General features: G+C 39.5%; 9 protein-coding genes across 12 annotated transcripts; 6 read left to right on the top strand and 3 right to left on the bottom strand.

Moving 5' to 3' along the window:
- Positions 1-171: 171 nt before the first annotated feature.
- On the bottom strand, positions 172-7525 carry ak3 (adenylate kinase 3). Its single transcript, XM_083929334.1, has 5 exons — positions 7232-7525; positions 4837-4956; positions 4565-4737; positions 2899-3017; positions 172-1494 (listed from the first exon to the last, which is right to left on the bottom strand). Exons 1-5 carry the CDS (start codon positions 7428-7430, stop codon positions 1383-1385), a joined length of 723 nt encoding a protein of 240 aa, XP_083785460.1. The 5' UTR covers positions 7431-7525; the 3' UTR covers positions 172-1382.
- An 838-nt stretch (positions 7526-8363) lies between these two features.
- On the top strand, positions 8364-18899 carry rcl1 (RNA terminal phosphate cyclase-like 1). Its single transcript, XM_083929954.1, has 9 exons — positions 8364-8552; positions 9013-9084; positions 9315-9490; positions 10533-10607; positions 10816-10940; positions 11527-11652; positions 11904-12060; positions 16359-16462; positions 18716-18899. Exons 1-9 carry the CDS (start codon positions 8423-8425, stop codon positions 18867-18869), a joined length of 1119 nt encoding a protein of 372 aa, XP_083786080.1. The 5' UTR covers positions 8364-8422; the 3' UTR covers positions 18870-18899.
- Positions 18900-18964: 65 nt separating this feature from the next.
- On the bottom strand, positions 18965-25001 carry anxa3b (annexin A3b). 2 transcript variants are annotated; one of them, XM_083929956.1, is made up of 14 exons: positions 24940-25001; positions 24435-24468; positions 24299-24346; positions 23455-23542; positions 23181-23275; positions 22969-23082; positions 21748-21838; positions 21543-21622; positions 21258-21314; positions 20993-21086; positions 20312-20407; positions 20145-20203; positions 19681-19803; positions 18965-19425 (listed from the first exon to the last, which is right to left on the bottom strand). In XM_083929956.1, the coding sequence occupies exons 2-14, from the start codon at positions 24444-24446 to the stop codon at positions 19366-19368; spliced, it is 1017 nt and encodes a 338-aa protein (XP_083786082.1). In that variant the 5' UTR covers positions 24447-24468; positions 24940-25001; the 3' UTR covers positions 18965-19365. The 2 variants fall into 2 exon arrangements, with proteins under 2 accessions (XP_083786082.1, XP_083786083.1); XM_083929957.1 differs by having other exon boundaries at positions 24935-24997.
- A 2579-nt stretch (positions 25002-27580) lies between these two features.
- Positions 27581-40013, top strand: LOC310958371 (ER degradation-enhancing alpha-mannosidase-like protein 3). 3 transcript variants are annotated; one of them, XM_083929279.1, is made up of 21 exons: positions 27581-27830; positions 27994-28402; positions 28532-28577; positions 29553-29653; positions 31064-31103; positions 31242-31354; positions 31923-32076; positions 32319-32453; positions 32564-32669; positions 32788-32885; positions 33041-33166; positions 33271-33354; positions 33806-33889; positions 34093-34217; positions 34395-34569; positions 34850-35007; positions 35092-35209; positions 36306-36479; positions 36831-36996; positions 37146-37337; positions 38222-40013. In XM_083929279.1, the coding sequence occupies exons 2-21, from the start codon at positions 28251-28253 to the stop codon at positions 38515-38517; spliced, it is 2643 nt and encodes an 880-aa protein (XP_083785405.1). In that variant the 5' UTR covers positions 27581-27830; positions 27994-28250; the 3' UTR covers positions 38518-40013. The 3 variants fall into 3 exon arrangements, with proteins under 3 accessions (XP_083785405.1, XP_083785404.1, XP_083785406.1); XM_083929278.1 differs by having other exon boundaries at positions 27944-28402; XM_083929280.1 differs by having other exon boundaries at positions 27944-28402; positions 38227-38469.
- A 3109-nt stretch (positions 40014-43122) lies between these two features.
- On the top strand, positions 43123-66756 carry npdc1a (neural proliferation, differentiation and control, 1a). The gene is made up of 9 exons (XM_083929958.1): positions 43123-43412; positions 54912-55061; positions 63340-63456; positions 63714-63944; positions 64444-64510; positions 64917-65007; positions 65151-65230; positions 65385-65484; positions 65702-66756. The coding sequence occupies exons 1-9, from the start codon at positions 43307-43309 to the stop codon at positions 65771-65773; spliced, it is 1014 nt and encodes a 337-aa protein (XP_083786084.1). The 5' UTR covers positions 43123-43306; the 3' UTR covers positions 65774-66756.
- Positions 66757-71643: 4887 nt separating this feature from the next.
- Positions 71644-74056, top strand: pou5f3 (POU domain, class 5, transcription factor 3; the record flags this gene model as incomplete). Its single annotated transcript, XM_083930402.1, has 5 exons — positions 71644-72393; positions 72561-72672; positions 73121-73251; positions 73540-73704; positions 73796-74056. 5 exons carry the CDS (start codon positions 71644-71646, stop codon positions 74054-74056), a joined length of 1419 nt encoding a protein of 472 aa, XP_083786528.1.
- Positions 74057-77625: 3569 nt separating this feature from the next.
- On the bottom strand, positions 77626-78946 carry fut7 (fucosyltransferase 7 (alpha (1,3) fucosyltransferase); the record flags this gene model as incomplete). Its single annotated transcript, XM_083930127.1, has 1 exon — positions 77626-78946. One exon carries the CDS (start codon positions 78944-78946, stop codon positions 77873-77875), a length of 1074 nt encoding a protein of 357 aa, XP_083786253.1. The 3' UTR covers positions 77626-77872.
- A 9100-nt stretch (positions 78947-88046) lies between these two features.
- On the top strand, positions 88047-93637 carry clic3 (chloride intracellular channel 3). Its single transcript, XM_083929673.1, has 7 exons — positions 88047-88168; positions 88338-88428; positions 89706-89815; positions 91325-91450; positions 91560-91666; positions 91769-91944; positions 92350-93637. The coding sequence occupies exons 2-7, from the start codon at positions 88393-88395 to the stop codon at positions 92512-92514; spliced, it is 720 nt and encodes a 239-aa protein (XP_083785799.1). The 5' UTR covers positions 88047-88168; positions 88338-88392; the 3' UTR covers positions 92515-93637.
- A 1289-nt stretch (positions 93638-94926) lies between these two features.
- pnpla7a (patatin-like phospholipase domain containing 7a) lies at positions 94927-124129 on the top strand. Its single transcript, XM_083929795.1, has 36 exons — positions 94927-95031; positions 97270-97321; positions 97437-97511; positions 98402-98489; positions 98619-98701; positions 99124-99224; positions 99345-99485; positions 99581-99740; positions 100222-100302; positions 101028-101156; positions 101341-101421; positions 102653-102782; positions 102878-102949; positions 103084-103166; positions 103309-103464; positions 103649-103726; positions 104646-104851; positions 105344-105475; positions 105624-105747; positions 107174-107287; positions 107522-107588; positions 107702-107851; positions 108845-108908; positions 109489-109657; positions 111287-111469; positions 111671-111789; positions 112061-112217; positions 113899-114015; positions 114155-114224; positions 114467-114583; positions 114724-114872; positions 115008-115160; positions 115283-115402; positions 118174-118258; positions 119389-119504; positions 120949-124129. The coding sequence occupies exons 2-36, from the start codon at positions 97271-97273 to the stop codon at positions 121072-121074; spliced, it is 4047 nt and encodes a 1348-aa protein (XP_083785921.1). The 5' UTR covers positions 94927-95031; position 97270; the 3' UTR covers positions 121075-124129.
- The last annotated feature ends 20050 nt before the right edge of the window (positions 124130-144179 follow it).

The raw sequence follows: 144179 nt of genomic DNA, 5'->3' as shown, positions 1-144179 counted from the left end.
TCAAACCAAAATAATTTAGGATTTTTTTCTCCCGCATTCTTACAAGTGTGCTTGCAAAGTGTGCACTGCTACATCCTGAAAAGCAGAGACTGGGAAGTTACCCACTGTAATTCTGGTGTACAAAAACATACTAGATACAGTCAGTAGTTGATATGTTTATTGTGATTCGCAATAAATACTCATGACACAGTTTTAAGTTGTCTATGGAGAGGAGTTGCCCTTTTAAATATTGAATTCAAGTGTTTAATAAATATACACAGTACAATTCAGGAAACATTCACTGCGTACTTTAGGCTACAGTACATTTGTAAGGCAAGTTAACACTTCTGCTTTCAGCGTTTAAAACATTCTTAAGACTGAACTGCTGATCAACCGCAAATTACAGTATATCTTTGAACAAGATGATAGTCCTGCACAAACTGTGCTTCTAATGTTTTAAGTCATTACATTTTTAATTAAGTTTTCAGTTGTCAAGTCACAATAAATGGAAAATATCAGTATACTACGTAGATTATACACTTGGTCATAAAAAGCAACGGCTGGTTAACAATGGAAACGTGGCGTATTTTCAATACAATTAAGACAAGAAGAAGAGGTGGTTTTAAAAAAGCTCTTACACAATGATGGTTTAATTAAAACTATTCAATATAATAGGTATTTTATATATTATTCAATCTGTGGTCCATATTCATAAAAAGTCTTTAGAAAGTACATTCACTGAGCTACCTGTTACATTTTCAAAAGCAGCAAAAGGCGGTGAATTGACAGTCATTTGTAGAGCTTGGCACAATTCCCTTTAGTAATTACCCACTGCATACGAAACAGTCCCAAAAAGGCAGTCATGCACATCTGTGTTATGCTGAGGCAAAGAAAGCCCTGCATTATTGCTTTCAAATGATTTTCAATGGAGAAAACAGGAGAATCTCTCATTTAAAAAAATAATATGTAGGTCCATTCTTTTCAGTGTCGCCGTTATCGACTAAGAAAAGAAGTCATGATTGCATAAAGAAAACCTTAAAATCCAATATTTCTTGTGAACGTAACCTCTATATTTGATTGGGTCACCTCTCCTAGCTTTATAAAGGCACGGCATTAAACAAAGAGACGATCTGTAAAAATTCAAAGGATTAAAAGTTTCCCAAACTTAATTCTGAGACATTGTGGAAACAGTGCAACAGTGGAGTTTTTTCCAACAACATCTGCAGTCTTACTAATGTTTCCTGACATAAACTGCATGAGCTCCTCAACTTTGAACATTCATAATATATTACTACACAGATGGCTCTGCTCTTGTCTCAAAGAAAGTGGCCCCTGATTGGACGATGCGTACAGAGTGGTTTCTGTAAACTTTAACCCTTCTTGTGCCTTTCTGTTCGGGCTTTTTATGCAACTTTCTGTTTGATGGAGGAAAGTTTTCTGTGGAGGAAAGCCTCGACGTGCGGCCAGATCTTGTTAGTTTCTGTCCCAGAGAAGATCTCTAATACGCCTTTACTCCTGGAAGGGCAAAAAAACAGAAATCATTTTTACAGTAAGCCTGTGAATGTTCTCATTCGTCCAGGTCATCGTTATCCTCAAAGCAATTTCAGTAAAAAAACAATGTAACATTTTTACAGTCTCCATCTGAACTGTTATTCCTATATTACACAGCAATTACAAAAATATGTGTATGATCTATTCATCGGTTTTCATCATGCAGAGCAACTGTGAGCGCTACCTTAAAGGTCCCATATTGTGAGAAGTGAGATTTCCATGTTGTTTTGATTATAAAGCAGGTCAAGGTGCTATAGAAATTCTGTTAAAGTATCAAAATGCTCAATCCATAGAGGAATACGCACAGCCTGTATTCAGAAACTTTTAAACGAGCCGTCAGGACTTCTGTACGTTTGTGATGTCACAACTATATTATATATTGGTAGAGTCATTCCCCGGCTGCAATGATGGTTAGGAGACAGCGAGCTTGCAGATACAGAAGACCCAGAAACACTGACCAATCAGAGCAGACTGAGCATTTTGGGGAGGGGTCTTAAAGAGACAGACGCTAAAACGGAGCATTTCAAACAGAGGGTGACTAAATGTATATTCAGACAGACAGTATCGGAAAATAATGTGTTTTTTGAACATTAAAGCATGTAAACATGTTCTAGTAGAAACCCAAAGTAAAAGTATGACCCTGAAACTTTGCATAATATGGGACCTTTAAGATATTTTGTACAACAAATAAAAAATCACAGCAATCAAAGCAATTGTAATGTAGATATTTAAGACTCTTTGTCCTCCTCCATTACCAGTCTGTACTTTTCTCTATTTCCTTCAAATGATGAAAAGCCTCTCTAAACGCTGTGGTAAAAATAAGTAGGACACTAGCTAAGCACATCCCTGCGGTTTGAGGAAACACAAGGTAATATGTTTTCCTGTCTAATTAGTCCAGAAATAGAAATTATGACGCTGATGATGTACAAACTGGGTCCAGAGCCTCACAAGTCTAGCAATTATACTTGGCTTTATACCTGGATTTTATGGATTCTGGTACATTTTTAAGACAAAAAATGTATTTCTTTTGTTTGTATCTTCATTTATAAGGAGAAAATGTGTGTTTGCACTTATTAGCTTGTCCTCTTGGAATGTGGTTCTTGAGCAATTTTTCAGTCATGCAAGCAACTGTGAGGAATGCCTGAGGTCAAGGGTTGGTGTGTGTGCTTGTAGCCTTTCACCTATATTAAGACATTTATGTGGAGTACACTAAAGTGAGATAGCATGCGTCAATGTAGCCAAACAAGGTTCCATTTTCGCTGTGCAGGGCTGCAAAATAGGTTACCTTAATACACATAGTCCAATATAATCGACATCTACTGTACATAAGTAGTTTAAGGTGTACATTTTTTGATTTATCTGTAATACCTGTAGTACTCTAAGACGGGCTCTGTCTGGTTTTCATAGGCCTTTAGTCTCCGTGTGACCGTCTCTGGTGTGTCATCATCCCTCTGGACCAGAGGCTCCCCTGTCACATCATCAAAACCCTGGAGAAAACAAACACACACATGCTGTAGCTATAACATGCTACAGTACAATAGTACTTTTTTTCTGCAAGCTCCAAATAGATGGTTTTGTTCACTGTTTCCATACCTTCTGAGAGGAAATATAATACATGTTGAACAGAAGAAAATGTGAGAAACCTGCTAAAATAGACTCGCTTAAGAAGAAGAATTGCTTTATTTATCCCGCAACGGGGAAATTTAATTTTTTCACTCTTATTATTAATCATGTTACACACACAGGCCTGAAATACACACATGCACAAACAGGACCTTTACATGCCATTAAGGAGAGATGTTAGAGCGAGGGGGCTGCCAGTCACCAGCCCCCCGAGCAGTTGGGGGTTCGGTGCCTTGCTCAACAGCACCTCGGCAGTGCCCAGGCGATGAACTGGCACCTCTCCAGCCACCAGTCCCCGCTCCATACATGGTCCACACAGGGACTTGAACCAGCAAACCCTACGGTTCCCAGCCAAGTCACCTATGGACTGAGCTAATGCCGCCCCCAAGAAAAGCTCCATGCGCTAGTTCACAACCATAGGATTTGTCCGGCCCAAACCCAGATACAACACAAGGACTGGAATGTAAACTCCGCTAAAGAAACACAGATCTTTGCTTTCAAACCAGTTGACAAAGAGGTGAGACCATAGCAAAACTGAATAGTTGTTGAAAGACAATTATAGGGGTGACTCTGTGATAACACTTCTTGCATTTTAATCCTGTTAAAGATATCATCTCTCGGGTTTAAACATACAGTAAGTCACAACAGCAGATGGTGAATTCCCTGATAATGATCTCAAACAGAAAGAGTAGCACGACATATGAACACCTTATATCATTCATAGCCACATGCTGACCAAAACCAAAAGCCTGTTTCACAGCAGACATTTTGACTTAACCAAGTGCTCCAGTGAGCTTGGCAGTGAGACCGTGTTAGTTAACATGCTGACAGAAGAAATATCAGCATTTTTAAACCCTTGACCTGACTGGTTTTATTTCACGGTTTCTGCTAAGTTGTTCTCGCTCAAACAGGACTGTGAAGGATAGATTGGAGCAAATCATTAACTATGTTACTTCTCCAGACTGTGCAGGAAATGTTGCAGGAAAGTGCTGCAAACAACTGCCACAGAGAGCACGTGACCACATGTTAGCTTTGAATGAATCACCCTTCATAGAAACAGGCGCTCAAAACCGCACGTTATTAACTGTGTATGTATATATGTACATATATTATAGTTGCTGATAAACAATTTTTAAAGTACTGCAAAAGAAAAATGGTAATGTCAGTGTCATGCTGATATCGACATGAAGTATTTGACTACATCTGAGAGCTCTGTTGTCATGGAAACAGGATGCAACATGCACAGAAATGATGCTGATCGAAATAACTTCACTCAAAAGATTTTTGATTTTGAAACCTGAGTTACAGTGGCATGCATAATTAAATAATAACATTGTTTTTGTACTGACAATACCTGGAAAGCACAAACTGAAACAGAGAAGGAGTAGTAGGCGAGAGAGGATGTACTTACAGGGACTTTAGGCGGGTTAAAATCTATGTTGTAGACTCTGCCGCTTGGAAGGTGAGTCCAGCGGGAGGTGAGCCTCTCTTTGATGGTCTGGAAAGGCACATTTAGGTTGATGACCGTGTTCACAGTGTAGGCGTCATCCAGAGCATCTGCCTGGGATACAGTTCGAGGGAAACCTGATAGAGAGGCAGATGCACAGAGGAAAGCCATCTTACAATTGTTTTAAGTTCCATGACAAACAACACTGATAATAGACTCAGTGGTAACAGGCATACCGTCGAGCAGCCAGCTGCTCTGGCCCATCGCCCTCAGGTCACTCAGGATGATGCGAGACATGACGTCATCAGGTACCAGCTGACCCTGATCAATACAGGACTTCATCAACAGACCGAGCTCTGACACACACAGACAAACAGAGGCAGAGAGAGAGAGAGGATGCTGTTCATTACAAAGTGTTTCCTAACAGCATTCTTAAATCTTGACTTTATAAATGATAGTTAAAACACAGCATGCCGGCCAAAAACATCAAGAACACTTTCTCCAGAAACCAAACCAAAACCTAAATGTTAGCAGTTCATCTGTGTTTGTAATAGGTGCATTATTATAAAGACATTCTGTTTGGCCAAGAATTGTTTATTTCCTTATTTGTGCTTGTCAAAAATAAAATTAAAAAAAAGACAAAATATACAATAACACAACACTGCACGTGCTTTCCAGCAATTTACAAATTAGCATTAATATTTTTTAAAATATCTTAAAGAGAGAAAAGTACATTTCCAAACAAGAAATACTACACACAATAAAAACACAACAATTACTCAAGGTTAGGAGCGGATAACGCAGCAAAAAATAACCCAACATATAGTAAAATGTTGTAATATCATGCTGAATCCTACATCTAATTCTATTTTATATTGTCCCTTTTATGATGAGCTGAGAATGACATTTTTTCAACAAAATGTTTGGTTAAAATCCTGTAATGTTTTGAACGGATGGAATGGTTGTTTACTTTCAATGTTTATAAGTTAGCCTCTTTTACTGCAAAAGCCTGGAAGAAACGTCAGGGCGGTTTATTTTGTTAGTATTGTTAAACGTCTTCCTATGGTGTCTGGTCTGTCTTTGTTTAATAATGGTGTCTTGTAAGCTCTTGTGGCCCCTAAATCGATCAAATGAATCATGTATCAATATTTACGTACACCCAGATTTAATATTTCGGTGCAGTTTTGGCATTGTGGGTCTGCATATCTAACTCTGTATCATCATACAATCAAGCTGCACAAGCAAACATTTGTTCTGCTATAAAGCTACTTTGTGGAAATTTTAACAGGATAATCCGCGTGAGATTTTCTTTTTTTCCCCTCTCACTTCCACTTTAATTGGTCAGAGTCCAGCTGGTGTAAGGAATTTCCTGAACAGCCTTGCAGAAATGAGCTGAATGTGCTATAATTTACTGCTAGGATGTAACCATAAAAAGAGCAAAGGGACAAACTGACACTAAAATAAATACCGAAGATAAGTAGACTTATACACAGACTAAATTATTACAGTAATACACAGACTGTTGAGTGAGTTGCTGTTTTTCTTGTTTTCTTGTTTGTTTAGCAAATATGAAACATGAAAGATAGCACACCAGTATGCTTTGGGCCTGCATGCTGAACCCAGAACAGGAAGTTTGGAAAGCAACTGTTGCGTGTTTGTAAGTATTGGCAAAGTGGTAACTCAGGAGGATTTTGCTACTTAGAAGTGTAGTCAGTCTAAACCATTGTGACAGAGTTCATATGCAATCCTCACATCCAAACAGGTATTTCTAAAGCTACTTCTGGGAAGGTTAGAGAGGAGGTCTCAGGAAGTGAAAGGTCGCCGGTTCAGATCCCAGGTCTGTTCGGGATCATTGGAGCTGGCACAGTTTAATAAGAAGAACTGCTTTGACTGGCAGATGCTCAACAGCACATTTCATGAACGTATTATAGTAAGGGGGGCATGTGTGCATGATGAAAGGCTTAAGTTTGATTGTACAGCAACAGTCACTGCACGAGATGGCGAACTTCTTCTGTGAACCTTGTAGTTCATAACAGGTACACACCTCTTAATCTGTAGTCCCTCCTCTTAAGGAACAAAGGGGCAGCCTTCCTTATCTTTACACCTCTCTTTATCTTCATTCAAGGTGATACTGAGGAACAATGGACCAGCTTCCAAAGAGCAAGTAATGGTGGTTTCAAGTGTTTCTAGTATACACATAAAAACAGAAACCCTGCAAACCAGCTTGACCTTGGCTGAAGAGAACAGATTCTTGTGCGAAACCTCTCTGTGGTAGGCCTATATGTCACAGCCAGATAAGAAGTGGTGCTCTTATCACAGCAGGACAGAAAACAAACCTAAAAGTGTGTGTATTTTCACACCACAGTTTAAGAGAGGGAGAGAGAAAAAAGTATAACTTCCTGAAAGGGTCTTTTTGTGTGCAATAATCCGTTTGTGTTTCCAGCATAATAAATGCAGTTTCTAATGCAATGATGGGGAATAACATTTGAGAAGTGTCTTTTTGTAAACAGGTAACACAGGCTTACCTGTAATGATCCTAAATTGCAGCCTCTGACTTCTTAAAAATAAAACATGTCGACCTGTGTGTGGATGTTTTTAAGATCATATCCGTAGATCACACCGCTATCTTACCGGTTTGGGCGTTGATGTTGGATCTCAAAATGTCCCCACTGGAAATGTGTTTCAGTCCAAAAGTTTTGGTTATGCGTGCAGACACTGTTCCTTTCCCCGAGCCCGGAGGTCCCATAATCACGGCACGGAAAATCCTTTGAAGAACCATCTCTGGACGATTATTTGTTGAAACTTTTTTGTAAAATCCTAACCTTCCCATGAAAACCCCTCTTCTCTTGCTGGATGCTCAGCCGAGACTGGATCGAAGCGGGTATACTCTTACTTTATTTTCCAAGAAGTGCGCAACCAAGAGTGGGCGCGTCTTCCGAAGCCAGCCTCGACTCTTACTGGACCTTGAGTGAGTTGTACTTCTCTGCAGAAACACCGAGGAGGAGGAGGAGGAGGAGGGGCAGGAAGAAGATGACAACTGCACAGCACAGTGGATGCAGGGGGGGCAGATGAAGATCCACTCCCCTCTGGAGACTGTGCTCCGAGCGAAATAAGCGTCTTTATCCAGAAACTTCATCGCCCATGATTAGACCATTGACGCTTTACTGGATATGTGTTTATTGTATAACACGGTTATGTAATTGACTAGGTTACAGAGAGGGGGAAAAGCTTGTTGGCAAGGTTGCGGTGATTAATCCCTTCCGAGCCTAGATCCCCTCTGCGGACAGCCCTGCAGATTTGGCAGGAAGACTGGGCTGTACAACAACCAATACGCCCTCTCTATCTATTCAGCTTCTAAAACAACAGAGAGCATCGTTTTTATTTTCTAAAGAATTAAATACTGCAGACGTTATCGATCTAAATGACACTTACCATATAAAGGTCAGATCACCTTTGGACTCGATTAAATCCGTTTTAGAAATTGTGTTAAAAAGCATGTTTCAATCCACTATAGTCGGATTAATTTATGCCAAAAGCCTCCATTAAAGTAAGAATTATATTTTTTTAATCCATACGCATAACCCGTGTGTTTACATTTTGATAGCGTGTTGTGCCTTTAAGGCTCAAAGATATGATTAAGCCACGCCCACGCTGGTTTTATGAATGGTTATCTGGCGCCATTTAGTGGCTATGAGCGGCGCTGTACCCTAAAAAAATATTTTTGACCCTCCTGTCTTGCCGTATCTTCGCCTCCCACCAACGTTCTTCCTGGACCAAACACACGTGGATTTCCACTGACGCCAGGCTAGAAATAACAACAACATGGAAAGCCAGGGTCTCGCCTACGACGGCTGCAATTTCTTCAGACAGCGGCTAGTTTTGTCCACACTCAGCGGGAAGCGCGTTAAGGTCAAAAACATACGGTGTAAAGACGACAACCCGGGGCTCCGCGGTGAGTCGCAGCTTCACTCTGCTGCATGTGGCGTCGCAGTTAGCTCGGCGGCTAACGTGCTAGCTGTTACGCAGTTGGGAGTGTGTTTTTATCACTGGGCGTCAGAGGTGGGAAACGACGGGAGTGTAGTGTAAATGTGAGATAAATACAATGTTATCTTACATTTCAAAGTTACGGGAGTGTTGCGCACGCTAAGAACATTGAAACAGTTTTATCTTACATTATAAAAGTGACTTATCTAGGCATACGTGAGTGAGGATCTTATGAAGTTCAGTGGGTGCAAGAATACTTAAAACCACTTGTTTGTGTGTTTTGGTGCTGAGTGCAAAATAAAGGCGTTGCCCCAAACCCACTTGTTGATGTTAAATAAGAAACATTGGCTTTAATTTATGAAAACATGACTTGCATCCACAAACTTAGCTTTTGGAAGATGTTTCACTTTTATTTATTTTTTTTCCAGATTTTGAAGCCAGCTTCATCCGACTTCTAGACAAAGTGACCAATGGCTCCAGAATAGAGATTAACCAAACAGGTGAGTGTTTTCATTAGGATATGATTGTAATGTTTAGCCATGTCACAGTCTGTGATTTATCTAATCACTGTTTACTGACAGGATTGTTGGTATGTTTACATATCATTTTTTGTTCTTTTTGCATGTGGCATTGATTTTAAAGTTCAGTTACAGGGGTGTTCAGTGGCACAGTAAAGTAACATCCACTATGTTATGAACTCACTCACTGTGCCTGTGTCTGTAATCACAAGGTACCGTGTTATTCTACCAGCCTGGCTTGTTGTATGGTGGCTCTGTAGAGCATGACTGTAACATGCAGCGCTCGATTGGCTACTATCTGGAGCCCCTGCTCATGCTGGCTCCATTCATGAAGACCCCCCTTAAGGCCACACTGAGGGGAGTCACCAACGACCCCACTGACCCAACGGTGAGGACACACTCTTACTTTTTATGTCAGAAAGTTGTTTCTCCTTATTTTAATTGTGGCTAATCTAGTTCATCATCACGCCGGCTGCAGCTGAAGCTTTCTTCTGTAGGGTAAGTTGTCTTGTTAATAGTACACTGGATTTCTGGGCGAAGTGCACACCTCCCAATTCCAAATGGGCACTGTGCTCTAGTGCACACATAATTTCATGCAATTATATTTCAGCTCACATCAACTATAATAGTGTATTTAAAGGCTGTATATTCAAGTCTGAGGTGGAGAGTGTTTTTCAAGATAACACAATAGGTCTAAGGCATAGTCATGTTTTTGAGTCAATTCAGAAGTAGGTATATTCACTTAAAGTGTTCAGTTTGAGGTTCACGCTATACATTTGCAATTGCAGTCTTCTCTCATTGTGACACCCATTTTTGCCTCAGGTAAATTTGCATGTTTGATGTGGTGTTACTAAGGCTTCAGTTATCGATTATTTTCATTATCATTTTTTTTTTAATTTTCTCGATTAACCAATTTGTTGTTTGGTCTATAAAATAGTGAAATATGTCGTTCAGTGTTTCCCAAAGCCAAGGATAGTGTCCTTAAACTTCCTGTTTTGTCTACAACTCAAAGATAATCAGTTTACTGCCATTGAAGAAGAAAGAAAGGAGAAAATATTCACCAAAATCAGAGAACCTGAACATTTTTTTCCTGAAAAAATGATTCAAACTGATTTATTAATTATCAAAACAGTTGGTGATTAATTTAATAGTTTGACAACTGACCAGTTAATTAATCAACTAATCTTTGCAGCTCTAGTTGTAACAGCAGGCATCGCTGCTTCAGCCGTTTTTGCTCGGAGCTGCATTTATGTGAAATGAAGTCTATACAAACCACAGACAAGAACGCAGACAGAAGTATGAGAGACACTGGATACGTTGTCATGGAAACTGTTTGTTGCCGGGATAGGATATGATCCATTGCAGACGTTTTCAACCCTGTGAAGACGCAGAAGCATGTTTTAAGGATTTAAACACTCTTTCTCCTGCAGGTTGACCTGCTGAAGTCCACAGCCCTCCCTCTCATGAAGAAGTTTGGCATTGATGGAGAGGGCTTTGATCTCAAGGTGAGGGCACAATGGTGGTCTGTTGATTAGCATGGTGTAATGTCATACATTTAGGTAGTATATTTGAACAGCGCTGCTACTTGAAAGTACGTCTATCCAGCCATCCTTCTCTGTCCCACTCTCTCTCTCTCTCTCTCTCTCTCTCTCTCTCTCTCTCTCTCTCTCTCTCTCTCTCTCTCTCTCTCTGTGTCTGTTGCTGCTTCCTCAGGTGGTGAAGAGGGGTATGGCGCCTGGTGGGGGAGGAGAGGTAGTCTTCACTTGTCCTGTCCGCAGGACCATCAGGCCGGTGCAGCTGACTGACCCAGGAAAGATCAAGAGGATCAGAGGAGTGGCGTATCCTTCTCTGGCTCACAGTTATGGCCTGTTTTCATCTCTGAACAAAGTTAATGTGATACAAATTGTAATTTACAAAGCTGTTAGTACTATTTTATTGTGTTGTCTAATCTACTGAATATTTTCTTGAGTAATCTTGTAATGCCAGGAAATAGTGAAAAATAATGAATTCTCACACTTATAATATCCCATAGCCAGGTTTGACCAAGAGTCAAAAAGCCAAAGATATTCAGTTTACAATGTTAATAAAAAGTTAAGAGGCAAATCCTTACTTTAAGTTAGTTAACATGCCTTAAAATTATAGAATTAACAGTAGATGTAAAGTAAACTATTAACACATTTTCATGAACACAGAAAAAATATTACATGCCTGAGAAATCGTATATGAAAACTTATCTGGTTCTACCCTTTACACTGGAGAAGCTCGAACATGATGTTTTTTGCATTAGTCAAAATAGTTGCCTAATACTTTTCTATTGACTAATCTCTCTGTCTTATCTATCTCATCTGGAATGCCAGAAACTAAACACTGTTGTTTATTCAGTCATATGAGTCATCAAACGCTCCTTGACAGAACCGAACCCAGATATTCGGTTCGAGTTTCTCCTCAGATGGCCAACAGGATAGTGGAGTCAGCCAGGGGCGTCATCAACCAATTCATTCCAGACATCTACATCTACACCGACCACATGAAAGGAGCCAACTCCGGCAAGTGAGTATCTCAGCATTATTGTTATTACAGGGCCATCACTCACTGCTCACTGTTTATCACTTGTACATTTTTTTATTCATGACATTTCATTCCTCCCCAATGTAAAATCCACATAGACAAACCACACTTGTACCATGTAGTACTGTACATATGTAGACATGAGACACTCTTTGTGCATCTATATGTAAAGTGTAACATATCTCTGCTTATTAAGAGAAACACTCAAAGTAATTGGTGTTGGTTTATCGCAGGTCTCCAGGTTTTGGTCTGACCCTGGTGGCAGAGACGCTGAATGGCTCCTTCCTCAGCGCTGAGATGTCGTCCACGCCGCAGGGGCAGGGAGACCCCATGCTACCAGAGGACCTCGGCAGGAACTGTGCCAATCTTCTTTTGGAGGAGGTATATCGGGTAAGTGCTGCAAAAACCATCACACACAGTACCATGGCCGTACATACTGAGTGAGTACATACTCATTCAGGGTTGCAGTTTTTGGGGGATTGTTAGGTAAAGAAAGGATCCGGATTTCAGTTGTCTCAGCCTGGGCTAAGATTTATTTTTGAATTATGAATGAATAATTGAGAGTTCATTTAATCTGTCATTTTGTCCCTCCCTCCTTTGCTCTGATAGTTAAGGCTCTTTCATCACTTAACCGATCTACAAAACAACTGCCATTCAAAATAGCAAGCCTGCCCTGTTTTATTTGCATAATTTAAGCAGGTGTAATGGTTACCTGCCCTTACGCATCTCCAACAAGTCTGATAACGGTATACAGAGTACACCCAATGCTTATTTATTGTTGGATATATATTTGGAGGGATCCATTTTTTGTAAGCTTATATGCTTAGTAGCAATGCCAGACATTCCTCGGTTCTCATCTAAGATTCTGTCTTTCTACAGTTTTGAAGGGAAAAAAAATCTGAATCCCAAAGTGGAAAACTTTGAAAACAACCTACTTGACAAACATATATCTGAAGAGATGAATATTTGGGTCCAACCCTAGTTCTAAGCGTTACCTTAAAGCAGTGTTATGATCATACGCTTAAGTTCGACTTAACTTTTAAAGTGTCACTGGAGGTTTCTATCAGGTCTTGATAACCCTACACACGGCAGCTAGAGAATCAGTTTTCTGCCTGTCCACGGACAAATCCAAATTTTTGGGTAATAGCTGACACAGACAGTCAGGACACATTAGAGTCCGAGCATGTAATGATGACACTTGCTGCCCTTGTTTACCCGAATTCCCTGGTAATGACCCAAGTCTGGAATTCAATCTTTGTGGGCAGAACCTAGGGCTGGGAATCCTTAAAAAATCAGATACTATTTAAGTGATAATGATACCAATAGAGTACTTCATTTGATACCTTTTTTTCTACTTCATTCCAAACTCGCCACGTGATTGCGTAAAAAGCTGCCGCCACCACTCCTCCCCATCCAAATGATATTTAAACAAATGAGACATTTACATTTAATCAAAGAGTGCTTGCAGCGATTTGTCTTCAAGCGAAACCATACTAATAGTCATTTCTTTTGAAGATCTGGGTACAAAAAGGATAGAACACAGGTATTGTTTGACTGGAAAAGTTTGATTTTATTCAGTAATGGGTCTTTTCTGTCAATTAAGGTAGGACCTTAAAGGCATCGAGTCCTAGCAGAACCACAATGTAGACAGCAACTAAAGAGGATTTTCATATCAGATCGAATATTTCGATCAGGGATTTTCTCACTTTCACTAAGACAGGTGCTATAGCCCCTTTAAGCCGGCATGCAAGTATGTCTCTGCATTGTGTCTCCAGAACACATGCTTTTGGAATTTGGTTCCACATTACGCGCATCAATCTACACACCATATGGATATGCGCTAATACTCCATATTGCATTGCTGAAATTCCTTCTCCATGACAGCCCTACTAACTTGGCTGTTACTAAAACACATACAGGTACAAATACATCGAAGTATTGAGGAAAAAGAGTCCACTTCATCAGAATATGTAATTAGATCCAGTGACTGTGACCTAAGTTTTTTTTTTTCCTCCACATGGATCTGCCTCTGAGCCTTCTTTCACAGGAGCCATGTGAGTCCAGTTAGCTGGTCAGGGTAGGGCTGATTAACTCTGAAACAGGAATATTGTTGGATGCATCCTCTTAACTCCAAGCAACAGAGTGGGTAGATAATGTTTCTCTTGAGCAGCCTCAGAGGGTGGTAGACTAAAAAAAATCTCCAGTTTGTTCTTATTTTCATAAACTGCTGCTGGTAGAACAGGTAGATTTACCCGTTCAGACACTGAACAGCATTTGAATAACTGCTTATTTCAATACTTAACTACAGCAGTAGGACAGCGTGATTGCTCTAACCGAGAAGAGAGGATAACACCAGAGTACTCTGGGATCTGAACGGTCTTTTGTGCTGGAGTAGTTACGTTTTTTTGTGAGAAAGGAAAAGAAATTAGCTGGATTCGCATTAAAGGGCATGGGCGCTCTGTATCCTGCGTTTCTGTTTGTTTAATGGTTAATCAGTACAGTCTTCTTGTAGTAAACCAAAGCAACATGATTGACATTTTGTTTTTGGAAGCAACAGCAACACTGGACAAGAGCTGATGTGAGTAGATCAGATTCTGTTGAGTGTTTAATATAAAATGATCTTTTGAAAAACCTAAAAGACAACGCTAACTGTCTGTGTGAATGTTATTGTGGAGAGTTTTGTCATGTGCAGAATGTTTCCATGCCAGTGGAAGTAAAAAGGAAGACGTAGTAGAGGTTAGAAAACGAGCCTGAAGACATTCGGAATTTGAGATAAGATATTAAAAATATTGTTCACTCACCTTTGTTGTTGTTGTGGTGGGGGGGTCTGTATTTCTGTTTTAGTGTTCAGAGTTAGGTTAATTTAGATTAGGTTAAATTAGTCCTCGGCAAAGAAGCCTTTGGCCTAAATGCATTTTTATCTGTTAAACTTACAAACGCAAAATAAGTATTTCTCCTTATTTTTTATTTATTTTTCATTCCACACATTCAATTTTCTTTTGCTGTGTTTTACAAGTTTTGGTCAAGAAAGGTTTTAGAATGTGGATTTTGAATTCTATTCCGTCATATGCTTGAGTTTGTCTGCGCCCACGTTTTTTTTTTTCAGTTGAATTGTTTGAAAGGGGTTTGCCACTTGCTCTGAGTATTCAAGGGACTTTTCCATAAGTCCTTGAGGCTGGTTGGTGGCTGCTGACCTATTCGGAGATCTCAACTGTCAACTGGTGATTTCTCTGGAAGGCAGAGCCTGAAACTAGCTCTCAGAACTTGTGTTAATGCGTAACATATGCTTATTTTGGACTGAAACAACGTTGCTTGTTGAAGAAGGTATGCTAAACAAAAAGTGGGAAGCCGGAACACTGAAGTTGTTTGAACTTGTGTAGCTCAGAAAAGCAACACAAAAGGTAAGGTGCTCAGGCGCAATACTTTTTTCAATAGTCAACTTAATGTGTTCTCTCCTTTGTGGAAAATGTTAGAGAAATATCAATGATGTTGGCTAAAACCTCTTTAAAATGTTTTCTTTTTAATGAATGCTGTTGAGTTTCCACTGAAGGAAATGGAGTGTGCTTGGTAAAATGTCCTGGAATTTAAAAAAATGAATTATTCACTCCTGTATCCAGACAGTAGGAAGTATATACACAGAAAACAATATCTGTAATAACCATTAAGACGGATGTAGTTTGTGTCCACCAGCAGTCCATCTTACTGCTACTCTCGAGGCTTGTTAATGGAGTAAATTGGTGGAAATAAGTTGCGATGGAGGCGCAGTTCTTCATAATGTTGTGTAGTTGAAGGTATGAAGTATTTGTTTGAATTCATTTTTTTACAGCACACCAAGTTTGATGAATCTTACCAACCTGTAGAAGGAATGCAGATGGCAAAATGTCCGCCTCGTTGACAATAAAGACAAGGGCAGCATAGTTCCGCTGTGGTGGCTCCAGTGATATGATTATGTAATTGAATCGTATTCCTGCTGACGGGCTGTCACGATGCCATAACACTGCGTGACTGGGCCACATGCATACTCAGTTAGAAGGGAGGCACAGTACAAGAACAGATTTAGTGTAGCTTACTATAAAATGACAATCACAGAATGGACAGCCAGCTTAATGTTCATTTGATTTATAAATAAATAGGCCTCTTGGTAAACAGCACATAGCTGTTGTTGAGTAATTATGATGGCATGTGATCACTTGGATACGGAGAGTGGATCCTCTGTCCTTTAAATATGTAATTTGTCAAAGAAATGGGGGAGTAATAGGGCGACGGTCTAGAAGGTCAGAGGAGGCAGGAAAAGGCAGCTTTATTTGAGAAAAAGACGAGAGAAACGTAAGAGGTAACATGTCCGCTGTGTTAACTGTTCAGAGATATTTAAAAAGAAAATTTTAAATGCAAATGGGAATTTTGACAAAGACTAAAGGTAACAATATCTGCCAGCCTCACTAAAAACCACTACAAAACTGTAAATAAATGTGCTTTAAAATGTTTTGTGAGTTCAGAACCGAATAAACATTTGGCCTACAAACGCCTCTCTTGGCTCCTCCCGATGTTTTGCCAGTGTAGATGACTATCAGTGTTGAACCTGAGATAATCAATTCCCTGTGCAAGGGTTGCTGAGTCCACCTCCATGACGTATTTTTGTGTTGTTTTCGTTGCTGTAACGCACGGTCCCTCTCTTCTCTCTGTTTTAGGGCGGTTACGTCGATTCATCCAATCAAAGCCTGGCGCTGCTCTTGATGACCCTTGGCCAACAGGACGTGTCGAAGGTTCTGCTCGGACCCCTCTCCCCATACACGTAAGCGACAGTCACTCAATAAGAGACACACACACACACAAAGCTCCCTGCCTTGGCTTCTTTATAAGTTACTATACAGATGCACTTTGTTATTCTTCTACGTGTCCAGTCTTGGTAAGTGACCGTATTCCAAAGTTCTCGTCCTACTGCAAAGCACGAAATGCTGGACAAATAAATGAACACTGTCTGCAATAACTACACTCATCAGTTTCTTAAACATAAGCCTCATTGTTTATTTTTTTTACTGAGAAATACCAGGATTTTATTTTTTTAAACTAATCTGCACCTAAATTAGGGCTGAGTATCGCCACTGATTTCCTGAATAAATTTGATTCCGATTCACAAGGTCCTGATTCAATTCAATTTTTGATTTGATTCAATTAAGAATATTTCAGTTACAGATATGAAGGAGGTTCTGAGAGACAGAATGCTGTAATAGTACAGGAACCCTCTGACCTGGAGCATTATTAAAATATTAATGATAAATTAATTAAGAATTGACCCCAAAGCTGTTCTATTAATGTACTTTTAATTCAACACAATAATTATACAGACTCTAGAGTCAGTGAGATGAGTATTGAGTCATTTTCATTCTGATATTTTGAGGTCAAAGGTGAGGGGATCCATTTAAAAATGACCATGCCAGTTTTTCCCTCGCCAAAATGTATGATGTTGGCGTGTTATTTAATCCCCTTTCAGAAAAGATCAACCTTTTTATGAATCAGTATCAGATATTTTAAGATAGGAGATCAATTTTAGTTTGGAAAAAGTTTTTTTTTTTCTTAACTTTGCACCCAAAAGTTATTTCTTGCCGCAAATGTACATTGGGTGCTGCAGTTCACAATAAACATGGTGCAGTAAGTACAGCTCAGTCTTCTGCTTATAAAAAGGTAAGAGAAAAAGGGAAACCGTGCTGATAATGACCCAGATTTTTTGAGAAAGAAAATATTGATTAAACAAAACAAAAAAAAACCTGAATGAATCAGAAACGGAAAATAATAATATAATCAGAATACTTTTTTTTCTCAACACATGTTATGCTTTTGAATGCATGCACTTTCATGAGACTTGGTCCAACTGTGCATTCACATGGTCAGTGCGATTTTATAATGTCTATGTTCTTAGTGAATGTGTGATAAATTAATATATATATTAATGTGTATATATATATAAGTGTGAGATGCATTAAAACTAGAATAACTCTTAACAAATGGAACAGCAATTGAACACAGTTGATTTCGGACATCTTCATCAACATGAAAGAGGAGTGAACTATGAACTGTCCATTTTCAGTTATCATGGTACCGGTGCTGTGTCCCTCTCAAGTACAGTACTATGATAACTGAAGATTGGCAGTGCCATCACAATGCACTCCTCTCCATACTCAGGTAATGCTGATGTGTGTGTGTGTGTTTTTTTTTCTAAAGAGCAATAAAATTAAGTTTAGATGTTTGATTATATTTTGTTTCTGTAAGTTGGTTTAATTGAAGTGAAGTGGAAGTGCCTTAAACTTAATTCTCTTTAATGTCCAGCAGGGCCGACTCCACTGGTTGTAAAAAGAAGTCCAGTTGTTTAGAGGTCAATGAGGACGTTGCCCTACTTCTCACTTGATTTATTACTTCAGTAAATGAGTTTATAGACTCAATAGCTAATTTAAAGTCTTTAATACAGCACAATGTTAATTGTAAATTTTGACAGGTCATGCTACGGCAGGGTAGAGGAGTTTGACCCTTTCACAGTGTGTTTTCACTTCACCATAAAATGATTCTAACACTGGTCGCCTTAAAATGTCTTCGGCTGTTCAGCTGCACCTTGCTAACAAGGCTAACATTAGCTGGAAACTTAACGGAAACTAGCAATTCTCAGCCAGCTCCATGTCACTCCGTGCCTGCAACTAGTGCTCCCCCCCTCACCTGCTGGTAATAGGCCGTCAGATGAATTTCAGCCAGTTGAAAAATATGCTCCTTCCTTGACACCTTGACCTGCTTTATAATTTAAAAAAGACATGGAAATCTCACTTTTTACAATATGGCCACTTTAGGAATTGAAGGCAATGTGCGTGAGAGACCTTTTGACCTTAACCTACGTCACTCAAGGCAGACCATAATGGATTAGACCCAGGACACTGTACTACAACTCATATTATTTGACAGTTGGACTATATTTCACCCAGCATTGGGTGAACGCCTCTCATAAAAATGAAACTGAAATTTCGTCTCCTATTAACTTTCTTCCCCCTCTCTGTCTCTCCAGGATCGAGTTCCTCAGACACATTAGAGATTTCTTCCAGATCATGTTCAAGATAGAAGTTCAGAAGCCTTCAGAAGACGAAAGGAAAGGAGGGGACAAGGTCCTGATGACCTGTGTAGGAGTCGGTTACAGCAACATAAACAAAAGCCTGAAATAAAATAAGTTTTTTTTATATATGTAAACAGCATGCTGTGGTCTTGTATCTCTTTGCTCAATAACATCAAATAGTAGAACAATATATTTTTATTTTCTTAAATTTGAAAGTCAGGACATCAGATATTTGTGTGCCAATTTTTGTTACAATATGCAAGAAGATAAAGTACATAAGAAACACCCAATACAAACAATTTTATAAATTGGAAAAGACATTTGACAACATCTCCATGTACATTCACCTTCTTAAATCTGTGTTTTAATCATTCAGTCTGCACGGCACTGTCTGGCTGAACATTACTGGAATTCCACATTCAAAAGCATTTCTAAAATGGTTAGTTCCAGCTACATTCTAGCAAATAAAATGTATGCATGTATGGTACTATTGAAAACCTTCAACGACTTGTCAGCCTCATTGGCTGCGGTTCTTTTCCAGCTGCACATCACGCCACATGTTTCTCATCACGCCACATGTTTCTCATCACAGGCGTTAGGAGGAGTTAGTCATCTTGGCCACATAGACGCTTGAGGGCGTCGCCATAACTGCCCGACACTTCAGACTACACAAATGAGAAAAAAAACAGTTGTGTTTTAAAAACCCCATTCAGAGCAGTATTGCCCAGCATCTGTGCCGGTGACACCTGTCTGCCTCTCCAATTGGGGGCGTGCTAACTGCCGTTGACTGTAGGTAATATAGACTATGGATAAGTACCTAACTTTAAAAAATCCAAACTATCCCTTTTAAGTTTGCTGAACATTTATGCCGAGGTGGAACGATCATATTAAATTTGATCTCTCTGGGTGTGTTCACTGACCTCTAACTGGGAGTAGAGGGAACATCCAAACAGCTTCTTGTACTCGGCTCGGATGTCCAGCAGGTCTACCTCTGAGCGGCTGACTAGTATCCTGGTCAGAGTGGACTCTGTGGTCCCCGCACCCTGGACAAATTTAAATATTGGAAAGAAACGAAATGCACAAATTGGTAAATCAAATCAAATACTCATTCGTTTAGGTACATCATACTGCAGTACTGGCTGCTGCTATATCTGTTTTCACATGTTTTTTGGAGCCTATTGACATTTCAACCTGTGGTGCAAATTTAGTCAAAGCGTCAGCAATAAAACAGCAGCTTAACATTCCTTTCCACGCCACTGGTGATGAATACAATTGTCTGCTGTGGTCAGAAATGACTGGTCAACCAAACAATATGCGGATTTTGTTTTGGGAGCCCTTTTTTAAAAGGCCCTCATGATACAGATGGACATATTGTACAGCTTACCTTCATGCTCTTGAAAAGCCTCTCAGCCAGGTACGCAGGAACAGTCTTCACACACTTAACTTCACAAAATAAATTGAAAGGAAGAAGTTGTTTGTAATAAATAAGTTTTGTTGAATGAGCCAATGTTCAATGTAAGGGTCAGAAAAAGGCAGAAACATTGTTCTCACCAACAGCCACAAGTAGCTTCTCCAGGTCTCCAGACATCTCACTCTCAATGCTCTCCTGCAGAGTCTTCTTACTAACACTCTTGTACTCGACCAGAGCTGCCAAAACATGAGAATTTTTGTTTTCCTCTTGTTGAAGGTCATATAGATCTCTTTTATGTTTTCTGTTGTTTTGCTATGCTAGCAGTATGGCTCCAAGGATGGTAATGTCAGCCAGTTGGTCTGTCCACCACCTTTGTTGTGTGTCCCCAGAAGGCGAATCTTACTGATTTGGGTGATCAACTGACTTTTTTACCTCTAGCAATGAGAGATAAGGCCGATGAGCTAGACATTTTTGGCATTTAGTAATAGGGTGGGACACCATGAAATTGAGAAACATACATTCATGATTTGCTGCTCCCTTTTCAACTAGTCTCCTTATCAAGTCCAATGTTTTAAATTTGTCCAATACTTTTGTTCATGACCACATACCTTGCACTTTAGCAATGTTACTAAGGTAAAGCTAAGATGGTTGCAAGAGTCTCAAGATATGGTTATGGTTTAGTATAGGTAGTCAGGAAGCGAGTTTTCGCAAACTGAGAGCTAACATCTGAACACAACCCAGCTAAACATCTTTATGTTAGAATTGTCATTGTGAGCATGTTACTGTAGCATGCTGCAGAAACATGTTGGGGGTGAACCCACTCTGTCGCAGCTGGGCAATACTCCTGTGGCACAAGATGTCAATGAACTTCCCCTCATCAGTTCCCCACTTCTTCTCCCCTGCTTCATACAGGGCCTGTGAAATAAGAGTGAAAATATACATACAGCCTTAGTTTTATGTTTCCTTGAGTTTTCATTTGACATGTTAAGCAGACTTTTTTTTTTATTACCACAGCCCTCATTTATTTGCATCCACAAAAAAAAAAAAATCAAGAACAAGGGTTCAATTCCGTGACAGTGAATATACCTTTGCATCTGCTTTAGCTTTGGCGGTGTCCACATTAGTGCTCTCATCTCTCTTCCCCTGTGAGGATAAACAGAAGACCATAGTTTGGGATACTTTGAATGAATTCAATACATCTGACAGTTGAGTGATGAGCATTTTTAAAATACTGTGTCATAATTTGCTAATGGTGATGACAAACTTTTTAAAGGTTAACAGATCTTGTAGAAAACATTTTTGAAAGCGTTAGGTCTATTCTCATTTGTTGTGAATGCGAGCACATCAGCGTTTTAATACAAGGTACAGTACCTCAGCCAAGATGAGCAGTGCTTTGCCATAATCTCCATCTACCTCCGACTGCAAATCCTGAATCATCGATTTTCCAGTTTCTTGAATCACACAGCACAATACGGACGATTTCACAACAACCTAGACGTTACACCATGAACATCTGCCAACTGTTGCACAATAACAATCGTTGGGATAACAAATACTTTGCGTTGAAGACACTCACCTGCAAGATATGCTTCAGACAAGGCTTTGATTTGTCTGTTGGATCTCGAGGCAAAGATTTCTGTCAGCGTACTCTCAGTGGTCCCTGCTCCCTGTATGCAATACACAAAAAGTAATATGAGGAAGTGAATGATAATAGAGTGAAATAAAAAGGCATTTCAGCTGTTCTTACACCACAATGTCAAAATAGTCAATTTCATTAATCCAAACAAATCTGAAGCAAATTGAGTGTTTAAACAAATTACACTTTTAGAACCATCTTCGCTCCCTTTAAAAGGTGCCATTTAGTGCTCACTTTCAGGTTCATACTTGGATTTTGTCGTTAGCATGTTTTGATGCTTTAATGTTAAAAAAATTATTTTTCTCACACTGTCAATCTGAATATATACCTGTATTCACCCTCAACTCAACGCTCCGTTTAAGCGTCCCTCCCATAAAAGCCGAGTCACTTCTGATTGGTCAGTGTTTCGGGGGCTTTTGCATCTGCTCTCAGCATCTCTTGCATTGAGGAAGTAAGGCAGACTTTGAAGCTAATTTGACTTTGTGGCCAAACAGTGAAATTGCAACTTCCGCGTCAGCCACATGATGCCGGTCAATCAAAACCTTTTGCCCATTGACATGGTGAAAGACATCTGTAAATCCATGGATATATATTTTTAAGCGTCACAACCCCAGCGAAATGACTCGTGTTAATATTAGAATTTTATTCAATTGGTCCAATAACATTTTTGAAGTCTGGAAGATACGCACCATTTAATAATTTAAATTTCCATTCAGGTTAGCCAAAACGCTAAAGATTCAAGATTCAAGATTCAATAAGCTTTATTTATCCCGAGGGAAATTATTGTTATACTAAACCAGAAGTAGCTGGCTTGGCTGGGTAAGTCTTAAGTGCGTCTGCTGTATGGGCCCAACAGCACAGAGGTTTGATGGAGGTAGAGTTGATCATCTGGCTATTTTTAAAAGCAGTAAGTTTAGCTTTTTAGGAATAAGCAGGGCTCCTCCTCAAATGCTGTATCCAGTTAATACATCCATGTCTCTTCACCGTCATTGCACCTGGGGAATGACTTTAACGGCACCGTAGCAGCACTTTCTAACTATATATTGTGTCGTTACATAGTGACATCTTCAAAAATAGTTTGTTTCTTTGAACACTGCATCAGCATGCCAATACAGACTCGGTTTACAAGCATCTTTAAGTTAATCTGACACACAATCTTACCTTGATGGCTTTGATGACTTCATGACAGTCATAGACAGCGGTAGGCATTACCAAGGCTACTAACAAGTCCTCAAAGTCTCCGTGGGTGTCGCCCTCCAGGTCATCTACTAATTTCTGAGGATGGAAGGTTGATGACACACAAATCTTACTTCACTATCATGAAACTGGTCCTTTGGTCTAGAATTATTATGTAAAAGAGTCTATTCATATACCCTTCCTGTGGCTTTCTCGTAGGCTTTAGCGATAAGCTGGCGCTGAGCATTACTTCTTTGGGTCAACACCTCAATTAGTGTCTTTTCTGTCGTACCTATAGAGAGGAGACAGCATAAAACAGGCGTACCACTTACACAACAGTTTGAGAGTTCATGGGTTGACAACCATAAACAAACTCATATAAAAGTTATTTCACTGGAAAGATGTGTCATTAATGCTTTACATGTTGGTCTGATACAGCAGAATACTGATAATGGTGACTCATTAACTTACCAATGCCCTCTATGGCCTTCCTTAGTGCAGACACATCTTCCTCCACTTTGAAGTTTGCCTTGTCCTTCACAGTTCCTCTTGTATTGGACTGACAAGCACAGAAACACACTTGTGATTGAAAATGGAGAACAATAACACAGGTTCTTGTGTGATGTAACTGAGTACACTTACTCAAGTACTACAGTTGAGTATAATATTGACATACTTCATGTCTCACCCCATGAGTATTTCCATGTTGTGCTATTTTATACTTCTACTCCACTACAATTCAGAGAGAAATATTGGACTTTTTACTAAACTACATATATTTGACACTTATAGTTCCTTTTTTACATTTAAAAAAAATCATATGATGCGGTACAATACTACAAAATAAAGCCCGGTAGTGGACAAAGTGGCTCCACACTGACGAACTACAACATTAAAATGATTTTACATGCATTTGTTCATTTAAAAACAACATACTATAGAAGAATGGGGAAATTCATTTCAATAGAAACTATTCTGTACAACACAACACTTTAAAATGAGCCAATTCTGCACAATAAGTAATTTTGACATTTTGCTGATAATACTTTGTACTCTAACTTAAATTCAGGACTTTTACTTATAATGGAGTATATCTAGACCATGTTATTTCTACTTTTACCAAATTAAAGGATCTGAGAAGCCTACTCTTTTCCACCACTGTACAGGTGTATATTTATATATTGTTTGCTGTTGGATATTTTAGATACTGATTCCTACACTAATGTACTTGTCACTATCGATTTAAGCAATAACAACCCATGCAATAATGATCATCATCCTACACACTTGAAAGTTAAGAGTTTCTCCAACTTACTGTCACGGTCAGTGAGGAGGGGGAGTCTAAGAGCAGGTCCAAGTCATCCTACAATACAAGTCAACACCATGCAAGTCAAATTTCACCTGTTTTCCCATATTGTAGGCATACAATCTATTGAACTACAACTACTCACCCAAACAGACATTGTTGTAGTTGTAGAGAACAGTCTAGGGAAAAGGACAAACACCCAGAATCAGCCCCTTCATATACAATATATATATATATATATATATATATATATATATATACACAATATATATCACATGTATAATGATAAAGAGTGTGCTTCTGATTAGTTTTGCTGCACATTTTTCTTCCACATTCACAGCCTGCCTCGGTTCGGCGGATCCACTGGAGTATTCTTCTAAATATATTTGTATAAATCCATAATAACCACTCGCATTTGATAGGGTAGTGTTGACCCAAGCCAATATAGTCGTGAGGACACGTGTACGCCTGCATCAAATCAAAACCTTAACATTGTAATGTCGACCTGTGCGGTCTAAAATCCACTGTTTCCAGATGCGCAGAGTATGAAAACAACCAAACACGGAGCAGATGCAAAGAATAGACGCGTGCATCCATAAAGACCGTGGCTGATCAAAAGTCAGAAACCGATGTTTTTCCTCTTGCCTTACTGAGAGGACGGGATTGCAGTCAGACGACGAATTTCACAGTGTGCCAGAAATCGCCACACCTTTCAGAGAAGTTGGAAAAGGCAACGCCCATCATTAGCTGGAGGAAGTTGAATCATGCAGACGTTTCTCATAAACTCCTCCTCAGCTTGGATACAGCAACAGTACTGCCCTGTCATAGTCGGGCTCTGTTTATGCTGTGCTTTTCTGTAACTTGACTCCCTCGCGCAACAATCCACCCGATTCACTAATGCAACACCACCTGTGTACACTCCCGTTCAAACTGTAAGAGTCAATACATTAAGTAAGCTTAATGTGGTCTCTTTAAAGGCCTACACCGGGTCCAAGTCCTGTTTGCTTTCAGGGCAAGGAGTGTCCTGAGTCAGAGACAAGGAGGAAGGAAATGGGTTCGATAGGCCTTATCTCTCAATGCCATCATCAGAGCAGTGACTTCATGTTAAGATCACAAGCTTTGATCTAAATACAAAGGTATTTTAAAGTGTTAATAATAGTGAATTATAGGCTATTTTGTAATTATGCACAATCATTAACTAATGAATGGCTCCCTTAGTCATAATTTAACAACCTGAGGCAATCTTTATTGAAGAAACCATGCAGACATCATGTACTCAACATAGTGATACAGAAAGACAAGTAATGTGAAAAAAGATAAATAGGGATATATAAGTATTGAGTATATGTATAATGTATTTATTGTTGTCATATTTTTCAGATTTGATACATTGTTTCTTCAATCCACTTTGCTGCTGCAACAATGTGTCAATGTCTTTATATATATTCATATAGTATCTTATGAATAGGTATACTTCGATATTACATTATAAGAGAAATAACATTATTATTCTTTAAAAAGGTTACCATGTATATACAGTTTTACAGTTGTTTTTGTTTTGTTTGTTTGTTTTTTAAAACTTTTTTAATGTTTCTAAGTTTGAGGGACCCCTTTGTCTTTTTGTCTATTCTTTGAGTTGACATATTGTTATTTCCATTGATGAAGGTAAATTTGCAATATAATCAATGCTGTATTTGATGTAGAATGACATTTTTGCACACAATTTTGATATTGTGATTAGTTTTATACACACTTCAAGAGCTGTGCCAGCTCATCTCAGTATTCTACACCGGAGACATGTTGTCAAAGGGAGCCATGGCAACAAGGGTTCAGTCCCCAAGGAGACACCATCATCCCTGAGGACAGGCAGCAGTGGGCTGATGCATAGGGGTAAAAATATCCTCACTGGTCAAGTGTAAACAAATAAATGCATTTAATACAGGTGGGACATGGAAGTGATACTGGGAGGAAATGGACAGTTGCGACACCTTGTGGAAAACTATAATAGAAGTAGGGACAGACAAAGTTATGGGGGTTTGTGGATGATGACAGTGCCTAGATGCCTTTCCCTCTCTATGGATATGTTTTCAAGTTAACTGTGTTAATGTATATAAAAAATAGGCCCAGTAATGAATGTAAACATTAGTTAAACATGTGAATGAATGATATAAGATAAAATACATGAAAGGTTTGGATTAAGGTATTCTTCTCCATCACTGAGGCACATTACTAAAAATAAACTGTTGGTAAAATGCCCTATGATTTACACAAAGATTTTTTTCTTTATTCTCAAATTGTCCCAAACATGACCCAAACAGCTATAAAACAGTTCGACTGTAAAACAACGATATACGTATACGGCAGTCATTTTTCCTTCCAATGACCATTACAATCTTACATTATGATGACATAACATAAGTAAGTTGAAGAAGAAAGAGTACTTAAAAATACAATGAATAAAAAAAATAAATAAAAAAGGAAGTGAAAAGTAAAACAACAACTAAAAAGTAACTATAGATACATAAATAAATAATTGGAAGGTAGGCGATATAATCACATTTCCTTGAAAAAATGTTGTAATTTATCAGCTTTATAAATACTACTTGTTATTAATCATTTGGATAGACTCAAAATAATTCCAAAATTCAGGTTTGAAGGGATCAAAGGTTGGCCGAGATTTTGAAAGTGCAGCTTTATGGATGTGACATTTTCCTTGTAGAATTAATAAGTTGACAATCCAATTATGTATTGTTTTGTTTTTGTTTTCAGTGAAAACAATTACATTTTTTGCTTCCAATTTAATTAAGTGTTTTTTTTTTAAATGTTGAAATAGTTCTATTTTTCTCAGAACTCCAAAGCATACTGACCATGGACATGGACAAAAAAGAGATACTGACACTCCCAGAATAAAGATTTACACAAATTACATCCTCATTGTACTCGACCTTGTGACGCCTCTCTGTCGTGTAATACCGTATACATGACGCCCTAAGTAGAGCCTGCCAGGGGATCCTCCTCGTGCCTGGAGATCCATCCGACGTCCGTAACATTGTCAGACTGCAACCCTAAGTAAAAACTAAATGTAAACCCTCTGTAATCGCATACATAACCACTTAAAGAGTGGCACTTCCGAAAGGGGATGTATTCGCGTTAGCCTGCGTGGGAGTAAAATCTTGCCTGAAATGTTAAACGCGGGGCAGAAATCCCCCATATATCAGCACAGTCCCCGCAGCCGGGCATCAAAACAGCCTGCCCTTCTTTGACAGCTCGGTGCTCGACGTCAGGGCGCTGTACGGCGGTAGTGGTGGTAGTTGCGACGTGTCGTCGACCATTTAACTGTATGACAGTCAGTTTACAGGTGAACAATTTGTTTTTAGACCAAGAAGATCTGTAGCTTTCTTTCTTTGGCTCGTTAGCTAACTAACGTTAACTAGCACCACTAACGGCTAACTTAGCAACTTGTTAGCTGTCTAGCAACATGGATTCCCCCAGCACTGTGACGGCTAGCCAGCGTTAGCTACACCGTGTCACTCTCAATTTGGTAACTATCTATCTATTTCCTGAAGATTTCTTTACAGGTATTGGTTTAACAAGAAGCTTGGACTATCTTTAACAAGCCAGTGTTTTGTAGTCAGCCTTGTGTTTTCTTTACAGGATAACGTCAACAGTCAATTTGTCTCTATTGTTTACATGGATACGGTCAGCTGAAGTACACTGTGGACATGTGGTGGTCGTAACAATACCGGATCGAGTCAAGAGCAACCTCTGTGGACATATGGAAAATGGAGCTGGGAGGTAGCTAGCCAAAACTCTACAGCCGACTCTACCTAAATGAGGACGATCGGGGCTTGGAAGGAGGGCAGCTGTGCCTGCTGGACTGTTTGACTTTGTGTGGGTTGTTGAACAAAGGGCATTGGCTTGTTTGTCCATTAAAGCTTACCCTGAAACAAGAGGAGACAACATGTGGAGAATAGTAAATAAACTGTGCTGGGGACTGGTGCACACTTCTGGCACTGGGATGCTGCTGAAGACTCTACTGATCACCAGTGTTCTTGGCTGGGCGAGATGTCAAGAGAGCCAGAGCATGACACCAGAGGAGAAGACTGTTATTAGGTAAATGTCTGACATATCATAACGCTGACTTTGAGAATGAGTGGCTGTGGAAGTATCTGCAATATTGTGAAATTATAACAGCACTTGCCAGCTATTTTGATTCATTTATATTTTCCTTTTTTTTTGCAGGGACCAGATTGTTGAAATGTTTGATCACGCTTACGGCAGTTACATGGTAAAGTGTTCACTTTGATGTAATAATTTGAGTAATTGTAAGAGAGAAGTTATGAAAAGCTGAAAAGGTCAACATTCCAGCAACACTTGTAGTACATTGAGTAACTTTATTGTGAGATTAACATGTTTTGGCATTTGGCCTTCACCAGGGTCACCTGATTAAGAAAAGATTAAACCATTTCTCAGTGCAGTTGGATTGGATTTAATGGGATTGTGCAGAAAGCAAACATGCAGGATTTTGTCATAGCTGCAGTTTCAGCCTGGTGCACAAAACTGGAACTGTCAGAGTGAGATATGGTGAAAGAAACCGCATGTTACAGAGTGTGGTGGAAGTGAAAAGTGTAACTCTATATTATATACATAAGATTTGACATTAACTAAGCAAAGTATAGGTTTATTGTAGTATGCGCAGATTATGGTAGTGACGAGGGTGGAGCTGTGGAGATGCACTGGTGACAACAATTAAGTCTCAGTTGTGGTCTTTAGTATTACTTACCTGACCAATACTGGATGTTTTTTAGGCCAGTATCAATATATGAGAGTTTAAAGATCTCTAAAACAATATATCGACCATAATTGCCTCAAACATTATCCTGGTTAATTTTCACTTTAATGTTTTGTTAGTTATACTTAGCTGGCTGCTTTCTTGGTTGGGCTGTAGTCCTCAGACCTCAGACCTATAATTTATTCAAGCCAACTAATTGGAAATTAATTTAAGTGTGGGATACTAAATTTAATTTGACTTTTTAATCTCAATCCTGGAATTGCTGAGTCTGGTAGCCAGTAAAATTTGAGGAAAATGGTAAGTGGAAAGAAACCTAATTTCACAAGTGGTTCAGCAGTTGTGTAAGGTATTTAGCTTCAGACTACTAGTTTCTTTTCCAATTTCAACCCTCCAGGCTTCTTTCCTTAATGACACCTTTTGTGTAGACTTCTAAATGGAGTTTAAAGACAGTTACGTTTGTTTGTGTTGCAGAAATACGCCTATCCAGCAGATGAGCTAATGCCTCTAAGCTGCAGGGGGAGAGTCCGTGGCCAGGAGCCCAATAGAGGGGATATAGATGACTCATTGGGAAAGTAAGTTCAGATTCAAATTGTCTCAAAACAAACTAAAGCATGACTTCTTGATCCATCAGTGTAGAGCAATGCTATATGCACACTTTTGCCTTCGCCCTTTTGACTTTGCCACAATTGCTTTTTAAACTAAGTTGCTGATTGTAAAAATGTAATGATACGTTATCAAAAATATTTGCATGATTCTGTCCAGTCTGTTGTGTCTATATCCACACTGTCCTTAGTCTGCTGTGAAGATTCACTCTTCACTGAGAATGTTAAAGATAGTGATAGTATCAAATACGGAAGCCCTGAAAGGTCATAGATTACATACATTTTATTTCCTCTGTTTTCCCGTGATAACAAGATAATACCTCCATTTTCTCGTGATAACGAGAACATTCATTTGAGATCTGGAGAATCAGTGTATCAATGTCAGAGGAGCAGGAGAACATCGATCAACATCACATATCTCTTCAATCAAGACCTGACAGGCTGCAATAACTTTATGCCTTTTTATTGCAGATAATGTTCACATTAGTGTGCGTCATCTAAGAAGACGGTTAGCAAGGCTTCAGCTTTATCAGAGGCGTCAGTGAGCTAGATGTCCTCATTAACTACAGTTTTTTTTGTTTTGTTTTTTTAAACTTTATTGTATTATATATATATATTATATTACAACAACATAAATAATAGTGCTGGGAGGAGTTTTACAATGTGCACATAAATATGCGGACTACAGTTTAATTTCATAACAGTAAATAACCAACTGAAATCATCTGTCAGTGTTGTCAATAGTGTTCTTCAAGATAGGAGAAGTCATTATGACATGTCAGTTTTGATGGAAATCGCAGGACTATCACGTTTCATTCATTATCGATCAAATGAATTTTATCATTATCTTGGTAAAACGGCTCCTTAATTATCTTGTTATCACAAGAAAACTGAGGTAAATTATCTCATTATCACGGGAAAATGAAGCAAATAAAATGTATGGTATGTATGACCGTTTAGGGCATCCGCAAATTTAGGCTGAAGAAGAAAAACACAGATTTAAGTTTAATATTTATGTAATGTAATTTTTCATCTTCAAAGAAGACAAGCGCTATTTTTTTTATGTAATACTATGCTCTTCCAAACATACTTAATTCGACATGGGGAGGATGCCCCAGTTTTTAAGGAAAACATGAATTGGATGCTATTTTAAGTCAATTCAATTTACAAGAAGGTAATAAATCATGGGTTTGCAGAGCAATACATCCATTTATGCACCATGCATATTGGATAATGTCATTTCACTGCAACAGACTTGACATTAAACAGCCCGTAGTTAATTAAAATGACAATGGATCTGTGTAAAAGTGGGACACACGCTCTGCTGTGCTGTGCCAGAAGCATCATCTCATCAAAACATGTCTTCCACCTTTTCTGCAGGTTTTCTCTCACTCTGATTGACACCCTTGACACCCTGGTGGTGAGTAATTCCTCTGTTTACATGCATAAAATAAGTTTGACATGCTTTTTTTTGCTTTTTTTGACAGTAGATTGATTTATTCCTGCCTCTGTGCGTGTGTGTGTGTGTGTGTATGTGTGTGTGCGTGTGAGAGAGTAGGTGTTAAACAAGCTTGATGAGTTTGAAGATGCAGTGATGAAGACTGTGACGGATGTACGCCTCGACAACGATGTGGTGGTGTCTGTGTTTGAGACCAACATTAGAGTTTTAGGGTAAGAAGTATCTCTGAGATTTATTTCTGTGTGTATTGTGTGTGTGTGTGTGTGTGTGTGTGTATATATACATATACATCTATATATAGATAGATAGATTAGTCTTCTTATAATTTAAATAAGAATAAATCTTTCTTCTAAAAGTCATATCAATCCACATCAGCACAGCGGATTTCTATTACTAGTACAAGCATCTCAGTTCAATTCAATTCAATTTTATTTATAGTGCCAAATCATTACAAAAGTTATCTCAGGACACTTTACAAACTAGGTAAAGACCACACTCTATGACTTATTTATGACCATTCCTTTCTTCCTTTTCCACCCCACCCTTTGTTTTAATTTAGTTTTTTTTAAAAAGAAAATCTTTCCTTCCTTCTCCCTTTATTTAATGGTCATGTGAGATTGTAAGCCAAGACTTGTGAAAGTCTTGCGAGATGGTTAAATTTAGGCATTGAAATCTAATGGTGAAGGTTAATATACTGTAGGTGGTTGAGAAGTGAGTCTAACGACAGTTTCGCAAATCTAGGGTTACTATCTTGACATAACCTCATTTAATTCTCTCCAGAGGGCTACTTGGAGCCCATGTAATGGCCGACCTGCTACGGCAGCGTGGGGAGAAGATGCAGTGGTATCGTGATGAGCTTCTACACATGGCCAAAGAGCTGGGCCATCGATTGCTGCCTGCCTTTAACACCACAAGTGGCCTTCCCTACCCTAAGGTATTTATTATTTATATCACAAATCTTATTTTAGGTGTATAATATGCAGATGGAGCAGAATGTCTACTATCAAATCTTATCATGGATGGCCCTAGAATTTGACTCCATTGATAGTATAATACTGTAGAGTATAGATCCCTGCTTTCAGTGCAACACAGAGGAACTAATGAATTAACAAATTAACGTAACTAAGCATCATTTAAGCTGAGTTTATTTGAAGAACCTTTATGTTGGTTTTTCAGGTGAATCTGCGGTACGGAGTGCTAAACCCACTTTCACGCACAGGCACTGAATCGGACACCTGCACAGCATGTGCTGGAACAATGATCCTGGAGTTTGCTGCCCTCAGCAGACTGTCAGGAGAGTCTGTGTTTGAGGTATTAGCTCCCTCTGGTTCTCTGCAGATTTTAATTGCAGAGATGAAAGATCATACATGGGTGATGTAACTGTATTGTAAGAATATAAAATGCTTATAATTATTTAACAGGAACATGCAAGGAAGGCTCTGGATGTCCTCTGGCAGAGGAGACAGAGGGGAAGTGACTTGGTGGGGACTGTCATCAATATCCATAATGAAGAATGGGTCAGAAGGGGTGAGGAAATACTTTGGTGTAAACAATTCGTTCAGAATTAGAATTCAGAAATACAGAGTACATATTCCACAGCTTTATACATGAAGCATGTTATAGTGATCTTCTTGTGTGTTTCCAGACAGTGGGGTTGGTGCTGGTATCGACTCATACTATGAATATCTGATGAAGGCCTACATTCTTCTAGGAGACAATGTTTTCCTGGAGAGGTTCAACATTGTAAGTCATACATCACTTTACGCCCACATATAAATCTATATCAAATCATTTGCCACCTGCTGTATTGTATTCCCTGTTGCAACATAATTGGTCCAACCCTGACCAGTTTGTGCATATTGTGCTAAAGTAAATCTCATGATGTTTGTTTGTAACAGCACTACAGTGCCATTATGAAGTACATCAGTCAGCCTCCCCTGCTGCTCAGTGTACACATGCACAACCCCACTGTGAGTGTGCGCAGCTGGATGGATTCTCTCCTGGCATTCTTTCCTGGCTTACAGGTCAGGGATCCTCAGTTAATCCCATTTTCTACCATTAAAACATAGTGTAAGGCATAAAAGTTGAAACACACGTGTCTCTGAAGTTATAACTATTTTTCACACAGGTTCTGAGAGGAGATCTGAAACCAGCTATTGAGACTCATGAAATGCTTTACCAAGTCACAAAACAGCACAAGTTCCTTCCAGAGGTAAATAATCTCGATTGGCTAATTTAAATATGACATCATAATTATGTGAACGTCTTGAAAATCCAATACCAACATTAAGCCGTCCATCTCATTGGATTACCTGCAATAACCTAATAAAACCAGAAGTATGAAGGGATAACTATCTCAGTAAAATAGTATAACAAACTCTCTATCACTCAATAAATATTGTCACAATACTCAGCTAATTTCAGGTTACAGTGTGACAAATCGATACTAAAGTTGATGTCTAATGTATTATTTAAAAAATGTGCAGCAGCTGTAGCAAGTCGGCACAGTTTGGGATTGATGATGATGATGATGATGATTATATATATTATGGTTGGATTTGGAAATTTCTTGTGGCTTATCTTCTTTGTCACAAACCTACTGAAAACAACAACAAGAACCCAGTGTCACTGATGTGTTTTGCTTTTGCTTTATCTCCCTGCAGGCTTTCACTACAGAGTTTAGAGTTCATTGGGGCCAACATCTACTGAGACCAGAGTTTGCAGAAAGCACCTACTACCTCTATAAGGTGAAAACCTGTCAGGACAGTGTCATAGACAGACATACACTGTAGTTACCTTTCTCTAAGAATGGGAAATATCTGGTCTGTTATAAGTAAGCTAATTAAAGAAATTACTCTACTCTTGTACTAAATACATAAAGCATTTTTATAGAAAACATAATGTTCCATGTTGGATGTGTGGGGTCGAGATTATATTTTGGTCTCTGCAGGCCACTGGTGACCCCTACTACCTCAGAGTGGGACAGTCCATTGTGGAAAAGCTCAATGCCTACGCCAGGGTGCCTTGCGGGTTCGCTGCAGTGCAAGATGTTCGCACTGGGATGCATGAAGACAGGTATACAACACATGTTTACACTGACTTGTTTTATATGGAAGAGTAACCTTATAAAAGGCTGCTCTAGTAAAACCTTTCTGTTGTTGAAATAACTGTTGTAACAGAACCTCCAAATGTCTCTAATGAATGTGTGATCACTTCCTTTGTTTCTGTCTATATGCATGTTTCTGTGTGTAGGATGGACTCGTTCTTTCTGGCTGAGATGTTTAAGTACCTGTACTTGCTGTTTTCGGAGAAGAGTCAGCTGCCCATTAATATTGACGACTACATCTTCACCACAGAGGCTCACCTTCTCCCTGTATCTCTCTCCACCACCCAGCCGCCCTGTCAAGGCAACAATACAGTGAAAACTGTCAGTTTATCACAAAAACAGATGCACACATTATATTGCCATTATAAAATGTTTATTTAACATTATAGTTAATGACACAAGTATTTAGTTAACATAAATAGAAATTAATATTTGTTGCTAGTGTATATTGTTGTTAATGGGACATATTCACATCCTGTCTATAATTACATTATGGAGCGTTTTGTGACTCTTAAATCTACTTGAAACGTGTCTCTTTAAGATGTGTATTGTAATATGAACGTAGGAGCTTAAAAGTTTAACTGCTGGTCCTGTGCTTCAGGAAGCTGATCCTGTTTCTCAAGAAGAAGATCTGTTCACACACTCCTGCCCCAGCATAGAGACTTTGTTCCCCAACAACCCCTCGTTTGCCAAAACCATCCGGGACAGCTACAAGTACCTCACTGGGGTGGGACGAGCCTTCCATCCCTTACCTGTCAGGTGTGTCAAGTCACAGGGGACCTTGATTTTTAGAGTGAAACCCTATGATTACATTGAGTATTAACTTGGGTGTGTTCTTTACAGGGAAATTGAACTACCGCTCCATGATAATGGGATGGAGCCAGTAGAGTTCTTGAAGAGTATGGGCATTTCTCTCACTCCACTGAGTGAGGTCATGGCAGGAGTCACCGGGAGTCTGAAGGTAATTTAGTGCCACTACAGTGCAGCTAAAGTCATAACTCGCCTGTAATGACGTTGCAGAAAAGCGGAGAGCGCTGTTCTGTCACTCTGCGGTTTCTTTCCCTAACAAGCAGCAGCAGCAGCTGCGGAGCTCCTCCCCCCGTCACGATCACTCAACCTCATAGCCGGTCACTCTTCACAGTAGCCTGGCGCAGCAGCTCCAGCAGGGCCAAGGCCGTTTAGGCATCCTAGCTCTGCTGGCCATTGAAAGGACACTGTTCAAGTCCCTGGAAAAGACGCCTAGTTGGTACGACAAGGTCACAGATCATTTTCTTGAAAATGAACGAAGGGTAGAATTTACATATAAATAAACAAACACATTTATGATGTAGGCAGGAAAAATGAGGTTGAGGCCACTGGAATACAGGTATAGAACGAATACATATATTAAAGGATAGGGTTTTTCTGTCATGAGGTTAAATAAATCAGAAACAGCATTGTGTCCCAATATATGTACTGTGTGTACTTGCTTGAAATCCCTTTCTGATTATCTAGACCCCCGACAGAGAGGGGTAACACATTTTCATTTCCTGATTTAAGACCTGATTTTGTCCATTTGGCTCCAATGATGCACTCAAACAACCTCTTGAACCATGCATTTTTTGTGCTGTGAGCATGATTCAATGGAGCTGTCAAAACAGGTTAATTATATAACCTGCTGTTGAACAAATTATATCTTTCAAATAACATGGTGGTGAGTAGCACGGATTTAGAAAATGATAAGCTGCTACTTTAATCAAATGACAGGGCTTTTGTTTTATTCAACAGATTCCTTCATCATATTATCAGCTCTGCTGAGCTCAGTTCAGTGTTTACTTAAGCACTAAATAAACCCCCTCCGTTATCATGACAACAGTGATGGGGGAAAGGAAATGAATCAATCGCAATAAATGGATATCTAATTTAACTTTGCTTTTTTTTAATGGTTTATAAGCATTAGGTTAGGAACAACGTTAATGGAGTGAAAATGGGTCAATGTAGGTTACTATAATATACAGTGTCACTTAACATGATGGGAAACAATGAATTTAGAGTTTTCTGAATATGAATCCCCTTAGGAGCATAAAGGAGTGTACCGGGTAAAGCTTGTAGCAGAGGTGAGCCATACACCGGAGGAAGAGGAAGTGGTCCCCCATGTTGTTCAGCTCATATCCCCTCCATATCTGGGTAGAACAGTCCTCACAGCGGGACCTGCCAAGTTTGGGATGGACCTCACCAAGCAGGAACACGGGGTAAGCTTCCAATGTGACAATAATACAGTATACAGTATCAAAATCATACATAAGTAGTTACAAGAGAGTAGTTAAATGTTAACTAACTTTTCAGCAAAGCAATTAAAAAAGATGGACCTTAACAAATCAAGGCCAAAACATTTACTCTTACAATTATGTTACAGATCTTTCCTGCACCATGAAAAGGTTACCTGTTTTGTTTTATCTGCATTTCTATTAATCTCCAAACCTTTCAGTTAAAATAACACACAGGCAGCTGTGGCTAAGAGGTTGAGCGGGTCCATTCGCAAGATTGGCGATTCGATCCCCATACAAGTCCATTTACCACACTCAAACTCTTGTGTGTCACAGGTGAAGGGCAGCATAGTGAAAGCCTCTCCCTACACTGCATGTGGGCCAATAGATAATCCAGTGGATCTTAAAGGGCATATCGCTCTGGCACTGCGTGGTGACTGCATGTTTGCTGTAAAGGCTCGTCGGCTGCAGGAGGCAGGAGCCATAGGAGTCATCTTTATAGGTGAGAATGATTACAAGAGGAGCGGAAACCCTGTTTATTCCTACAGTCCAACTCAATGTGCAAAGGTTATCAAATACTAAGTATCATATCCTGAAGGCTGGATCCAAATACATTAAATCATTCCAATTACTCCCTATTCTCATTCTCAGACCACCGTGAGGGAAGTAATAGCGAGGAGACACCCCTCTTCCAGATGGTTGGAGATGGCGACTCCACTGAAGACATCACCCTGCCTTTGGTCTTTCTGTTCAGCCAGGAGGGCGCCATGCTAACAGCAGCTCTTGAGGAACATCACAACGTGGATGTGCTGCTGCTGCCTAAGGAGAGGCAGCTAGGACATGGTGAGGAGCAGGAGGAGGAAGATTATTAAATATTTTTGTTATTGTCAACAAATCCCATAAACCATGGACCAAAACCAACCAATTTCAAAAGAGGAACTGCAAATACAGCTAACAAAATGACATAAAATGTTAAATTCTTACTTTCTCTGAATAAGCCAGAATAAGCAGCAACGTTGTGAAAAACTGCAAGTGAGCAAAGTTGGTAGGACAGCACATCGTGTACTTCTCATGTAATGATAAGGGTTGCACTGATTGTGAAATTCTGGGCCGATATCATGGTTTAAAATGACCATTTTGTATCGGCAGATAGCCGATACAAATGTCTTTGTATTTTCTTATTTACTTTTTTATTTATTCCCCCCTTTTGTGCCAGGGAACAAACAAAGACATTTTAATTACAGAGAAATAACTGACCTGTTAAAGTCAATCTTTGAATAAGCACAAATGTAAGAAACCACCTTTTAATATAACCTTAATTTAAACCAAACGGAAAAATAACTGCATCAAAAGCCTTTTTAACCTTTTTTACACAACATTTAGCCTGCACCTAATTGATGCAACACAGCAGCTAAACATCGGTCGCTGCCATCACTGAATGTCATCTTATTTGCCGATGGGCCAATGGCAGTAAACAAAGCAAATATCGACCGATATTAATGTTGAGCAAATAAATCGCTGCATCCCTAGTGACAACGCTGTGGAGTAAATAAACTATTAGATCTGAGCACAAAGAAGCTGTCTCAGCATCCTTTGAGTGCGCAAGCGTGGGAATGTCACCACAGACATAACATTCATTCATTCATTCATTCATTGATATGGAATTTTTCCGCACTCTCTTCTTGTTCTGTTTTCATATATCTTTGGCTTCTCTCCTTATTGTCAAGATAAGACAGAAAAACCCACCGGCTTGAACATCAAACTCCGCCTGGCAGAGGAGGGGGAGCTGGAGGACGGATCAGCCAGAGGGCCCACCTTGGAGTTTATCTTGGAGAAACAGGACGTGCTTCTTAAGGAAGAGGAGGAAGGAGAGCTCAGAGGACAACAACAACAACAACAACAACAACAACAACAACAACAACAGTTCTGCTCAAAGGAAGCAAAGAATGACAGAACTGATCCATGTTCAGCAGATTCCTCTCAAACTGAAAATTTTAACAGTGGACCAGATGCAAACCCTTGACCACTGCTGATCCCAAAGCAGCCAAGTTAAAACGTACACTGATCTCTCATCAGTTTCTGAATGGCGTGTGCCTCAGAGCCCCACACTGCCCTTCATGGAGCCATAACTGACCCAGCCTGCATGTTTACAACCGATGGAAGAGAGTTAAGCAGTGTGAAGGCCACACTCACACCCTGTCTTGACTTTGAAACCTAAAGATGGCTCTACATTTATTAGACAGAGTCACAGTGGGGCTTTTTTATGTATGGTGCTGGTCTCTGAAATAAGGGATGTCATGAGACTCAACTAGGTAGTTAAAGGCCAAATGCTGTAGGTTACGATGGCTGGGCTGTCGCCGCCCACATCTAACCTGTAGTGTTGCTATTGTAGGCACATACAAGGTGATCGTGATGACAATGATGTAGATCATTGCCAAAATTTAAAATTACCTCAGCTTTAGAGGAAAACATAGATAAGGTAAAAAGTACTCAGTTAGGTTTTTATGCAATGCAGTTTGTTTTTAATGTAGATTGCACCTTTTCACTTCAACAACTACTGTTAAATATTCAGTGATAGTGAACGGATTATTACCTTGCCAGTAGGTGGTGATAGCTACCGTAGCCTAATGTTATTAGATGAAGGAGATGAGCTGGGTCCAATTTGGAAAAGTTTATATTATTTTCTACTAGTATGCAACTTCAGGGAATTTTACAGTGAATGCAATTTGTTAGGTTGATCCATTTGAGCATCACAGGTTGGTCTGCAGTCTCAGACTGCTATGCACTTTGAAACACGGGTATGATCGTCTATGGCAGAGTCATATGTTTGTGTGTGTTGCAATAAGTAATTGCATTCATTAATCGTCCAATTTACATTGTGCAATGATGCAGTGTTCTTTGCCACCTTGAATTATAAGGAAAAGTATACAGGGTTAGTTTGAAAACAGAAAAATCTTAGTGACATCCATTAATATTGCTGGAGTACAGCAAGATTTTTGCATCATGTGAAATATTAACAGTCAAACTGGAAAGGCCAAATTCAATCCTGTAAATTGTTGTTTTTCTTACACTCTCTACACAAACTAAACCATATTGTGGGCTTTCGTATGTAATCATTTAATGAAAAAATTCAGAAAGATGCATAAATCAGTTTTTTTCATAATCACTTCACTAATAATGCGTTGCATGATTTTTGTCTTCGGTGGTACATTAAATGTGATCTTATGTTTGCGTGGGGAAAACACTTTTCATGCCAGACTTTATTTTCCTTTATTTTTTTTAGAGTGGACCTGGTACTGATGCTGCTGAGTTAATTTGAAGTCTTAATCCAACATGATGCTTTTATTTTGTTTAGCCTGTATGAGGCTTTGTCAACCCGTATACCTCAGGACTGTGTGTGTTACAGTTCACACAGAGAAAAGGACTGTGGAAAAGGAGGGGATTCTTTTTATCATCATTTCTTTTATTTAATTTTCAACCATATTCTAAGGTTTCTGTTGATCAGTGGCTGAAAGTCAAGTGCCATAAGAGATGCATGACATAGCTCCTGTTTCTGTTTCACATCTTCTCTGTATTTAGTTTCTGACTGTGAGCTGAGGCAGTCTTGTCAATAAATTCAAAAATCACAATTATCAAACCTTTTGCTTCTTTTTTACCCCCTGTATTATAGATTTGCATTTTCAGCAGCTGTAGAATATATCAGCTTAGGAATATATGTATAAATTAAAGTAATCAAATCTGTAACATCAGCAGTCAAGTTAGGTATTAGTACTATTAAACGGTATGTTTCTTCAGTAATGAAGATTTTCTTTGAAGTTTGAGCTTTTCATATGAAGGATGAAGCAACAACCACACAAATTACATTTACCTAAATTAGAAAAATGATGTCTAATGGAAAACTAATTGATTTATTTTTTCAAAAGAGCAGAAAACAAAATGCCCCGGTCTTTGAATTATCAAGTTGTGTTTTGGTAATATTACACTGAATGTCTTTTCTGTTTTTCCTTTGTCGAGAGAAGATGAGACAGACCTTAAAACCTTCGTGCCAGATGGGAACAGCTACCTCAGAATAGCACAATCATAAATGATGACGTTCACGATGACGTCATGGATAATGACAGTGCTGATGCAGACAAGAGCAAATGATTCACATTAGTGTCTGATGTGGTTGATAATATTCAGCTTAAGTGCCTTCAAATTCAGTGAAAGATTCCCACGTGTTAAAAGAGGAATGTTGTTTCCACATATATTTAACTAGGCCTTCTAGTATTCAGTGTTGATAGATACAGTATATTCCACTGGTGGTAGCCTAGTTTGATAACTGACAGAATCCTTTTTGGCCTTTCAGCTCTCAGCAAACATAGGCCCGGCCTGTGTTTGGAAGATAATAATGGAGTTAACAGGCAGAATAGACAATAGAAAGAGATTATAGATTGTACACAGATACATGATATGTTTGTTTATCTGATATGTATTCAAACATCTTCAAATATGCTGTGCAGTATCATTTTGCTGCACCTGCTGCATCCTGTTAAATGGGCAAACGTAGGCTACATTATTTGTTCATCATCTTTCTCCCTCAAGCACTTTCTTCATTAGGCCATTATCAGCCAGTGTGTGCTACTTAATGATTAATTCATTGATCAAAACTTGAATGATTGGTTGACAAAGTGAACATTAAAATAACATTATATTTGTTTTTTTATCAGCACATATCTAGCAGTGTTGTAAACTATGTAACCACCAAGAGCATTATTGTTATTTCGACCGGTTTTACCACGTCATCACGTCATACACAGATGGGCTAATCTGCTGGGTCCTGCTGCCTTCAGGTGCTATGGGAAACATCGACATTTTAAATGTAAGTACGCGCAGAAACACCTGGTTAAACTAAAGCATAACATTTTACATTTACACATGGGAATATGAATTTCCGTTGATGTTTTAGTTGCCATCATGTGAGGGTGGAGACTATCTGTATAGCAAAAACAGAAGTTCAAAATCATTCCTTAATAATTATATTTTTAGTGATTTTGCTGACATTCATTTTTATTCTATTTAATGTTAATTGTAATGGTTACCTTCAGTATACAAATAAATAGTAGCCTATAATAATGATATAATAATAATAATAATAATAATAATAATAATAATAGGCTGAATCAAAACTTATTTTAATGCTATTGCTTTTCATTCAATTTTCATTCTTTCAAACTTGTTTATGTCTTTTAAAATACTAGAATTGTCTTATCGTTATCAGAATGTTTTTATGACTAGTGTTGTCTTTTATCTCTAGGAAATTATTATTGTACTGTTTTTCACTTTTTGTGGTTTTAAGTTTTTAATACATGTGTCATTCCTTTTTGTGTAAAGCCCCTTTGAGCTTGTTTTAAACAATTATTTATTATTATTATTATTATTATTATTATTATTATTATTATTATTATTATTATTATTATTATCAGTAGAAGTCGTAGTTGGCCAAGTAGCAGTGGTGGAAGAAGTACTCATTCCATTTTACTTAAAGGCATAGACTAAGGTTCAATATGTAGAATCTTTATTAAAAGCTATATTTAAATAAAATAATAATAATACAACCACAGTTTGTTTTGATGGGTTTGACAATGACTTTCTGTCACATTTTGTTTACATTGTACCAGCCAATAGCGTTGGGCATTGCAGGTTGCCAGAGTTGTCTGTTGTTGGGTGCAGCTACTGTAGGCTGGCACCGGGTGTAATGGAGTTTGCCAATCCTGCAGCTGCTAATTTGTCCCAGTAGCTGAGTGACCGGAGACGGGCAAAAACCAGAGTCAATATAGGTCAAGCATTCACTCAATGGACTGAGATGAAGGAGTTCAACGGCATTAAAACGCACGCTGAAATGGCTAAGTTTCTTCTTGATCAGTAAGCTAACTTTAATGTTGACTGAGCTGTAACGGCTAACAGTAACTGTCAGTCAAACTCTGCAATACCTGTTTTTATGGTGCGATTTGCTAGAGGGGATGGGTTCAAACAGGTCAAACAGACTCTGGTCTCGGCTACTGGACCGGGTCTGACCAACCTGGCAACCCTAGTGCTTTTTCATTATATTTTGTTGTTGCGACTACGATCTTGAGACACTAGATGGTTGTGTTCTGCTCATTCTACATATTCAACCTTTTTAAAGTGTAAAAGGTAAAAGTGCTCATTTTGCAGAATGGCTCATTTCAGCATAGTAGATTATAATTATTGATAGATTAATGTAAATATCACTTAAATGTCGCAGCTGGTAAAGTTGTGGCTGGTTTTATTCAGTTTATATACTGCTGTGAAGCTCGATCTATAACAATATATGTTATGTCATTGTTTATGATATTAATAATCTAATATCTAAATCTGTAAGTAGTAACTAAATTTGCCAAATATATTTAGTGGAGTCCAATATTTCCTCTGAAATATAGTGGACTAGAAGTCTTCTGTCTGCCAAGTCTCATTGAATTTAGGAGTTTACGAGGAGACGCTGAAGGCAGCATGTCAAACACACGAGCACACACACACACACACACACACACACGCCCTCCTACCCTGCCTGCAGCTCCGCTATCTTTAGCACCGCTGCCACGGATTACAGTGCGCAGTGTGTCACAGACTGCGTCCCGGTTTTACCTACTCTGCCCGGCTAATCTCTGTCTGTACTTTTGCGGGGGAAAAACACACACACACACACACACACAGAAAAATACATATAAACACAAAAGCAGAGGTGATGGGGGAATGACATCAAACTCCTTCCCCGTCTGCGGTTCTCCGTCCCCGAGAAGAAGACCCCAAGGATGCTGCTGCTCTCCAGCCCGCGGAACGGACGCCTGCGCCGGGCCTCGCTGCCGCTGCTCGCCGCGGTCCTCCTCTGTGTCGTCCCTGTCAGCGCCAGCCTTCCAGGTAAACACACAGCGACACCGCACATATTCACAAACACGGAGCCGGCACAAGACAAACCACTTTACCCTCGCTAGTGTTAGCTTATTTTGCTTGTGTCAGAAACAACCGTTAAGGCTCCGGGGGCATATTTAACTGATGAGCTCGTGACAAACAGAAAGACAGGGGCTTTAAAATAAAATCTTCTTTAGTGAGATACGTGTGTTTTTCCTCAGTTTATTCTATTACTGTTGTTTAGTTGTGTTGTTAATAAAGCAGCTAGTGTGGGATGTCCCATGAGTTCAGATGGACGCTTTGGACAGGTTAGACAAGTAGGTGTACCTCTGTGTGAGTGAGAGAAGAGCACAAGGAAATAACAATTATGGAAGAAAAATAGAAATTCCCTTCCTTGTTAGGTCACTCAGTGCAGTTCATTGTATGAAGTGTAGATCCAGTCATTTCCATTGTAGATCCAGTTTAATTAGAGTCTTATCTTATTATATTATGGAGCTGCCTTTTGAATGGTTTATTCATTGATTTAGTATTTATTATTATTGATTTGATTAGTTGATAAACCAGTGTGTGATATATAGCCTACTATCTCAGAAACAATGGCATGGTAGTGGCTGTCATTTCCAAAATAGTACTGCATGCGTCACACTGTTTGGAAAAGGAGAAAGTTAAGCAATGGTTTGCACTTGTGAAAACAGGATTAAATTACCTGGAAACTGGTTTGAGCACTGTTTCAGATATACAGTATGAAGTGTACATATTTGAGTGCAGTTACGTCTGTTTATGTGAGTTTGTGAGGCGGGTATCTCCGCACAGTGATGGTTGTTGTTCATGTGTGCAGGGGGAGATAATCTGCTTCTGAGCTTTTAACACTAAATCCCTGTGGGAGAAGCAACAGCTGGACTTTCACATGTAATCTTTAGCCTTTATCTGAGACACACACACACACACAGCACACACACACACACACACACACACACACACACACACACACACACACACACACACACACACACACACACACACACACACACACACACACTGCACCCGCACTGAGCCTTTAAATTGTACTCCCATGGTTGGGCACAGACTTATACAGTTTAATATATTTTAGTCTACACCAAAACAAAAACCCGTTCATGCAGTTGTCGTGGTTCACTACAGCTCACTGTAACCTGTGTAGCTTGACTTTTGCTTGTGCACGACAAAGAGACGAAAAAGAGGATGGGGAAAAAAAACGTGACATGGTGTCAGTGTCATCTTCCCCCCCCTGTAGGGTAAATGAAGTGTGACGATTTTCCTTAAAAATTCAACTGACGCAAATATCATTATTTCCTCTCTGGAGATGAGGTGAAAAACAAAACCGTGAGGGGGTTTGGTGGTTTGGTGACATAAATAAGTTTTCCATTGTCATCATCATTTTGTCACAAAATGGAGACTGACACAGCTGTCAAAACCCTGTCGCCTCCAGTGGGTCTCCTGTTTTACATGCTCAGGAAAGAATAATGTTTGGTGTCAGCAGCAGTTGCAGTATCGTTCTAGTGACATGATAACACCTGTTATGTTTGAACGCATCTTGTTGAACACAATGTGTGACAGGGCGTCAGTATGTGGGCTATAAGTTGAGTATGTTGTGTTGAAATAACACATAGTTTCACCCTTAGAAGTGAGTGATAACAGCACATTGCATAATGTAGCCGCACAAGAATGTTATTGTTTTATCTACTCCACGGGCACTTTTTAAAATGAATTAAAGATACTTTAATATATGGGAGGCATCTACAGAAGCTCAAAAAGCGCATTCAGTGTCAACAGCGAGTCAGGTTTCAGGTTGATTTTGCTGGAGTGTGAGGAACAGCATGAAGGGCATATTAATTGATTCAGAGAACGTCGACACATCATCATCATCATCGTAATCATCATGTGTATCATATGCCAGAAAGCTTTCACAGAACATTTGGTTCTTTAGGATGGAAGTAGCCTAATCCAAAAATCTCTATAAACCCAATCCGTTACATAAAAGGTGTCTAGACTGCTGGCCAAGATACAGAATTAATTTTCCTTAACTTGCAGATTTTGTTGTATTAGCAGCAGAAAAGTCACTTTTTTCCACTGATTTATTTGCATTTCCTTGCAGCTCTGATTGAAGCATGTCTCTGTAGAAACATCACCATCACTTCCTGATATCATTTTTCATCCTGATCATTGTTGTGCTGCCACGTTTAAATGCCAGGTTTGTCATTCACCGATGCCACATACAACTGCTGTGATGATTATTCACAGAGCCACCGCCTCCGGCCTTTGCTTCCACCACGATTAATCTTTAACGATTAATACCTTCAGTGTCTCTCACACACAGCCAGTGGTGGCAGTGTTTTTCAATTACCTTTCTTTGCCCTGCGGCAAAATTAGTCATCTGCATACGCTGTAGTGGGGATTGAGAGGGCAATGAAAAGTCGAGGGGAAGGATATGTGCACACTCATGCGACATAAAGACCACTGAGAAGATCCCAGGGTTAATGATTCATATCCCCATGACTGGAGATTATGTGTGGCTTACGTATGTATGCAATTAAAGAGAGATGACGAGAGATGAGGATTTTTATTTGTCAGATTTGCCAATAATAATACTGGCCCAACCTCTAAAAGGTTTAATTGGGAAATGTCTAAATCTCATTCCTTAAATTTAGTTTGGTATACACTATATTGTATGTGAACTTAGTGCTTCCAGGAAGTAATTAAAAAATGCAGTTTAAAGCTAACAAGTGCTCCCTGTGGTTTCAAATGGATGTCCTTTGTAGCTTGTGTGGTCTTTGAGGGGATTTGACATTACCAGCGTTTATCAGTGAGACAAAGGGAAAAATCACCACGCAACTATGTGGTGGTAACCATCATTTGGAAATTACGCGACAGCCAGGAAATATATTATTGATCTGCCCCATTGCGGTCCTTGTTGCCTCAACTTGGAGGTCTGAAAAATAAGTGGTCAGCCAAGGCTTTGCTGTGATGGCTTCTTCAAACCACTGCCTCTCTCTCTCTCTCTCTCTCTCTCTCTCTCTCTCTCTCTCTCTCTCTCTCTCTCTCTCTCTCTCTCTCTCTCTCTCTCTCTCTCTCTCTCTCTCTCTCTCTCTCTTATTCCTTTCTCCGCCCGACCTTAGACTTCTTCATTTGAGAGCATACCAGACCTCTCCAGGAAATGAGAGGACCACAGTTAATCAACTTACTGAGCGGTTGCAGACATTTGATCAAGCCGCAGCAGCACCGTTTTGCCGGAATGAAACGCACTACAGTATGCTCATCAGTCTTAGTTCTTCTCTTAACCATAACTGTCGTACAAACTGTTGTCTGTTATTGTCCCAATTCTGTGATTATTTGTCCAATCACAAAACAGCTAAATGACTTTGTCATCAGTGTAATATACGCAGGTTTGCGTTTGTCTGTAGCCACATCCTTACCAAGAATGACAGCATCTGTGTTGCCTGATTTAAATACAGAAGCATCGATAATATCATCGCTGATACTTCTCCTTTAGTGCTCATACCCAGAAATCTGTTAATAGATACTGAGTCAGCAAGTGCTTCTGATATGATATGACACAGGATTGCTATTGAAAACTAATTTTAAGGTAATTGTGAGCCAAATGGTTAATTGTTTCATTTGTTAGTCCAGTTGAATGAATACTCAGTAACTGAGTAAAAAAAAAATGTAATTGTTGCATCACAGATTACTGTAACAACTAAACCAGTCAAAGTCCAGCAAATACGATGACCCTGAAAAAGAAATTACTACATCAGGAATCTTTTATTTGCCACATTCTTGCTGCCATTGTTGAAATCCTAAACTTCTGTTCTGTTTGCTGCGGGGAGTGCTGCTCTGCTTCACTCTAATGATAATGACGCAGTAATTATCCCCTGTGTAATGGGTTAGACTCATCACTGTCTGACATGACAGAAGTTACCGCAACAGAACAAGACAAATGACAGACGCAGTGAGAGATAATGTGAGAGATGACTGCACCAAGAGACGTGAAAAACAAAGACTTTAATTACACTGAGAATGAAATTCTCTGTTTTCATTATTCACTTCCTTTTTACCTTGTTTCTCGACTCGTGTTGTAACCACCGACGTTGCATTTCCTCCTGCCTGCAGCATTACGATGTATCTTTGCGTGTTAAACAGGTGCAAGTCATGCCCCATTTTCCACCAAGCGTGGCAAAAAAATGTTACATGATGGAGTCACTGCGTCACCTACGTTACACTAGTGCACTGAAACTGATAAGGTAGACAGTTTCCATGCATGTAGTCATCTAATTTAGGCTCTGAGTATTCTGACACTGTTTTCTGAGAAGTGAAGCTATCTAGGTCGATGTGGCAGGTTTTTTTCTGCAAAGGCTGACTGAACAATTTTCTGAGGTATTTAATGCCCTGGCTGCACAAAGCCAAGGTATTCAGAATGTGCTAATTTTTGGCATAATACCCTGTTTATTAAGATAGCTAAGCAAGCCAAACATACTATTTACGTTCGTTATCTGCAGCTCTTATTTCTTTTCCTATAATACATGCTTAAGTAGTTGTTTGACCTATAAAATGTGGCTCAAAATTTCAGTCAGTGTTTTCCAAAACCCAAGATGACGTCCTTAAATGTTTTGTTTTATCCACAACTCAAAGATCTTCAGTTTACTGTCATGAAGGAGTAAAGGAACCAGGAAATAATCACACTTAAGAAGCTGGAATCAGACAATTTTGACTTGTTTTTCTTAAATAATTACTAATTAGTTGATGATCAAAATAGTTGACTAGTAATTTGATGGGTGACATAGAATCAATTCATCTTTACAGCATTAGATCACGCAGTTGTGTTGTTGTTCTGTCTACCCCATTTATTGCACTCCTTAGTTATTCTGCTTTCTCTTAATGTTGCTGATCTTAAAACATACTGTATGTGTTGTGCTATTGGATTCTAAAAAGGTTGTAATGGAGTGCATGTTGTTTATACTGTCTGGATAATCAATTGAGAACCTTGGTTTTAGATAAGAACATTTTGTTTTTGGCTGGTATAGTAAGTTTATTGTCTCATGGCTTACATAGAATATCAATATATTGGCTAATCCTTACCCACAGCCTAGAATAGCAGTGCTCTTACCAGCTGATGCCTATGAAAACAAAGCATTAGAAACAGCCTGCTTGGCATTTGTCTGTTTTTGTTATTTAGGAGTGAGGCATGGTGAATAAACATGAAGCGCACACACACACACACACACACACAGACACACACACACACACACACACACACACACACACACACACACACACACACACACACACACACACACACACACACACACACACATTATCCATGTGGAAATAAACAGTGTGGTTACATATCAAGTGAAGAGCGCTGAAGCAGAGCTCTTAAATGTTCCCACTTGATTAGGAGTGTTTGTCTTACTTCCCGTCCACTATCAGAGTGTCAGGAAACACACACAATGATACTGTATGACCCTCCTGGGCTACCCACTTCCTATTTCCTTCTAAATCTCTTTCTCATACACACACATATGCACACACAATTATTGATTTGGAACAGCTTGAAAGAGCGCAATTTAACACGACCTGAAAGTCGCAGGCTTTTGTGTGTGCGTGTGTGCGTGTGTGCGTGTGTGTGTGTGTGTGTGTGTGTGTGTATGTGTGTGTGCATGTGTACCGGGCTGTGCGAGAATGCCTCTGTTTGCCTTTCAGTTCTTCTTGGCAGAGCTGCTGCTGAGCACACAGCCTGGCAACAGCAGCAGCAGATGGTTAAGATAGTCGTTTTTCACTCGTTCCAAGGACTTCTTTCTGAGTCCCTGACTTACATAATGCTTTTTTTCACATTTCCACTGTCTTCTGCCGATACCAAACAACCCGGTGCACTGCAATGACGTGTCGTTTCCATCTCCATCTCCCTGTCTGTCTTTTGTATTGTATTTCTCTTCCTATATCTCCTTGATTAAGTTCTCTAATTAGCAACAGCACTGTGTGGGAGGCGTGTTGGTGCAAGGCCACCCTCCTATGGCGCCTTGACATTCACTTCTGTGTCTCCTTTGTTGTGCTGGGAAATAGATTTGAGTTGCTTTGTTATAATTATCCCAATGAGCGTCTGTATTGCTTCAGCTGTGTTCACAAAAAGTGCCATTATGTATTTGTGAATTTGGTCGAATAATAATCTACTGGTGCACCAAAAACATATTATCGCATTGTAGTTAGAACAAAAGTTTTTTTTTTTTTAATGCAGCTGTTGGTGAGTGCAGTTTTTAATGTATTTAACTTGAGCTCGTCCCTGATTTTCACTCACTTTGCTTTTCTCACCCTCTTTTTCTCACTGTTGCCATGCCTCAGACATTTATAATGAAACACACACACAATTGGTCTGTTTCTTGGTGTGTGTTTGTGTATAAATGGGTGCTTGTGTGTGAGGAGAATAATTATCTGCATCCATGTGACTGCAGTAGGTTCCACCATATTAACTTCCAACGTGATGAATAGCAGATGAAGAGCTGGTCAAAGGTGCTGAGATGCTAGATCTGTTATATAGAGGATATCGGTTTCTCGCTTTCATGGGGATCAACAAGGATTAAATGCCTCTTCCCTTTTTGTCTTAGACACCAGTGATTAATTTATTTGCAAGTAGTCTTTTTTGTGCATGATGACATTTGAGTCAGGACAAATAAAGTAAATTATTTAGCAATCCACTCAGATACAGTCTCTTGCGATGAGTTATTGCACCAATATCTTAATACACTCTCCTGTGATACTGAGGCGTGGGTGTATCTTGCTTTACTACAATTTCACTCTAGAGCTGTTCCCATCACTGGCTGCCTGACATTTAAATGATAGTGCATTTGAACATATTGTAGACTATATTCAAACCTTTTCTCATCTCATTGGTCCGTAAAATGTCTGTGAAACCAAAAGCACTTCATAAGGCAGTGATTAAATGTAATATATATGGCTATTTCTTCTGTACAAAGAGTCTCTTTCAAAAGGCTGACCTTGACGAAAGCCAGTGTGGTCTTGAAACGTTTTACTTGTAATGTATTGGATATGAGTATGAAATATGAACAGGGGCAGTCGACAGCTTCAAGGTTGCAATATTGGACTTAATATCTGTTGAAAAAAATATTGTCTAAGCCAGTCATGCTAGCTGTTGTGCTAACATGCTCACAATGACAATGCTTAATAATCTGTGCCCTCAGTTTAGTAATCTGTTTCCTCAGTTTAGTACACATCTTTTTTTTTCTTGACCGACACCAGGGGGGCTTCGTAGTATTCTGACCGATATATATATATGTATGTATTTTTTCTTTTTTGTTGCATATGCTGTGATGTACAACCAGTACACACACAACAACACAAATGGGAGTTACCTTGTGATTCCGAGCCCAAATAACATGCACACATACAAACACACAGTCACATATCTGACAAATTTATTCGAAATTGTGTAATCCTCAAAATGAAAAAAGGACAAGGGGTTTTAGACACAAATGGGTTGTTTGATCTCTGATCTGTGACATTTAGTGCAGTCATCCGCACCCGATCTGGGGCCTGGGATCGGATCAAAGAGTCGGATAAAAATGGGAGGCTGAATAATTTGGCAACATGACTCATGAGTGAGGTTAGGTGAGGAAAGGAGAGGGAGCAAATGAAAGGAGGAGATTTTTAAAAAGGGCAGGAGACATGATGCCATGGCTGCATGACAGGCTACCAGCTGTGACTGCAACACAGATATTGTGTGTGTGTGTGTGTGTGTGTGTGTGTGTGTGTGTGTGTGTGTGTGTGTGTGTGTGTGTGTGTGTGTCATTATGGTAAAATGTGCTCCTGGAGAGGTTTTGTGTATTTTGCAAGGTGTTATATGTCTGTCCGTCTGTCTGTGGCAGCTATACTGTACACTGTACTATAGTGTTGCACCTACTGTATGCAAGATACAGTTACAAAACGGCAAGTTGGAAAATGTGTTTGATCCGAGCAAGGGGGCAGGAAGTAGGGGAAGAGGCTTTGGCCCTCCCAACTTTACGCCCCTGGCCCAATTATCGTGACAGATGCAATCACTAAAACTTACAAGTGTGTGGTTCAAATCAAAATGAAGGCAGAGTTAAAAGATGGGTGTAGGTGGAACAAAGGCGCTGGAAATAAGTGGGTAGAATGTAGGTAAGGCGATGTTACACTTATTACAGCCATGCATAATTCAACACAGTAGACATCTGGAATGATCTGGAATATTGGCAGTTTTTTAAAATAACAAAGTTAGTGGACAGCAGCTTTAGAATAAAGCCGAGTCTGCTGCTGCATTTGTGATTAGGAGTAAGAATAAAAGCTACCAAGCAGGTACTGTAGGATACTTTCAATATTTCAGATTCAATCATATTTTAGATGTGAGTGAATCTGCGTTTTATTTGTATGACATGCACATAGGCGAACACAGATCCGGCCAAGTAGAGTTACACTCCACTCACAGGGCTATTTCCAATGACACTATATTTCTCTCTAAGGTCGTGGGGATTGAAGGAAATGGTTAAGAACACGTGAAAGGATTAGGTATGATACCTAGAGGGAAATGAAAGGGAGGCCACGTGGCGAGTAAAAATAGAAACCACGACAATTGAGGGAGGAAGAGGAGAGAAAACAATTAAGAGATCAATCTTTGATGAAATCAGGAATGAGGGGGATCGTCGTGAGCATGTCGCACTCACAGGGATGTGGAATAACTTGGCAACGGGGCAGAGCAGGTGAGGCAGTAATTAAACGTTGAGGTGACAGAGTTGTTGCCAAGCCGCGGGAAAAGAAAAAGACAGAGCGTGACTTTAAACAACAACTAACAATCAAAGACGCTCAGGGAGTTGTCTATCTGCATATTCGTTTTGTGCCAGTTTATTATTAAGTTTTCTACCCATAAATCCAAGTGTGGATAAACCATTGGCCCTCAGCCACGTATGTTTCACAAATGTCCCCATCCTCCTGTGCTTTCTGTGTCTTTAAAACAAACAGGCAACAAAGCTTCTCAGATTACACATGCGTCACTCCCCAAGGCAGACCAGTGACATAAGATGTTGATGTGTTTGTGTTTGCCTTAGTATTTTTATTGCTTGTGTTTGCAGCACATGTGTGGTGTTTTTATTTCTTTAGTTTTAGTTTCAGGTAGTGTGGATTTGCTCATTTTAGCACTTTTTTTAGTTCAACTATGTTTTTAGGATTTCTGTCCTTTTTTCTGTCTTTAGCAACAGGTATCGTGTATGAAAACTCAACTGGTCAATCTTTTCATGATGCAGTTACATTCCCTTTTTACTGCGATCATTAAGTGACTTACCTTTGACCTAAATCAATAATGGCCGTGTCAAAAAGAGACCTTGAAATACAGAATACAAGCAAAGTTCGTTAAGAAGTGACAAAGAGATAATCAGAGAGGATTTTGCGTTTGGTCCAGTTACATAATTTTTCCATCCATATGAGAAGTCTGAAAAAGCAGCAGTAATGTAGTTGTAGAGTGTGTGAAAAAAGGGCACTGTAATATGTAATAAATCCATACACATCAGTAAATTAAATCTTGGTATAAGTATTGTCCATTTTAGATAAAAAAAAATATGTTTAGAAAAATGTATTGATGGATGTGTGCATACGATGCAAATACACGTATGTGTGAATACAAAAGCCAAGTGCCAATCCCCTGCCTCTCCTCTATCTGCTCTTCCTCTCGGCAACACTCATTTCTGCACATGTGCTCGATGGCAAAGCTTTTCTGATGTTCGAGGCCTCGTTGCCATGGAGGTAAATAGAGATTTTCCCCTCGGTGATCTCCTGTCATGTGTAATTCTCTTCACTTATGTAGCAATTTAAAAAATCGAGTTAAGAAAGGAGGAATGACTGCACTCTGTTGCCAAACAGAAAAACAAGAAGGTTTTTCAATATTTTTTATTGCATCTCATAGCTTAGGGAGTTCTGATTTATCAAAGCCACATCGCATAGGTAGTAATGAATGCTTAATGAAAACGTGTTTGATACAGTAGGTCTGTTTGACCAATTAAGTAGATAATTTAAAGCCCCCATGTTATGCTTTAAGGTGCATACTTGTATATTGGGTTTCTAATAAAACATATTTAAATGCTTCAATGTTCAAAAATCATATTATATGTAACAATATTATTATGTTTCTCATAGTCTGAATATACGTGTGTTCACCCTCTGACGCCTCGTTTCAGCGCCTGTCTCTTTAAGTGCCCCTTCTGAAAAAGTCCAGTCTGCTTTGATTGGTCAGTGTTTCAAGGACTTCTACATCTGTGCTCTCGGCATCTCTGCAACCTCATTACAGTCGGAGAATGTTCTGTCACCTATTGACTTAAACAGCCCTGACCTTTAAGGCCCATTATCCTTGGAATATAACGGGTTCATTCACTCTCTTCCCACCTTATCACCTCCTGTCTGTTATGCATCGACACCTACTGTGTTCACCTTTAGCTGGTCGGCTGTGCAGCTCTGCCGGGCTCATTATCCACTCTGATAGCTCCCCAGTGCTCCACCTGCCCTCTGCTACCAAACACACCTGTTGCGGTTCTGTGTCCCACTTCTTCTATGTGTGTGTGTGTGTGTGTGTGTGTGTGTGTGTGTGTGTGTGTGTGTGTGTGTGTGTGTGTGTGTGTGTGTGTGTGTGTGTGTGTGTGTGTGTGTGTGTGTGTGTGTGTGTGTGTGTGTGTGTGTGTGTGTGTGTGTGTGTGTGTGTGTGTGTGTGTGTGTGTGTGTGTGTGTGTGTGTGTGTGTGTGTGCGCATGTATCTAAATACGGTGTTTTTTGTTCCAAACCAACAGTAATCAGGCCAAGTGATTATCTGACCTGATTGCTGGCAGATCTGTGAGAGAGCAGCTGTAGATCACTCTTTACTTTGGTTTAACCTGACTCAGGTTGTCAAACAGGTGGAGCTCACCACATTGCGAAATGCAGAAAATTATTCAAAAGGTGCTTTTCTCACTGTCCAAACATTCTTGTCCTATCTTTCTAACATCACCCATATGGACGCCATGATTTGCGGAGGTGGAGCGGTTCGTCTGCTAATCGGAAGATCGGCTGTTCGATCTCAGCTATTCCAGTCAACATGTGTCCCATGAAGTGTCCTTGGGCAAGACACTGAGGCCCATATTGCTGTGCCGTTGGTGTGTGAATGTGTGTGTGGGGGTGACTCTGGCTAAAAAGCGTCTTGAGTCGTTGGAAGACTAGAGAGTCCATCCATGAAGTTCTATTGTTCTGACATCAGCAGACGCTTTATTTGAGGGCAGATGTTTCATCTCTGAATGGAGCAGTAGAGCTGACACGTCCACTAATGAAAGGCGTAACGCTTGTAAAGTTGAAGCATCTCTTATTAAAAATATTTTTGTCGTACTTCTTTCCACACAGACATTTAACTGCCTCATTACAAGCATTTTCTGCGTCACAGTAGCATTTTTTGGGATGCTAATGAAACTGTTGTTGTCACTCTCTCTCCCCCAGCTCGCAGTAAGTGCCCTCAACATATAGACTGTGCCAAAGAAGGACGCCACTTCTGCAAGCCTGGCTCCTCCCATTGTGGCCCCTGCCTCTCTCCATTGGAGGAGAACGAGGAAGGGCACTGCGTGGTTAAGACGAGACACCGTCAGCATGGTATGAAATATGCAAACATTTCACACACACACACACACACACACACACACACACAACCAACAAACTCATGCGGCTCGCAGCTTTCACCACACACACCCGCTCATTTTCACAACAGAAACTTTTCAGATGTGTTTGCCACGTCAGAGGTTGGTTCCCTCGGACACACCTGGTGAACTGAACTGATACAGAAAGAAGGGAAGTTAGAGATGACACCCTTCCCCAGATTTTCTTTAACCCGCACTGACCAGCTAACTCAGTCAGTGCATTTACTGTATATGCAAACAAGATAAGGTTATTTTTAATGAGATTATTGTCTGAAACGATGTCTTGTACCCTGCAGGGTAACATCCAGTAACACTACAAAGAAATTAAAGAGGAATTCATTCTATAATCCACATTTAATTCTCACAGTTAATCGCACTTTAACACAAGCATCAGCTCTGTTCAAAATAGAGCTTAAATCACAGCAAACTATTTAATGACCAAATAAGTATTTAACATAGTTGTCATGCAAAAAATACAAATACAAATATTTTTTTATTTGTCTTCTATCATTATTTATTGAATATCTTTGTATTTTGGACTGTTGGTCAGACACCAGGAAAATCATTTCACTTTATGACTAGCCTGTTTGCAGAATGAAAACACAGAAAAATATTAGGCTTGATAAGTTGAAGATTAATTAAAACTAATTACAACCTCAATTCTTCTAAAACAACCTGCTTTAAATGACCGTTACTACAAGAGTGCATATGCATATACTGACTGACTCACTGTTGTTCTTTCTCTACTTTCTTTAAAAAAAATCACTCTATATTCATTCTTTGCCACTGCCTCTTTTATTTTCCAGTTGATCTCTGCATCCTGTTGCCCACATCTCTCTTCCACTCCACCTCTTTCTCCGAGTTGCCTATTGATTCTTTGCTCTCCTTCTCCTCCCCTGTCAATCGTAGTTTGAGCTGTTTACTCCTCCTTTCTTTCAGTATCTCATGTATGTCCAATTAAATCTTTCCTCCTCTCTAGGTCCGTGTTGTGGTCCTTCGCTCTCTCCCCCTTCTCCCATCCATGTCTCTCACAACTATTGTGCAGCCTGATCCTCTGTGTTTAATCCGCCCCTGCCCCTGCTGCGTCTGCAACAAACACACACAGACACACACACCCACACACACACACACACACATGTACACACACGCATGCACTGGTGGCTTTAATCACTTAAATGACATGCCTCTCCCTTTTTCTCTCTCTTTCTCTTTCTCTCTCTTACTGTTTTGCCCTTCATCTCCATCACTGAATCTAATGTAATTCAATGAAAGAGCCAAGGTGTGAAAATACATTTTATTTTTCTAATTTCCATAATATCACATCATCCCACTGCTGGCACGCCGTGTTTTCATGAGGGCGCTGCAGAAATTACAGAGAAATTGAAACATCCTGTGTATATTTGAGCGCACTGGCTTGCCTCTACACAAATGTGCATGTGTGTGTGTGTGTGTGTGTGTGTGTGCGTGTGTGTGTGTGTGTGTGTGTGTGTGCGTGCGTGTGTGTGTGTGTGTGTGTGTGTGTGTGTGTGTTTTTGTGTGTAGCCTCTGCAGGATTAATAATTTAGATGGGTCTGCAGCAGGAGAGGATACAAACTTGGCTCAAATTATTGGCGGCAGCATCAGAGATAGAAGTAAACATTAGAAGGAGATGAGTGTGAAGATGTATTAGAGAGAAAGGTCACATTACGCAGAAGAAGAGAGGATGATTTTTTTTTTGCAGTACACTCTGGGCCCAGTTTCACAACGATAAACAACTTTGACTTTGGCTTGAAACTGCTAGTCAGACTTTAAATAGGTGTCTTAATTCATACAAATAACATGGTTCTTGCAGCAAAATAACTGTAAGACTGGTATAACACTAAAGACCAGTCTAAAATATATTTGTGAAATCAGCCCCTGCTGATAAAAATTGAACAGTTATCAGTATTTGGACTTTGAAATGTCTCTGATGCGGTTGTTTGTGTGATGTTGTGAATCCAGTACATCGTAGGCCTCAGCTAAGCTCCCCAGTGGTTACATAAATCCCAGAGAGACTACAAAACACAGTGATCCACATGGGAGACTGTCTCTGTCTATTTTTCACACTCACATGGACACATATAGACAAACACACACACACACGGACAGACACACACACACACACACACACACACACACACACACACACACAATGTTGAAATGAACAGATGAAATGACTTTAATTTCACTCTCCTAAATATAACACATTTGTTTTGTCAGGGGCAACGCACATCTCTTAATGCCTCAAAACAAAATAAATAATAAAGCACTGCTGCCACACTTAAAATCACACCTCTGTGGTCGCTTCACTTTCACTTCAGAAAAAATGACGATGGCTGTGTTTTCAGGTCTAAACAACTGATTATCTAACATTTTGTGCACTCGCTAAAAAATGGAAAATCCGCATTATCAAAAAAACGTCGATTCTGACGCACAATTTGCCTGCACCCCCACTATAAGTTATTCATCCTCTCTCTTATTTTTTTATTTGTCGCAGATAAAGACTTCACTAAGGGCTACACTAAAATGATTAGTATTATACTGTTTGTAGAGTTAGATTCCAGTGGTGGCTGCAAAGGATTGACTCGTGCGTTCCAAACATTTCCAATAACCCCAGAGCGTTTTTTTTCTGTAGTAGCATAATGTTTCTATAAGCCGAATTATTATTTCATCATTTTTTATGGTGTTATTGGATTAGCCTGCTACCTACATGTATTAATGCTGACGAAACTGACAAGATATATGAATAATAGAATGTTGATGTAATGTAGGAAAACATTGACATTTAATCCAATGAATTACTGTGTTCAAATTGAGTTGGGTTTTTTTAGGGTGATGATGTCATAAAATATGACGACAGATTTACAAAGCTTCATTCTAAATCCATAATAATATCTCCGAATGTCAAAAAAATTACAATTGGTATAGTTCTAGTGAAGCTATAGCTACTGCTGTACGGTTGCTTGCTTTACCTAATAATACCACACCACGGCCTCTACGCCACCTCTCCTGGCTGTTTAATAGGGTTAGCAGCTTATCAGATGTTGGGGGTTTATTCATTCATTCATTCATCTTCAACCTTCCCTCGGATCCCGAATGCCGATCCCAGCTGACATCGGGCGTGAGGCGGGGTACACCCTGGACAGGACGCCAGTCTATCTCAGGGCACATAGAGACGAACAGAGTTGACATTTATTGTCCAGTTACAGTATGTTGAAGACTTGCAAATTCACAATACTATTCACACATACGCTTTGGCCTTTTGGCTGCCTTCAATTCAAAGGGGCACAATGACTTATTTTCCATTTAAATCAACCAATTCATTATTAATTAAATAAATAGTGATAATAATGAAATGAAATATGGATGGCTGTTCCCTGCAATGTAACGGCTCTCACTATTGGCACATTCTAGTCACTGCAGTAACACCACATCTTTTACTGTAATGCTACTCTTTCTAACTTGCGTTCACAGTTATTATTTCAGAGCTTCTTTGTCATACATTATTACACATACTGTATGTGGCCTCGCACTTGTTGTTCGGTTTGACTGCGTGTAAATTGCAGGAATTCAAGGTTATTCTGCTGCTGTAGAAATCCCTATAAATCACCCTGCTGGATGTCTCAAACGTCTAATATTTCACATACTCAACTCAAAGAGGATGAAAGTGCACGGAAGGCGAATGAGTGAGGCAGGTAGCAGTTTTTATTGGTAGTATGACCTGCTTGTATTTGACATGGAGGTGTGCGCTGCCATTGGTAAACATACAGTATGCCTCGAAGCCATGCTCTTTGTTCAGAAGCCGCTTAAACAGACTATGAATGATATGTGTTCTTTATGCAGTTAAATTGTGTATGTGCTAAAGGCAGGGCTGTGTCTCTTTCCCTTCTGCAGCTCCTTTTCTCTCAAATCCACACTAATGACTCAATTGGAATCTGTTCCCCATTTTTTGTGTATGCTTTAAAATGTTTCAATGATGTTCCGATACCATTTTTTCCTTTGCAATACATATTCAGATCTAGTAGTCAGTACAGTGGTATCGGTATTGTCACAACTCTATTATGCTTTTCTATTATGTATTGTAGAATAGAGCAGTCAAACTATAAAGAGAGAGAATAGACAGAGAACAGAGACACTCAAAAACACCTGTTTAAGTGGCTCAGAGACACACAACATGAACAAATACCCTGCAGCAGTTTACTTTTTGTGACATGAGATGAGATCACTAAACTGATGGGGAGTGAATTTCTAGTAAGTCACACTGCATTTAACCTGTTGAAATAATTGATTTCACTACTGTTTTATGCAAAAGTGACATTTGTTTATATACATCTACAGTGTGGTTGTTGATGTTCATCTCACCATTTCTGCACCACTATTCCACTTTAATGTATCTGTCAAATAGATTCAACAGAACGTATTTGTATATTAACACAACTGTAAACAGTAACATTTCAACTGCATGGTGTAATGTTTACCCCCAGTTCCATACCTGCAGTTCTGGACCTACACCAACAGTTTAGACCTGCTGATGCAGTCATGTGGAGACAAGGAAGGTGCTTGCTTCTGCAATTTTAATATTGTTAACACCTGCAGTCAATGACCTTAGCACTTTTTCTCATCAAGTGATGAACTAAGTGAAAATGCAAAAGAGAAAGACATTCCTTTTTCTATTTAAAAAAAAATTAAATTGTACTTTTGTACAATAAAATGAAATATGTATATGCCCGTTTTAGTTGTTGTTTTATTAGTTATATGGAGGTTAAAGACATCATCAACGTTACAAGGAAAGTATTTGACAACAGATCAAGCACGAGTAGCTGCAATATGATGTATACTTACTTTCTCCTGAATATTTCGCTTTTACAAAATATTTTTATGTTTTCAAAATTCTCTGTTTGAGTTTGCCTGTATTAAGAAGAAGAAGAAGAAGAAGTCCTTTATTAGTCCCGCAAATGGGAAAATTCAATTTTTACAGATTAATTCAATTTCAATTCGATTACAGAAATCAAGAGGCCATACAGTTTGTATGAACAGATACTAGCATAGGCATCTGAAGTTCTGCCAAAAAAAAGAACTTTAAAAAATAATAATTTTCAGTGGGTTGTTGCAGACATTGATTTTTTTTTTTTTTTTAAACAATGGATGAAAGACAGATGGGACTATTTACTGAAGGTTAGAACATTTACTCAAGGCTCTCCAGTCCGCTGCGACTAACTTTTTATAGTAGGTGGGAGTGTGAATCACTGCAACAATTAAACCTTACCCTCTTTAGATTTAATAGGCAAAATTAGATTTTGCGCCACTCCGTCATTCTTAAAGCAGACTAATAAAATAGATACAAGTTTTGGTTTCAATTGTGACCTTTTTGGTCTGTTTCCTTTTAATTGTCTATTTAGATCTTTCTTCCAAACACTGTGGAAAGAGCACATGAATTAGAAAACGTCTGAAAGAGACAGGGCCCTTGTTGTATTTTGTTACAGTCAGGAGTCGGGAGTCTAGTTTCAGATAATTTGACCTGTAGTCTCTCTCTTCCTTCTACATACGCCACATATTAAATTTCCCACTAGAGGGCAGCAGGACACACTGAGTATAAATCAATAATCTTTAGACAGGACTGAAGACATTCTCACTGTGAGGAGGAGGTACTGTGAAAACTGGCCTTTCTGCTACACAGAATTCAACATTGGGACATATCAAAACTGATAGTTTGTAATCAATTAAGTACTTTGTTGTAGCAATGATCATATGAAACATTGATGATATTCTTTTGCTTGGCATTACTGTCATGGTCCAATATGGTGCAAAATATAAAGATGGATAGATTCTAGATTTGTCAGATGTGAGGTTCTTTTTTTTTTTACCTGTTTTTTGTATCTACTGTATGATTACATCACAATACATTTTATATTTAGCACAGAAATTATGGCCAACAATGTGAAATAAAGATCTGGGAACTCCAATTTAGTGTTTTAAATGAGGACACTGTGTGTGTGCGTGTGTGTGTGTGTGTGTGTGTGTGTGTGGGGGGGGGGGGTTGGGTGAGGAAGAAATGTGAATAGTTTTTAAGTGGGAAAATATAACAGGACAGATGTGTGTGACCCAAACAGTCTATGGTGCGACCCTCAATCCCTGTTGAGCTGTTTAGTGTTTGTTTGTTGTACCAGCCCGCCCCCTGGGTGTCTCTCGAGAGGTTATGGGTCATTATCAAGCCGGTGACAAAACTCTCTTACACAAGGAGAGGTGCGCGTGCTTAGTCGGTGTGTGAGAAACCACACACACACACACACACACACACATACACACACACATATATACACACACACACACACACAATCACCCCCTTTTTAGGTGAATTATCAGCTTTGGCCTAGGTAGGGTCTTGAGGATACCCCTATAAATAAATACTGCTCAACTTACTTACTTTACTTCACCAGCAATGAATATCTTACCTTTTTTAAAAAGCTCCTTTACTTCTATAACCATATGCTCCTGGCAGGCACACGGGCACGGTTGGAGCTCTCAGCCACCTGCAAAGTACAGATGGTGCATCCCGCCTCCACAGAATCCTGCTATGGAGTGCACTAAATGGCTATTAGTGGAGGGGGTAAGAAAATAACAAAGCAGGCAGTGAAAGTGCTGTCATGTCATATCATACACATTAGCTCAGCCAGATGGCTGGCCTTCTGGAGTGAAAGTGACACTGTAATCATTGATGTGATGTAGGTTGTTGTAATAATGTGTAATCACACATTTGTTTAGATAGATTTATCGGCGCTGGTCATTTACCTGTTGTTTCACTGGTTTCTACCTGGATGTTATACAATACAATTGTACATGTGTTGTCCCATGCTGAATGGATGAAATCGTGCTCTAGTGTACTCTGCTAAATTAGCTTTTTTTTTAATACAAGCACCTGTAGCTTGCTTTATGTAAGCTCAACTCATTTTATCCTGACTTACCGCCTCTGCAGTTTTGGGTCCGAACACCTAAAGTTTGATATATTGCTGGGTAACTTTATAGAGGGAAATAGCACTTTGATCACCGCCATTAGCAGTGAGCTATGGGATCTATTGTGAATGTCGCAACTGAAGCCCAGTGAAGCCAATGTTTGGCTGATTGCTCCCGCCCCCTGCGGTGCTTCCTCCCCCGGCCACACACACACACACACACACACACACACACACACACACACACACACACACACACACACACACACACACACAAACACACAAACACACACACAGCCACACAGAAACGGCCCTGGTCGCCCCTGGACGCCTCGGCAGTACCGACAGGAATGTGGCTCACTGTCTGGCCTCAAGGGCTGTTAACAACTGTTTAGTATTGTCTCCTTTTTTTATCAGTCCACAAACAAACAACACATATAGGCACACTCCCTAGTGTCATTTCAGAGGCAAGACCCTGAAAAACATGTGTGTACATGCCGAACCATATGCATGTGCTCTCTGTCTCCTTTTTTTTTTCATACACACTTTACATATACAGTCAAGAAAGTGTTGCAAAATGATGTTTTCCAGACCTTAAAAAAAGCTCAACCTCAAACTTGTAGGACATGAGTAGAGACAACAACTGAGACAATCAGAGAGCTGACTACTTACTTTCTGGACTGACAGAAGGTGAACCTGTGACTATGTTGATAATCATTTAATCGTTAAATTCTTTCTTTCTGTCTTTTTTAAAAGACAAATATTCCACTTGTTCCAGCTTTTAAATCCTGATGATTTGCTGTTTTTCTTTGTCTACTATCATAATAAAATCAATAATATATTACTCAATCCATATATATTTTCCCTCAGATTTTATAGATCAAATGATCAATTGAAAATATAATTGGCAGTGAATGAATAGAATAATATACTGAAAAAAAATTATTAAGTATACCCATAAAGAAAAACGAGTTGCTTATTGTAGTTTTTGGTTTAATATTTGTTAATATGTGAACCATGGTCAAGGTGTTTTGCTTGTAACTGTGTCTGTGATGCATATAAAGTGTTAATGTCAGTGGTATGAATAGAGGTGGTTTGTTTATATTAAGCAGTATTTTGTGTCAGTGAGTGGAACAACATTTTGTGTAATGTGGATTATTTGTTACCCTTTTTATTAATTTTAAGCCTATACTTAAAGACAATTAAAGCCAGTTTAATTAATGTACAAGTTAATCAGGGAAACCTTGAATGATGTCTGTGCCTTAGGTAAACAGGTGACATTCTACACGGACCTGGAGGACGAGATCGATTACCTGCACTCCGTCATCCAGAAACAGGAAGTGACTGCGATCAAACCATCAAAAAAGCAATCCAAACATCCTGGTAAGAGCACTGAGAGCGATCTAAAAAAACAGAAATATACCTATACAAACACAACCCTTCATGCCTGTTTTGACTTTGAGGGTGTATGATTATTGATGACGACTGACGATTATTTCAAGCTCTAGAATAGAGAGTGATCCAGGATTTCATTTTTCCACATTATTAACAGTCTTTCTCCATCAGATTTTGTGTTTTTCCATCATGGTAGCCTTTGATTATGACTCTGTCTCTGTTTGTGTCTTCCTCACTCTCCCCAGCTGCCGTCGCAATCCAGACAGATGTTCTAATAAGCAAGACAGATGACTCGAAAAACAAACAGAAAAGCCTGGATCATCTTTTAGCTGTCCTGAATGCCACCACTTTAGCCCCCCTCCCTGCAGTTTCTGCCCTTCCTGGCAAACCAACCCCCCAGCCACGGGCCACTGGAGTTGAGGGCAGAGTTGGTCCTATAGCTGTGCCAGCGCACAAAAATGAAAAGCTTATTATCAGTGAGTATGATTTTATGTCCTCAACGCAAATCAGAAGGCTTTACTGCTCTCAGGGAACCTTTTCATAGGTACCTTGGAGGGCACCCAGGAAGTGAAAGCCTGATGGTAGTAAATGCAGTGCTACTATAATATATAAACAGATGATGGATAGAAATTCAATCCAGTTACATTTTGTTACATATTTTTGTTAAGCAGTTTGGTGCTTCCTGCCTGAATATTTGCCAGCACGATTATTTTAATCACTTTTGTTCTCCATTTGTCCCAAAAGAACAGTTAATTCTTCTTCTTCTGTTTATTGCTTTTGTGTTGCATATCATTTTACCCAAGATGACCGTAACAACTCATAATGAGCAACTGAGCTAAAATATAATTATGTTCAGCACCCATAAAAAAATGTCTCAGAGGTGTAGTTATCTGACTTGCACTCAGTCACTCATTATTTACTATTTAACATGCTCTCTGTTCCCCTTTCTTGTCCTCTTTTTGTGTCAACTTGTAGTTATGATCTCGCTGTGTGTGGTGGTGGGCACTGTGGCAGTCGTCCTGGCAACCATCTGTTTTGTCAAGTAAGTAACTTAGTAACGCAAGAGAGAGCTGATGAAATGGCTTTAGTTTGTACAAGTTAGATTTATTTGAATGATAAACCACATGACGTCTATTAACTCTTATATGTATAGATCTGTGAGTTTAGATTTGAGGATGTTTAAACACCATGTGCATCTTCATTTATATAGCGCATTTTCTACCAAGGCAACTCAATGTGCTTTACATAAAGACAAAACATTTTATTAGAAACAGCATTAAAAACAAAATACAGAACAAAAACACAGTTAACAACAGTTGCGAAGAAGAATAAAAAAAAGTATTATAAAAGAAAATACATAAAGTTTAACGTTATTTTAAAAAAGAGCTCAGCTTTAAGCACATGAAAAGAGAAATGTTTTTAACTCAGATTCACGGTGCCCCCAACAGGTTACAGAAAGAATCGCGTCTGGCCCAGAAGGTGGACTACCCTGCTTTTGAAGGGGCGGGTGTCCACGCTGCCGCAGCCAACGGTACCTCGGTAAGCAGGCCGCTCTTTCCTCACCTAACTGCTATTGTTAGAGCTTGCTTGGTTTCCATTTCTCACTTCTTCTTCTGCAATAACCACACGATGCGATCATGCACTGTTGTCACCCACACTTCCTTCATCTGTTGTATCCTCAGATGGGTGATAAGAATCTGGCTCAAAGTGCTCAAATGTATCACTACCAACATCAAAAACAGCAGATGCTTTCAATGGGAAAGTAAGTTGCCCTTTGTTTTTCTACAATGTACCACTCTTTACATGTTTTTTTTCTGTCATGTCTGTCAAGTGGAATTAAAATTTCTAACCTCATTCTGTGACCTTCTCACCTCTTTGCCTTAACTCAACGGTTCTTTTTCTTTTTCCTTCCTCAGTAACAAACCTGAACAGAAAGTCCTTGACACCGAGGTCACATCAGATGAGGAGGAAGTGGGAGGAGACTTCACAGTATATGAGTGCCCTGGACTTGCACCGGTTAGTACCCCCACACAAACACACACACACACACACACACACACACACACACACACACACACACACACACACACACACACACACACACACACACACACACACACACACACACACACACACACACACACACACACACACACTCAGACACACAAACACACCACTAATTCTTTCTGATGTTGTATTTGACTGAAAATCCATCTTCTTCCCTCCTTGACAGACTGGAGAGATGGAAGTGAAGAACCCTCTGTTTGATGACTCTACCTTAAATTATCAGGCGAATCACAAGTGAATGCTGAACACTTTACACAAGCACACACGCACACACACGCACGCACACACACACACACACACACACACACACACACACACACACACACACACACACGAACACGTACATATCCACAGAGGCATACAAGCAACTTCTCTGAAAGCAACAACTTGATCTCACACTGCATGCATAGAAATGAAGGATCCTGGCAGCGGAGGTTGTAAAAATGATTGTTTTCTCATTGACCCTTTACTATATCGGCTTTCAATACTACAAATGTATGTTGGGTTCCTTTTTAATTTATTTCTGTCACTGATTTGGAGCATTCCTGTCTTTTAAAATAAACTTTTAACTTAAACATTTAACTTTTAACTTGTTCACAGTTCTCCCAGATACGTCCTTATAAATGTTTTGTCCTGTTATAACTCATGTCATGATTTTCTCCTCCACTTTTGTTACTTTCCTTAATTTCTGCAGCTATTTCCAAAGAATGTGATTTGATAGCAGATGTGTGTACAACACACACACACACACACACAAGCTGAGAAACAGGTGTCCTCTCTTGTTTTGTCATGCGTAGCTGGTGGGTAAACCACATTCCAACCAGATACCCAGGAATCATTTCAAATCAGATGTCTGGGATATCTCTGTATAAACTCCCTGACACAACACAAGGTTTAGCATTGGAAATGTTACCGTTGGTGTTGCTCATTTTAATCCTTGTCATATAAGCTGCACATATAGATTTTAAGATTATAGAAAATATATAAATATATATATGAAAATGAAGTACTTGATGATGTCTGTTTGCATGGTTTGACTGTACTGTGTTTGAATCATGGCCATGCTTTGATGAATTATTCTGCCTCCTGTACGTATGCACCCTGTTGCTGGAGGAGGAATGTACAGTAAATTGACTTATGAGCACTTGAATGAAATGTCGTTGATGAGCTCCACTGAGGGATATGTAGGGGGTAAATATCACTATCTTGTATCGTCCCTCTTTTCTCTCTGTCCTCTCGTCAGTCCCAAGTTAACTTTGTGCTGCAAAATGTACATACAAAGAGTGAATGTGTTCACTTTTTATAGATATTTGTACATGCAGACCAAGGAGTGGAATTAAAAGTTTTTACCACATGTGAAAGTGACTTTGTTTAACCATTTTGTGCTCGTCATGGTATACAGTCAATAAGAGTTAAAAGACTATTTTGTAAAATTGGTGATAGCTGTGAAGTGACAGGAAATGAGGAAGAGAGATTGCCTGATATCAGACATAATTGTCAACCCGTGATACTCTGTTACCGTCGATCAGTCGACTCGGCGGAGTGGACACTTTCAAAGGTCTGGACCAAGGCAAAGAAAGATATGCAACAAAGGTCCAAATGGTTCGTGGTCAGCACTTGAAAGTCTAGATTTAAAAAAAACAAAACATAGAGGTTTTATTTTTAATAAATACGGCAATACAAAGACTGTTGCAAACTGCTCATTATCTGGTGTTGAGTGATATACGTAGAAATATGAGGAATATTATGCTAGCTGTCCGTTCCGTGTGTGCGCTGAAAATGGGACAACACTATTCTGTTGGTGCTTGTGCACAGGACAGGGGAAAGGCCATGGATGGATGTATGAGAGGGACGGTAAATCTGGCACATGCAAACGTTCTGAAGGAGCACTGACTGGACAGGTGTGTTTGTTGTGGGTTTTGAGTTCAAATATCAACATTCTTTCTCCAGAATTGCTGACTCCACCTTTAAAGACGGTGGATAGGGCCTTGATTACGGCATGGAGTCTTGGTTTTGAATATCTCACTCTTCCTCGGTGTAAACACCAAATAGCTTCAATGATCCAGAATATAAATGTGATACAGTGTGGAATAATATTATTTCTCCAGCTTTAGAGGTTAAAGAGGAAGTTGATAATATTAAATATTATAAACCCAAAGGCCACTGTATTGTGCAATACTCTTTTTGGCAAAATAAAGACAGATGCATATATTTAATCTTGCTGTGAAACTGCAGCACTAGAAACACTTCCTGTTCTGATTAAATCTGCCGTCACACACACCTTTCACTTCACGGTGCCTCTCTGCCCCGAGCTGTCGCTAGCTGTCTGGTTTTTGGTGATCCTGTTTGACCTTGTTTTACCTTCAGGACACAAACGACTACACCCAGAATGTGTGTGTGTGTGTGTGTGATGGGGGTAGGGGCCACGAGAAGGCTTGCGTGTGCCTCCATGTGGGTTTTTGTCTATGTGGTTGTATGTCCTTGTGTGTTGGGGAGGGGATGGGTAAAACTCTCCTGTCCCCATTGAGCCACATGCCAAGGGCCATTAAAATCCCTTTGTGCCGGTGGACAGTGGAAGGAAGGCAGCCATTGGCCCTCGGATAAAGACCTGGGTGGGTGGAGGGTCTGTGAAGGTGGGTATCAAAGGCAGGGCCGTTAAGAAGAAAATCAAAAAGCCATCGGACTTGTTTGTGGGAGACGTTTGTGCTGCTCAACAGGATGGGTGGTATTTACATTCCAGGGTTACAACTTTATCAAATCAGTTACTTTAAAAAGCAGTCTGAAAAGTATGCCCATATTTTCAAAATAATAGCATTAAACTGACATTTGAGCTATGGCTGTGGGGGGGGGGGCTTAAGGCATTTCTGATCAATGGAACTTCTCAGAAGTGCTTATTTAGTAACCACATGAACAGTAAATGAAACTCACACCGTCGCCTCTTGAGGTGACAAGTACAGTTTGATCAATGTGTCATTTTCTCATGTAAACATCCACAAATGAAAGATATGTATAAAAACACTTTCACAAAAAGCAGCTATAACCTGCTCACAGATCAGATCTCCCACATGTTTCTTACAGAAGGACCAATTTGTCAGATATCACACACATACACGCCCAATCCTGCTCTTCTATTAAATTCACGCAGCCTACAGTGTTGGTGCAAAGGGGGAGACATTTAGAGGAGCAATAATTTTAATGAGCGAAGAAGTGTCTGATACTTGACTCTGGGGTATGTCTGCTCGTATTGCTCAAGGTATATGTAGTTTTTTTTTCTACACTGGTGTGACAGGTTGAGGTGTGCGACGCATTCACACTGCTGCTGGAGCACCAGCCTTTCTTTTATCTGGAACTTTCTCCCTGTCTCTGTTTGACCGGACTTGCCCTGGCTGCGAGCAGATCTCTGAGGTGTCTTGAAGAGGCCACTTGAAAAGAACTGAAGACAAGATCTGAGACATGGGGGGGGTTTCTACTAAATCCCCAGATACTCCCCTCACACATCTCCTCCTCACTGTACTGAGCTATTCAACACTAACCCCCTCCCTCCCCTCCCTCCCTTTGGACACCCCGAGAGCTCTGTGCTCTGCTGTCCCTTTCTCTCTGAAGCTCTGCCTGAAGTCCACTATCTCTCTTGCTGTCTGTCTTTTGCATGACAATTATTCTCCCAAGTCCATGGCCCAGGACAATTGCTTGCATAGTTGGGGTTTGATGTCTTTTAAGCTATTGACCCCGGTCGGCCATTGTGGTCACCCTAAGGCTCCCAGCCCTGCACCTAGATCTCTTTTTGTATCTACGAGAGCAGATAGAGGGCTGATATCCTGGTTATAGAGCCATATTTTTAGATTTATAAAAATATATTCTGTCTATGTTCAATAACTGTTCCTAACCTAGTTTGACCAGAGGCCTCAAGGAGGCAAAGTGAGATGCATTTTAGTTGAGCAAAAGCCTATCTTTGCTAGATTTATTTTTGCATCCCACATTTTCTTGTGAAGAATACCTTTACGTCTCATCTGATTGATAATTAAAAAGTACAATATGCAAAAGTAATAGTCATTGTTTAATGAATCTATTCACCAGTCAGGTATCACTTCATTTTATGAGAGGAGAGTACAAGGCAAAACATGAAAGAATGCATTTTGTTCTTCAGGTTTCAAAGCTGATGAATCTGATGCTCGTTCATCTCATGCTACAAGAAATATTCCTGAACAGCTTGACTGTTGCACTTGCAGACAACACCTTGGTCGTCAGACCGGTTTTGGACCTTTCTGACCATATCAGTCTGGATGCCAAGGTATTGGCCTCCAGTGAACCCGAAGCTGCAGACCAGGGTGAAACTTCAGCCTGGTGTTTGTTTCAGAGGACATGAAGGGGGAAGGAGGGGAGGGCTTGGGTGTGGGGCGGAATCAAAGGGTTGAGACTTATTGTTCCAATCTGAAAAGGAGCTAATGGTCGACCATCGCAACTCGGGATCTGAAATCCACGGGGTGCCCCGGGGCCAGATCGTACAATGGCACCCCCTCTTCCTTCCCGCAGTGTGTCTTCCTGCCGCAATCTGCGGCCAACGACTCTCGCTGGGGGTGCGCATCTGCACCGGTGCTCGGGCCATCCAGCCTTTTGAACGACCACCGATCAAGGCTGAATGGGAGAAGTTCACCTGAATGCTGTTGGTGGTTTTACGAGTTGTCTTGCATCTCTAGTTTGGCAAGACATTCTGTAGAAGTAGCCAACATTTCCCAGTATCAAATGTCTTAAGATAAAACATAATTTATATAATTTTGCCTGCAACTTCAGATATCGAGCCACTGTACAAAATTATTCATCTTTATAAATCAGTATTTTTTGGAAATAAAGTGCAAAAATCTGCTTTATATGGCGTAAAGTAAAGAAATCCACGTTTAAAGTACAAATAACAAATGTTTCCAATACAAGGCGATTTAACTGACAAACAAATGGAAACATACCAGATTATTAAGTTGCTTAAATCATAAAAAAAAGTTAAAAAACTAAGCTTAAGTAGTCATGTGTAGTGTATAATGTATGCGACTAATTATTTAAAAAAACAAAAAAAAAACACTTTCATGGGTGTAAATTGCCCCCTGCATATCTCATGCTTTCTAAACACACACAAGTCATCTCAAGTAGCCATTACACATTCCTTCTTTCTGTCCTGTGTTTATGTGTTGCCTATGGGTTTTAAAACATTCTTAAAAGCATACATTAGCTTGGCCCTTTCATAAATAAATGTGGTCCAATGCATTAAGTTGATTTGGTTTTATCACAGTCGTTCGGGATTACAGTGTCAATTTATTTCATGTAGTTGAAATGTTAGGGATTAAAATGAGGTCTGAATGACTGGGATTTTAATATCAAAGCCATCTCCTTAAAGGGGAAATAACTTAAACAAACCGAGCATTATAATTCATGTATGAGGTGAGCAAGTTACAGCGTTACAATATGTATTTACAGGAGTGGAGTGGTGACCCTACTTAGCAAGGTAAATATGCTTTTTTAAAGGTGACTTAAACTGTTGAATTATTAATATTTTCCAGTGCGGTGGTTCCACATAGAGGAGTTTTAAAAACTTACTTAGAAAGCAAAGAAAACATTGTAGCTCTGCAGGAAAGAATGGCTCAAAAGTTTGTGTGAAAACACGCCCACTACTTTGGGAAGAATCAAGGTCATTCACAAATTCACCATCAGCTGTGCGCAATTGTCTGCGCCAGCCAATGGGTGAAGAGATAAGGCGACCTCCGACGCCCGCAGCAGTGATGAGGAAAACCTGAGGAGCCAGGGCAGCAGAGTAGCATTTGAGCTTGAAGGTGAGGTGAGTGCTGCTAGGGTGGAAGACCTTACTTAATGGAGTAGGCTGGAGGCGTATTGGTGTTTATGTTGCACCAAAACGGCGACTGCTCAGGCTTACATTTCTTAAACAATTGTTCTCCCAAACGGACTTTCCTGGAGAGCTTCTCCGTCTGTCCTCTTTTTCGGTGTGCGCGTAAACGTGAAACGGATGAGCAAGTTTAGAAACGCTAACTTTTAAATTTTTCACTTTTTTTTGGGACGCGCTTGTTTTTAAGTTTCCACGGCGGCTTTTTTCCTTCCTTCGGAAAGATGTCTGAAAGATCGCAGAGTCCGGAGTACCAAATTCGGCCGTATGACTTCAGCCGGACCAACCCAGGCACCCAGGTCTTGGGCCATGAGAGTTTGGGCAGCGCTGCGTCGTTCCAGCTTCCTCACGGCGTTTTGCATGACCCGAGCCTCCTCTACAACAAAACCGCTTACAGTGGCATCACACCGGCATCCGCGCAGACCTTTTTCCATTTTCCACCCGTCACCAGCGACTACCGGGGATCCGACCTGCAGGCTGGAGACTTTGGACAACCTAAGCACTGGTATCCCTTCGCTGCACCCGAGTACACCGGTCAGGTACCCGGCGTAACGGCAGCTACCCAGCCTACAAACCTGAGCCCCCCTTTAGCCGAGACTCGGGAGCAAATCAAACTGCCCGAAATAAAGACTGAGAAGGACACAGGCGAGGACTACTCAACGGAGATAAAGATCCAACAGTACCCGACATCCGCCGCCATGTCCCATGGAGTTTTCTACTCTCCGGCCTGGAACCCGTCCTTCTGGCCGGGGATCACCCACATCACACCACCCGGTAACAATACTCAAAATCCCTCAACGTCTTCTGCATCGTCCCCGTCTATGTCCCCTTCACCCCCGAGCATTGGGCTGCAAGGGAACTCGTTTTTCAGCGTGAATACGACTCAGGCTGCCACCGGGCCCCAGGCGCAGAACCCGGCCTCTTCCACGCGGAGCAGCGGGTCCTCCAGCGGCGGCTGCAGCGACTCTGAGGAGGTAAGAACCGTCATTGAACCAGGGTTCAAATTATATCTAGACAGTCCAGTTTTCTTCTACCAATGCTTCTTTTATGGGTGCTCCCTTAGGCGTTAGAGCTACTGAAATACCACAAAATGTTCCAATGTTTTCCATCTCTTAATGTTTCATTTATTTTACCTGTTTAGGAGAATCTTTCCACAGAAGAGCTGGAGCAGTTCGCTAAGGAGCTGAAACACAAGCGCATTACCTTGGGTTTCACTCAAGCCGATGTTGGTCTTGCCCTGGGCAACCTTTATGGTAAGTCAGGTTTCCATAGAGATATTGTTTTGATCTTTGATCTAACCCTTCTTTTGTAGTTCAAGAGGTGTTATGCTCAGATAATTTGAATAATAGTCAGCATTGGGAAATGTTATTCTGAGTAACTGTCACAGTTGAGTCCCCAGTCATCATGAACAATCTGGAAGCTATTTTATGAGCACATTGTGGTTGTCTACATGATCACATTTTCTGGATTTGTAGTTTTAGTATGTAGATGAGAACTTAATTAGGAACTAATGCGCATTTAAAGGAAGTGACTGATCAAGTTTGTGTCCAGGTTTGGAAAGCGATTTGCTTAAATTCAAGGGTATAGAACAAATTCCTGATGCAGATTTGGCACTTGGGCATACATGACTCTCAGGCTGTACTTTGGTCATGCAAGTCAGTGATTCTTAGTCTGTGATATACCCTTTTTGTTTGCATGCAGGTAAGATGTTCAGCCAGACCACCATTTGTCGCTTTGAGGCTCTACAGCTGAGCTTTAAGAACATGTGCAAGCTGAAGCCCCTTCTCCAGAGATGGCTGAATGAGGCAGAGACATCGGACAATCCCCAGGACGTAAGTCTGCTACTCTAGACATCTGTCGACTAGTTTACAAGACTAAAGCTGATCTCAAAGCTTCATGGGGTCTTTGGCTTTCAGGCCTGACCAACGTCCTGCTGAGTAAACCTGAATCAAGGCCCTCTACTTCTGTGAATTGTAACATGCCACCTAGTGGCCAAAATTAAGCTGTTTAGTGATCTCAAGAAACCTAATTGAACCTTGGCTTTCATATGGGACATCTTCACAAATAACGTTGTATTAAACAACACACGGGCCCTTGATACCATGTCTCTGACCCCTCAGATGTACAAGATTGAACGAGTATTTGTTGACACCAGAAAGAGGAAGAGGAGGACCAGTCTGGAGGGAGCCGTGCGCACTGCTCTGGAGTCTTACTTTGTCAAATGTCCCAAGCCCAACACTCAGGAGATTACACACATCTCAGATGACCTGGGTCTGGAGAGAGATGTAAGTAGAAACTCTAAAAGTGATGCCATTGCCTTTTTTAGGTGCGTCTTGTTGGTCACATCTTTAAAAAGAGAAACGCTGTTCCTGGCAGGTCGTACGGGTTTGGTTCTGCAACCGAAGACAGAAAGGAAAGCGCCTGGCCTTGCCGCTAGACGAGGAGTGCGACGGCCAGTACTATGAGCAGAGTCCTTCCCCACTGAACATGGCCGTCTCCCCTGTTCCCAGTCAGGGCTACCCTGCTTCCAGCTACCATGGTGCCCCTCCTCCCACACTCTACATGTCCCAGCTTCATCGGCCCGATGTCCTCAAACAAGCCATGCACCCCGGACTGGTTGGTCACCTAACTGGATAAACACGCTCAGGTAGTCCAGACCAGAACCACAGATTGCCTTTCCAAGCGTCTCTGTCAAACATCTACTCAAGCTGAAGATGAGCCTCTAGCCTCCAGTAAACAGATCGACTGATCATGTAGTGGAAAAAAACATTCATGTGGAGGCTTGTCTTCAGACGGATGGATCAAAGTGGTTTCTTGTTCCTGTGTTGATGGCAAAACTTAATGAACTGCCACGGGCAACGTCTTCTTACCAAGGCCTGCAACTCCAAACAACTGCTGTGCCTTCAAACTAAGAGGGAAATTTAAACTGAACGTGCCTTTCTGTCCTTTTTTCGTATTCTTGGATGATGCATAGTAAGTTATTCCATAGGCTTTAATTGTTGCATGTTTTGAACCAAGCCAAAGTGATAATTGGTGCAGCAGTATGTGGTCTGGTTGTAAATGCGAGCAAGTTTAAAGAACCAGGGTATTCTTTTCACATTTGCCATGTCCTGAGCAGGCTTTTATTTGGTGCAGATGAGTGAAAGACCAAATGAATGAAATCGCAGTGTGGTGTATTTGGTCAAAGTTTGTGCAATACTGTGTCCCGTCTGAATAGAGCAGCTACAGTATTTGTCTGAACTGCCTGTTAATGAAATTGAAAATGCAAATTCTCCCTTATTTTTACATCGTTTTGCACAGAGTTGCTTTTGTAATGTTGAATATGATCTTTTTAAAAAAAAATTCTGTTTTGTATACCAAATCTAAATTTTGGCCATATGGTTGATTATCATCGACGTCTTAGCCAGTATTCTTAGTATCAATCGGGGGATGGGGGTGTGGAAATGTAATTAAATGATTTGTTATTCACAAGTGTCTTAGCTGCTTATCTGCCAATTGCACACTATCAATATTTCCACAATGTCTTGGGTAAATGGAAGTGAGGCTTTGATCTGACTTTTCTGTCTTTGTATTTCAATACTGCCATTTTTATATTGTTAAAGTTTTTTTTACTTTTTTTTACTGAATAACACTCAATACTAAAAGTCAAGTTTGGAGCTCATTGGAGTATTTCCTGTCTGGTTTTGTTTAAGACAATTAATTCTTTTACTTGGCTGAATTTTAATGTAATTTTAGGACATGAAGGCATTAAATGTCATTGAATTGCTCCTCTTGACTGTACCTCGCTTATCAAGACTAAAATTGAACAGCATTGTTCAGGTATTTTTGAAATGGGGTTGTATGAGGTACCCATTAACCTACAGTAGGTACGCTGACGGCTTGGAGAAGCAGGCCGAAAGACAAGCAAGGAAGCTATACAATAAACTGCTGCGGATGGGGCCACACAGCTTAATGTATATTAACCAAAAAATCAGTTCATGTGTATTTTCACTGCTTTTTCCTTGCTGAATAGCCCTGTCTTAAGTTTGAATGGGTTACTGACTATGCTCTTGTCAAAGCAACCAGACTCCAAAGACGAGTCATTTTACCTCCAAACACTTGTAAAACTTAAACAGAACGGTCTGATGTCAATGTAAAGCTTTTAAAATATTTTAAATACAACTAAAACTTGAACTGATTTTATAGATTTTGTTTAGATGGAATATGTTTAGCTGCTGGCCCCTTCCTCAGCAGTACATTTCTTAGCTTCTGTGCCTGTCCTCTTGCCCGCTTCTCCAAACTGGGGGTTTGTCGACCACTATCTACTGTAGGTAACGCCCTGACCATGTACCTCAATACAACTGCTTCTAAACATCCGAACAAGAGTTGTTGGTAAAACAATCCTTCAAAATCAGATATTTCAGTAGCAATGGTAACGTAATGGAAGCTCATGCATAACTTTACAAATATGTCCCGATGTTTGTTTGTGCAATCGTAACTGAACTCTAACCAGTAATTTTTCTCAACAGATGTAACTTGATTAAATTCTAATTTATTGAAATGTTAGCTAAACTGAGATGTCTTCAATCAAAACACCCTTAACCTTAAAGGAGCACATTAACAGCAGCAAGCAAATATTTGATATATAATAGTGGAGTAATGGCATCTCCCTCTGTGTGTCTGTGCTTTTTTTTTTCTCTAGTAAAACGTGTGCTCATATCCCACTCTTGTTGTGCAGTTGCGGTTTATTAATGAGCCTTCTAGTCCAACACCTTTTATTTACAGTACACAGTATAAGCAGGGTCCTTAAAGGAACTGGAAATCCTTAAACACTATTAATGTGATATTTGCAAGTTAGGCTTGCAAGTCCAATTCCAACAGGTGACACATTTTGCAACATGACTATTTGTGATTTGAGGCGTCAATGAGAGGCAGTGATCATTTAAGTAAACCATCATTTTTATTTGCAATAGAAGACAGACATGAGCAATTTAACTAACCAAATTATATAAAGGTATGGGACATCTTCAAAACCATACAGTTAAAGTGTAATATTACATATCAAATGGTAAAAATAGGCTTTTGATATCCAATAATTCAACATGGTGGCTGCCTCTTCAATTGTACAGCATCTGAAAATATAAACATGCTCAAATTTATAGGACATTCTGATGATGCACTTGTAGCAGAGTTTGTCTCAATTTCCCACGCCCTTGAAACAAGAGGACATTTAAACAGAATTTACTGTTATTGGTCAATTTTATTAATACTTAGGAAATCATTTAACATTAAATTAAATGCAGATTCAGTTCTTTGCCTACATTTAAATGTGTGGTAAATGTGTTAGACACACCAAAGATTACTCTAGTCCAATGTATGTACTTTATTAAAACTACTTGAGAAAGAAGTGTCTAACAGTCACCTGTGTGCTTGTTTGTGTTAAAAAGCACCGACTAAATATTCAGAACATTAATGTAGCAGCAAACAAATATTTTCTATATCAAGATACAGTGGTGTAAAGGGGGCCTGAGGAGAGAATGAGTCCCTCTCTCTCTGTGTGAATGTAGTAAGAGTTCCTCTGTTGTTTATTGTGATAGCCATTGGTGCATGTTAGTGTATGTGGCTGTGGATAAATGTTTCAGATACTGGTGTGGGAGCCATGTCGAGGCAATCCCAGCCCAACCTTTTTCAGTATTCCAAGTAGAGCACCTGTAAGGGTTAGAGTCATGGCACAGCATGGGCCTGTGTTTATATCAGTGCCCTTAAAGTGTACTGGACTATATGCTATGTTGAGTTGAATTTAAAAGAATAGCAAAGATGGTATATGCACTTTTTCAAGAGCTAGATAAGAAGCTAGATACCATTCCCTAATTCAGGGGTGCCCAATCCTGCTCCTGGAGGGCCACTGTCCTGCATGTTTAAGGTTTCTCCCTGCTGCAGCACACCTGATTCTAATGAAGTGCCTGTTAACAAGCAGCTGAAGCTCATCACAGGTTTGAAAATCATTAGAGTCAGGTGTGTTAGAGCAGGGAGCTACCTAAAAGCATGCAGGACAGTAGCTCTCCAGGAGCAGTGGTGCACCCAACAGCATTTAATGTTGTATTTCATAGCTTTGAACAGAGCCAGGTTAGCTGCCCCCCCCCCCCCCCCCTTCCCCCTACTAAGCTTAATTAGCCAGCTGCTGGTTTTAGTTTTGTATTTGTTGTGCAAACATAAGAGTGGTATCAATCTTCTCAACTAGCTTGCAGTAAAAAAAAGCCCATTTTACAAAATGTCAAACTAGTCTTTAATCTGATAGAGGTCAGGTGTTTAGTATAAAGTGCTATGGATATCAGTACGAGTGATTTAATGCCCTTGGTCATTGTTCTTGATATGATTGCATATATGTACATTTTTAAACAAGGTTTCCTAAATTTCAAAGATGCAAAGGCCTATTTGTCAAAAATATGGTACATTAACCACAGCTACCTGAGCTCAAGGGTTATTAGCATTAACCCAGGCCTCTAGGTCGGAGTAAACTTTGTCCTGAGGTAAACTGTTATACTCTGAGCAGATCTTACACAGTCTCTCCCTCCAGTCTGTGTACAATATCACCTTCCACTCATGTCTCCAGGTAAAATATTCACTGTACCGTTTCTTATCCTCTGCAAGCTGTTGTAGATGTTTTCCTAAGTCTTTAACTGATGCAAAGTCATCAACATGGATGAAAGAATTAGGTGGAGCCACAGCTTTATAGTCACCTAATGGCGGTCCCAGGACTACAGGCACCGCACCGCCTTGGTAAGCATTCCTCCAAAGCTTCTCTGTGACATAATCTTTAGCCACTGAATTTTCAAAAGCCAAATAGAAATAGCAATTAGAGATTGTAGGCAAGAGGGCTCTAGAAGAGAGGGGTGTCTTTGACCAGCGACCGTAAACCTTCACAGGAACTGTGGCTTTGAGCTCTTTAAATACTTTGCTTCTCTTGTGGTGGCTTCTGTAGTTGCTGATCACCCAACAGACCAGAGAACTCTTATTCAGAGGGACGTCTTCAAGTGGATGTCCTTCAGCCTCTTGTGGTTGCAGCTCACCGTAGGGTACAGTGATATCAGCATCCCTCCTGTAGGTAATGGTCATGTTGAAGATATTTGCATACTGCCGCAAATTTCCATTGTGGACAGGGGCCTCCAGGGACATCCAGGCCCACCTCTGGCCCTGCGGCCGTGGAAGGTCAAGGGGCAGCTTTTGGCGACCCATTACCAGCTCCCTATTGTGAAACACCACCACATCAGCTGAGGGTAGCAAGGAGCGCTGGTCCACCAGTGTACAGCGGGGGATGCGGTAGCGATCCCAGCACACATCACCCCTCAGGCTGAATGACCTGCCAAAGGGCCAGTACCACAGCAGGATGGTGACATTTCTATTGCTGTTGCAGTTAGTGAAGGTGGAGAGATTTATCGCTGCCAGACCCCGGAATCCTCTCTGCCATCCATGTAGAAGACTCAGCGGTAAAACACAGAGCAAGGCGAGGAGGAGGCCCTTCTTCATTGAGCTCAGTACAGTCTTCATAGTGTTACCACACCCCTGTCACAAAAGGAATTAAGAAATTTAAAGTAGCAACAAGAGCAATATTAGTGATTAAAAAAGCTGTTTTAATGCCTTAACCGTACTGCCCCGAGCTAATAAGTGTTAGCCACGTTTGGCTGTTAACGACTCTCCCGGATGTCTCGGTTAATAGTTCATACACAGAAAAAAGTGTCTCGATGGCTTATTTGCTGTATTTAAGTGCCGAAATTACACTTTAAATGACCATGTCAGGGATTTTTTGCAGATGTAAGTCCATTTATTGCAAATCACATAGGCCTATTAACATCACTACTACCATTTTTTCCAACTATAAAGCCATGTTTTAGAAATTTGGATGTACTTTTTATTGTTGCATTCATTGATTAGTTTCCAATGATTTCCACATAAAAATATAAAATTATAAAAATGCAATGAAGCAGCAGCAGTTGTTGTTGTTGTTGTTTTTTTTTTTATCAATCTGCCGACCAAAGGCATGGAGTGCCCCCAAAATTGTGCTCATTGATTTTTATTTTGCACAGGTATGAATGGAAACCCATACCAATTTAGAATTTAGCCCATCTTTACAATACCAAAAATGAAAGGTTCATTTCTGTCCATAATCCACCCAAACATTATCTATTTATGGTTTACATCACATTGTGAAATCATAAACACCACCCAGGAGGGTAAATCCTGTGAAAACATTCACAAAATTGAACAGTAGGAGCAATCAAATTATACAAGATACTTTGAATTAGATCTACCTTAAAAACGAGCATTATTCACTATTCCTCTAAGCTTTGGGATGAAAACAAGAAATAGTCATCCCTGGACAAACAAATAGGCTGAACGAATACATGGAAAGTAGTCCTATGTATTCAGGGACAACATTTCATTTTATTCCGTGCTCAAGTTTTCATTCAAAATCTACTTGAGGTGACTATGAGAGGCTCACAGAAAGTAACAAAGCAGCTGGGGAGCATGACCCTGCACTGACATACGTAAACAGGAAAAATAAGTGACACCATCTCAAAGGCTTGGCAGCAGGGTGTGGCAGCCAAGAGAATGTGAAGTAAAAGTTACTGAAGGATGAAAACAACTTTTTGTACAAGCCATGTAGATTTTGGTGTAGTGTCGGTGGACATTAAATCTGTGTGTAATTGACCAACAGCAATGGTGAACATAATGAGGCCTCATCATCAGATACTCCAACTCAGCAGTCTGTGATTCCCAGAGAGAGTCCACTCAAGTCAGAGACCATTTTCTGCTCAACAATGACTAAAGAGAAAATTGCTATAAGTTTCCTTTTTCTATATGGACAAAAAGGAGAAAAAAAAATAGGAAGTCATCACTGCTGTAGCCATAGCTGGAGATGAGTCACATCTTCTTTAGAAACATTTCCTGCTGTTACTGGGTAAATCTTTCCTGTAATGTCTAAGGAGGGATGAAAAAATAATGAAATGTTTTTATAAAATTAAAAACCTTTATATGAAAAACTTTATGAAATTATAATTCAATCATTCAATCGTACAAAAAGGATATATTTAAATGTCCAGCCTTACTGCTGTACAGTATGTGTGTGTAGAGAACATCCTAACTAAAACCGGATATTACAGAATTGAAACTATAGGGTCTATAGGGATCTTTGCGTAAGACACAGAGGAATAAAACTTTAACTGAAAAGTGTGCAAATAAGAAACTAATAAAGACTCACAGGATGTAAGAAACACAAAGGTGCTGTTTCGCTGTGGACTTACACCAGGATGGGACCTCAAACTTCCTATTGGATCTTCCTATTGGAACCAGTGTTGTCTGTGTTGAGAGACTTTGATGTCTACAATCAAAGAACCATTAAGATTTATTTCCTTTTAAAAAAACTACATTGTAAATTATGCTGCTGCTGTTACTGCGCTCATTCAAATTTGCTCTGCATTGGAAATTAAGGCAACAAGCGTCAAGGCCGGGGCCCCCGGTGGCTCAGTAGTTAGAGTGGGTGCCCCATGTTCTGAGGTTGTAAATCACTTCAATTCAATTTTATTTATAGTGCCAAATCATAACAAAAGTTATCTCAGGACACTTTACAGACTAGGTATAGACCACACTCTATGACTTATTTATGATTTACATAGACCCAACAATTCCCCCGTAGAGTATGGTGGCAATCCTCACTGCAATGGCCGTGGTTTGACTCTAACCTTCACTACATGTCGCCCCCTCTATGTTTTCTGTCTATCTTCAGCTCTGCTATAATAAAGACAAAAAAGACCCCCAAAAATAATTGATGAAAACAAGCATCAAGGCTGAACAGCTCTTCCGACTCCGACTAAACTCTTCTTCAGAATGCAAGCTACTGTTTTTGCATATGTGGGCTCTCGGTTAGTTAATACAACCTGCTGCTGTCCTGCCTTGCACTATCTGAATACAAGATAAGCATAAAGCTAAAATAACCAACACAGAACCACAGAGGCACCACAGTTCAAACCACATCGAGAACTAGAAAATGTAAAAAGGGACCTCAATCATCTGATATAATAAAACTGCTCAGAGTTAAGACTTAAAATGTTACTTAAAAGGACATAGTTTGTTGGTGATTATCAGATAATGAGAAAATGTTTGTTTCTGGAACAAATTAGGGTACGGACACAGCTATACACACTGTCTTAGTACAATAGCATAAGAACATTTTCCAGCAGAGTTGAGAGATGAAGACACGAGGGCCTCCACATGTTACAATCATTCATTTGGAAGTGAGCCTCTGTAGTTGAGAGTTCAAGAAAAACTGTGAACAGGATGTGGTGAAAGATTCATGTTGGCAGTGGCACTGTTCTCCTCACCGACTGTTGTAGAGTGTTAGAAGGTACAAAGGGTACACCAATTTACATTGAACCCTGCATGTATTTATTCAAGGACACTAAACTATCAGCATACAGTTGATGACTGTGTACGTCTCGCCATACAGAGTATACCACAGAATATGTGAAAACAACAAATAACAGAAGTCAGACCACACTGACCAGTGTTTTAACCCCAAGCTTCCTCCACTAACCTTCCATCACAAGATGAGCAGCCCGTCCTCCGTCCTCAGTCACCACTGATACCATTTTTTGGTTGCTGCTGGTTAAGGAACTCGATGGTGAGCGTGAAGTGCTTAAAAAACAAAAATGCAGCCCCTTTTAAGGAAGCTGAGGTGTGGTTCTCTGAAGGATTGTTCAATATGATTGGAGCTCAGCATCGTACATGCTCCCACCCGCGTCGGTCCCTTCACATCCTCTTCAACCCCTGCTTTCCAGCATATGTGATGCTATTCTTCTCTATATATCCGCTCTCTCTGGCAAGAACAGGCGATCATATCAGAAGGTGTTTGCTGCATGTGTGCACCGATGGGAAAAGAGGAAGTGTTGAGCAGAGTAAAGACGAGGATTACACAAGGGTGAGCAGTGTACACCAGTGAGTCATCAGTGTAGCTGTGTTGAGGATGGTAAAAGAAGATTACCAAAATGTAGTAATGCAATATTTAGTGATCACACAAATCAAGTTTTTCAAGTCAGTACTAGATGTGTGGTGTTTGTGAAAAAGTTTGGGAGGAGAAGGGAGTTCATTATTTTTCCTTGATACAAATAAATTACCGGAAAGAGAAATGAAGTGCAGGGTAATAATCAAATTGTAGCAAAGGCACTGAATGGGAAGATGGCCTTATGTTTCTTTTTCTAATGACTGTATGCATGTGTGGTTCATGTCTTGTAGGGAAGAGTGGGTCAGCTGGGTCAGAGGGACAGTGCATTTTATAGCAAGTTATTAAATTATTCAATTGTACTTTATTGTCCCCTTGAGAAAACTTTTCTTGGACTCTAGCTCCACTAACAAACAAAACAGAAGTCAATAAATAGAGAAAAATAAAAACAACAATCCACACAAAAGTGCAAATCAGTGAGGGCCACAGGCCACATATATTGCACATTACATGAACAAAACACTGTGACATTATTGCACAACCCATAGAGCCTCAAGAAGCATTATTGTTTAAAATTTTGATTGATGTAAGCAAGTTTTTAAAACGGTTCAGTCTAAGGGTGGAGGATGTGCGAAGTTGAAGTTAAATAGCAACTAGGCCTTTTCCCTTCACCATGTTCACACTGAGCACACCCTTTTCTTCACCTCAAAGTGGAGACCTTCTGACTGTCCCTCACAGAATAAAAATCTACAGCAGGGACGTTTTGCAATACACAAAATGCAAATTGTTGAAAGCTTATTTTCTGGCCTATCATTTGATTCCAATGTAAGCTGTCTGATAGCTATTATAGGAGATCTGCCCTCCCTTGGACATTAGGGACAGTATAGTTTATAGTTGTTAATCAACAAAACAAGACAAATAATTTTATTAATTAATTCAGTTCAAAATCCCCTTAGTTTTAGGGGAACTGCTGCCTTCTAGGGGGCAAAGATGGGAAAGATTGTAATATCATCATAGCTGATATATGCATTTACCCTTAATGTCTTAGTTATCAGCTACAGCAGACAGCTAGCTAGATAGCTGGGAAATTCATTTCATTATTAGAACAAAAAAAGGCCAAATTCAATATCTCAGTAATTAATGAAAATATATATCATTTTAGAGATATGTATATTTTTCCAAAGATGTGTGGCACTGTAAATATAGGGTTTCAAATTTAGACTGCATTTTATTTCCCAATTAAACACATTTTTTATTTTATATTTTTTATTTATTTTTTTGCCCAGAACAAGGTGTCCCAACTGACGGGTAGGGTCACTTTGCCCTGAAACATCATCTCAAACCACAAATCTAAAAAATTCTATGCAGACTGAGCAGCAAAATGCTACAAACACTGTAAAGTACAAAGAAGGACTATATGTGCCTTCTAATCAATATAGCAGGTGCCAACACCATCAACCTATTTAAAGGTTGAATGTGTAGAATCTTTATTAAAAACTATATTTGTTTTAAAAGAATACACCCACAGGGTGTTTTTTGAGGGTTACAGAATGAAAGTATTGCTTTTCCATAAAAAAATATATATTTAGTCTGAATTTATATTTTCTTTAAAAACTTTGACGGGTTTGACAATGACTTTCTGTCACATTCTGTTTACATTGTGCCAGCCAACAACAGCCCGCATTGCAGGTTGCCAGGTCTGTCTGTTGTTAGGCTACAGAAACAAGGAATCATTTTGAGTTGAGAGCTAGCTAATAGATTACACACCACTCAAAGAAAGACTTCCAGCTGAAGACTGGTTAACGTTAAATTAATTGATTAGTTGAAATAAGTCGTTACCCTGTATGATTCATCACTTGACATGGCGCAGGCTGATCGCGACACACACTTAGCAACGAACCTGGCAACCCGAGTGCTGTTATTATTTTTTGTTGTTGTGACTACGATCTTGAGACACTATATGCCGGTGTTCTCCTTATCTCCATATTCAGCCTTTAATGTTATGAAATGATAAAGAAGATGCATCATCAGTAAAATACTGTCAAAACATTTTTCAAAATAAAGGGTTATGTTCCAGGTCGTAAATGACTTGTCATGAGGTATTTATCTTATGTCGTGTATTTCTACACAAAATAATTATTAGAATATATTATATTGATGTCTTAAAAAAACATTTTTTATAACAATCACCAGTCTTTTATTAATGATTTTAAAAATACATCATCCGTCTTCAACATTGTTCTTTCTGAGTTGTAATAGGGACTGTATATGTTTATTCTACTGTATTATAACTAAAAATCATGCAGTGATAATTTAATTGTAGTTTACATCTGTCTTTACAGCTGGACTAATACCTTAATAGTATAGAGACAGGACTAAATGCACCAGTTTGATACAGCATTTGCGATCAAAACCCTGTCAGGTTTACAGGTATGGTCACATTTATGATAGTATACTAACATACCAGGGCAATGTGCTGCAGAATAAGACTGACAGCGCATTCATTCACATTGAATTTATGTTTGTACTTTGTTGTTGGTAAGGCTGTTCTACCAACACAGTGAGTGCCCAGGACCCCTAGAAGGCGCCAAAGCTCCAACTTCATGCAATATATATGACATGAATTGCAAATTTTAAGGAATATCATGCAACAATATAAGTAACAGAATAAGTACACGACAATGCAGATCATGCATTATTATTATTATGAGTTTAGTTTTTCAACATAGACCTAGGCGCACTTCTCTCTAAGTTTATTCATTATATATATTTTGTACCAAACTCTGCACTTTAATTGATGCACTTAATAACTAACTTTACGCTTCTTACTAATTTTACTCTGATATTATTCTGTTTCAGTTTGTATATACAATATATTTATAAATGTATACAATCATTTTACTATGTATACATTGACCATCTTGGGCACCTAGCCCTCTCCTTCTCCCTCCAATACACACTGTATGTCACTCCAGTCTTCCTCTTCAGCCACATTTCCCAGGGCCCTTACCATTACCATTTTCCAACCGTCCACCAGATGGTGGACTTTCCCTACTTTCCCCATCACCTGATTGTCCCACACACCTTCACACCTGCATCTCATCGAACAATGGTGTGGCATTCATTCCATGCCAGACTATTAAAGTTCCCATAGGAACTTTCTTGCTCTGTCACTTTCATCTGCATGTGGTTATACATTTGGTATTTCCGTCAACAGCAAATTTAGGTCAACATAGTTTTTGTATTACTAAGGAAAAGGTAACAATTAATCCCAGTGCTTCCTCATTTGGGGGCTGGATAATACATATTTTCTGCTACGGAGCTTATTTTTCGGGGGAGTTTACTTTTACTTTTTTTTTTTTTAATATTGCAGTATAGTTGAGCCCTAAATGCCTCTAAAAACTATTTTAATATCTGTGGAGGGAACATCACTCTCAGAGGTATGCAACCTGTGACAAATCCAAAGGGTCACAAATAAACATAGCTTTGCTTTAAAGAGTCATACGTCAAAAAGGTTGGGAACCTCTGATGTAGCTCATCCCCTTTGAAACATTGTTTTCATGCCTTTTGTTTCTGTGGTAAAAAAAAAAAAATCTTTTCTATTGCTTATTCAGTTTTTGCACCGCCTTGTTATGCCTGTTACTTTACATTTCACTTCTCACCCTGTGGTGTTTATGCATAAAAAACATATCTGGTGTTCTTTAAGCTGCTCAAACATGACACAATTATCATTTTACCATACACTCATTATTAAGAGTCTGCATTTTTGGGTATTTGGCTCAAACAATAGTAAAGTGAGATAAAGACAAACAACAAATGCCTTTCAGTTCGTCACACTTAATACACAATAAATAGGACGGGACACATTTGAAATGATCTGGCTGGCTTAGAAACAGCAACAACGACAACAACAGCCCAGGACTTTTTGTTTTGTTCCTTTCAGCGTTACCAGGGATCAAATGAGAATACCTGTCAGATATCTAACGTAACAATACTATTTAATAAATAGTACATTACTTTAATTAACCTTGTTAATGACTCCAGTTTGTGGATTCCACAGCACAGAGTCATAGGTGACTGTCAATCACACTCATGATTTCCTCTCTTGTGCGTCGCTGCCAATATAATGACACTGTCTGGTGTGACTTAAAGGGATAGTTTGGATTTTTTAAAGAGGGATTGTATGAGGTACTTATCCACCGTCAGTGTATTACCTACAGTAGATGTCGGTCAGCCCGCCCTCAGTTTGGAGAAGCAGGCAGGAGGACTGACATGGAAGCTAAGCAATGTACTATTGTTGACAGCAGCTTAACCTACTGTCATCTACTGTAGGTAATACACTAACTATATGGATAAGTCATACAAAAAATCTGGAATCTGAACTGTTTAACGCATATGTCCAGCAATCTGTACTGTTTCAGGATCTCTATCTCACTCCTCTCAACTTACAACGTCGGTTATGTCAACTTGCTGCCTCCTCTCTCCAATAACATAAACCTCAGTGAAACCTCTGTGAATACCTGCTACATGAGAGCATGTTCTGCCTGTCATGAATGCTGATCAACAACTGAAAGTTGGCTGCAGGATGAATGCAAAACAAACACATCAAACTGAGAGCATGACAGGGAACACGCAGGACTCCAAACTACAGAAACACTATTGATAACTCAGAGAGAGAGAGAGAGAGACAGAGAGAGAGAGAGAGAGAGAGAGAGAGAGAGAGAGAGAGAGAGAGAGAGAGAGAGAGAGAGAGAGAGAGAGAGAGAGAGAGAGAGAGAGAGAGAGAGAGAAAATCCACAAACTTCCAAATGTGTCCTCGGTGTGACAATTTTACCAATTCTCAATACCTTTTTGACTTGATAAGATATGCCACTTTTGATCTATGAAAGTGTTTAAAGGTCCCATATTGTAAAAGTAGAGATTTCCATGTTGTTGTTGATTAGAAATCAGGTGGCGGTGCTGTATAAAAACTGTAAAAATATTAAAATGCTCAATGCACACAGCCCATATTCAGAAACTGTGTCTTTAAACGCGCCATCAGGACTTCTGTAGAAAGTGCTGCTACAGTGCCGTTACAGTCTCTCCCTGGCTGCAATGACGGTGCAGAGACACAGAGGCAGAAGACCCAGAAACGCTGACAAATCAGAGCAGACTGGGAGTTTTCTGGAGGGGGACTAGTGTTTCTGACAGAGTGAGGGTATATTCAGACAGGCAGTATAAGAATATAATGTGTTTTTTAAACATTAAAGCTGGTAAGCATGTTCAAAGAAATTGAAAACCCAACTACAAGTATGACCCTGAAAATGAGGATGTTATATTTAGTTTGAATCATTAATCAAATCAACTCTACAGTGCAAATTCTATGGCTTTATTCTTGTCTTTTTAGAGAAAAGCATGTTACCAGCTTGTGGTATGGCAACCCACTAATAATGCATTGACTTACAGTATTTTAGCAGAGAGAAAGTGACAGAGGGCAAACAGGGACCAACAGAGATAGACGAAGACCAAAATGTACAGACTGAGACATTTAGAGATGCAGATTTCAGAGAATATGCTGGAAGGGCTGAGAGGAGAGAGCCAGATTTGCTGGTCGGACTAGAAAGACCGGAGGGGGTGTGGGCCGCTTCTCAGAGCATGACAGGTGTGGTGAGAGACGAACAAAAAACAGCAACAGGCACACAGAAGAGAAGAGAGGGAAGAGGAGGAGAGGTGAAACACTGGAATAAAAAAATCACTACAGGTGGAGCGACGAAAAAGCAGTGTTCTTGCATCAAGTGAGTATAGGCTTCAGTAACACATTTTACTTGCAGGTTCATCAAAACAGTGAAAGGGTGACGTGTGTGCGTGAAATAATTAAATTGCAAAATCATGCTTATGTAAGAATGTGGACTTCACAGTCACAGATTTAAAAAAAAAATGTCTGACTTGTTTTTGCATTCACAGTAAGTGAAACAGACCATTTTGTGGATCCAAAAGGAAGAAAGAGAGAGCGAGAAAGATGGCCGAGGCCCCGAAGATTGAACTCTTCGTTAAGGTATGACCTACATTAAATGTGTTTTTTTTTTTAACTGCTTAGTTTCCACAGTGGCGGAATATAGCTACGTGAATCTTTTCAGCTACTGTTTAAATACAAATTCTAGATAATAATGTTTCCATTTTATGCTACATTACACTTCTACTCCACTACATCTCACAGGGAAATGGACTTGTTACGCCACTACATTTGTGTGACAGCTTTAGCTACGCTTCTGACTATAATTTTTCACTACCTTCCTTTCCAGTAAAAAACATTTATCTCCAAATTTGGTGATTTGAATCTGAATGTTTGTAATCAACTGGTGGATGACATGTCTTTCTGTAGTTGCAGTAATATTAATCCAAAAACATTATATATTATAGTAAAACCACTAACAGGGAACATTTTAATAAATACTTTTATGTTCTTTTCATACTTTTACTTCAGTATGGTTTTGAATGCAGGATTTTGCTTGTAGTGGAATATTTTAACAGTGTGGTATGAGTACTTTTCACTTAAGGATCTGAATACTTCTTCCACCACTGTTTAAAAACTTAAGACGTAGATAAAACAGTATCTAATAGTTATTATCATATGTTTATATTTATACATTTGTTGTTATTAGTTTGCAGTCATTTAAAGTAATGTATAATTGAATCCGTAGTATTTTATTTGATCTTAGCACACCATAAATCTTAGAAAAGCTGACAAAAACAACAACAAAAAAAAAACACATGAAAAAATTCCTTTCCTTTCATTTCCTTTTATCAAAGTTCCTGCTTTTTATTGTTTAGCTTTGTCTGGGGCTTTCAGGGGACTTTCAAACATGCTGTCAAAGCATGCCTTATCTCTCTTAGATCTATCTTTTGTTAGGGACAGTACCAGTGTGAAAAGTTGCAGTGAGCAGTAGAAACTAAAAAGAAGCCTGTCCAGTTTGGAAACCTGTGTCCTGCCCTTTCAAATATGCTTCCACTCACACTTGTGACTCAATGATATAGGGCTGATGTGGAATATGAAAGATATAGCAGAGAAACTAAATGTTGGGTTACTCAATGTCTGGGTGTAAAGCAGCCTCAACTCTGCATATGAAATTCCTCAGCAGATGGTATATAAACTGTCAGAGCAAAGCCGGCTCGACAAGAATATCTGTACGAGTATTCAGGATTTGGTCAGAGACATTACAGCACTGATGCCAGAACGCACTAACCAAAACATACTTTTATTGTTTTAACATCCCTGCTTGCAAGCCGTGAGAGGTGCACATGCTCATAACGTAATGTCTGTTTGTCTGTCAGGCCAGTATTGACGCTGAGAGTGTTGGGAACTGCCCTTTCTGTCAGAGACTTTTCATGATTCTTTGGTTGAAAGGAGTCAACTTCACCCTCACCACTGTGGACATGCAGAGGTGAGAACACATCTTTTTTTTTTCCTTTACCACAAAGTTAATGGTCTTGTTTTTGACACTGACAGAGGTTGGACAAGTTAAGATAAAATAAGATGAGAAAAGATTACATAAGACAAGGGACCAGGGAAACTTACTTTTTACAGCAGTGCAAGAGTCAAAAAAAGCAAAAGGAGTGATTGAGTAATAATAAAAAATGAATAATCCCTCCAGAGTTCAGACAGGGTTGCAGAGGGACTACGGTTGTGCCAGCACACATGGGTGAAAGGGTACGATAACGGTACGATAAGGGTAAAATAATAACATATAGGCTGTAGACAGACAAATGCATATGTGGTATTCATTTTCAATGGGAGATTTAGAGTTCAGGAGGAAACTTGAAACCTTGAGAACACCGACAAACACGGGGGAACTTGAAAACCCCACAAAAATGAGCCATTGAGAGCAAACCCTCTGTCCATCGTCACCTCACTTTAAAGGAATGATTCTGATTTTTTTTAAGTGGCATGAGATATCTAAAAAAGGCACACACAAAAAAAATCAATCTCAGTTTAAGTATACGCTGTATTTGGAATATTTTCACCGCTTTACCTAACTGTTTGTCAGTCCCTCTTTAAGTTTACAGGAGTTTCTGGGGCGACATCTCCGTGGGTAGAGCGTGTGCATAATCTAAGTTCGGTCCTCAGCAGTCGTTTCATCCCCTCTCCTCCCCTTTTCTGCCACTCTTCAGCTGTACTTGGAAAGAAATGGCAAAGAAGCTTGATGTTGACGGGAGTTTCACAGGCGTTGATGGTGTAAAAACTGTCTCAATCAGTTTGTTCATTTTGCTAGTTCCTAACCCTTCAAAAACCTAATTCACACAACAAAAACAAAATAGCTCAATTACAGAGGCAGCGGTAGATCAGCACCCCCGTGTTCTGTGTGGTAAAATTACTGTTTTTGTCAGTGGAGTCTGGTGGCTTTGATGAGAGCATAGAACAGTTTTGATTCCCTCCGTGTAAACTTAAACACAGCTTTTTTGACGGTGAGGTAAAGCTGTGGAAATTTCTCAATAGCGTGTACACTGAAACTGATATCGATTTCTTTAAGGCAGGCCTTTTTTGGGCTGGCTAAAACACATTTAAATACTGCTCCAATCCATAGCAGCACATTTCTCAGCTTCTGTGTCAGGACTCTTTTCTACTCCTCCAAACTGGGGGTGTGCTGACCGCCATCTTCTGTCTTTGGATAAGTACTCCATAAAATCAGAACTATCCCTCTAATGTTGACTAACAATAATGAGAACGAATTATAAAAAAAAAATTCAAAACATAATAGTACAAATAGTTGTGAGAAACTAAGAATAAAACAATTAAGACTTCGTTAAATCCAAATTGAGAAATGTATCTAATTTAAATTAGAAGACACTGTAAAGGAAATGAACCTGTAAAAGTTATCTAAATGTCCTTTTGTTATATGTATTTTTATTATTTGACCACCTTTGGATATCTAAACCTTGCTGTTCTATTGCAGGGCACCTGATATGCTGAAGGCTCTGGCCCCGGGCTCTCAGCCTCCCTTCCTCCTCTTCAACGATGAGGTCAAGACAGACACGAACAAGATTGAGGAATTTCTGGAGGAAAAGTTAGCCCCACCACAGTGAGTACACAATAGACTATAGCGGTGGAATATGCCCATATTTCTCCCTTCTTGAAAGAAATATCTACACAGAAACACACTCACAACATTTTCATTCCAACAATGGCAGGTATCCAAAACTGTGCTGCCGATACAAAGAGGCCAACGGTGCCGGAGAAGACATCTTCAGAAAATTTTCAGGATACATAAAGAATCCCAATCATGGATTAAATGACAGTAAGGGCATTAGTTGGATATTTCAAAAAGGAATTTACAGTCATTTTTGGACACTGTGACCTGAAGGATTACAAAAGCCTGTTACACCGTTCTGTCTTTCAGTGCTAGAGAAGAAATTCCTGTCAACTCTGGTGAAGCTGAACATGTACCTTGAGACGCCTCTCCCTCACGAGCTGGACCAGAACCCGAACACCACTGAGTCGTCACGCCTCTACCTGGACGGTGACACCCTCACCCTGGCAGACTGTAACTTGCTCCCTAAACTCAACATTGTCAAGGTGAGCAGAGTTTAGCCGTAGAAAAAAAATTCTTCATTTTGATTTTCAATAAGAGGAGTTAAAAGTAGAAATTAGGTGTTTTTGGACATTGAAGGTCCAGTATTGTAAATAATTTAGATTTCAATGTATTTTTTTATTATTATTAAGCAGGTCGAGGTGCTATGCTACTTCAGTAGACAGGTGCTAAAACGGCATGTTTCACACTGAGGGTGAATACAGGTATATTCAGACAGACAGTATGAGAAAATAATGTGTTTTTTGAACATTAAAGCATGTAAACATGTTCTAGTAGAAACCCAAAATACAAGCATGAAACTGAAAATGTGCATAATGTGTCCCCTATAAATTCTCCTGCTGTCTTTTTGCATATAATACAGTTTAAGTCTAAAACCCCTCTTCCACCAGGTTGTGTGTAAGGAGTACCGTGACTTTGCCATCCCTGAAGAGCTGAAAGGTCTGACGCGTTACCTGAATAATGCCTACAAACAAGATGAGTTTCGTTACACCTGCCCAAATGACTCAGAGATCCTCATTGCCTACCACTCTGTGGCAAAGTACCTGAACAAATAACCAAACAAGAGGGAGAGATGAAGCAGTGTAAGGGAGAACAAAGAATCACAGAGAAAAGGTGATAAAATGCATGGAAACTGCACATGATATATGTCGTATTTGTGTCAAAATAAGAGTTTGGATAATTGTTTGCAGTGTCATGTTCAATAATAAGCTTTATATAAGAAGTATTGCTGTTTCCATCAGTTGGGTTTTAATATATTTGACAACTGCTGCTTCAAGTTGCTTAAAATTTGTATTTGTGTATGTACTGTTGCACGCTCTGGTTGTGTATTCAGCCCCGGTAAGAGTGAGAAAAGCACTGCAAATCCCAGACGATATTTATGTTTTGTCCAATTGTGCATGCATGTATAATGTCTAAGCACGCATAACGGTAATTGCATTATGGTAATTGAAATGTATTAATTGTATTTTGACATGAAATCAGATGCAAATTTAAATCAAATGTTATATATCTAAAAAAAACATTGTGTAACCATAAAAAAGCAAATGGTCTTGGCTCTAGATTGGAAAGCTATTCTTTGCTTTGGAGATCTCTTTTAATGATACATTTTAAAACTAACAAGGAAGATTGTTTCTTTTAATGAAAATGAAAAACAGCCCTAATATTTTTTCAGTCCGTCCTCTTAATTTGTGTGTGTGTGTGTGTGTGTGTGTGTGTGTGTATAGATGAATGTGTGTATCTCAGTAGTGGCTCAGTCAATTTGACATCAATTTAATCTATCTGAATGAAGAAAATATATGTGATATATATACTGTATATTGATATGGTAAATATTAAACTATCTGAAAAAAGTGTGGTGAAATGATGAGTCATTGAAGTGAAAACAATGTATGAAAATGTCATCAAAAAGTAAGTTAGGGAAGACAATTGTAACACACTCGATTCCTCCAATCAGAAACATGCACTTACTCTGCACATGCTCAGTAGGATTCTCATTCTGCCGTGGAAAAGGCCCAACAAAACATTTGTTTTTTGAAAATGATTTTGAGGTTTGAAAGTGACCTTTTTAGATAAAGAGTATTGTTTTCTGCTGTGTATAATTTAAATTACTTACACCTTAAACTTACATGAAATGTATCTATTGGTTTGAACATAAAGAAAACAATAAACATAATAATAAACATGAAAAAGTGAATATTGTCCTAAATATGAACGTGAAATTACATTTAAAATTGGTGATTCAAAATAAAAGTGTGTTTTAGCAGCTCATCAAGAAACATACATTTGATTTGTATTAAATAATGTGTGTTTTATGTGTTAAAACAATATGAAAGTGTGAAGATCATATATGAGTACAAAAGCAAAGTTCCTTTAATTTGAGGTGTGTTTTTATTTGAGATACAGTGGGTAAATGTGACTTATTTTTTTCAGTGTGTTGGGGGCATTTGTAACACCCACTTATTGCATTACGTTTAATATTAGAGTTTTCTCCCTATTAGTTAAAAAAACATACATTTAATTACAAATAAGTGAAAATATATATTGTTTTATATCATGAGATGTCTAGTAAAGTGTATTTCAAGTAGTATGTGAGTTGTTGAGTTAAAATGTAAAAAAAAAAAACCTGTTACAATTACCACTGTGACCTATGCAGTATGTTGCCTGGAAGTTAATTAATGAAATTATAGTATACTATAGTAAAGTAAGGTAAGTTTGTATTCTTACATGTAGCCCATGTCATATGTTCATTGGAGTATTAATACTGATACTTTAATTATCATTATAGCATTTAAATGTTGTAAGTGGACAGGCTATATACTAATGTGTGTTTATTTTACTATAAGCTGCAACATCATATTTGTTATGCACATAGGTTTTTTAAAAAACTTTTCATAAACAAAGTACCGAGTAACTAAGTAAGGCACAGTATTCCCCGCTTAATTGACAAGAAGAGGATAGTAAAAGTATAAAGTTGCATAGGTATAAAGTATATGCACCTCAGCATTGTAACAGTAACAAGATGAGACTGTGGTGCTTATAATTTTAAGACTATACATTTGATCCATGTGTGCTTATTTTTGTTTGGGTTTGTTTTATTATTAAGTTATGTTTCATATTTCATAATATCTGTTTTCTATTGCTCTGTGTTTTGGTTTAATTGATGTATTTTTTTAAATCATTTGTAGGCTATATATGTACAGAAGCCAGTTGAACGGTTGACAAGAATTTAACAACGCTGTACAAAAACTGAATAAAATACTAATGATCTCCTTCCACCAGTTGATCAGGTTACTCCTTTTCTAATCAGTCTGTGTTGTGTAAACATAGGAGTACTGAAGGCTTTTGACAAGGATGGTCCGTTGCTGATTGGACAAGTGCTCTGAACGGGTACCAAGGCAACAGCATACATCATAAACGCTATTGGTGGAAGTGTAAAACATGGGCGGGGCTAAGCAAGTGACAGGCAGGCAGTGTATACAGAAAACTTTGTTAGCTTTACCTGCTAACTTTGCTCCTTTTGTCTGTTTGGCGATGTTGCAAGCCTGACGCAGCACACCAGAAAGCCTCGAAAAGTAAGCTTAGTGCTATCTCATTACTTCCAGACTTCTTAGATGTGAACTTGACTTTGTTTATTTCTTATTAATAGCAAGATAGTTAACCGTAGTGAGCCAGCTGTTAGCTAGTGTTGTTTTTAGCTAACGTCAAGCTAACGTTGAGACTGCAACCATTTGACATCGACAACAGCCGACAGTTACTTTGTTGCGGGATAAATATACCAGCGTGTCGTTTACTTATGTCATGAAGTCGCATTTAAAGGAGGACACAAAGCTAGATGGTGAGGGTGGCTGCTGGCGGAACATGCTGCTAATTTAAAAAAAACCCTTGTTCCTATTTTCATAGTTTCCCTTTTCCACCCCCAAGAACAACTTGTGAGATCTCCAGGAAACTTAACCTCCTCACATGACGTTACACCGCTAACTTAGCGTCTGTGCGATTCTAACCAAACCTCACGTCTGGGAAATTCACCTCACTGCAGCTCAAGTTACAAAAATTGTATAACATTAAGAAATGTGAGTTTGAGTTAGAGAGATAAATCTAAAGTTAGAGTAGAAATCTAAAGTTACATAGCTATATATATATATACTATTATATATTTATATTATATTACTATACAATTGATCCCAAGCTGGGAAATTGCAGTGTAGCAGCATTACACAGTAACAAAACACAGGCACATCAAAACAGCAATAAAAAATCCAATACAAAAAGATACAAAAAAAATATACATAAGCAGTTTAATTTAAGTGCAAAGTAGACCTAATAACATAGGTGTAGTGGACAGATTATGAAAAAACATAAAGTGCTTGAAGACTGTATGGTTATCAACAGTTTTAGCTGTTATTGTACAGTGTGATGGCATGTTGCAGGAAAGATTGTGTGTATCTGTCCCTTCGACAGCGGAGCTGCAGCAGTCTGTGTGAGCAGGTGCTCCGCTGTCTGACCACTGTGTGATGGAGAGGGTGCTGATCATTGTCTATGATGGATAACAGTTTATTCAGCGTTCTCCTCTCCACCACGGACTCAAAAGACTCCAGCCTGAGAGTACAGAGCCAGCCTTCTTGATGAGTTTATCAAGTCTGGTGGTGTCACTGGCTCTGATGCTACCGCCCCAACACACAGCAGCAAAGAAAATGGTGCTGGCAACAACCGACTTATAGAAGATCTCCAACATCTAGAGTACAACATAGAGTAGAAATCTAAAGTTAGAGTAGAACAAAATAAAAACGAGATAACATATATACACTATACACACACAGATTCATATAATATGCACACAGCCAGTCACAGATATTGTCAATATACATATTGCACAGAAATATGAATATAAATATGATTATAAGCAGCTGTGTTTTAGAAAGTAATGAGTGATTGTGATTGTGTTAGAGACATCAGTGTGTTATCATACAGTCTTACTGCCTTTGGGATGAAGGACCTGCGGTAGCGCACCTTCTTACACCGGGGTTGGAGCAGTATGTTGCTGAAGAGCTGCTTAAAGCCCCACGGTCTCATGCAGGGGGTGGGAGTGGTTCTACGGGATTGATGAGAGCTTGGCTCGCATCCTCCTATTGACCTCCTCTTTTGAGTCCACAGGACAGAGCAGGATATTGTAATATAATGTGTATAAGTTCAAACAGTTCAAAACAAGATATAAGAAAATTATTCTCACAGGGTACAGGGATGAAGGGGTTTGATTATAATTGTTTGTTTATTGTTTCTTCTTTCTTAATTTTTTTTTCCATTCTATTTTATTTACTTCTTATATTCTTGTTTATTTTTTAATTAAGATTGAATTATGAGAAACATATGAGAAATACATTATATATATTTTTTAGATACTTGATAAGAACAGTTAAAACATTTGGTTGAGTTTGGAGAAAAAAAATAAAAAATAAAAGATCAATTAAAAATAATCATAATAAATGTATGACAGAGGAAATTGTAACTAACTAACAATGAATTATTAAGAAAGGGCGGGATCCTTTTTGGACATGTCAAAAAGAAAAAAAAATGTTATTCATGCATCTCTATGCTTTCTAGTTGTGTAATATTATAGTCTATATGCCCCTTTCTGTTTTCTTTTTTACATGTTTGAAATACATTTTAATCAAATCAATATCAAATCAAGTAGTTGACTTTTGCAGTATTTACTTTATTTCTTGGCTATGTTTATTGTTATGCACAGACACCAAAGGCAAATCCCTTGTTTGTGAAAACCTACTTGAAATACACCTGTTTGATTTTGATTACAGGATGGAATGCCAAGGAGAGGATGATAGTGAATTGTGCAGATGGACGAGTTTGGTGAGCACAACTATTTCTTTTAAAACATATTGTCATACCATTGCTTTATTTGAACAATACTTTGTTAGATTCTGTTGGGTTTAACAAACTCAGCTAACCTAACCTCTATATTTAGATGCTGCTGAACAGCAAAAATGACATTGCAGCACGAGTGCAACAGTTTGTGGAGGAAAGGATGCAGACCACCATGGTATGAAATAACAACTAATTGTGACAACAAGCAAGTACATTGCCTGCAAGAGTGTTGCCAGATTGGGTAGTTTTCTTCCCAATTGTGCTACTTCTTATTTAATTGGGCGGGCAAAAATTCCTACCCCCTACTTCCGGCATACTTGCTCGGACCACAACCATCCTTGAACTGGGCCGTTATTTTGATCTCGACTACACAAAGGTGAAGTTGACTGTGACTGTCTTGTACAGTTGGGATGCTATCGGTCTTTAAGTCGTGACATAATGCCCTTTCACATTACTATTTCTAGGTCAAAGCCTCATATTTCTACAATATTGCATTGCTGTGTTGCCCGTTATTTGAACAGATTGGATTAAAAAACGAACAAACAATGGAATTGCCATTTTACCGCTTTCCTATTGATGAAAAGGTGCCTCGCTGAAGAAAGAACTGATCATAAAAAGTTTACATGGTCGGCCGTTTGTTTTCTTCAAGGGAGCATTCGGACCTGAAAAAACTAGTACTTTCAAAGGGTGTCAGACTTAAAGACCAGATCACAATGACAAAATCTGGCCACAGTATGTAGTATTTAACTGAGACATAGCTTTGGACTTTGAAGGATAATGTTACTAATTACCAATTCTATTAAGACTATTTTTTTGGCAGATTTCCAAGCATTTATGAGATAGGGCAGACAGGAAATGGGGTGAGAGGGTGAGACATGCAGCAAAAGGCTGAAGTTGAACTTGCGGCCGCTGCCTCGAGGACCTTCAGCCACTTTACATGGAGCCACTGCTCTAACTACTCAGTCACCAGCCGTCCCACTAATACCAATTCTGTCAGTGACCACACTACAATGTCTTGTCTCATGTGTCCATACTATTGTTCAAACGATCTTGCTTGTCTTCTAGCTCACAGGTGTGCTGATTGGAGCTGCAGTGGCAGTCTCACTGATTGGGATTGTGGTGCTCTTCCTTTACAGGAGATTCAAGCTTGCTCGTGAGTCATCCAAACTCTTCCTGACCCTCATACTTATTCTAATGCTATTTTACATATTTGTCTGCCTCTAATGATAAGACTCTTCAGGAAAGTCTGTGTTTTCTTTTTGCTTTGTTTTTGTGTGATAAGGTGACCGACAGCCTGGTGTCCCTCAGTATCGCTTCAGAAAACGAGATAAAGTGCTCTTCTATGGAAGGAAGATAATGCGAAAGGTTTTATTTCCATTTCTGTCTCACACTTGTACATAAGTATTTAGACTTATCAGAGTACTATAAATTAGGCTTTTATATGTTTTGAGGGCAAAAATTATGCTGTGTTAAGTTCTAATTTCTACATTTCCCCTGCATCAGTCGAACTAATCCTTTTCCCCAATGGTGTGTTTGTATCATGTTGCAACCCTACATTAAACATACTCCACTGGCTATATAAACAGTAAGGCCCCAGTAACACATATTTGAATGCACACTGAAGCAGTAAAAATGAAAATATTAATATTAACTCCCGACATTTAGGCAATCCATTTTTTCTCCACCTGTCTCAGGGTCAACACCTGTCTGCACACATAATATATTTTTTCTGCCTGCTGTAAACAACAGCAAACTTTTTACATCGTAAATATGTTTGATTTTCCAAGGTCCAGACGCTGTCCTCCATTCCTCCTTCCACCTCTACCTCAGTGTCAAAGCAACCCCAGCGCATTCGCAAAAGAACCAAAGTTCTAAGCATAGCTCGCAAGTATGCTCCATTTATCGTTTTTCAAGCTGTGTGTGCAAGTGAAACCTTGAAACAATTCTTCTGGGCTGTTTTGAGCCTTGTTCACTGGAATCTGTCAAACATTTTCTCGTGCTTCAACAGAATCCTGAGGATCCGCAAAGATCCTCCCACCCTGCAGCCCAAGGAACCTCCTCCCTCTCTGCTGGAGGCCGACCTGACAGAGTTTGATGTGCAGAGCTCAAACCTGCCCTCCGAGGTTCTCTATATGCTGAAGAATGTCAGGTTGACAAATATACCACTTTTCCTACAGATTTAGCCGTTCCCATTTATTTCTCCTTTTTATTCTCATAATGTGTGTGTTCTGCTACTCGCTGTAGGGTTTTGGGCCATTTTGAGAAGCCCCTGTTCCTGGAGCTGTGTCGCCACATGGTTTTTATCGAGCTGCAGGAGGGTGAAGGTCTGTTCAGGCCAGGAGACGATGATGATAGCATCTACGTGGTCCAAGATGGACGACTCGAGCTCTGCATCCAGGAAAACGTATGGGGACTGCATGTTCATTTTCAGTTTTTTTTTTTTTTAAATCAAACTTCTTTTGGTTTTGTCGTATTGTGGACAGGAGAGGGCAGTAATGCTATATTTGTCTAGATGCAGTCAAAGAAAAAATTGTTGCTGTCAATATGTATAAATCAGGAGTGCCATCCCGTTGCTTAGTTTAAGCTCTCCCCATTGTGGCTAGCTTTTGAACTCCTCCTCCTATCCCACTGGAATCCTTAAGATTTGTTTGAAAGGTACAATATATATATATATATATATATACACATACATACATACATACATACATACGTGTGTGTGTATGTATGTATGTATGTATGTGTATATACACACACACACACACATATATATATATATATATATATACACATACATACACATCCATACACATCCAAAAGTTTGAATTAAGACAGATGTTGGTGTCATATCTTGTATTTATGTTTTCCGTTTTTTTTTTTTTTTTTAGGATGGTACGGAACCAGTGGTGAAGGATGTGCTCCCAGGGGACAGCGTCCACAGCCTGCTCAGTATTCTGGACATCATCACTGTGAGCCTCTTATTTCTGCACATCAGACTTACTTTTCTGCTTCCGTCCCCATTTACCTACTGATCGGTTTGGGTCCCCTCTCTACTATTCAAATTTCCACTTTTGCTTCTTTTGGTCAACTCAATTTGTTTACCCATTACACAAATACTTATGTATTTTCTCTGTTTTGTTTCTCTCTCCTATGTTGTCATAGTCTCTTTTGTTCCTCCATTAAGGTGAATCATTTTTTACCCAAAACTGCATCTTTTTGGGTTTATGTAATGGTCAGGAAAGGGTATTTAATTAATAAACATCTTGAAGTTTTATGAAAATTCTTGGGGAAAAGAAAAAGTTATTTTTATCATTTTCAATTCATCGCGCTTAGATCACTCCTCAGAGAAACAAGTGATACAAATCTGTATCACACTAAGTTTATGTTAACAATGCTACAAGAATAAAATGCTGCAAGCACAAAGAACAAGTACATATAAGAATATTGACATAAAACTGCTTTGTCCAATTCATTATTCCATGTACAGTTCTACAGTAATTAAGTGTATCAACCCTGAAGTCAAAGATTTATATCTGTTGTTAAATTTGTTGTTTAACAACAGATATACATCAACAACAACAATTTCCCCCTGAGATTATTAAAGTAATTCTGATTCTGATTCTGATATATGAGGTTTTAGTGACTGCCCCCCTCTGCCTTTTTTTAAATTCTTTTTTTTGTCCTGTCCTGCCAGGGTTATCCAGCTCCATATAAGACTGTGTGTGCACGGGCAGCAACTCGCTCCACCATCTTACGTTTACCTGCATCAGCTTTTGAGTCTGTGTTTAAGAAATACCCAGAGACACTTGTCCGTGTCATTCAGGTAATGAATTGTTTCACAATAAATATAGAGTATGTAGATTTAGTTTTTCCTTGAGACAAGCTTTCCTCCCTCTGTAACACATCATTATATAATAAAGCATGATCTAATTTGGATGTAATTATAATCAGATGTATAAAATGTTCTGCTCTGTTTACCTCAGTGTTTGATTTTGTGTGTGTTGCAGATAATTATGGTGCGCCTCCAAAGAGTCACCTTCTTGGCGCTACATAACTATCTGGGCCTAACGACTGAACTCTTCAATCCGGTAGGAGGGAAATTCATTAGGGCACACATTTGTGTATGTACACACACAGTTACGCAGAAAGGCTCACACTGAATACATAAGCACCAGTGGGTATGAATTGTACATAAACAAGCACAGAAAGGTACATATACACCCAGTCACACACATGCAAGCTAATTTCACACAACATTAAGCGCAGTATCATAACTGGGTCCTTCATAAAGCTCAGGGAAAATGAGCAAAAATGATTACGACCCCTCCACAGAAAGCAGGCAGGGCGGTAACCTTTAAACCCGGCCTGCCTCAGACTTTATGATGTTGCATGACGATGAACTCAAGATACTCATTAAAATGTTAAATGTTTTGGGAAGGAAATGTGTGGATGGGAGTTAACTTCACCAATTCTTGGAGGCTTTAAAACAAGATTTCTATTCATCATTGTAGTCATAAGTCTTAAAATATCCTGAAATAACTAATACTGTAGAAAAGGCTCTGGCCATGAGCTAGTTACTGAGCCAATTAATCACCATGGCAACTCCTGCCCAGACATGCTCCCGAGGTCACAGCAGGCAAGGACTTACCAAATAAACCTTACCTGATTGTAGATAAAAAAAAAAGTAGGTGAACTGGTTCATTGACTGTTAAATGGTTATGTTCATGTTAAGGAGATAATTTTAGTATTTTTAATTTAGTCTCTAGCTTTATGTTTATTCCCTTATAACTAATTTGAGCTTGTGTTTCTTGTTTAACCATGTTAGTAATTGGCATTAGACCACACACATCCACACACAACCTTGCATTGTGGCAGACGGATGAATAAAACTGTAAATAATTGGGTTAGTGTACCCGATGCCTGAACATTGAGTAAAGTCCTGTAAACTCAAAGCCTGTTTGGGTGTCCTGATCGGACACCAATATTAGTGAACTCTACCTCAGCCAACTTCAATACAAATACATTAAATATGATTATATATAGAGTATTAAAAAGAAAGGGATCACCAAATGGGCCAACTGAAATCTTGTGCCTGTACTGCCAGTGTTTTTGCATTGCTCTACCCACTGACCCACACTGGATATTTAACATTCTGTTATTTTTTCCCCCTCAACCAAGTGATGATCTTAATGTGTTAATTTTGTCTGTGTTTCAGATCTATTCCATAAAATAATTTATGGTTACTAAAATGTTGCTGTAGTCCTGACTAACCGAAATGTGGATTGTTTATTTATAATTTATTGTATGCCTAATGGACAGGAGAGTCAGGCGGTGCCCTTGTCCAATATAAACAGTGTGATGGGAGAGGCGACTTCTGGGAAGACGACACGTCGTTTGTGCTTCCAGGACGAGTTACCCGCAGGGACTGCAGAGAGCCCCACAGAGACAGGTCACACACATAATTCTAAACATACACACACATTTGAAATTGTGCTTCGTGTTGTGTTGAGACTGATCCAGCGCTGGCACTTTTACAATAAACAGATGGTGCAAAGGACAGCCCTTCAAACAGCTACAGGAAGCTGCGATCCGCCTCGATGCCCACCGACTGTGCAGGTGGGTCACTGACTTGGACATTAGCGATCACCAAATGGTGTATGTTTGCACATTTTTTCAGTCACTGATCTGAAAGTAAGGACACACAGACACGAATATACTTAAACTCATTATCCTCCTCACTTGTCCTGAAGCATCAGGGAATGACCTGAACATGGCTTGTGAACGAGCTCGAGTCACTATAGATGAAGCTCCATCCAGTCCTGTCACTCCCAAAGTAAGACTCTCCCGCCAAGCCACCTCTGTACGCTGAGTCAGAGGTTGGCTAAGTAGATGTAACACCATATCCCAGCATCCCCTGCATTTTATTCTTCTGCTTGTTTTCCTCATTAGTCGCTGTCTTATGTTTGTCTTTGTAGTCCAGTCTGAAGAAGAGTGTGACAATGCAGCACACACCCTCCGAAGTGTTTCACTACACAGACAGCGGGGGGCACTCTGATGCCATGTACCTCAATAAGAGCTGCACAATCCTCCAGGCTGCAAAGAAGGACCTGCTGGCAATCATCCAGCTGCAGGTGATCTGCGGGTTACATAATTTTTCAAAATAAAATGATTTTGCATGCATATTGTGCAATGTGACACATTTTATGGGAGATTTTGGATCACTGTCTTTGGGTGGTGAGGGTGGCATGTCTGATACATTTTGTCATGATATAAATAGGCAGTTATTCTGAATATTTATGTTATCTTCCGTTGCAGGACCCCAGTCTGCTTGAGGGCAGAGTGACCCTCCATCAAGTCAAAGCTGGTTCTGTGGTGGCTCGTCAGGGAGACCAGGTTAGAGCAACTTATAAAACCGTTACAGCTTCCTTTCTGTTTCATGACACTGAAGATTTAATTAAAGTTTTTTTATTCTTATTTTTCACCCCCAGAGGGTGTAGAGTCATTGCAGGGCCAGGTTCACTGGTAGAGTCTTGTAAAGTTTAACGTATTAAAGGAGTTTAACTCTCAACACTGGGGGAAAAAGTGAGTTGGGATTGCCTCCACACAGCTATCACCAATCATTATACATGAAATACCAAAGTGACCATACCGCACGCACACACACACAGTGAGAGGGTCTTGTTCAGGTCGTGATTAGTTTTACTCTTAATCATAATTTCTTTATTTTTGTTTACTGCTATATCAGTGTTCTTAATGTTGAGTAAAGCTCATTTTGCTCTGTGGTCTCATCAAAAATAAAACTTCAGTTGCATTTATTGTATTCCAGCACAATATTTAAGTTTTGTTCAATTGCAGCTCCTGTCCTCCACCTTCAACTGTGTTGTGAAACATTCTCAATTTGAATACAAATAAATAGCATTTAGATTTAAATACAAACTTTTTTCTTTAAGCTTAATGCATTTAAGTCTGTTCAGCTGCCCACATTTTCTGAGGACTAGATTTTGTGACATCAAAACACTATTAAAATTTTAAATGCAGTTGTTTTCTCATAAAAGGATCATAACTAACTTAACTCTCTAAACACAAGAAATTGTTGATTACACCTCTCAAAATGAGATATGACAAAGATAAAATGCTACCAAATTATGTTAGTGTGAAACATTGACTTGAATTCCGAAGAAAATCTTCAGACTTTGTTCTAGTGTAATACACACACAAAAGTGTAACTTTTTAAAAACATGTTTTTGATGCAAAATAAAAATTCATATCAATAACGAACTAATGTGCTCTTCTCTCCTCCTTTGTGCTTTAGGAGGTGAGCATCCAGTTTGTGATATCTGGGCTCCTCCATGTTTACCAGCGGATGATTGACCGAGAAGAAGATACACGTCTATTCGTGACGCACCCCGGAGAACTTGTCGGTCAACTTGCTGTCCTGACCGGAGAGCCCCTCATATTCACTGTCCGAGCCCAGCGAGACTGCAGCTTCCTCTCCATTTCCAAAACCCACTTCTATGAGTCAGTCACATGGACACATCTGCATGTAGTCTTGCTGTTACAGTAACTATAGATACAGTGAAGTTTGAATAGTAATGCCAAACCATATAAAACATGTATACGTCCTAAAACCTTTTATTCTGATAATTAATAATAGTCAGCCCATATCTAAATTTAAACATTTAGATAAGCTGCAGTTTGTTTGGATCTAAACAAACAGAATGTGTTCTTGCTTTCTAGATTTATCTATATTTTCTAATGGTTATTAGTTAATAAATCAGTAATCAAATACAGTAAAATATGTCATTTGAAGGTAGTTTACTACATGACATTATGTAAATTCCAATAGAGGCAGAGGCCACTCTGAGTCTATACATTGTTTTTTTAGGACAATCCTACTCATTGTGGATTTAACTCACTCAAGAAAGCTTTTTAAAAGAGCAATGAAAAGGAAAAATGGTGTTCTAGCTTTCTTTTACCTTCTTTTTCTGTTGATTTTTATCTGTTCTTCAGGATAATGCGTGTGGAGCCAAAGGTAGTGCTCAATGTTGCTCACACGGTGGTGAGGCGGATGTCATCTTTTGTCAGACAAATAGACTTTGCTCTCGACTGGATGGCTGTGGAAGCTGGCAGGGCGGTCTACAGGTATTCTACTGATAACCTTGTATAAATACTGTTGTGGGTGCAGTCGATACATTTTTGATCCATTCCAAACAGGTCAACAATGGAGGTTTTGGGCAACATTCTTGTTTGCACTTTTGCAGCGAATTGAAGTTTTTATATTTTTATTCAGGCAGGGAGAGAAATCCGACAGTACTTTCATAGTGCTGAGTGGTCGGCTGCGCTCTGTCATCATGAAGGAAGATGGGAAGAAGGAGCTGATAGGAGAGTATGGACGTGGTGACCTGATTGGAGTGGTAAGGATCATGATGGTGGGGGGGGGGCAGATAGTGGATAATAGTTGGAAAACTTTGAATATCTACTATGTTTTTCCACTTCTAGTATCTAAGTATTATGATAGACAGTTTTTCTGTCCAGTTTTTCTTCAAAGTCTTTCAAAAACATGCAGATTTAAATATGCCAGAGGAAAATGGTTTATATATTAAACAGTAGTTAATCATCACATTCACGTCATATTCAGTCAGCATGTACAGTTAAAAACGTGGGCTGCCAGTATGCTCTTCAAAAACATGGCCATAAGACCTCTATTACTGCCAGTAAATAAAAACTCAACCAATTTCACCATATGAATATGTATGGGATAAAAGTGACTAAACAGGAGCTGCAAGCTGAATAAAATAAAAAAACATATACCCCTGTACAAATACTTTTGCATATTGCAGTCGTTAAGTTGCTTCTCACCTCTCCATCTGAGTAAGAAGAAACGTATCTTCCAGCATATCAATACATTATCCATTAATTAGAAACCAGAGCAGATGTTACCCTTCATGGGTTAGCATCTAAAAGTGGATACCAGGACTGTTTTCATTTTCATAAACTATGTAAAGCGAAAGTGACTTTGTTAGACTTCACCCATTTTCCCATTGGCTGGTGTGGCTGATCTCTGCCACAATGCTTCTAATAATACCTGGGTTGATGGATGCCATGGTTACTGTTACCTGGAGGAGTGAAGCTGTCGTAGCAGCTTCTGTGATGGAGGCTAACATACAGAGACATATTTAGCACTGCTGTGTTGACGTCAGCTCTGGATGATGAGATGGAGAGATTTTATTTATAGCTCTATTTTCTTCTTTATTTTGAACTTGAACTCTTGGAACGATAAAAAGCATAAGTCATGGACAAATATTCAAACTTAAAACTTAAATTACATACTTTTTATGTTGACGGGGTATTCCCCGAAGTATTTGTATCTTGAAGTGAAGATTCATTTGGTAGTACATTATGTCTTGTGCCGTAATGTTTACCACCCCGTTTCCATAAAAATGTTAATGCTGTGTAACATGTAAATATGAGATGATTTGCAACACATTGAAACCCTTTATTTAATTGAAAATGGCACTAAGATAACATTTCAAATGTTGAAACTGAGGAATTTCATTGTCACAATATGCCCATTTTGAATTTGATGCCAGCAACACATTTAAAAAAAAGTTGGGATTGTGGCAACAAAAGACTGGAAAAGTGAAATGCTAAAAGAAAACACCTACACCACAATTAAATAGGTTACCCGGCAACAGGTTAGTAACATGATTGGGTATAAAAAGAGAATCCCAGAGAGGCTGAGTCTTTCTGAAGTAACTATCGGAAGGGGTTCACCATTCTGTGAAAGACACTAAGAATAATGTTTCTGAATTTTGGGAAAATGTGATGTGCCCTTTGCAGGTAGAGGCCCTGACCCATCAGAACAGAGCCACCACAGTGCACGCTGTACGAGACTCTGAGCTGGCCAAGTTACCAGAAGGAGCTCTCAGCTCCATCAAGAGGAAGTTCCCACAGGTGGGGTGATCTTCAATTGTTACAATTAATGTCAGCTCATATAAAAAACAAAATCCGTTTTTGTGTATATTGATCTGATTGTAGTGATTTATTTTTTTTTTTTTTAAATATGCTCTTTTCTAAACATTTTTTAAGACAAACTTCTACTTAAATGACATTTTAAAACATTGCTATGTAAAAGCAAGGAAACCGATGAGTTGCACAGTCTGTTAATAAAATGTGTTTGCCCCTCAGGTTGTCACCAGGTTGATCCACTTACTGGGACAGAAGATCCTCCAGCAGGTCAATGGTCCTCTGACAGGTGTGTGTGTGAGTGTGTGTGTGCGTGCTCAGTGTTACCCCATGGGTGTTGGTGTTAATCTTAACTCACTGTTGAAGGGGATGTTTACTATTATGTATGCATGTTGTCCCCAGCTCGCAGTTTGGCCCTCCACACTCCTGGCAGTAAGTGGGATGCAGGGAACCAGGCCTCCAACCTCTCCACTGTGACAGTTCTGCCTGTATCAGAAGAGGTACCTCTCACTGCCTTTACCCTGGAGCTGCAGCATGCGCTCTTGGCAATAGGTAAGAAAAAAATCCTAATGTGTATGTTTCACTGCCATACTCCACAGAGGTCAGCGCTCAGGGTAGGGAACCTGGATGTTTTTTTATAAACATCTGGCCACCCTACTGCTACTATCTTAAGCCGTTTACACATATGAAACTTCTCACTTACTGGAAATACTTGATTTAGGTGATGAGGTGCCTTTGTAGAGCGTGCAGGAGGAAGGACATGACGCGGATTACAGCGCACTGATGGACCTAACAGTCCTTACTTACAAAAGTTCCGTCTTTCCACTTTTGTTGATTTTGTTGTCATCTTTGTGTAAATCACCCATCTTCTTCTATACCGTGGGTGGTTTGTTTTCTTCCGTTGTCCGCGGCAGCATGATAGAAACTTCATCAACACTCCCACTCGCTCACCGTCAATATTCTGGGCAATGAGGTGCTCTTTTCAAACATGGGCTCGAGGGAGTTTGAGGGTAAACTCAGTTCATTGCCTGGTCCGACTGACTCAGACATTTGTGTTCTCACACACAGCCCCGCTGGGTAACGTCAAGGTAGTTTCAGGTTTGCAGTACACATTTGCATCTTAAATGTAATGGGTCTGGTCACCTTGTATTATCGGTACTTTCTGACATGGACTCAGCTGACAGGCAGCTTCTCTCCTCTGCTATTTGTGTGCTTATGGTCAAGTAAGATAATCAGAGTTGTTTTATTGTAATATTTAGTAGGGCTGCCCACTCTTAGTCTTTAGTCAATTGATTAATTATTTTTTTTCATGCTGAACAACTTATTTCCAAGAGTGTTAAGAGGCTGGTAAACAGAAGATTTAAAGTGGTGCTTTTACATAATTATTTGCTGAGAAACTCAATTTTACAGACCTGTTGATTAAATCAACTAATCAATTAGTCGACAAAATCGTATGAATTTTACTTAAAGACAGCCCCTAATATTTTGATTGATGATAGCTCATATAGACATATTGCTGTAACTGCTGTTATCTTTCACATACAGGTCCCACTCTTCTGCTGACCAGTGATGTTATCAAACAACGACTTGGAGCTGCAGCACTAGACAGGTGTGTTTTGTGGCTGACTGAAAATTTTCAGGAATGCCGCGTTCTCTACAGCAGCCCTCAGATACTCTGTTCAAGCCATTTAGAGATTATTGTTTACTTTTTTTGTGTGACTGGTTTGTAGACATAAGGTATATGGTATAGGATTGGTTGATAAGGGGATCAGGCTACATGTGCATGTTCTATGGTGAGTGGAAGCTTTGGAGCCTGAAAAGCACACTAGTTTTTCACCATCGTCTGCTAAGATATTTTTCCACGTATGCGTTTTTCTGATGTTTTGTTTCTCTGTGAAGAACCCTTCAGTAAACAGTAAAACCAAGAACGTGGATCATAAAGTTTTTAATTGAACATGTTAACTATATGCTTTTGTTATAGAAGGACATAAACGGCTACACTTACACTCTAACTACAACTACTTATACTACTTGTTGGCCTATTTAATTTTTTTTCCTTTGGCTCTCCGTCTTTCTGACTCACTCATTATATTGTGAGTTTTAGTATGCTTTATTGGCACAACAGGAAAATGGATCTACTGTGTGCTGCCAGCTAGGCAGTGTCTTTAATGGACTTCTTTCCTCTTCAGTGTCCATGAGTACCGTCTGTCCAGCTGGCTGGGCCAACAAGAAGACCTCCATCGCATAGTTCTTTACCAGACGGACTACACACTGACCCCATGGACACAACGATGCATCCGTCAGGCCGACTGCATCATTATTGTGGGACTAGGAGAGCAAGACCCTGCCGTTGGGGAGGTGAGATGTTAAGGGTGGGTTAGAGGTGGAAAAAGGGTGAGAGGAGAGTCAATGGCAAAGGTAGCTAGGAATTTAGGGATTTAGATTTTGTTTTTGTTGGTGCAGGGTTGCATAACTAATAATTTGTTTGTACTATAAAACATCAAAAAATTGGGAACAATGCCTAATCACAAGTTTCTAAAGTCTAAGCTGACCTGAAAACATGAAAAATATTTGTTTTATTATTTATTTTAATTTCCTAAACCAGTTTGGAGCTGTAGTTTCTAGCCACTGTTACTAAAAAGTAATAATTTTATCTGTTCTGGGCTATTTTCAGCATCAGATTTAGTGAGCTATTTACTGGAGCAGGTGGTGTATATTGTATGACTCTAAATAAACTACAATACCCATGTTCATCGTATTAGTTTTAGTACTACAGTGGAGGAAACTATATCAGGCTTTAGATATACCGACAATAATTGTTCATGGGATCAGTTTATTATTGTTTTTTTTTTTTTTGTGAGATTAATCCTTTTAACTACTCTAAAATAATGTTGTCCATACATTTCTTTATTGACAAATGTTCCATCTCTAGATGGGTTTTTATCTGGAACTGTAAATCTGAACCTAAAAGCTGGAGATGAGTTTAAAACATTAATGGGTTAATGGTCTCTATTACAGCTGACTATACATTCTTTAGCCCTTTGTTAGATGGTTTTTCTCACTAGAGAAATCATCACACCAATTAATATTAACAGGTCTCTTTGTGATATAATATTAGGCTCAGTCAGTGCGAATCATTATGCTCTTGAATCATGGTTATACCCAGGGGTTAGCTACTGGCCGTGTAAGGTTTGCATCTGACCCTTGATCATATTGGCGAATTGAGCAAAGGGTGAATGGATGTTGTGAAAGCGAGACGGAGTGCTAGAGAAAGGAAGAGCCCGTCCAGCTGATGAAGGGAGGTAATTGTCTTCCAAGTGAAATATGGCCACAGAGAAAAGTAAGGAATGTATCCCCGTTAAACAGGAGATGGTGGAAGAAATGGAAAGATGGATCAATATTTGCTCAGGCTCAGAATGACTCATAGATCTGGGTTGATTTTATCTTTCAGGGCACACACACACACATACACACACACACACGCTTACCTTGTACACCTTCAGCAGAGCACCTGCTGACAATAGATCTGACCTTTCTCTCAGACTATTTTGAATTTTTTTTAAGACTTTCAAAATACAGCCTCAGCTGTGGAATTTCGCTTGAAAAAAAGTGTAATAAAAGATTATAAATATTTATATAGATATATATAATATCTCAAATAATTCCCTATTCTAACCCAAATTAAAGTGTAGTTCTTCACATATAATAATATATTTCAAAATAAGACGCCTACAGAAATTGATCCTTCATGTGTCTCTTTAAACACATCTGAAATTATTTAAACATAATATGAAATTATAATCACATACCTGTACCCGTGCTGATATTGTGCTCACTTAAACCCAGTGTAGTCTCTGTCAGGTCTTAAGTTTGCAGTATTTTTCTGGCCTTACACTCAAAAGTCTGTGCAAGTGCTACGCCGGAGCCAGTCTGAGGTGAGGAGAATAAAATGTTCTGAAACATCTGTTCTCGATGTCCTCCCTCTAGCTGGAGCGTATGTTGGAGGCAAGTGCAGTGCGTGCCCAGAAGCAGCTGGTGTTGTTGCACAGAGAAGATGGCCCCCCACCCAAAGGAACTGTGGACTGGCTCAACATGCGAAGCTGGATCTCCAGACACCTCCACCTGTCTTGTCCCCGAAGGGTCTTCTCTAAGAGGAGCCTGCCCAAACTGGTAGGAATGGAAATTGTTTTCCTTATCTGCAGATTAAAACACTTTTGTTTGTCCCCCTTCTTACTGTTCCACTCTTAACCTCTCATTTAGTATTTCCTCAGTCTTTTCTATCTTATTCATGATTTGCATATTTTCTCATATTTATTCAATTTGTTTCTGTCTACTCACCATCTCACTCCTTTCTCTTTCCCTGTTTTTCAGTTGGAGCTTTATCAACGTGTTTTCGAGAAGCCAGCAGACCGTCACTCAGACTTCTCCCGCCTCGCTCGAGTCCTCACGGGCAACGCTATTGCTCTTATCCTGGGAGGAGGAGGGGCCAGGTAATGCCACCACACTGTCTGTCTTCCCAAACAGTTATTCCAAAAGTTCACGTCATAATAAACTGCAATCTAGGATATGACCTTTTTATATATAACATTTGAAATTTGACTCCTCTTCTGGGCTCAATGGATTTTATAATAGTCAGAGCCTATCACCATTATTATAAAGCTTTTATGTTTAATCTTGCTGGCTGGGCATATCTGTGCCTTTTTGGTTATATAGTTACAGTTCTCTTTTTTTCCATGTTTATTTTTCTACCCTCCTGTTTAGGGGCTGTTCTCAGGTTGGGGTAGTGCGAGCACTGTGCGAGGCTGGCATCCCAGTGGACCTCATTGGTGGCACTTCTATTGGTTCCCTGATGGGGGCTCTGTATGCTGAGGACCGTAGCCACAGCCGCATGAGGATGAGGGCCAAAGAATGGGCAGTGGTAAGAGTCACCAGTGATTAGTGTCAAGCAACAATGACACTACCTTGTAATGAATCCAAATTGTAAGAGCTCTATATGAGAGTCAATTATATTTTGATCTGCTTTAAATCAGACACACTTTAAGGTGACAGTAAATTAAATGAAAGATGGAAGAGGAAAAAACAATCTTTCCAGACGACTTTGAACCAGGAACATTCTGCATCTTTGACCACTGGGGTACTGTAAAAATTTGATGTATCGTGACCTTGATCAAACAAACAAGAACAATCTTCAGTAAATTATGGCAGCAATGTAGTGTGACACGTCTGCCACAGCTGAGCGTGTCCATTATAATCATTGCACGTTTGCAAGTTTTTTTACATGGCTGGTCTATTTTTTACTCTTTGTACGACTACAAGGCCCTCCAAAAGGTAAATCTATATAGAATTGTGTAAAAAAAACACTACTATGTGTTTAAAAATTATAAAAATAAATAAATAAATAAATACCATGTGATTGCAGTAGAGCAATCTTGTGGGTCTTTTACTTTTCACAATTAATCAGTCAAATCAATTTGTATGATCCTGTAGTTAAAAAGAGTCCAGTTAATTTATTTAGTACCAGTTAATATAGCCTACTCTTCCAAACCAACTGCATTATCACTTGGAAAAACTCAATATGCACAAAGCGAAGCTGGCACGCAATCACATGCTACAAAAGATCAGTCAGATCAAAGTAAGTGTTGCAAGTAAAAAACTGTGCTCCGCTGCGCCTGTGTGGCATTTTTTGTCCGTACCCCATGCATTTCGGCTATTATAAAACATCTCCTGCAGAGACAACCTACAAATGTTTTCTCCCTCAATGGTGTATTTGTAATTATGTCTAGAATAAGGTCAAATAAAAGTGGATTCATTTAGTAGACTTTCTGTGGATATGTTGGAAGAGAAGCTGAGTTCTTTTGCACCAGTTTGGAGGAAGGAAAATTTAAAGGTTTCAAATTTCTGCTTGTGAGACTGTCCTTGTGAAGGTGACTCTTCCTAACAACATTTTTTAAAGCAGTTCAGACTTCTATTCTAGATTTTTATATAATTAACTACGCTGATTAACCATCAAAAGTAATCGGTTGGTGTTCCACATACAGTCATTAAACTCATGAAGAGAACCTTTCAAACTCATCCTTAGGTCTCTAATCCTGTGACCGTCCAGATTTGAGACACCTGCTCAGTCTCTAGGTCTGCAGGCTGAACATGCGGTGTGATTTGTCTTCCCACAGTGTATCCAGCCCCTCCTCCGGCTCCGTTTTTGGTTCTGAACCTTCCCTCAGTTGTAATAAAACATTTGCCCTTAGCAAAGTCAGAACAGGACAGTTTGCTCTGTTGAAATGTTAATGCATTTTTTTATGGGAGTGAATTTTTATAGGAGTGAATTTACCTTTTTTTGTATTTTTCCAGTTACTGTGTGTACACATGCTTTTACTGCAGTAAAGCATGTGTACATACAAGGAGGAAGGAACAGAAGATAAACAAACCTTCATTTACAGCACCAACAAAAACAATGAATCAAACTCCACCAGATTTACTTTTACATCAAATTAAACTTTAACTTCAGGGATTCATTTTGCTTTGTACTGGAGAAAACAGATCTTGCAGGTGTGTAGAGGAGAATCGCCCATTTCACCTTTTTTTATTTTGTCTCCCTACAGGAAATGACATCAGTGTTTAAGAAGGTTCTGGATTTGACATATCCAGTCACCTCAATGTTCTCCGGTGCTGCGTTCAACTCTGGCATCAGCAATGTCTTCAAGAGCAAACAAATTGAGGCGAGTTCCCAAGGGACAATGGAAGAAGGCAAAGAGATTGCAATGAATTTGTTTATTGTGGTTCAGGAAAAGCAAATGCCTCATGTGAACTTATTTGAATTATGTTTATCTGCTTGGATGTAACCTTTTGTGCGTGCAGGACCTTCGGATCCCGTATTTCAATATTACAACTGACATCACTGCCTCTGCAATGAGAGTACACACTGATGGTAGGTATAGGCAGTGTTCTGCTTTCTTAACTAAAACCGTATTTGGCCATGGTAGTAGATAATTTTCCTCACTCTTTCTACCTCTGACATTTCTGCTACCACTGTCCTCATTGCTGAACCTATCCTTTAATTAGTCTCACCGACAAGTCTAATTTTGTCAGTGCAGGTTGGTTGCAATTAATTAAATACATAGGCAACTCTTTTTAAGTTTTATGCCTACCAAGCGCTGTTTGCTCTTTTAGGTTCTCTGTGGCGGTACGTTCGAGCCAGCATGTCTCTGTCTGGGTATCTACCTCCTCTCTGCGACCCCAAAGATGGACACCTGCTGATGGACGGAGGCTACATCAACAACCTGCCAGGTGTGTTACACTCAGTCGCTTCAGTTTTAATACCCCACTCCTCCCTTGACATTCTTTCAGTGCCTTGATCATGTCAATTTGACCATTTTAGCACTCACGTGTGATGGATTATTTCTCTCTCTTTTTTCTCCCGTTTCCAGCTGATGTAGCACGCTCCATGGGGGCCAAAGTGGTGATAGCTATTGACGTGGGCAGCCGGGATGAAACCAACCTCACTAATTATGGCGACTCGCTCTCCGGCTGGTGGCTGCTATGGAAACGCCTCAACCCCCTTGCTGAGAAAGTAAAGGTAATGGATTGATTTAAAAAAAGACACAACAGACTGTGCAAGGCTTTTTCTAAAGTAAATGAGTCCTATGAATAACAATGAGGATTCCTTTTTTTTAATTGATGCATATGTTCATTTCTACACTTGCGGTCTTAGGTGTTAAACATGGCAGAGATCCAAACTCGGCTGGCCTATGTGTGCTGCGTTAGGCAGCTGGAGTCTGTGAAGAGCAGTGACTACTGCGAGTATATCAGACCTCCGATCGACAGATACCGAACGCTGGAGTTTGGCAAGTTTGATGAGATTGCTGTAAGTTTGAGTTACATATATCCCACTAACTCCCACAAGGTCTTCTGGTGTATCTTTTAAGTGCTTTTGCCCATGACTAGAAAAATAATATTGATATGTGAGCGTTGTGTTGTGTAATGCAGGAGGTGGGATACCAGCACGGAAAGACTGTGTTTGACGTGTGGATTCGCAGTGGAGTGGTGGAAAAAATGTTGAAAGACCGACACCAGGAGGAGTTCCACAACACCCAAAGCAAGAACAATGTAAGGATGGAGGGAGGAACATATGGACACGCTGTAGAATATAGGACAAGAGAGTCATTCAAGAAGATCTGTTATGCTTCTCCATATTTTCTGTCATATACTCTATACAATGTTAAAATATCGGATATTCATATTGAATGTGGCCAGAGCTTCAAACAATGAGGTAAAAGTAATTTAACAGTTTCTTTTCTCCTGTCGGCTTAAGGTGACGTCAGTTTGTGTCAGATTTCTTGATTCGGTCATCTCCAGGCTCTTCACTGCAATGCTACATGCTAACGTCCTAACCTGCCAACCTGTAATCTTGGTTGCCGATGTTGTTAGTTTCTCTGTAATTTCAGAGACAAACTAACAATTGTTTAGTTTTTTTTAATTCAGATGCAGCTATCTGAGATTTTTCACGGTAAAAAGTGCTGTTGCACTCCTTTACAGTACCGGCGGCAATGATGGACAGTACAGAGACAACGAGCACGGCTGTCTGAGGGCGTCTCAGACAGAGGGTGGCAGTAGCAAGGGGCAGTATGAGAAATATGAAAGTGTTAAAGCATGTATACATGTTCTAGTAGAAGAAACACAAAACACAAGTATGAACCTGAAAATGATAGGAACCCTTTAAGGACAATGCAGAGCCACAACAGTCTTTTACTTGTAGTTTGAAGTATAACTAAAGCTTCTCACAACTTTAAGCATCTCAGTTAGTCTACAATGAAGTAGATGGTGAGACATTTCTATCTCAATATATTTTGCACGCATGTTTTAATCAGAGCTATTTAAAAATGGGTAACTGTGTAACAGTGAAATTGTGTGTCTTAATCACTTTTTGTTTTGATCGTCTGAGTTTTGCAATCAAACTGATTAGCTCACAAACACATCTCAGTGACTGCTCCACATTAGTACCCATCTGTGCAAAAACAAAGCAAAATTCACATCCTCTTGAGTTTGGTCGGTATCTGGGATCTCATTTACAGTCCATGTATGTTTAATCACCCTCATGGATATACTATATTGGTTACATTTTCTTTCATTGTTATCGTTTTTGCATTAGATCCTCATTGTCAGCTGCATTTCATCGTCAACAGCCTCATGTTTCAGGCCTTGGGCTACACTGCTGTTAAAGTAATAACATTAAAACTGTGCATCAGTCTGCTTTTAAAGTATAGAGAAACAGATTTACCGTACACCAGATCTCCCCCCCAGCAATAGCAAAGAAAGATAAAGGACCAACTAAACAAGGGAGGAGACAGAATGATGAAGAAAGATGAGATATTTAACTCTAATCTGAACAACATGAGGAGAATTAAGAGAAAAATTGCAGGGTTGATACTGAAAGGAGTTTTGACAACAAATTAACCTGAATAATTGTGGAGCGGAGGATGGAGCTCCAGGCAGAAACTGTAATGGTTAAAACTGTCTTATAAATGAATCCAAACTGCATTCTTTAAAACAATATCTATCCCACACAGGCAGTTAATGAGTTCCTTTCTATTTTAAGGTGCTAGTAGGGTACAACTCTCAGGGGAAATGATGCATCTCTTACCATGATGGATTTTACATTGTGTGTTCAGTAATGTTGCACAAAACGCTGAACAAAAAAACAACATTACAGCAGTTAAGATCATCAGACGGATTTCTCCACATCTCTGATGGTCCACCACGGAGACAGGCCAAACACCGTTTATCTTAACACAATGCCCACATTGCCCTGACACAGACCTGGGTTAAAATCAGCAAAATATCTCTAAATTGTTTAAATTAAAAACCTGTATGTCTGCAAACTAAAAGAACAAGCTGATTAAAAACAACCCAAAAAAACCCAATCCATTTAGATAAGAATGAAAAGTGAAAATAGCAAAAAGAGATCAGCATCAGAAATAGTTTGCACAATAGCTTTCCCTGGTTTCCTCAATGTTTTTCCGTTATGTTTCAGATTGTGTTTAACATGCTGGAGGAAGGGGCTATTGCTCTAGAGATGCTGTGTGGGCTGAATTTGTGTCTCTTATCCCCCATTTGTTGTCTTATTTAGCTGAAAACAAGGAAGATTGACAATTCATCAGTTCAAAGGGGACCTTTATGCTCATTTTCAGGTTCATACTAGTCTGAAATCTGAGGTTTTATCTCACAGGGATTACTTTTACGCACATTTACCTCATCATTTGAAACTTTGGCCTTGTTTAATATCAACATCCGACATTGAAAAATCATATATATGTGACATAAAATATGAAAAGCAGTATAGGTCTCCTCAAGGTGTGGCCCATGTGCAAAATGTTGCCAAATGGAGAAACTCAGTACTCAATCCAATCAGCTCCCTTCTTAGAGAAACTGCTGGCTATTATTTATGTTTTCACCACCAGTGTACGTAAGGAAGACTTCATTAAAGCGTTCTAACAGACAAGGTGTTGATGCCTGGCAGCTGGCAGGCATCTTATACCAGTATATTCAAATAGACCTGTGTGTGTGTGTGTGTGTGTGTGTGTGTGTGTGTGTGTGTGTGTGTGTGTGTGTGTGTGTGTGTGTGTGTGTGTGTGTGTGTGTGTGTGTGTGTGTGTGTGTGTGTGTGTGTGTGTGTGTGTGTGTGTGTGTGTGTGTGTGTGTGTGTGTGTGTGTGTGTGTGTGTGTGTGTGTGTGTGTGTGTGTGTGTGTGTGTGTGTGTGTGTGTGTGTGTGTGTGTGTGTGTGTGTGTGTGTGTGTGTGTGTGTGTGTGTGTGTGTGTGTGTGCGTGCGTGCGTGCGTGCGTGCGTGCGTGCGTGCGTGCGTGTGTGTTTTTCTTTCAGGTGGTGACATGTCCCAATGCTTCCTTTACCGACCTGGCAGAAATTGTGTCCCGCATCGAGCCCGTCAAACCTGCGCTGGTGGATGGTAAAACTACTGACACGCAATCTCTTTCAGCAACGACCACAGTCATATTTTTTGTTAAACTTATTTGCACACAATGTCTGGGAAAGGGCATGCTGTTACTCCTCCATGTTTGTCTTTCCTGTGCTCACTCTTATTTGTTTTGGGATGGCTTTTTTTTTTCTCTGTCCTGTCTCTTAGCAAATTAATCTGTTTCACATTGTGGAAGAAATGGGTTGCTGAAGCTCTATTTCAGAATACATTTTTCATCAGTCATTTCTGGCTAATACATATGTTTTATGGTATGCTATACTATGACTTTTTTGACACTTTTATGAATTATTATAATATGACTTCTTTGACACCTTTAGGACATACTATACTATGACTTTTTTATAAAGGTGTCAAAAAAATAAAAATATAACATGTAGATATACGGTTGTATCTGGAAATACACTATATTGTGTAAAGAAAAATAGCTGAGCAAAGTCATATAAATATATTATATATATATATATATATATACATTTTGGTGTATATACATATGTCCAAAAAATGCTTAAATCTGTCAATCCGTCTAAAAAAGTCATAGCTTAGTGTGTCCAAAAAAGGCTTGAATCAGTGATAGGATAGCATGTCTTAAGCATGCTATCCTATCACTGCATGTCATAGCATAGTTTGTTGAAAAAACGACAAGTCATAATTAAGTGTGTCCAAAAAATGCTGTCAACAGACTTCAAGCATGCTGCTGCCCCCTAGCAACTACAGTTATCAATTGCTTACCGCCGCAATGGCACTGCCGTGGAGTGAGATGAAAGGGGAAACATCTGTACTATACAATTACTTTTTTGACACTTTTATGGCATATTATACTATGACTTTTTAATGACACTTTTATGAAATAGCTGTCATTGAAACTAAGTGCAACCTAATTCAGCAACCAATGGTGTTTTTCTCAGCTATCTACATCCTTCATTCTTCCTCTTCTTTTATTTATAACTGGTTTGTCATCCATCACTCGTCACACTGCCCTGTTTGACTTCTCACAATGTTTCAATTTTTTTTGCTTTTCTGACTCATTCACCACATATTCCTACTTATTCACCCACAATGTGCTCCTTTACTTCCTGTCCTCCACTCCTTCCCTTCATCAGAAGAGTCAGACTACCACACTGACTATGAAGAGGAGGCGGTGGAGAGCGCCCTGTCTGACTTGGAGCTATACACTCGTTATGGAGAGCACACTGAGGAGGAGGAGACTGCTGACACGGTGCGAACCACTGCTTACAAGGGTGGACACTAAGGGGTTTCTTCTTTAAGTATAGCACCTCAGTAGCATCTATATTTCAGTCATGTCTAAAACAAGCATATCATGGTAAAGTGTAATTGTTTACCTCTGCTGTGTATTTGTACATTGCGATAAATTTTACTTTTTCTTTTTTGTGCAATTCAAAACAGGCCTGTTGGCCATCGTACAGAAAGATGTTAAAGTTCACTCTGGAACCAGGCCAATTCATGCTGTAAAGCTTATCAATAATATAACATATGGTCTAAAATGAACTGGAAGACACTGCAGGGACACCTAATTAAACTTAATTATCACGTATTCCAGTCCATAAAAGTTCTCCTGGAATCACTGGGTTTAGCTGGCAAGTACAGCCGTATGGTCTCAAACAAAGAAGGGTTACATCTAGAAAAATAAAAAGTCTAAAACCTACAAAACTAAACTTTGCCAAAGAGAAGGGGAATCATTTTAGCATGTAAGGATTATGACACGGGCTGCATTGTATGAGGAAAATGTGAAATGACATTATTCTGTGTGATAAATAAAACATATTAAAGTGCACTCAGTTCTGCCATTCTGCAGCTAAAAAACAATAAATTACTTGTAAAATACCAGGGTGAAATTACTTCCAATATTTTATAATTGACAAGCTGAGCATTGAACTGAACACTAAAGTCCAAATTTCAAAAAGTCATCTGTTATGATGATATTACATTTCTCTCTTACAACTAACTCTTGTGTCTTTCGCAGCGTGTTTATTGTGCAAGTTGATTTTGTGATGCGGTTATAAAAATAATTTATTGTCCAGCTCTAATTAAGACACAAATCAACAGAGGCAAATGTCATTGGTTCTTACAGAGTCTTTCAAAAGAGGGTATGCACCTTTTAAACTGAAATGCTTGAATGCCTTTAAACAAGCTTCTACTACTTGATCTATCAGCTCATACACATCTGCTGCTAATACTTCAGAAACAAAGTGGAGTAAAGAGATAATTAGTGGGAATGGATTGGAGGTGTCCAGCCATTAAATAATCTTTTCACAGAGGGTTGACCGTTAAAATCAGGTCAAATTTGTGATTGTTAAAGGATAGTTTCCACTTTTTGAAATCTTTCCTTGTATAATAGCATTATTGGTCCCTTAATCATTCCTTCTGTCCATACTGGCTACAAAAAGATGTTTTTATACAAAATTAAAAAAAAAAAGAAGAGAGGGAACAAAATGCAAATACCAATAGAAAGCACATGCAAGAGCCATGTATCATAGTTGCCATGTTATGTGATAGTGACCCTTCAGTAGATGTCTATTATGCTTTTCTAACCACTTGTTCTTTTCAATTTGTTTTGATATGTAGAATATAATTGAAGATGAAATGTGATTTTCGAACTGGGTATTTCTTCACTGATACATAACCTTACTTCTGATTCCTAGGATGAGGAGCTGGAAGGGAGACGTGCACGCCACATTACCTCACTCACCAGCCGCTCAACCCAATCTCCCCCCGTCCCCGACAGTCCGTCAAACCGGGAAGTCCTTTCCAAACAGTCCATTAAGTGAACAGCGGTCTAATGAAGTCCTACCAATCAGGTCATCACAGTTTAACCTGCCCGTCTTTTACTCTCCACATGACTCAAAAGCTCCCCTGCCCTCTTTAACCTGACCTCGTTAGATGTGTGGCTGACGTAGCAAATGCTGACTACAGGCAACTAGTATCACATTTACTGCAAATCCTATGCATTCCTATTATACAAGAGTAGAGTCTAATCATTTCTCATATTGAGATAATCAAGACTAGTGCTCTCTGTAGCTTTACATGAATCACACCAGTACAGTGGTGTACTATTTCCATGAAATATTTCTTACATGAAACCAGATGAAAACAGTTCATCTTGTTTGATTTCACTACATGTAGACAGATTTGTTTTCTACGACATTTGAGATGAAGACTCAGTTGGCCTAAATTACTTTGTTTTCCACTTCTGTTATCTAGACACGCAGATAGTTTTGACATAGCCATCTGAGATTTCTGCACACAGCAGTAAAATTTTACAGCAATTAATATAACATGGCCAAAGAAAAACACAAAATGAGGTTCATTTTCTGATAATTTTGCCCTTTTCTTTTTTAAATTGAGCCTTCAAGTCACTGAAAACCCTTCAGAAAAACTCATCCAAGAAGGCAAAATTCCTCTTTGGTTGACCTGCTCATAAGAGGGTGGGTCACATGTATACATAACTTCATTTTGAGGGGGCCAAATGTTTGGAAGCACAGCTCTGAATAATCTGCATCTCAAAATATAGACAGTTATACTGACAGTACATACGGTTTCTATTGGGAGTGATCACTCAGGAGAAAGTACAGTGCAACCTGTCGACAGTGAACGTTTTTGCACGAGTAACACAGTTTCTGATTAGCAAGATGATGAATAAAAAAATGTAGTTTTTCAATAGCACCACAAATAAGATTCCATTCACCTCACAGGTTTGTAGAGACAAAAACCTCAGAAACTTAGGGAAATAACACCAAGACTACACCAAAAACTATTAGAACCAGCTCTGACTATAATGCAGTCCAGCCATCACTTACTATGACCTCACTTATAAACAAAAGTCATAGGCATTATTAAGCAGATGTAATGGCAAACCAGTTGCACTGAAAAGCATAACACATTTGTACCCAATGAAGTAGCATTGCATTGTTGTACTAAGATCAGAATTCTTTTGATGATTTGTTGACGCAGTATTTGTAATGATCCACACCAACAAGACGAATTTAAAAACAAAAGCAAAACAAAGCGGCACACTCTGTGGCCACGGCTGTCAGCGCGGTTTTGTCACACCCCAGTGTGCCAGGGACATGGAGAGAAGTAATGATTTGCAATTCACTTCAAAGCATGAGTTTCCCCTCTCGAGTGAGCGCCCCTACCCCATCTGTTTTCTGGCTTTAATCTATCAAGACACAGACTGAGCAGCAGACAGTTGGGTGAAGCTCCACTCGCCTCAGTACAGTTTATGCGCTGAGGCTATTTGCAGGAGCAGGACAGTTCTTCACAGGAACGTGTTGTAACAGACGAGACATGTTTGATCTGTTTTTGTTTGTGTTTTTTTTCTTTCAGTGATTTGGATCAAAGTTCTCTTTTGAAAACTGCCATTAAGATGATCAGTTTTGTTGCATGTTTAATATTATAGTCAAAAAAGTGAATTACTAAATACTTTCACATACAAGCCAAGAATGTATACAACCTTAGGCAGCTGGACAATCACTCCAGAAATGCAATGCAATACACAAATACACAAATACTTGTTATGTGTTTAACATGTATATTGCTTAACATTGCTTTGTGTATGACACTTTTTAGAGTAAACCGTCCTCGATCACAACTAGGGTTGCAACTAACAATTTTTTTTTTATTATTGATTAGTTTGATCTTTGTGTGTTGCAATTAACAGATTCATCATTTGGTCTATATAATGTCAGAAAATAGTGACAAATTACTTCTTAGAGCCCAAGGTGACGTCTTTTAATTGTTTTTGTTTGACCAACCGTCCAAAACATGAAAGTAATTACAGGAAAATCAACAAAGCCTTAAATGTGAAAGACTGGAACCATCAAATGTTTGGAGGGTTTGCTTGATGAATGGCTTAAACAATGAATTCATTATAAAAGGTAGTAGTTTTCTGTTGATTTATTTGTTTCAGCCTTAATCACCTTATTACCAGAGCCCTAACAAAAGCTGCATAACAAACATTTTTACGAGAATCCCTTCCATTTATTTCTGAATTATGATAGAAATATAAAGTGGGACATTTTTTTGTTATTGTTGTTGTTGAAAAACAAACTTGCCTGTGTTCTCTGGTCTACAAATGATGTAATAGTGATTGTGCTGCATTTTCTTGTCACTTATCGACATATGTTTAAAAAACAGAACAAATGTAAGTGCGATAAAATATCAGCCAGCCAATTTATAAAGTCAGGCTCTAGTCATTACAATTCCATTGCAATTTTCCGTGATTTTATTTTCTTCCTACTTGATATAGCACCCTGTGAGCCTCGCCATATGAAGCTGCGATCTCAGCTAATACTGGTGCTACAGGGCCTGCAGCCTTACGCGTGTGTAACACACGTTCTATAAAGTAGAAACCCTGTGATAATCACTATGGAGGTCCCATACGGTGTCGGTTAAATGGAGTCTGGACCCAGAATGTGTGACGAAGGCGGAGAAAGGAAAACATTGTTTACCATTGAGGTAATCGGGTTTGCACTGCTGTTTTTTCTTCTTTTTAATATACTTTTGGGTGGTTTCCAGAAAACCGAGCACAATGAATTGATGTTGTCTGGCAGAATTAATGTTTTGCTGCTTTATTAAATGAGACATGGTAATGGATGAAGTGCTTATGTAATGTGTGGAACTGTGCCATAAAGTTAATGTTACAAAGCCTTAGATGACCCGTACGGAAAAACAACCACTCGTGCCCTCGTTTAGCATTAGTGTACAATGATGAATGTTTACCAGTAAGCCTGTACTGCATGACTGTAGTCTATATTTATGTTGTTTGATAACCATTTTTTTTTATAATCAATTGTTACTAATAAACCACTGTTTTCTGATGTATTCGCTCATTCATTTTTTTTAATTTGCCATCTGGTTGTGCAGTCCGTTGTAGAGAGGAAAATGATTTTTATCTTTGATTATTGTGCTGATTCTTTTTTCATTCAATGGTTTGATCTATAGAGTTAATTTTAAAAAAAGGATCAAAAAGCCTCACAGAGCTCTGACTGGAGTTAAACTTCTTAACGTAGCTAAAACATTCAGAGAAGGTTTTACTTGAGTTAATACCCGAATACATAGATCTGCCTAGTGCTGTTGCATAGGGGCACATGCAAATGAGATCATACATTACTGACATTCAACGGGCTAAATCAGCATCATTTAGAAAATAAAATATCAACAAATTAGGAAGCGGTACCATCGGGTGACTCGATTGTTACATGCTAACCCTCAACAATGAATCAGGATCTGTCCTTTTTACAAGCTGAATCTTTCCCACCTTCAAAGTTTTTTCCCAGCAGAAAGCAAAAAAAGAATTTCTCTTTAGAGGACCAGTTGTTTGCACGATCACTTTTCTTTATTTCCATGTTCTCTGTAGTTAATACAAATGCAGAATAATACAAAAAAACGAAGTTTCACTGTATGCTTTCATTATTTTGTCTAACCTCGAGCAGTGGTTCTCGACCTTTTTGGCTTGTGACAATTTATAATGAATGTCTAGTGTACTCGTGAGTGCTCATCACACGTTATGGCCTCAGTGAAGACATGAAAGTGAGTTTTCCATCTCAATTTGTTTTAATTTGAAGTATTTTAGAGGCCTGAAGAAAATGTGAAATGTGGTTGTTTTTTGGTATCCTAATAATTATTCTTTTGGCCCATAGATTTCTGCCCCTCAGGTTTGGAACCACATGCCCTAAGCATAAATAAGGAAATAAATAAAACATCAACCAATCCACGGCATGTGGTTCAGCTCTGGCTTGTTAGCCAAATGCCCAGTGGATCCCACATACCACCATAGAGGGTAGACAGAATATTGTAATTAAAAAAAAACTCAGTATAATGCAAAACACTTTATGAGCACAAACTAAAGCTTCTAAAATGACCATAAAGATGAATTTACAACAGTGAAACTATGTTACAACCTTCATTAAGATACGTCTGTTCAGGATCATGTCTTTGGCCTGCTGCATACTTGGATACGCTAAATTACCTCCCTACCCCAGAGACCATGAATAAGTAAAGATGATGAATAAATGGATGGATGGAACAATCACAGAAAGATGAGTTTTTAGGATCAGAGATACATGTGGGTGGTGAGTTCAACAGAGTGCTAAAGAAAACAGACATTATCATAAACGAGGAGCTGTTACACCTGTGGGCCACACACACACACACACATACACACACACAAACACTCTAACACACACACCCACCAATGGATGATTAATCCCACCTTATTGATGTGTCCTATAATGAGCTTTTTCAATCCCCACCCTCCCTGGGGAATGCAGACTTGCATCAGCTAATTAATGAGCATGCAGAGGGGAATTTAGGTCACAAGACGGGAGAGGAGAACGAGAGGGGAGTAAGTGGCACTATAGCCTCCATCAATACATCACTGGGAAGAAAGTGCACGGCTAAAAAATGGGGTGAATGAGTGCAGGCTCCCAGGATATTAGAGTCTTTTGACAGAAGGACAAGGTTGACAGTGAACAAGAGGCGCCACAGTGCTGGTGTGCTGGCGGACAATGACCCGACTCCGGACTGAATTACTGCGACAGGCAGCAAGAGATTTGGAGTCATTTCTAGAAAAATGAGGCAGGGGAAGAGGGCGATAAAGGGAAGTTGCTGCCCTCAAACAGACGGACAGTTTGATTTATAGAAGGTCATATGTAACGGTTCAGAGCCACATACTGTACATCTCTTTTTCCATTTTTGTCATCCACACAGCACTGCTTTTTCCCCTTCATCCCTCTCATTTGATGGCCTCTTTTCTTAAGCTGCATACAGGCTTTTGGAAAATAGGGACAAAAGGGACTTAAACAGGTAAGTAGGTCACGCTTTTTGTTGCTGTAGTAAAAGGTCCTCTGTGACGTGTGAATATAAAAATAGTGTGTCAACACACTCAAAGGTCCCCGTATGAAAATGTATTAGCACCACTCACTGCACCTAAAATCATTAAAGGGAAGGTGATAATACAATATAATAGGAGCTGTAGACACTCTGTCCTGGTCACATTTTATAAACTAAACAATTATTCCCCAAAAAATAATAAATAGATTAATCAGTAATATAAAAAACAGGGCCCGACCGATATGGGTTTTTTAGGCAGATCCCGATACTAGATGGAAAAAAATCAAGAAATACAGAGCTGGCAGCCAACACAGGGAATTTGTGAGTTGTAATGAAAATAAAACTTTTCTATGTGGATCTTGATCTGATTTTGCACCAATTTGATTCTGCAAATGTACTCAGAAGGCTGCTTTCCTAAACATATAACTTTCTTAAAGAATATTTTCAAATTAACTCGATTGAAACAACGGCACTCAAGTTTTTGTTGTGTGCACGCTCAGCACCTCTTGCTTCTGCGCTTGACCCAGGACACAAACACATTCGCCTCACCATCTGAGAGAAGTTGTGTGACCTACATGATAGGGTTACTTTGCAAGGAAGCTCGGGGCCTCAACGTCGAGGCACTGGACACCATCTTCGGGAAGGACTAGTTCGAAAATATGGATGTCAGCGAGCTAAAAGCTTGTTTCAGTGAGCCATGCATTGGAGTAGCGGAAGTCCAACAGCCACCGGGACAAAAAGCTGAGCGTTTTGGCAAAGCAGCACCTGCTGATACCTACCACCTCTGTGCCAGCGGAGCGCATGTTTACCACAGCAGGAGGACTGTTCATTAACAGAATGTGAACGCAAATTTAATAACGTTTTTGTAAGGAAACAATGTTTTAAGGTTATATAAAAAAAAAAAATTCCTTAAAGGGTAACTGTGACTGTTTGGATTGAGAATAAGCATTAAGTGTTGGGTAGGCTGTATTGCTGTGCATCATTATTATTACGGAAAAGAAAAGCTAAATAAACACCATGTTCAGTAACAGTCAATTGCTGATCATTTAAATAAAGAATAAATAAAAAATAGCTATATGACAATTCGCCCCATGCATCGTTTTCTCCATTATATGTTCTGTAAAAAAGGTTTTGGTTGGCGCATATCGGAAAACATATACTGTACGCCTATGCAGATACACTAATGGCCAATATCACATACTATATGTCGCTCTGGCTCTAATAATAATTTTAAAAAATTACTTACAATCATCCACCAAAGTAAAGTGGACACATAAAAAGACCATTCATTATTGATCTCCATCAACTCATTTCAATTTGTTTGATTTTCTGTCTCACTGCAGCTATACCATGAGACAGATATAGGCACCCATCAGGAGGCACACGTACTGTACATCCATTCTTTCTAACAATTACACTCCTCTACAGACATGCTTAATAACTACACACTGCTGTGTGTATCATTCTGGATCCTTCACAAAACGCTGTGAGAGCATTTTTCGAGACAGATGCGGTCCTAATAAAATTTTGAGGCTTCACAGCTGAAACCATTCTGCTGCGACCACTTCCTTTTCACCTCGATTGCAGAGCTCCATCAGTCCGCAGCTACCACTTGTGTCGTTTCCCTCTCAGCATGTCTCCGCCATCCATAACATGTGACACTTTGTTCCAGCACAGAAGCAGCAGCAGCCTGCCCTGAAATGCTCCCTGGTTATTGAAATAAACTCTTGGTAGTAGCTGTGATGGAGCATTACAGACCACTAGACATTGAAGAACCTAAGAACAAGATTTGTTTTCTAAATGATGAAAAACTATTTTGGTAATAACTCCTTCTGGGTGGGGGTGTTTACCTTCCAAATAAAAGTACAAAGAGAACAAGCAAAGGAAACTAGATTTATCACATGGCTTTAACAAAATCTAAATAATACTACAGACATAAATAATGTCCATAAAGTTGGTCTGGCATCCAACCGGCTCATTTTTTGAAAGCATGTGCTATTAAACTAATGGCTCAGTGTGATAAGGAATTATGATTCAAATTAGTACAGAGAGCTCATTTTCCCATTCTCCCTCATCTCAACAATGTGTTTTTCTTCTGTTTCTGTCCTCTATAATGAGACTGACCTGTTTGTCAACAGATACAAGTTTGTCCTGAAGGAGATATCTGTGCACTTCTCAATTCAAACGTAACCCGGGGGAAGCTACATCCCTAATCCATAAACCAAAAACTATTCAGCGGGGGAATGACTTCAACACAACACCAGCAAAGAAACCTGAAACCTCCAGCGCAGAGTGGACTGTCAGTACAGAGAGAAAAGACTGCCATCATAGCTGTCAGCCCCTGACACTACAAGTTAAACGAATAAAAGAGGCTTACAAGTCCAATCTCATTTCTTATTTGTACCCCTACCCCTTACCCTGCCCCTTGAAACAGAGTCGTAAAGGGATAGGGGTTGAAAATCTACCCCTACGAAATGGGGACACCTCTGACCTGACATGGGATTGAACCTCACAATTTTGATACGTCTGCTAGTCAACAGTTTAAGTACACAACAGATCTTTCATCTCTGGAGTCTAAGTCTGACTGACACCAGGTTCGGTATGCCAAAGCTATAACTTGCAGATAGCTTACGTTCTGGCTCTGTGTTCGTCCATCCACCCACGGGGCTTCAAGCCTCTTTCTTGAGTTATTTTTTTATTATTATTTCTATGTGAGAAAACCATGTTAAACAAAATATTAATCATGTTTACATACTTTAAAACGTATCAGGAGTCGGTCTTTAAGAACAAGTTTGGTAACTGATTAATCAGTTATGACATCATGCAACCTGGAAAGTGGGAACATGCGATGGGCATTTTCCAGTACTTTTTCCCCCATTTTACAGACTAAATGATTAATTAAATATTGCAAATAACCATCACTTGCAGATCCAGTTCCAATAAACCTGCCAATAGGGCCAAACATCACATTTGGGGTTTAAACAGAAGCTCATCCTTAAAGAATAGCAGCACGTAAAAAAAACTAGAATGAAGCATGAATCTTACTCTAAGTGGCAAAGCAATGACCAGAGAGACGGATTTAAAAGTCCCAACAAAATGAACACACCGGTAACTTCAGGTTTTTATTGACGTTGTGTACAGACACTAAAAGCCAAGTACATTTGATTTGTGTCAGAGATGCAAGCTCCAATAGAGGACAAAGTAATGTTTCACAAAAAACCTATCCAACAGCTAACCATCAGCTCTGGGCTCCAGTAATTTAAGGTTGTCTGTTATCTAGAGATCCCCCCCCCCTTCTGTCTCGGTTTCAATCTGTCTCAGGGTGTGTCAGTTGATCACTGCCTCAGGCCTGTACAGGATGGAGCGATAAGAACAAAATGAGTTTGTCTTTTGTTTCTGTACAGACACTATCAACGAGCAGCTGCAGTTTTTATAGTATCTGAGGTGAGATGATTCATATTTTACTTTACGTAACGCACACTTTGCCTCTCAGACATACAGCAAATGAGGTGCTTAAACATTTACAGAAAATGTAACACCCCCTTCGGACGCACCGCTGGAGCACTCATGTACATAACAGGATTCAGTCTGTGCTCGGCAAAACTGCTCTTATACACAGAACGCCACTTAAACACCTTCATATTACTGAAAAACTCATATAGTCAACTACCACTGATTACCTGATGCTGAAATACAGTATGTGTGAAAGCAATTTTCTGTTGTTAGACAGGGAATTATTCTAGAGTGCTACCGTCAGAGAGGAAATTAATTCATATGCAACCAGGGAAACAGGACACGTGGATGTAGGAGCAAAAAAGAAAACACCCACCACACGGGTTTCTGATTATTATAGCTTAAAGAAAGAAGTATACTATTTTAAAAAAACAGTCAATTTGACTCTCTTCTACATTCCTCTCTTTTTCTTCTTTTACCATATCACTGTGCATGTTATGTTTGCGCAAATGTGTGTCTACAATGAAACAATAAACAATATGCAGCCACATTTTCACACAAAAATGTCACTTTATGTCAGTGTTTCTCAAATGCTCACCTGGTCGAGCGGGCGCCCCATATACAGAGGCTAAGTCCTCACCGCAGTGGTTCATCTCCGACCTGTGGCCCTTTAGTGCATGTCATCCTCTCTCTCTTCCCATTTCCTATCAATTTTCAGTTGTACTAAAAAAAAACAACTTAAAAAGTCATTTTTTAAAAATATCATTCATGCACAATTCCTCAAATAATTACGGGATCAAAAGTGCGATAAACTACATGTTATGAGCAATATCCCGATTTTCAATGCAATGGTTAACCCGTAAACTGTCAACATGTATACCAAAAATGTTCTGTGCTGGTCAAGGGGTACATGGATGAAAAAAATATATCAAATGGGGTACATTATTGAAAAGAAATATTGAGAACCAGTGATCGATAATGTCTGTCAGCAACAACCTGTACCACCAGTCTCCAAGAACAATTAAAAAAAAAAAAATCCATCCATCTCTAATGTTAGTTTGTGAAGCACAACTATAATTTTTCAAGAAGGAATATTACACTAATCTACTAACAGACAACAGGAACTATACCAAAAAAACTATGGGATATACTAAACAATGTGATCAAGAATAAAAACGCAAAACCTAATTACCCTTCCTACTTCAAGGATAATAACATGAAGGGAGATTACATGGAAATTGCAGCAGAAAGATTCAACAACTTCTTTGTTAATGTGTGGCCAAATCTAGCCAAAGACATTCCTGACTCACTCCTGCACTGGGACCACTTTGATAAGGATGGAGGCAGAAATTCCAGCACAATGTTTCTCACACCAGTGAAGGACATAGAGATTAGACACCTGATCAACAAATGCGTAGCAAACACATCCGCTGGTGTCAGTGACCTGGACATGAGGCTAATTAAAAAAGTATAAGATGGAATTATTTTCTCCTCTGACATATATTTGCAATATTTGTCATTTTATACTGGGACATTTCCCACCAAAATTAAATTTGCCAAAGTTGTGCCACTGTTCAATGAATCGGAGATACACAAATTTACTAATTGCAGACCAGTCTCAATACTGCCACAGCTGTCAAAAAATCTAGAGAAACTATTTAACAATAGGCTAGACAACTTCATTAACAAACACAATCCGCTATATGACAGCCAATATGGATTCAGAAGAAACCACCCTAGCTTTAACCGAGTCTGTGGTAATCATTACTGATCAGTTAATCTAGAAAAAACTAAATATATGCTGTATGGGAAAAAAGGCTGCAACAAGAGTATTAACATTCAAGTTAATGGAATGAATATTGAAAGGGTTAGTGAAAACAAAGTGCTGGGAGTGACTATCGATGACATGTTAAGTTGGAAGCCATACATAAGACATTTAAAAAGTAAGCCGGCCAGGAGTGTGTCCATACTTTGGATGACACAAAAACTACTAAATCAGAAGCTCTGTTGTATTACACACTAGTCTCTCCACACCTACAATAATGTACAGAGATGTGGGGACACACTTAAAAAAGGCAACAAACACACCCTGCTAATACTCCAAAAAAGTGCATTGAGAATTCTACATTATGCCAATTATAGGGCACATACAAATCAATTATTCATCAAATCAAAAATACTCAAATTATATGATTTGATAAACTATTGCACAGTACAGATTATGTACAAGGCTGCCAACAAAAGCCACCCTTACAACCTGCAAATACTTTTCCTAGACAGAGAGGAGGGACACAATCTGAGAGGGAACATGATTTTCAGGCAGAGAGAGGTATGAACTACATTAAAATCCTTTACCATGTCATGTCGGGGTGTCAGACAGTGGAATGATCTAGATGAGGAAGTAAAAAAATCCGCAAAACTGAGTATGTATGTATGTATGTAAATATGACTATTAATGGTTACAGAATGACCCAGGATGAGGGCTGTTAAAGGTAAAAGCAGGAGTCAGCAGACACTGTGTTGAGACGGGATGGGAGAAAACACAAAAAACACTTGTACCCAAACAATGGCTGACACACACACTGTTTGACTGTCTAAAGCTAGAATGCAGCTCTGATTACTACCTGATGTTGAAACATGTTCTGTCAAATTTCATAAGAAAAATAGTATCTCATCTCATCTCATCTCATCTTCATCCGCTTATCCGGGGTCGGGTCGCGGGGGCAGCAGCTTTAGCAGGGGACCCCAAACTTCCCTTTCCCGGGCCACATTAACCAGCTCTAACTGGGGGATCCCGAGGCGTTCCCAGGCCAGTGTGGAGATATAATCTCTCCACCTGGTCCTGGGTCTTCCCCGAGGCCTCCTCCCAGCTGGACGTGCCTGGAACACCTCCCTAGGGAGGCGCCCAGGGGGCATCCTTACTAGATGATCCTGAACTACTTCAACTGGCTCCTTTCAACACTAAGGAGCAGCGGCTCTACTCCGAGTTCCTCACGGATGGCTGAACTTCTCACCCTAAGAAAAATAGTATGATGAAGATAATGTATTCTGTGGTAACGGGGACGGGACTAGATAAGCTTTTGCTTCTCCTGCTTCCCTTTCGGACAATGTATGATTTAAACTAAGATAATGTGTGATGATGATTGATCTCACTGACATGCCTGAAATAAACAAAATAAATAAAGCAATAAATATAATAACAACCGGTATTATTTATTAAAATCGTATTAGTATGATGGCAAGTACATCAATTAAAATCCATTTCATCCAAAATGTATCATCATTTAACATTAACTTTTTCGGTATGTACAGCAGAAAAGAACCAAAGTATTAGTATATTGCCAGCTGAAAACAAAACTGTGTCCTCAACTGGCAGTGTGTGTGGGTTAAGAGTCTGCAGAAACCCACTACGGATGCGGCTACAGATCTGTGTGTAGGAGTCCTGTGTGCTGTGTACTGTGTAATAACTTCACAGACAACCAACATCAGAGGTCGGGATAAAAACAAAGATGGGAGTCACAGCTGCTGGTTGATCCAGCATACGGTCTGGACGGAGCTGCTGCCTCTTTCAGCTCTCTGCCAGGCTAATAATATCCTGCTAATGCTGAAGACTGGGAACACGAGGTGAGAGCACCTCGCTGCCCAAGTACGTCACCGGGGTTCACAGCTGCTAAAAAGAATAACTTCTCCACAGATAGAAACTGAGTCACAGGTTTTGGAATATGCACGGCAGAAGTAATTCCACATACTCGATAGAGCCTATACAATGACGTGAATAATGTATTTTTACACCGCGCTGCTTCTTCTTTGGGTTTGGCCAGACGTGTATTTTGAGGTTGGTTTTAGATAGATGAAAGATACACTTTTAGTGTCGCAGCACACAGCTGAAGAGGTGGAAATACAAAGGTTTTCGGAAACACACTTTTACCTCATTGCCAGTTTGGCTGGGTGGCAACAGACCTTAAAATCATGTGGCATCATTTTTCTATTTTCATATTTATTTTTTCCCTCACAACTCGTCACTGACAGTCGTTTGGTCAGGAGCCCCCGGTGCCATGTTTTTAACGCTCTCTTTGGGTTCAGTTCAACAATGTTCTGAATGTTTAATAAAATACAAAAAAACATATGCAAATGCTCGGTTCATTTGAGAATAGATAGGTACAAAAGAGGCACCAGGTACGGTGTAACCCCCTTTCAAAGTTCTTACTTGGGATCAAAGTCTGTCCAAGCATCGTATTTCTACCATGCCCCAGTGCTGTCTATCGATGAAAAGGTGTCTCATTGAAGTTGTTGTTTGTTTTGTTCTATAGAGCGTTTCGACCTGGAAATAGTATTTTCTAGTGAAACAATTAATTATACAATGTGTGGTGAGAGAGGTAAATCGTTGGTTTTCACAGAGTGGAATTAAACAGATCCACATTAACTTATGTCAGTCACGCAAGTTAAAAAATAATGACTATTGGTTTCACATGGGACGCGAACAGCGGCCTTCTGGGTGAAAGCCCCGTTTGTTTGAGCACTCAAAGCATTCTGGCTTTATTAAAGTCGGTCAGAGAAGAAAATTAATATTTTTATTTTTTATTTTTTTACATCAGAGGCTATAGTCTCACTTCTAATTTGCGTTTTGGTGCCAATTTTAAAATATAAAAGGCAGAAACTTCAGTAGCCAGAGCAATACTGTAAATACTGTTATGTTTTTCTTCATCATGGACTGTAGCATTGTCCTTCCCCTTGAAACTGGGGTGTGTGTGAAATTGTGTGAATCAGTGTTTAGGGTCTAAGGGAGCGCACGGTCTGTCAGCACCAGGGTCTCCCATAGCTCACCCGCCCAGCTTTTCCGACGGACGCTCGTTAATCACTTTCTCCTCTTGTGATTCACTCGCCTGTCCATTCGATTCTGTGCTGGATGGGCTGTCAACACCAGCTCCCCCCTCCCCTCCATGCTTCATTTCTGTATGTACTCACTCTCCTCCTCTTTTGTTGCTGTCTAAAAAGTCAACATTCAGCCACCGTGTCATTCATAGATTCATTCATATCTAACTCATCACAGCCTTAAATATTTCCCCCCACTCCCCTTTTCCATTCATCTCACTGTCCGTGCTTTCTTCTGATTTATGTTTGTTGTTGAAGGAAAATCTCATTGTTCACCAACCTACAGAGATCTGAGGAGTTTTGGCAGTGCTGCCCCCAGAGGCATTAGGCCACATCGAGTGAGAAACTAAGTCAGGAAGAAATGACCTTTTCCCTGCATAGCAGAGAGCTGTGGAGCAAAGGGGTTTAAATCAGATCAATGTACCCTTTGTCATCTTGCTGTCCGCCCTGTCAGTCTGTGTATCTATCTGCCCATTTGCTGCCTGTTTGTTCTTCACTATCTATTTTCTGTGTCATTTGTCAATCAATCTGTCCAACTATCTTTCGGCCTGTCTTTCAATCTGTTTGATCTGTTCTGTCTGTGAAACAACAGATGTCTGAGTAAGATTATATTTACTCTATATAAGGGTCTTATATCAATACAACTCTATCAAAAAACTGGCTGATATTCTTTATTTTTTTTCCATAAACATATGAGGCATCTCTTGTGGACACGGCAGCACTAATTCTACACTATTTTATACAATATAAAATAAAATTTGACATTTTTGGTACCTCAAAAAAGGCAGGTGTGATGGTTAGCACTGTCGCCTCACAGCTAGAGGGCTCCTGGTTCGAATCCCGGCTGGGGCCCTTCTGTGTGGAGTCTGCATGTTCTCCCCGTGTCTGCGTGGGTTTTCTCCGGGTTCTCCGGCTTCCTCCCACAGTCCAACGACATGCCCGTGCTAGGTTAATTGATGACTCCAAATTGCCCGTACCCCGCCTCACGCCCGAGTCAGCTGGGATCGGCTCCAGCCCCCCGCTACCCCGATAGGGACAAGAGGTTGAAGATGGATGGAGGGTATCTCAAAAAAAGAGGGGGAAGGGAAGGCTCTACAAACCAGGGGCATTTTTTTTTGACGATCGATTTGCACGTCAATTTACTTTTTCCAAACTGTTTAAACTGAATGAGTACTTTCACACAAATTAAAGATGTTACACTCCGCTATTTGGCCACGGGGAAAATGCAGCTGTGCAACGCAGACGATCTTGGTCTCTCAGCTGTCGGGCAGGAAGATTTTGCACCAGGCGATAAACGCCCAATCCAGACCCCACATAATGTGGCAGTTCATTCGCTTCCCCATTGATATGTTTCTATCAGAAATTCACTCTTAGGGACTCAGTCCCTCTCAGCCAATCACTGTGGGCATATAAGGTATGAACATGATGTCATCCATAGCAACAAGGTCAACACGCCCTCTAGTCTTAGCTTAGGAGTCCCTCCCACTCCTTAGTAAAAGTTGGTCTTTGTGAATAGGTTTAAGAAATGACTCTTAACTAAGAACTTTTAGCGCTCCTTAGGAGTACTCTTAGGGCTAAGTTAAAATGTTTTGTGAATACGGCCCCTGATGTTTGGTGAGGTGACATCACTGAGCTGTAGCGTTTCTCTCTCTTTTTCTCTTTCGTATACACACTAGAAGTGAACGAATCAAGTAAGGCTACATTTGTCTGAGCAAACAGAGACAAACAGGTCTTCATAATTCATCAGTAAGCCTCTGGGAGGACAGCCAGCCCTGGCCTCAGTCTCTCATTCATCTGCAGTGCAACACACCGCTGTGGTGGAGCTTCATTCACTCTGGGCAAAGATTAAATATACCCAGTGGACACTTTCCAAAGAACCACTCAAATTTGTTTACATTCTAATACCTGCTAGAGCTGCGGGATGTTACACTAGAGAGTCCCACCGGATCTGCAAACACATTCATGCTGTTGTGGTCATAAATATTGACAAAATAACAAGACTTTTTATGGTGTTCTTAGATTGTTTTGCAGTTTTATATGATGCAAAACACACATCCAGAACCCAGAACATCATATTCAGGATATGATGATAAGGTGTACCTATTTCCCCTTTTTACAGCTTACTGGAGTTGTTCCCTTCAAGTGCTGTTAATGTTTTGAGGTAATGCCATCACCGGAGACCTTTTTAGTTTTATTTTCCTTTGATTTGGCTGCCAAACAGTAACGCTTTACTAAAAGAAACAGCCACATTAACATCATCCGTTTTACAGCCAATTTGTTCATATTTTTGAAGTTTCCAAAAACTCATGAGCTCATTAAGGCAATTTTCATTCTCAGGTGTCACACGTCAAAGGGTCCATACATACAGTTTTCAAAATGGTCCCCCGCTTAATATACAAAAATGAAAAACTGACTTTGTTAGAATATAAAAGTGACAAAAATGTGCTGGATTACATATCTCTGTATATATATATCAGAAAAACCTAAACTACAGCTGAAATGATTAATTGCTCAATCAATTAGTCAACTGTCAGAAATTGAATCTGCAACCATATTTATAACAAAAGCAAAATGCCAAATGTGTTGATTTTAACTTATATAATGTGAGGGTTTGTTGCTTTTGTCTCTTTATAATCACAGTAAATGGAATATTTTGGGGGGTTTGGACTGTTGGTGAAACAAGAAAAACAAGTGAAACAAGAAAGATTGACACTGGGGAGTGTCAGTCGGTTGGTCCCCCACTTTATTTGAAATATCTCAACAACTATAAAATGAATTGGCATGAAATTTTGTACAAATATTCCTGGTCCCAGAGGATGAATCTTAATGACCTTGATGATACCCTTACATTTTATCTACTGCCTCACTCACGTCAAAATGAAAGTAAAAATTACAAACAGGGCAGGAATGGTAGACGCCAACTTCAATGAAATGATGGAAATATTACAGACTATAAACACACTGAATTGCTGAAAAAATGGCAACCATAAGAAGTTGGTTGTAGTTGTATTTTTGTAGCTGTAGCAACAGTGTACTGTAGCCTAAATATACAGACGGACAGAATCAAGCTACAAAGGTCAGTTCAGTCCCTCTTTGACCTACTACCTCAACCATGGCACTTATCATATGCTCCTGCAGATGCTGCATCAACCTTTGCCCTTTTTGTACACTAGCTATTTCTGTTTCACTGTCTCCACTTTTCTTACCATTTCTTTGCATCTGTTCAACTTCCCCCTCTCCATCTCTCCTCATTTCACAGCCCCCCCCCCCCTTCCATCAGCACTCTAAAGCCTCTCATTTACCTCTCTGAGAATCAAACCACCGCTCCTCAGCCAACCAGAGAGCGCAGGAATCTATTAAGCACCATAGTGGAAATATGTCACCTGGGAGCCGATGTTACGAGCGATTTAGTATGGAGGGGAGGGTGGAGATGAAGAGGAAGCGAAGGAAGAGGAGAGATGTGCTGCAGTACCAAGGTGAGACAAGGTGGGGATAGACATGGGTGTCACGTACGGCGAAGGCCTTCCCTCTTCCCTCTCTCTCTAACTTACCCGCCACACGCAAAAAAAATGCCATTAGTCTCAGAGGTGATTCTGGACCAGTAATGAGATTGGAGGACTGCCCTGTTAGAGTTATATTGCCCTTAACAACACTGTAAATTCACCTGCTTACAATGCAGTGGACAGATAAGCATGATAGGTTGATTTTTTTTTTTTCATATCCTTCCTCTTGAGTTTCTTGCTTTGTACGGGACGGTCATATCATACCAAGCCAGGGAATCAAAGTACCGAATCATCATTCTGTGTAAACAAAGTTTGGAAACACAAAATGTTTTAAAAAGATTTGTTGTCTTAAATACAGTTTTGAGTGAAATACTACATTTGAAAGTTTCTATTGAACTTTATTTACTGAGTTTTACTGCATTACTACAGCTAGATAATACTATATTCAATATACATTTCAGGCGATAAAATAAGATATATATTGTTTAAACTAGAAATCTGATAGGTGGGAATGAGTTTCCTTCATATTTTAATGTTGATCAAGTCTACCTTTTGGGGGCCTATTGAATTAATGAAGGGAAGGTTTTGTTAATTTACTTTATAGCTGTAATTTATAGAGATTATTTCATCGTAGCCTGACTGTTATACTTCATGCGAGTAACAGTAATTACATTTCAGATAATTTACCCCTTCAAAAGGTTGTGTAATGTAACACTAAGGAGCAAATTACAGTACATTTGATATCAATTTACCAATCATATATTGTTACATATGTGTTTTGTTTTTGCTTTTTCACGCTTCATACTGTGAGCAATGATGTGACACTTGATGTGACACATTTTCTGCCGGAACTGGAACACTTTTTATATACAGTATTGTAATTTCACATGAATATCTGGTGCGCTAACGTTGAAGTTGAAAGTTAAAAGTTAAAAGTTGAATTTAAACATCAGCCAATATTTAAACTGCTATAGGCCATATAAATAAAGATTGATTTGATTTGATAAGTATTGGAGATACTGCACGTGGTAATCTTTTCAGTTTCTATTCTTCCTCCACACCTGGCTCCTCATGTTTCAATTGCATACTACTGTACTTGGTTATGGCATTTTATGCTTTGTGCATTTTTGTGCATCCCGCACCTCAGTTTTACTGAATGTATGTGCCTGAATCTGGGGTGTGCTGTGCTTCAGCTAAAGCCAGCAGGGAACAGCAATAAGAGCATTATTATTCTGTCAAATTTTATATTTCCCAACCATTTAGGGAATAAATTGTGTTATATCCTACGCGTACTGTAAGCAGCTCAGTCTGAAATGTGTAAAGTGGAACGCTTAACATTTGCACTCCAGAGATTCACATAAATGTTCATAAAACCCATATTAAGATTAAAATGATTTTGTGTTACAAGCCATGCGTTAGTGCTGGGCGATATGGCTGACGTCTTCTATCCCGATATAGGTCATATTATATCTTAATACATATCACGATATAACATGGTTTCTGGTAAATCATGTTATGTATATGAAATAGTTAAACATTCTATTTTTGTATACTCCTGTGTGAATTTAATACTTGACCGATAAAAAGTACAGAGAATTCTACTGGAAAATGAATATAACGTGCCAGAATCAGAACATTAAAGCGTCATCCAAATTATGTAGATATTACTGTAGCGCTGTTCGGCCAGTAGTTTTTGATAAAATGTATAGAAGAAATAGATATGCTGGCCATTGATATAGAGTTATATCTCGCCGCATTGCTCAGCCATAATTCTGGATGATAAAATAATTGCATATATTAACACATGAAACTACATTTCACTAAGTGCTCTCCAACTGAAGCAGCCTCTTCAGTCGGAGAGCACTTGGTGAAGTGAGGTTTCGTGTGTAAAGAGAGAGCTTCAGATGAAGATGTGACTGTTTGACCTTAAAGCTGAAGGAGCTTTGCCCTGGCTCTTCTCTGCTTTGCTGTTAAAAAGAGAGCCTGCTTTTGTGCGGGAGCGTACAGATGACAGAGCTGACAGTGATAGCTGCTTTTGTAGAGCAAAGGGCCCATCTCATCACTGTCAACACCATGCAGAGCTGCTGTATGAAGAACCCGCGGCGCCGCTGAAGCAACTTATTGTACACACCAGGGAGGGAAATCTCTTTGTATGCAGCCGATATCAAGTGTTGAGCCAGCGGCACTGAGAGCTTTCTTCAAAAAAACTAATGAAAAATGATAATTACCAGTTCACTAGTGATGAGACAGCAAAATACTTAATCCTACTGGTCTAAGGTGAACAAATTCAGTTAAAACATTTGTTGGACAATCAATAAATGATTCTGAGTGTGTGATGAGGAGGCTAGAGGACGCGGACTGAAGAAACAAACAAAAGAAAAAGGGAAAAAAACAATGATGGATGGGATTGAGGGAATGTAAAGGGTGCTTTGCCATTCCCTGTATAGTGTCATTCTCTCATCATATGGTATCATTTTCTCATCATGCGAATGAATTATGACCTTAAATCCTCCATTTACGGGATTCCACGGCTCATTTATATCACTGCTGCCTGAATGTCACGCGGGGGGCGTGGGTGGACGACATGACTGCAGGGATTCCCGTTAACCGGGGAGAATGTCAATTATCAACCAGCCACCTTTGCCCAGCCGAGAAGAGAACGGACATGGAGTGATGGGGGATGAGTCACAAGGACAGCAATCACGGTTTAGCCTCATAATGAAACTCATGTCCACTGGTGATAAATAATGAGGGCTGTCCCAAGTCTCTGGGGAGGTGAAGAGGAACGAGAGGTAGGCACGTCGCATGTTCTCCTTTTAGACACAATGTACTCATGTGCACACCGGACGTAGACTCCCCCTTTGTAGGGGATAGTCAAACTCTCTCTCTCTCTCCGTAACATCTTATTTCATTAGTCTGTTTCATTTCCCCGTGGTCCTCTCTACCTTTGTCTATTAAATTCCTGTTTCCCATCTGCCCACTTACTGTCCTTTATTTTGAAGTCTCTGTTCTCTCCTTGGGCTCATTTAGGGTCAGCCATATTTTTCCTAGACTCTGCCAATTGCTCTGTCTAGGTCATTTTCAGCATTAATATTCACAGCAGTGGTTTGCCTCAGTGGTTCTCCTTCCAGTTCTGGAGAGAGTCTGGTTTCAGCACCGCAGAGAGCTACGCAGACGTTTACTCCCAAATAAAGGAAGGATTTTTTTTTACAACTTTGATTTCATTCCTTTTTCTTAAGAATATTCAGTCACTGGGATGACATTATTGCTAGACAGGCTTCCAGAAATGAGGGTACCAGCATCACACCCACCCTCCATTTGGAGATTAAATGTAATCCCTTGAACACTAATTTTAACTTGCAATTTTCTTCTCTATTTGTGGCTTTATTCTGCTTTTGTCTTTTCAGTGAATAGATTGGGTGTGGCATAGGGGTGTGCAGGTGTGGTGGGTGATTTACAACAGATGAGGAAAATAATGGAAGAAAATAATGTAAACTGCAGATTTTGTCAGCTATAAAAGAGGACTGTCAATAACCGCTTTTATACAGTATGTAGTTTGCAAAAAATTTTTAAAAAAAGGACAGTGAATGGAGCACTGAAGAGGTCAAATGATTTGTGACCCCAATTGCTAGTGCATCGGTCCAAAGAGATAAAATAGGGAAAAAAATAACGGCATCTGACGAACAAACTCCCCCAACAAAGATGAACAGCAGTCATAAGTTAAAGGATACATCGTGTGATTAGTCTTCACGTTTCTTATAGTTAGGCTGTCATTTCTTAAAAATGTATATAATTTAAAATGATATACTTGTGACCTGTTTCTAAAGATTAACGTCTTCAGCGGTAAAGTACTGAGAGATGGCCTGAAACACTTTGGATACAGGGCAACGAGAGATTCAGTATTTTAGGGGATGCTGAAATTGACAAACTAATATGTTCCACCTTTGTACAAGTGTTTGCAATGTTTCTTATTTACATGTATTTACATGACTTTGTCTACCCCCTGCATGCAGTAGTTACCAGACACAAACAATTCCAATCCAAAAGAATAGCACGCCTCCTCCGTCTGATGGGGAAAATTAAAAAATTTTAAAATGACAATGTCATTTTAAATTGAACATTTTGTCAAGAGCAACATTAACATAATTCCCAATTACTTATTTAGACAGACCAAACAGCTCATTTAAGCTGCTGCTGGCAGCTTGTCTGCTCCGTTTAGCGAACGAGCACGAGGCACTGACATCAAATACAAATTTGGGTGTGCGCTACAGTCAAACCCCCATGATAGGGATCTGCTTGTATGTCAGCTTATTCTGTGCACAGTCTGCCTGCCTGTGGAAGTGCTCATGGTTCGTTTATCAGCTACAGTGAGAGTGTGTGCCATTGTAATTGTATTCACACAGGCTTCTTAGGGGGAGATTGATGTGGTGGCTGGTCCATGTATGCAATGGGGAATGAATGTCTCTTGGCTGACCTTGTTTGTTGGTTTATTTGCAACTAGCTCTGTTGGCTCTGAAGAGAGGATGGAGGAGCAGTGAAAACAGAACCAGTGCAGCTGAAAAAACATGTGTCTTAAATTCATCTTTTTCTCTATCTATCTGCGTATTATGCGGGGGAGCAATATATCAGAGTTATGTCAAGAAAAGCCATCATTGCATTTTAGTATTCAAGGTCTTTAACAAGGACAAGTCCTGACAAAAACACTGTTTGGCTTTGGCAAGCGGCAGGGTAAAAAATACTCAATCCCATTTGAAGTTTCTCACTTTGTAGGACATATCAACATGTCCTTTGAAGCCACAATAATAATGTAATTTAATTTTGTGATATGTCCTGGTGGTCAATCTAAACCGAGACTTGAGACCCCTCCAGCCTCACCACCGGTCAAACCTGACACACACACATACACACACTCAACCCACTTTCTCTCTCCTGGCCCACGGATTGCACCATCCATCATCTGCCCATGAAAATCGCTCCTCCTCCACCAGCACACATTTCTGAGCCTAGCTTTCTGTCTCTTTACTGCTACCATCCATCTCCTCTCTTCCTGCCCTGGTCTGTCAGGTGAGCAGGGTCCTCACTTAAACACCGATCTACAGTAGCTTTTTGGTTTCCCCTCTGCGAACGGAGACAGTAATTCTTGGCGAATTAAAAAATACACAGTAGTAGATATCAACCTTTTTTCTGTCCGTTTTAATATCTGTTCACACAAAGTAACGCTGGCAGTGAAGCATTATTTTATCTTTTCAACCCTCATTTGCCCTCCAAGCTGTATTACTCTTTGCTTTCTTCCCATCACTGTCTTTCTTCTCCCTCATCTCCCGACAGCCTGCCTGCCTCAAGAGAATATGGCTTACTGCAAAAGTCCTTGATGGTATTATGGAATAAGATATAAAGTTTGTGCAACAAAAGTGCTACACAGCACTGCGTGGGTCAGATTTATGCACAAATCAGTAGCCTTTTAGCTTAAAAGGTTAGAAAAACTACTGCATTTTATTTTGATATACAAAAGCAGTGGCAGTGTTAATGGAGGTACTAGCAGAGCCATCTTTACATGCTTGTCCATTTCCTTACTTAGGTAGCATACAAGTTACTCTTCAAACAAGAGTCTACAGCCATGCTAGCTGTAAGTTCTGTAGCTCTGTGCGGCTGTAATGAGGCACAGCAGTACTGTGGGCTAAATGCTAGTCAGCAGGCTTAAATGCTCACAATGGCAATGCTAACATGCTGATGTTTAGCAGGTGTAATATTAATGTTTACCATCTTAGATGAGCATGTTAGCAAGCTAAAATTTGCTATTTTGGCACTAAACACAAAGTACAGCTGAGGTGGATGGGAATGTTATTAGTTTTAGGTATTTGGCACAGACTTATAAAATATGGATGTAGTCTCTGTGACGTCACCCTTGGGTTTCCGAAGAAAAAGAAATGAAGCTCAGTGTGTGGCTCTGTCCCCATTGTGGCAGTGCCTGATGCTGGCTGCTCCCAGCTAATCCATAAAAGAGGTGGAGCATGGATGGAGCTAAGGTGGGCCAAATAAAGCCTACTGTGCTCTCCTCCTGTGATGGCACCCATCTGTCACTCTGAGCGGCCAAGCCCTTAATTAGTTTAATTTATGTGCTATATAAATAAAATGCAATATTATTAATATCATTTAAATGGGTGAGTTGTACTAGTCTGTAACAGGACTGACTATGTCTTGTAGCCAGCCTC

The sequence above is a fragment of the Echiichthys vipera genome, assembly GCF_963691815.1.
Source record: "Echiichthys vipera genome assembly, chromosome: 16".
In the NCBI taxonomy this organism is placed as follows: domain Eukaryota; kingdom Metazoa; phylum Chordata; class Actinopteri; order Perciformes; family Trachinidae; genus Echiichthys; species Echiichthys vipera.
The sequence above is the reverse complement of the archived record's forward strand: the minus strand, read 5'-3'. Positions and strand labels throughout refer to the sequence as shown.

Excerpts from the sequence above, each read along its gene's own strand:
- ak3 (XM_083929334.1), bottom strand. The coding sequence starts at position 7,430 with ATGGGAAGGTTAGGATTTTACAAAAAAGTTTCAACAAATAATCGTCCA. Across the intron at positions 4,957-7,231 it reads CAACATCAACGCCCAAACCG|AGCTCGGTCTGTTGATGAAG; the intron begins GTAAGATAGCGG and ends TGTGTGTGTCAG. Across the intron at positions 3,018-4,564 it reads TTAACCCGCCTAAAGTCCCT|GGTTTTGATGATGTGACAGG; the intron begins GTAAGTACATCC and ends TGTTTTCTCCAG.
- rcl1 (XM_083929954.1), top strand. The coding sequence starts at position 8,423 with ATGGAAAGCCAGGGTCTCGCCTACGACGGCTGCAATTTCTTCAGACAG. Across the intron at positions 10,608-10,815 it reads GAGAGGGCTTTGATCTCAAG|GTGGTGAAGAGGGGTATGGC; the intron begins GTGAGGGCACAA and ends CTGCTTCCTCAG. Across the intron at positions 10,941-11,526 it reads AAGAGGATCAGAGGAGTGGC|ATATTCGGTTCGAGTTTCTC; the intron begins GTATCCTTCTCT and ends AACCGAACCCAG.
- anxa3b (XM_083929956.1), bottom strand. Across the intron at positions 23,083-23,180 it reads ACGAGAAAGCCACAGGAAGG|AAATTAGTAGATGACCTGGA; the intron begins GTATATGAATAG and ends TTCCATCCTCAG. Across the intron at positions 19,804-20,144 it reads GGCTTTTCAAGAGCATGAAG|GGTGCGGGGACCACAGAGTC; the intron begins GTAAGCTGTACA and ends AAATTTGTCCAG.
- LOC310958371 (XM_083929279.1), top strand. The coding sequence starts at position 28,251 with ATGTGGAGAATAGTAAATAAACTGTGCTGGGGACTGGTGCACACTTCT. Across the intron at positions 35,008-35,091 it reads TTCCATCCCTTACCTGTCAG|GGAAATTGAACTACCGCTCC; the intron begins GTGTGTCAAGTC and ends TGTTCTTTACAG. Across the intron at positions 36,480-36,830 it reads TCACCAAGCAGGAACACGGG|GTGAAGGGCAGCATAGTGAA; the intron begins GTAAGCTTCCAA and ends TGTGTGTCACAG.
- npdc1a (XM_083929958.1), top strand. The coding sequence starts at position 43,307 with ATGCTGCTGCTCTCCAGCCCGCGGAACGGACGCCTGCGCCGGGCCTCG. Across the intron at positions 63,945-64,443 it reads AAATGAAAAGCTTATTATCA|TTATGATCTCGCTGTGTGTG; the intron begins GTGAGTATGATT and ends GTCAACTTGTAG. Across the intron at positions 65,485-65,701 it reads AGTGCCCTGGACTTGCACCG|ACTGGAGAGATGGAAGTGAA; the intron begins GTTAGTACCCCC and ends CCTCCTTGACAG.
- clic3 (XM_083929673.1), top strand. The coding sequence starts at position 88,393 with ATGGCCGAGGCCCCGAAGATTGAACTCTTCGTTAAG. Across the intron at positions 89,816-91,324 it reads ACCACTGTGGACATGCAGAG|GGCACCTGATATGCTGAAGG; the intron begins GTGAGAACACAT and ends GTTCTATTGCAG. Across the intron at positions 91,451-91,559 it reads GAAAAGTTAGCCCCACCACA|GTATCCAAAACTGTGCTGCC; the intron begins GTGAGTACACAA and ends CAACAATGGCAG.
- pnpla7a (XM_083929795.1), top strand. The coding sequence starts at position 97,271 with ATGGAATGCCAAGGAGAGGATGATAGTGAATTGTGCAGATGGACGAGT. Across the intron at positions 98,490-98,618 it reads CAGGAGATTCAAGCTTGCTC|GTGACCGACAGCCTGGTGTC; the intron begins GTGAGTCATCCA and ends TTGTGTGATAAG. Across the intron at positions 103,167-103,308 it reads CCAGTCCTGTCACTCCCAAA|TCCAGTCTGAAGAAGAGTGT; the intron begins GTAAGACTCTCC and ends TTGTCTTTGTAG.